Raw genomic sequence first — 142,509 nt, forward strand, 5'->3', positions numbered from 1 at the left:
GCTCTTGTGCTCAGACCTCGCTTGCTGGTTTCCCAAAGGCATCTGAGAGCAGGATGCTGGACTAAACAGGACGTTGGCCGGATCCTATAGGATTCCTCTATTGCTCTCGGCACAGTGGTGACTTATGAGTCGACTCTAAGCCAGGCCAGGCTTTGCGCTGCGCACACCAAGATTTCCATCTCCCTGGGAGCCGAGCGAGAGAAAGAAGCAGAGAGAGATAATGATGTAATAAACATACAGCAACTGCAGCTCTATTATTGCGGGTGTTCGATTCAGGGGTTGCAGCCAATAAGCTTTAACATTATCCTATAATACTTTTCTTCCCCCGCAGGAGGAACGATGCTTCCTGGAGGAGTTGTATTGTGGCAACAAACGTGGCAGGGAAACGGAGAGGCGAGAAACGGCAACAGCAGGGTGAATGCGCTAATGGAAACCCACAGGGAGATCCAAGCCGCATCCCTGTTCACATGGCAGAACTTGTACCGTAATCCTGTTCGAAAGCAAGCGTGCATTTTGCCATTTCCGAAAAGCTTGGGCTCGGGAAAACATTCAATATCCTGAGAAAATTAATAATATTAATAATAATAATAATAATAATAATTTTATTTACCGGGATATCCCACCCTCCGCAGCTGAAGCCGGGCTCAGAGCAGCTAACAACAGTAAAAGTAACACAGTTTACATAAAATCATCATCAATTAATTGAAATACGGTACAGTCTAAAATCAATTCAGAATCAAATCAATTCAAAATCAAATTAATGGCAACCACTGGGCTAGAGTTCTGTGAGGATTACCAAAGGAAGGGGTCAGACTGTGCCCTAGCCAAAGGCCTGGTGGAACAGCTCCGTCTTGCAGTCCCTGTGGAAAGATGTCAAGTCCCGCAGGGCCCTGGTCTCTTGTGACAGAGCGTTCCACCAGATCGGGTAGAAGGGACTCCAAGGGTCATCTAGACCAACCCCGCTGCAATGCAGGAATCTCAATTTAAGCAGCCCTGGCAGATGGCCATCCAACCTCTGCTTAGAAACCTCCAAGGAAGAAGAGTCCACAATCTCCTGAGGGAGACCGTTCCACTGTTGAACACCCTTACTGTCAGAAAGGTCTTCCCTATGTTTAGCTGGAATCTCCATTCCTGTGACTTGGAGTCACTGGTTGGGGTCCTACCTTCCAGAACAAACTTGCTCCATGTTTTTTTGGGATATGTGAAGATGGCTCTCATATCTCCTCTCAGTCTCCTCTTCTCCCAGTTAAACACACACAGCTCCTTCAACCGTTCCTCATCAGGCTTGGTTTCCAGACATTTTTGTTTGTTTGTTTGTTTGTTGTTTTTTATTTATTAACGTTCTTATGTTACATCAGTAAACATTATCACATCACAAGGCTTATTATAATATGATTTCCAGCATGTATACAAAGTTTATATACCTAAGGGAGGAAAAACAAGGACAAAAAACTATTCCAAGATCATATATGTACCAACACTTTGGACTTCCTGTCTATCCCGTTGTATATTCCTTTTTTACAAATGAATGTACTCTTATTATTGTATATTTCTTTACATTTTATCTAATACATTCCTATATCAATATGTACCCTTGGTCTTATTCCTCAACTCAGTCTCTCTCCAACGTCAGTGCTAGCATAGATAGTGAAACTTTACTGTATTTTTGAACTTATATCTTATATCTATCCCACTTTTCCATAATTTTTTGTTTTGAATTGCCTCTCAGGCTATTTGTCAACTGCAACATTTCAGCGAATTCTTGTAGCCTCCTCTTCTCCTGGCTAAACACACACAGCTCCTTCAACCACTCGTCATAAGAGTTGGTTTCCAGACATTTGATCGTCTTGGTTGTCCTCCTCTGCCCACCTTCCAGCTTGTCAACTTCCTTCTTAAATTGTGGCGCCCACAACTGGACACAGGACTCCAGGTGTTGTCTGACCAAGGCAGAACAGAGCGGAACTATGACTTCCCTTGACCCAGACACAAGACGTCTGTTGATGCAGCCTAGATTAGCATTAGCTTTTTCTTTTCTTTTTTCTTTTTGCTAATTAAATTTTCCAATTTAAAAATCTAAAATCAAATTTAATTTAAAATCAATTTAATAATAATAATAAAAACCCAGAAGTTCCTAAGTCTCAGGGTTCCAAATACAGATTTGGAAGGGGAAAGAATTCAGGTCTGCTGCACTGTCTAAATCTGACATTCTCTCTGCTTGTGGCTCTGCTGAGCTGCGTCTGTTTTTTGCGCTGGGCTAAATCAGCAGAGGATGCTGCAGTTGGAGCCCTCAGGTGATAACTCTCCTGCCTCCATTGACAGAAATAAGCCAAAACGGCACGGAAAACAGCCCCTCCAAAGCAATCATGTCAGAATATATCTATATACCTCTCCCAATATCTGAAGGGCTGTGACTTCGAAGATGGAGCAGACTTCTTTTCTGTTGCTCCAGAGGGCAGGAGCAGAACCCAAGACCTCTGGGATTTTTAACACAGAGCGAGTTAAAAATAAACGGAAGAGGAACAACAGCAGCAGTTAATGGGTGGAAAGCAAGCAGATTGGGGCTGAAGATTAGAGGAAACTCAAAAAAAAATAAATGGTAAGAGTTATTTGACAGTCTGCCTTGGGGCAGACCTGGGGCGGGGGCTCTCTTACTAGAAGAATTTCAGCACTATTTTTGCTATAGATGCAAAACAAAACCATTCCTGTACTGAATCTAGTTTGCCCTACTAGATCATGGGTAGGCAAACTAAGGCCCGGGGGCCAGATCCGGCCCAACTGCCTTCTAAATCCAGCCCATGGATGGTCCGGGAATCAGAGTATTTTTACATGAATGTGTGCTTTTATTTAAAATGCATCTCTGGGTTATTTGTGGGGCACAGGAATTCGTTCTTTTATTTTTTCTCCAAAATATATTCCGGCCCCCCACAAGGTCTGAGGGACGGTGGACTGGCCCCCTGCTGAAAACGTTTGCTGACCCCTGGCCTAGATGACTCCAAGGCTGCTTCCGAGCTCGGGAAATTCTGCGATTCTGCTTCTGCAGGAGTCACCAATCCAGCCCAAGGGGAGCGTCTCTGCAATGCCAGCGTCACCCAGGACGCCATAATGTTGTGGGTGTGGGAATCATGGAGTTGGAAGGGACCCCCAAAGGGTCTATCCCTCTGCAATGCAGGAATCTCAGCTGATGCATCCAAGACCGATGGCTGTCCAATAAGATTCAGCAGCCACTGCGGTCAACTCTTGAGCCTGGGGAGACGTAGGAAGCACCTTGCCCTTTGCCTCCAGATAATGTTGAACCACACTCCCTGCAAAACAACAACAAACCTCTGGTTACACTTCATCATGCTGGTAAAAGTTGCTGTTTACAGCAGCTACTACAGTGGTGCCCCGCAAGACGAAAGCCTCGCAAGACGGAAAACCCGCTAGACGAACGGGTTTTCCGTCGCGGAGGCACTTCGCAAGACGCAAAACGAATTTCCCTATGGGGTTGCTTCGCAAGACGAAAAAATCTTCTGCATCCCCGCGGGTTTTTTTCGCTTCCCCCCCCCTTTTCCTAAGCCGCTAAGCCGCCTATCAGCTGTTCCGCTGATAACCCGCTTAACAGCTGATCGCGAAAAGCCGCTAGACAGCTGTAGCGCTAATCCGCTAAGCTGTCAATGGGCTTGCTTTGCAAGACGAAAAAACCGCTAGACGAAGAGAATCGCGGAACGGATTCTTTTCGTCTTGCGAGGCACAACTGTACTATGCTATAAGATCCATTGTTCTGTGATATCATATATGACTTTGTACTATTGATGAAGCCTAGGACAGCGAAACAAGGCTAATATTCTGGAAATCCTCGTCTTAGACTCTGTGAAAGGATTCTGTGGAACTGCAACAACCTTTCGTGTGGATTGTTGGACTCTACAAACGGACAGGTGGAATAGACATATATTTCACATATATATTTCATATATATGGACCTTATGCATAAACTGATTAGAGAATGAACTGATCCACTGGGTCTTCTACTTTTTCCGTTGAACTTTATGAGCTACTTCGGTTGAAATCTACAATTCAATACAATGAATAGTATATATATATTTTTTTTCAAACGTACAGCCGGTTACGTCTTGTGTGTTTATTGAACTACAACTCCCAGCATCCTTGGCCACTGGCTACTGGGACCTGGAGTCCGGCGACCTCTCGAGGGCCCTCTCCCCACGTTCCCCCAACCTCGTGTTACACCTTAGGCGTCTCCCACCCTAATCCATCTTCCTCCCCCTGTTTCCTCCCGTCTCCTCTTTTCGTAATCAACGCACTGACAAATCTGATGCCAAGATCTTGCGAGCCTGGCGCAGGGGTGTGTAATTAATCCGAGTAATTGTCCAGTAATTGAATTTGTGCCAGTACATTAATAAAGCTCTTGTGCCGTTCCCCGCCACTCCTGGCAAAGTCACGCCGCTGTGTTTCTGGCAAGCCGCGGTCTCGTGGGATCGCTGGAGAGGGTGCTTAATTCCTCCCATAGCAATGGCGGATCGGCAGAATTTCTGTGCCTTTCACAGCAGCACGACAGGCAGGAATCCATCAGGTCAAGCTTCTCCCAGTACTGCAGCTCGAAAAGATGGGGATGAACAGGAGGGGGACTGCTGTTATCCTCCCCACCCAGTGGCGTAGCGTGGGGGGTGCAGGGGGGGCCGGCCGCACCAGGCGCAACATCTGGGGGGGCGCTCGCCGCCTCCGGAGTCGCCGAAGAGCCTCGGGCGCAGGCTGTAGCAGAGCCCCATGTCTCGCGGAACTGACGAGCTGGCAGCGGCTCTCAGCGCTCGCCGCGGTCCCCGCACGTCAGGGCCGCAGAGGGCGCGCCAGGCAGCCCCTCCTCACAGCCCCACCGCCGCCGCTACTGCTGCAGCTGCTGGGCCATGTTGCATTTTCCTCGCCTCTCTGCCCTCCTCCTCCTCTGGGCAAGCGGCGTCGTTTGGGCGGCAGCGCCAGCGGCAACTCGCCTCAGATCACCTGACACGGACCCGCCGCCGTGGCTACCTTACCGTAAATACCCCAGCCCAGGCAGCAGCAAGAAGAAGCTGGCAGCGGCGGCAGGTTAGGGGTTAGGGGGCGCAAATTACTTGCCTTGCCCCGGGTGCTGACAACCCACGCTACGCCGCTGTCCCCACCCCAGCCCCTGCAACAGAGCTGCCCCATTCTGCCCACTGGTAAGGCTGGCACTCCTTAGACGAGGAGCAGCCATAACAGGAAGGGTGCTGAAGTTTTGAATCCGGTTCTCTAAACGCTGCATGGGTATCTTCGATGCTCAGGAGCAGAGGTGCACTCTTTTGCATCTTATTTAAACTCTTCTGGCTTCCTGCTGTTCCTACAGATGTCTTCACTAAGCAGGGCCTTCCCTGCTCAGCTTGATTCTCTGTAAGTGGGGGGTTGGCTGTTTCGGGGAATCTGCGGGGAGACAAAGTATAGCAGAGGTATGCATTGCCCCCTGCTGGGCAGGCAGGAGTTGGCAGGCGCAAAAACTTCCAAAACAGCCACCTGCGCCGCCGATATAGGATGGTAGAGCCGGAAGAGACCCCCCCCCCCCCGAGGTGTTCAAGTTCTTACAAAAGCAGAGCGGGGATTATTTGGCACCTGTACTGGTCCCATCACCACCTGGCAGATAGAAAGGGAAGAAATGGAGGCAGTGAGAGATTTTACTTCCTTGGGCTCCATGATCACTGCAGATGGTGACAGCAGTCACGAAATTAAAAGACGCCTGCTTCTTGGGAGAAAAGCAATGACAAAACTAGACAGCATCTTAAAAAGCAGAGACATCACCTTGCCGACAAAGGTCCGTATAGTTAAAGCCATGGTTTTCCCAGTAGTGATGTATGGAAGTGAGAGCTGGACCATAAAGAAGGCTGATCGCCGAAGAATTGATGTTTTGAATTATGGTGCTGGAGGAGACTCTTAAGAGTCCCATGGACTGCAAGAAGATCAAACCTCTCCATTCTGAAGGAAATCAGCCCTGAGGGCTCACTGGAAGGACAGATCCTGAAGCTGAGGCTCCAAGACTTTGGCCACCTCGTGAGAAGAGAAGACTCCCTGGAAAAGACCCTGATGTTGGGAAAGATGGAGGGCACAAGGAGAAGGAGACGACAGAGGACGAGATGGTTGGATAATGTTCTCGAAGCTACCAGCATGAGTTTGACCAAACTGCGGGAGGCAGTGGAAGACAGGAGTGCCTGGCGTGCTCTGGTCCAGGGGGTCACAAAGAGTCGGACACGACTAAATGACTAAACAACAACAACAGTAGTTCCAATTCCTCTGACTGAAGCAGTCAAATGGGGCAAGGCATTTTTGCAGGAAAACTGGTCCCAAGTTAGGAAGGGATTTGCATACGAATAGCGACACCTTGAACCTGGCCTTGTAGCAGATTGGCAACCGGTGCTGGGCATAGCTGCCTCCTTGAGAGGTTCCTCCTTGGAGCATTCAACAGCGGCTATTTCCCCCTTCCATTCAGAAGCAAGGAACTTGAAAGCTAGGAGGGGTCTTGGGGGTCATGTAGACCAACCCCTTTCTCGGTGCAGCCATCTTGCACATCCCTGAGGCAGCAAGGGAGACCAGCCCACTGCCAAGCAGCTCTGACCATTAGGAAGTTTCCCCTCATCCTTAGGCAAAATCTGCTCACCTGCTGTGACGTTAACATACGAGAGTGCTGGAGATGAAATAGTTAAACAGGTTACCCAATTAGAACCCAGGGAGGTGGAGTCAGAGGGACTATAAACCCAGCTCTGGGAGGGGCGAAGGGAGGAGTTCATTGGGAGGTGGTTGGAGTGGGAGTGAATTGGGATAGAGTCTGTGGGTATGCTGAGTCAGGAACAGTTAGGAGCTAGGAAGACAAGTAAATATCTGAGAAGTGGTTTAGTGAGTGAGGGCAGGTAGAGGTGGTTATAGGTCTGGATAGGCGCCCCATGATTGTCATTGACCGATACCGTTTATGAAACCACACGCTTGTTAAACTGCAATAAATAAACAGAGGTTTATGTTCCAATTTAACCCTGACTGGACTCAGTATTGTACCAGGTAGGGCCTGGGTGGTGGCAGCGAGAAATAAAGTGGTGGCACAGGGATCAATAGACGGTGAAACGTCCAGGGACAGTGTGTGATCGCTACACCTGCCATTTCTGTTCATGGGTTCTCGCCTTGCCCCGTGGGGCTTCAGAAAACCACTCCATCTTTCCTGCGGGGCAGCCCTCTGAATATTTGAAGGAAGCTATCAGGTCTCCCCTGAATGTTCTCTTGTCCAGCCTAGACATACCCAACTCTGTCAATTGTTCCCTGCAGGCAGAATCTTAAAGCCCCACCCTTCGCTGCTCCACAAACCTTTCTGAAACCAGTTTCAGCTCAGAGCGGCTCCTGGAGATATTTCTGTCCATCTCCCATTCTCTGGCCAATAAGCACTCTGCAGTCCTCAGCCAATCACCATCTGGGAATATTGTTAGGACTGGGAGGTCCCACCCCTCTGGCTCCAGGCAGGGGGGAAAATATGTGATGGTAAATCTGTATCTTACTGGGGCTACGGGCTCTTAGCTCTGGTTGTGAAGTTGTCCCCACCACACACACACCCCAACCTCCTGTCATGATGGCAATCCAGCCACAGAATTTAAGGACTCAGCTATACAGCTGAAAACACAAAATTTAAATGCATTATACAAAAGTGGCACTGCATGACGATGGTGAGCTAATGGCAAATTTTAAAAAATGCTTTTTAAAACAGCATTTTCACAGCTTTTTTATAGATATAAATGTGTCTAGATTCAGCCTAAGGTCGGTAAGTCTTACCGTAACGGTGGACCCTGGAGCCAAGACGTCTGTTCTGAGCATGCTCGGGACTGTTTCCTCGAAGGCTACACCTCCTCACACCTCTCAGCACATTCTCCCTCCAGGAGGGAGGGCGTGGCAGCTTGTTTTTTTATTAGTATTTGTTAAGTGACTTTTTTACTTAATCATTTGCATTTGTTTTTCAGAATGGGTGGAAGGACTGGGAAGAGAAACGGCAGGTGGCTTGTTGTGTGTGCATTCCAACTTTCAACACGTGGGTGTTGTCGGAGATGCAGGTTGTGGCTGTCTTTCTTTAGGTGCCATGTATGTGTTCTTGCCTTTAGTCTGGAGAGAAGTATGGAGGTTTTGCATTCCCATTTTTCTTTAGGTTGTTTTATAAAAATGTGTTTTCTGTGTCCGGTTGACTACTGTGAGAACAGGACACATGATTAGAAGGGACTCAAGCCTGCCCTCGCAGACCCTTCTACTGTGGCTAAACCACATCTGCATGCGGAATGAGTCTTGCCCTGTTCGCGAAGGATTTCTGAAGGTTTCCTGAGGGTTGTTATGTGGAGTGGAAGCCGTTCTGCGGGCCTCTAGCATCCTTGCCTATGCATTGCTGCGGCCGCAGGATTTGCATTCCTTCTCTCCGCAGAACACCAAGGAAGAAAAACACACTCATCTTCCAGATCTGGGAGTCCTCTTGACAGCAGGACAAGAGTGATGGATGTGCTGGGCCATCAATTCATCAGAACATCAAGGCGCACGCCTGGCCCCTGCCATTCATTCTTGTCATTTGAATCCTCTTGATGTGTAAGATTGCCTTAGAATCCTGCGGCAGAGGAGCCTGGTGCGTCTCCTCGCCAGATACGGCACCGCCGGTTCATCCATCCGGCTCGGGAAACCAGGAGGTGGAGACGGCGCTGTTAATCGGGCTGTTTGTTCAAGGTGAAGAGTAAATGGGAAGCGTGTGAGGTGGGGGTGGGGTGCCTCTACCCCTGTTCCTAGTTACGCAAAGTGATGTGCACAGGAAAGACAGCATGGATGGAGCAGGGGCTGCTGCCCTACAAGGCTGCCCAGACATGAGAGGCAGCCTGCAGTATGCACTGTAGATGCATAGCATTGAAGTGTCTCGAACTCAGGGCAGTGAAGCCTCCAGCCCTGGCCAAGTGAGTGGGTGCGGAGTTACGGAACGTCCATAGGCATTCCAACTCCTCCGCTGTAAGCAAATGAAAGGTCTGCATTCCTGCGAAACTGAAAGCACGACTGAGATTACCGTATTGGCCCGATTTATAAACCTCACCCAAATATAAGCCTCACCTTTAAATTGGAGGGGGGGGAGAAAAAATACCCAAATATAACACTCCCTTCCTCGCTGCTCCTGGCTGTATACTAGGGGGGGAGGCTACGCTGCTTTGCTGGCGGCCTTTCCCCTTCCTTGCTCTCTCCCTTCCCAGCCTCGGGGGAGAAGATGGGGGACCACGCGTGGGGCGGGCGCCACTTTGCCATGCTCCTGGCGCTGTCTGTCCCACGGTCCTGGCTGCATACCGTAAGGTTGCAAATATAAGCCATACTTTAACTTTTCGCGCTTGGAATTCAGGCGGAAAGCGTGGCTTATATTTGGGCCAATACGGTAGAATCCCGCACTGGCTCTCAGGAGCCATGGTTTCAGTGAGGTTTATTCAAAGAAACCAAAACAGTGCAGGCCTAGTGATTACAGCAACTCTTCCTACTAGGTCTTGCCCCAATTAGGCAGTTAAAAGAACGAAGGACCCCACCTTCCACCATCCTCTAATGCCGGGGTCAGCAAACTTTTTCAGCAGGGGGCTGGTCCACTGTCCCTCAGACCTTGTAGGGGGTCGGACTATTTTTTTTTTGGGGGGGGGTTATGTACTAACTTGAATCCTAGAACAATAGGCAATTAGGATCCTAGAATGCAGCAACTGATTGGCTTGCAGGAGAAGACCAATCAGGCTCCAGGGGGAAGTTAATCAACCTATTAGGCTGGTAGGATCCTAGAGTGCAACAAATGATTGGCCTGCAGGAAAAAACCAATCAGGCTCCAGGAGGGAACCAGAATCTGCCAATCAGATGGGACTCATTGTGTAAATAATGTATATAAAAGCCTGAGGTTTGGGGGGCAATTCAACCACTGTTTTACAAGCTGCAATAAAGAGCAGGAAATCACTGCAGGACTCCGAGTATATTTCACTGGCGACAAAGGTGGGATCCTGCTGAGCTGTCTGCCGTGCACCGCACACAGCCGCCACAGGCAGCACAGCATCGCACCGCGCATCCAGGCTCCAGCTCCAGGACCCAAGGACCCAGAATGGCGACAGACAACAGACTATATTTTGAAAAATTAAAATTAAAAATGAAAGAATTCCTGTGCCCCACAAATAACCCAGAGATGCATTTTAAATAAAAGGACACATTCTACTCATGTAAAAACACTCTGATTCCTGGACACTCCGCGGGCCAGATTTAGAAGGCGATTGGGCCGGATCCGGGCCCCGGGCCTTAGGTTGCCTACCCATGCTCTAAGGCCCCTCCTCTTTAGAATCTTTCCCAAACAGTCACAAATGGCAATCTCTGCTCTGCTCTTTTCATTTCTCTGTGTGTTCCAGGAGAGCAGTGAGGAGAGGAGCTGGCCACAGCAAGAGGGGGAGATGTTCAAAATAACCTTTGTAAAAAAAAAACCCAGCAGCTTTTCTTTTGGCGATTATAGGAGCAGAACTACCTAAATTGTATAGAGATTTATTTATGTATGCGATGACAGCAGCAAGAATGTTACTCGCCCCAAAATGGAAAGAGGCTGGAATATGCAGAAATGGGGAAACTTCCCAGAAGAAGAAGAAATCAAGATAACAAACTGTATGTGGAAGGTTGGAAGTGGTTTGTTGAGTATTTGCAGATAAATTGCAAACAGATAAAAACATTGGCAGGATTATTGTAATAACCTGAAGTTTCATAAGAGTATACATTTAAAGTAGATAATTAAATGAGCAAATGAAATGAATTTGGATATGCAGAAAATATTTAAAAATAAGTTAAAGGAACTGTAGAAAGAGGGGGAAGGAAGTCAAACTTTGAAATGTTAAAATGATTGTAAACTGAAATGTATAAACTTGAAAAGTATAAATAAAAACTTAAAACAAACAAAAAACAAATGGCATCTGCGCACAAGAAATATCTGCTCTGCTCTTTTCATTTCTCTGTGTGTTCTAGAAGACCAGTGGGGCTGGCCACAGCAGGAATGGGAAATTCCCAGGCTTCAGGCTTCTCCTCCGTCTCCTGGACACCCTCTCTTCCAGCTTCCACTTCTGCCTCAGAGTCTGCAATGCTCTCTGACACAGCCTCTTCCTGCTCACTAAACCCCGTCACCTTTTCCACTTCTGACACCTTCTCCTCCCAGTCTCCTCCCTCTGTCATCCTACCACCAACCTCCTGGTCTCTGAGCCATCCTCCTCCCGGGGTTTCCTTGGGGGTTCCCCAGCTGGTGCCTCCCATGAACCCCTTGGCGTTCAACCAGTCCAACAAAATATTTAGGTAAAGGTAAAGGTACCCCTGCCCGTACGGGCCAGTCTTGACAGACTCTAGGGTTGTGCACTCATCTCACTCTAGAGGCCGGGGGCCAGCGCTGTCAGCAGACACTTCCGGGTCACGTGGCCAGCGTGATGAAGCTGCTCCGGCGAACCGGCACCAGAGCAGCACACGGAAACGCCGTTTACCTTCCCGCTATAAAGCGGTACCTATTTATCTACTTGCACTTAAGGGTACCTTCGAACTGCTAGGTGGGCAGGAGCTGGGACCGAACGACGGGAGCTCACCCCGTCACGGGGATTCGAACCACCAACCATGCGATCAGCAAGTCCTAGGCGCTGAGGTTTTACCCACAGCGCCACCCGCATCCCTTTAACAAAATATTTAAAACACAGCAAAAAGCCAACCACTAAAAACTTCCCTGAACGGGGCTGCCTTCAGAATTCAAAGAAGAATTTAAAAAAGAAAAGATGAGTTTTCAGCACACTTGCATGTGCCAAAGCCTCCAGGAGGTCTGCTGTCACCTCCCTCGAGTCTTCCTAAGGATCCAAACCTCTTCCTCCAACGCCGCTGGACCTTCTCCTGGGTCACGCCTTTTCCCAACCATCACACACACACACACACACCAAACCCACTGCCGCCCTCGCCAAGTCGCTCCTCCAGCAAGGATCTTAATAGCCAGGCAGGTTTGTGTAAAAAGGAGGCCGTTCTTAAGTCATCCTGACCCTAAGCCATTTATGGAGTGGAAAATTAAAACCAAACTCTTTGCGCTGAAGCTTCAAGCGGCCTGGCAGGATGGCTTCCGTGGGGACCTTGTACGGCCCCCTAAGGCATAGCAGGCAACTCAGGCAGGTTTGATTTCAAATCACAATTTCAGAGTGCTCCAGTACCTTTTTATACACCTGCGCGAGTAAATGTGATTCCTCTTAAGGATAGAAATTAAATGGCAGGGAAGCAGACCTGCAATCTGGAGCCTCTGCTGCCACCTGTGGGTCAATGCTGCGCATGGCTAGATGATGTGTGGTTGTGAGCAGAAAGGGACAGGGGATCAAGTGTGGGGATCGCCAAGGGAACCTTTGGCGTTTGGCCAGCCCAGCTCTGGGCTGGATCCAGAGCCACAATTTCATCAGGGCTAAGCAGATGGGAAGTGGAAAGATCCCTGTTCAAATCTCACAAGAGACACAAACATGCTATTTATTTAATGCACCGAGAAAAGAAGCACACCAAGAACTCAGGCCAATGTAAGTTTCAGTAGTGGGAGTGATCCCTACTCGCAAATCAATGGTCAATTGTAACAAAAACTAATCCATTCAAAAGTATGTATTCTGACAAGGATTACAAACTCAAACAGAGATTACAAACTCAAACAGAGGTTGCAAACTCAAACTCATAAGAATATGTAGGTAAAGATAAAGGGACCCCTGACCATTAGGTCCAGTCGTGGCCGACTCTGGGGTTGTGGCGCTCATCTCGCTTTACTGGCCGAGGGAGCTGGCGTACAGCTTCTGGGTCATGTGGCCAGCATGACTAAGCCGCTTCTGGTGAGCCAGAGCAGCGCACGGAAATGGCGTTTACCTTTCCGCCGGAGCGGTACCTATTTATCTACTTGCACTTTGATGTGCTTTCGAACTGCTAGGTTGGCAGGAGCAGGGACTGAGCAAAGGGAGCTCACCCTGTCGCAAGGATTCGAACCACCGACCTTCTGATTGGCAAGCCCTAGGCTCTGTGGTTTAACCCACAGCGCCACCCGCGTCCCTATAAGAATATGTATAACACAATACAGTGGTGCCTCGCAAGACGAAATTAATTCGTTCCACGATTTTTTTCGTCTTGCGAAGCACGGTGTCGGAAAAGTTTTGGAAAAGCTTCAAAAATCACCAAAGTCTTCAAAAACCTCAAAAAAGGCTACCACACCGTGTGCTATGAGTTGCTCCTCGAAGTCAAGTCGCAACTGTATTAACAGTGTTAAGAAAAAGGAAACAAACTTGCAAGACGTTTCCGTCTTGCGAAGCAAGCCCATAGGGAAAATCATCTTGCGAAGCAACTCAAAAAACCAAAAACCCAAGCAATGTGCGAATGAGGCAGAGCAGGTGAAGAAGGATCTGGGCTTCTCCAGTTTCTGAGCCTTTTCACTCTGCTAAACCAATTTCAAACCCAAGACTTTCGGCGCCTGCTAAAAACGTCCCTCTTTCAACAAGCCTTCTAATTTGGTACCTGCACTGAATTTGAATGTATTGTGGATATATGTTTGTGTGCTGCTGCTGCTGCTGCTGTTTTAAATTGCTTTTGTACATATAATTGCTATTGAATTGTTTTTATATTTTCAATTGTCCCTCTTTCATTGTATTGTAAATCGCTTCGGGATATCCCATGGAATGTGATTCATAAGTGGATTTGCTGTTGTTAAAACGACACAAAAGTGCTTTCAAGTGTTGTTAGATGTTCTAAGTGTTTTGAAATGTTTCCAGTTTCTTTTTAAATTGCTTTGGCGTGTTTTAAATATGTTATTCAATTTTATTTTTAAATTGTACTGTTTAAATTAACTTTTTAAAAAAAAAAATATCGGCCCTGTGCCTCTTTTGGGAGGAAGGGTGGGATAGAAATTTAATAAATAAAACAAATACTAAACATAACCATCTGAAAAATCGCTTAAAACCAAAAATATCCGCCCATACCCAACAAAGGTATGAACATTGCTAAAATCCAAATCACTATCATTGACTATTCTTGGGTTGCTGACCTTCAATTCTCATCACCCCTGACCATATACCATGCTGACTGGGGCTGATGGAAGTCCAACAATGCATGGAAGACTACAGGGTTGTGGGGTGTGTAGCCAAATCACAAATGCATATTTTACTAGACAAGCACAGGGATAGTACACAGAGAGTTCCTAAAACTTCCTAGAGAGGACCTATGTGTGTGGTCATTTTCCCTCCCTCCTCTGGGCAGGAATTCTGAAGCAAAAGAGACTCTGCCTCTGAGAAGACTCTCTTTCCACCATGCTTCCAAACTAAGATGATGTGCATCTGGGTGTTCCAGGTACATGCACCCTATTTTGAAGCCAACTTTTGTATTTTGTGCCTGAGAAGTTTTCTTACCTGCATTGTATTTGCTGCCTGCATTGAAATGTAAGTAAACCTTCCATTTACCTTACCAAAAAAGTGTGGTTCATTCTCTGCAACGGGGGTGAAGAGGGAGGAGGTCTGCAGACCACAAATAAAAGGAAAAAGTAAGGTGCAGCTGCCTTGTTCCTGAGCTTCAGGAAGCTGCAAAACACATTCACTTTTCACTCTGCTAAAAAGCTGCAAGTTTTTTTTTAATAAATATTTATTAAGGTTTAAAATACAAATAGATATAATAAACAATATAACATATGTCATAACATAATTTCACATCTTCTTTGGACTCCCTCACATCTCCCGCTCCCACTTTCATCGTTATAAATTTTTACCAGCAATTTATCATCTTGTTTGCATTCTTATGTCCCATCTATTTATTTATAGTCTAATAATTCTCCAAAAAGTTTATGTTTTCTCAATCTCACTTATCATCCTAAATCATCTAATTTAGTGGTGCTCAATTATTTATGATCTAGCGTCCTGCTTAACATTCAATCAAATTACAGTATTTTTGTAGATAAATCTTGAATTTCTTCCAATTCTCTTCCATCCTCTCCTCTCCCAGGTCACGGATTCTGCCGGTCATCTCAGCCAGTTCCATATAGTCTATCAATTGCATCTGCCATTCTTCCAGTGTGGGTAGATCTTGAGTTTTCCAGTGCTTCGCAAGAAGTATCCTTGCTGCTGTTGTTGCGTACATGAAAAGTGTCCGGTCCTTCTTTGCCACCCCTTGGCCGACAATACCCAAAAGGAAGGCCTCTGGTTTCTTAGTGAAGGTATACTTAAATACCTTTTTCAGTTCATTATAGATCATTTCCCAGAAAGCCTTCACTTTAGGGCAGGTCCACCAGAGGTGAAAGAATGTTCCTTCACTCTCTTTACATTTCCAGCACTTATTGTCAGACAGGTGGTATATTTTTGCAAGTTTGACTGGGGTCATATACCATCTATATATCATTTTCATTACATTTTCTTTCAAAGCTGCAAGTTAGAGCAGCACTTTAGGCAGAAAAGGGTTCCAAGTCCTGCAGTGGCTCTGCCCACTGAGCCTAGCCATTGTCTCACCTCACCAGGATGCATGGTTGTTTTTGAGTTATGTGGTGCTCTCCTAAATATGTTACATATTTTAATGCTATGTGTACTGCAAACTGCCCAGTGGTTTTAAGGAAGGGTGGTCTACAAATGCAAGCAATTATAAATATAATAAAAGATCCCAGCTGCCTTCCCTAGGACCTGGAAGCACAGACAGCTAAGTAGACAGCACCTTCATAGCCAAAAATCACCTTTTGAATATCTACGACAACTTTGTGGCAGTGTGGTCAAAGACATTCTGCATTCCCTGGCACCACCACAGGGAAGATGCATCTGGGTTGCTTAAAAAAAGGAAGGGTGAACTACTGAGATTCCAAGATCTAGAAAACAAAGCAGTAGTGGGAAAACAAGGCAGAAGTGCACAAAATGGGGAAAACCCATCTCTTTAGCACCCCTGGGATCCCAGCGCCTTCTTATCCAAACAGCTTGTGCATCAATCACAGCTCCAGCCTTGTTTATTGGCTAAAAACACGAAAAGGCGGGAAGAGTCAGGCTGCCTCCTCTCACAGAAATTGCTTTGAAGGTTGTCTGCACATTTTGCTTCATAACTTTCTTTCTAGGAGGGCTAGAGGCTTACTTTTTTAAAAAAAAAAAAGTTCAAAATCTGGGGACCCTCCCGAGTCTGGTCCCAGGACATCAGTACCCCTTAGCTGCCTCTCAGCAGCCCTGCCAATGGTAACCAAACATGCCACACTCCACTTGAAACACAGTTGTAAACATCTAATTTCCTTTGCAATCAGGGTTTGTCCCTGATGATTCCATAAAAGCGCGGCTTTCCTTTTTCCAGGCGAGGGTGTGTACATGCCAAATTAGACACTTCAGATCAAATTCATCCCCCCACTAAATTCTGAAGCCGATGAGCAAAGAATGAAAGGCAGTGGGGAGCCTTTTCTTTCCCCCTCTAAACCAGAAGTAATTTTCATGCTCTGATAAGGCAGAAAGAGCTGAATGGGTTTTCTTCAGCCTTCTTACACATTTTATTTTTTTTAAAAAAATCTGCTTTGGGTTGAGAGCAAGTATGAGAGATTGCAGCACAAAGCAGAAGAACTGTTGATGGACATAACACACATACAGAGAGGGGGGGTGGCTTTGAGGATGTACTGGACTGCGAACCCTAGAAACACGGAGCCATCTGCATAGGTCTGCTCTCTTGTCATTCCAGCTATGCTTAAAATTGGTTAAGTCAGGGATTAGAAAAAGTTAATAGAAGGCAAGTCTATCAACAGCTATCAGCTCCAGGTTCAGAGGCTGAATAAGACTGTGGTCTGTATAGTTAAAGCTATGGTTTTCCCAGTAGTGATGTATGGAAGTGAGAGCTGAACCATAAAGAAGGCTGATCGCCAAAGAATTGATGCTTTTGAATTCCGGTCTGGAGGAGACTCTTGAGAGTCCCATGGACTGCAAGAAGATCAAACCTCTCCATTCTGAAGGAAATCAGCCCTGAGTGCTCACTGGAAGGACAGATCCTGAAGCTGAGGCTCCAATACTTTGGCCACCTCATGAGAAGAGAAGACTCCCTGGAAAAGACCCTGATGCTGGGAAAGATGGAGGGCACAAGGAGAAGGGGACGACAGAGGACGAGATGGTGGGACAGTGTCATAGAAGCTACAAACATGAGTCTGACCAAACTGCGGGAGGCAGTGGAAGACAGGAGTGCCTGGCATGCTCTGGTCCAGGGGGTCACAAAGAGTCAGACACGACTAAACAACAACATCATTTTTAAAGAGTTTTGGAGATGGATAGATGTTATTGATAATAATTTATTTTTGATAAATATTATTAATAATAATTCACGTTATTAAAGTAGCCAATGTAACACCCATTTTAAAAAATGTTTTCAGGGCAGATCCTAGACCTTACAGGCCAATTAGCTTAATGTCTGCTGGAAAATATGGTTTAAAATAAAAGAAATAAGCATATGATATAGAAGAAAAAGCTTTGCTGAAGCAGAGACAGCATGGCTTCTGCAAGGGCAAGTCTTGTCCCACAAACCTTCTGCTGTTCTTTGAGAACATCAACAAACATATAGATAGAGACGATCTGGTTAGCATAGTGTACTTGAAGTTTCAAAAAGCTTTTGACAAAGTAGCAAAGACTCCTAAATAAAGCTTAGGTTACCTAGAGTAGTGTTTTTCAACCACTGTTCCGCGAAACACTAGTGTGCCGCGAGATGTTGCCTGGTGTGCCGTGGGAAAAATTGAAAAATTTGAAAGATTTTTTTTTTAAAAAAAATGTCAAATTTCCGCCCACAGGCGGTCTGCTCTCATCCTATTCCCCATAGAGAGCAGCGGGGCTCTGACATCTCCCTCTCTGCACACAGTGGTGGTGTGCCTCGTGATTTTTTTTCATGAAACAAGTGTGCCTTTGCCCAAAAAAGGTTGAAAAACACTGACCTAGAGGACGTTAGGCTAGATAGGCCATTGAGCTGATCCAACAGGCTCTGCTGATCATGTTAGTAACCTAACACAGGGCAGTTTCTAGGCTGCTTACAATCAAGTTTTTTAAACACACAAAATTCTTACAAACGAGGGCAACCAAAATGTAACAAAATAATAGATAAAATGACACCAGATTCCAAAGAAAACAAAAACATGGGCAATCTGAATCAACGCTAGCCTTCACAGCAGCATCACGTTCCATTAAACACTGGAGATAAGGACAGACGGCTGGCACCAAAGAGATGTTTGTGTCGTCACCAAACAGGATTCGCTAGGGAGAACATTTCACCGGCTAAAAAGGCCCCGTCCCTTGTTGGCATCCTCCAAACATCTCACAGAAGAAGCACCCAAATTGTTAGAATTCCTGCTCCGTGATTGCAGTCATAGGATTGTTGTCTTTCACATGACGGCATATGTTTTGACTCCACAAAGTGGGAAGTGACGGAGACAGGATGTTTGTGTTACTGTGTTCCGTGAAGTGGGACTATTGTCCTTTGTTCTGTTTCTCTTTGCTGTCTGATGCTAGAGAGAGGGGGAGCCGTATTGCAGTGCTCTCTGTGTGTTTATATGTAAATAAAGTAGATTAGCCAAAATGCTGAGTTGCTGAGGTCTGTCACGCATGATGCGCAAACTCTGCGGATCCCCAAGTGTGCCGATGTCTGTTGGGTGAGATGTTCGGGCTGAAGAAAGCTTATGAAGCTCCCAAACGATCGACCAGGAGGGAGAGAACATGCCAGTCGGGCATGTGTCCATGCCAGGGTCCTACTCAAGTGTAGGCTGAACTCCTGACACAAATAAGGACTTCAAAGGGTGGTCTTGGGGTCTAGGAAGATTCCTGCTGAATCGCTTCCCAGCCACAGAATATCAAGAAAGTATTTGCTGGGGAAATGTGCAGATGAGATGAATGGATCAGAGCACAGCACAAATCAATTGTTGGGATTTCTAACTGATCCTCTCTCCTTGGCCTTCTGTCCCGAGTTTCGATTTTGAAAGAGCCCCTTTGACCTCTCTCCATCGCTGACACATTGCTCCTCCGTTGCTTAGCAGTCTCTGCCATCTTTGGCAAGGTCCTGCTCCAATCGCAGGTCCCACCGGATGCTAATTCCGCTTGGAAACTCGTGAGCTGGGCAGGGGAAGAGAAAGCCTCAGATTCTCAACACCAGTTGCAGCGTTTGGGACTTTTCAGTTTATAGAAAAGGTAAGAGGAGGAATGAAAGAAGTTTGTAATATTCTGCATGGCCTGGAGAAAGGTTTTCTCCTAACATTAGAATTCATGGGATGGAGCTGAAGGTTGGAAGATTCAGGATAGGTTTCAAAAAGCCCTTCAAGGCAGCTCATCGGTTCTGCGGAACTCTCTGCTGCAGGACGCAGTTTTGACCACCCGCCTGGATGGCTTGAAAAGAGAATTAGACCAATTTGTGGAGGAGAGACCTATCGAAGGCTACTAGCCAGGATGGTCATGCTCTGCCTCTACAAACAGTGTCACGGTCCAGTTCATGGGCAATCGAAGTCCCGGCTGAGGACGTCAGGACCAGGGCAAGATGGAGGGGTGGGAGCAGGAACGGGGGTCCAGAAGCCAGGAGTCGTGAAGCCAAGAGTCCGAGGGTCAGAGAGCCGGGAGTCAAGAAGTCAGGGGTCCGAGGATCAAGAAGCAAGGAGTCACAAAGTCAGGGGTCCAAGGATCAAGAAGCAAGGAGTCACGAAGTCGGGGGTCCGAGGATCAAGAAGCAAGGAGTCACAAAGTCAGGGGTCCGAGGATCAAGAAGCAAGGAGTCAAGGAACCAAACGCAGCAAGGCAGTGAACATGTTGCTGTGGCAAAGAGCGGAAGGCAAATGCTGACCTTATATCCCTTCCCAGCTCTTGCCACCAAGAGCTGTGAGTTACCAATCGGCCTCACCTGTGTGGCCGCACCTTGCCTCTTCAGAACAAACTTAGGAAGGCCCCAGTCCTGCACAGTCCTATTGGTCACAGGGCCTGGCTCCTGCACGCACTCCTGACACAGAGGCCATAATGCTTCTGAAAACCAGTTGCCGGAAACCAAAGGAGGGAAGAGAGTTCTTGTGCTTGAATTCTGCCACTGTGAGAATGTGATGGTGGACTAGATAGGCCATTGGCCTCATCCAGAAAGCTCTCCTTTTATGTTCTTATGTGTGTGTTCACTGCAGAAGAAATTTTGAAGGAATTATGACAGGCAAAGAACAACACAGCCTCCAAATTGGATTTCCAGGGGCGGATGAAAAGGGGAGTTCTTCCCCAGGGAAAAAAGAGGGGAGGCACCCCAGCAAATATTTGCAAACGCTTTGAGGCTCAGAAAACAAATTCCAAGCAAAAGCAAGCAGATTTGATTGAAGCGACCTGACAGATGCAGCTGGCATTTGCCCTGCAAGTTTTGAATGAAATGGATTTAAAAATCCTTGCTATAAAGAGACCCTGAGAGTAATGACTTAGGAAGGAATTAATAATTCAAGGCGGAGGCTGGGGGGCAATCGCTGGTGGGGTGCAATAATGGATTTACCAATCAGCCTCATATTTACATGAAGCGCGGGTGGAAAACAAGGCTTGAAGGAAGAGCTTGTCTGTTCCAGTAAATTAGACGCAACCAGAGGCCTGCAGCGGCCAAGGTTTCGGCTGGTTGTTTCAAATCAATATGTGAGCTCCCATCTCCTTTGCCTCTGCAGCTCCTGGCCATGTCTGTCATCCTCATTCCCAGCTCTGCCCAGCGAGATCCTTTCAAAGCCGAGATCAGGGGCGCCACATTATCTGAGATGTTAAGGCCGGAGAACGCTTGCTGTGGCGCAGAAGCACGGGACCTGGTGCGAGTGTCGGGTCTCACAGACCAAAATAGGCTACAGGGCCCATAGAAATTAGCCAGGCGCCAGGCGCCAGGCGCCTTTTGCACCTATCGGCCAACCAAGTGAAGAAGCCTGGGTGACACGATGGCACCTGACATCTCCACCATCTGCAGGTGTGTGCCTTGGGGGTCCTTGGATCTGGACCGTTTTCACGCACTAACATAGTCAAACCTCGGTTTTCAAACATCTCGGCTGCCGAACGCCAAAAACCCGGAAGTGAATGCTTCCTTTTTCGAACGCGCCTTGGAAGTTGAACGGCGTTTTCATCCCCCCCCCCCATTGACTTTGCAGCTAGCCCATTGATCCTCGGTTTTCTTTTTTTAATTTATTTTTTTAATTAAAGATTTTCTTGATTTACAAAAGTGTGTGCAATGTCTCTCTCTCGTATTTTTTTTCCCATGTAACATTTTTACAAATCAGTTTCATTTGTTGAGACATTAGGAAGAAAAGGGGGAAAGAGGTGGAGGAAAGATGGGTGGGGGTCGGGTGGTGATGTTTCTATTTTACTTACTATATGTAGGGTTTGGTGTCAGTGCTGGTTGTGCAGGTTCTTTGCTGTTCGCTTGTGTTCCTTTGGTGGTGAGAGAGGTTGGGGTTGGCCTAGGGCAGGGGTCTGCAACCTGCGGCTCCGGAGCCGCATGTGGCTCTTTTACACCTTTGCCGCGGCTCCGGGGCGGATACTAGCGAGGGGAGGAGGCGCACTGTGCGCCCCGACACTCCCCACTGTGGCGGGCGCTGTACTGGCTGTGACGTCGCATTGGGGCAGTGCATGCGTTAGTCACACACCGTCCCGACGTCACCTTCCCGCCCGCCTGTCCGCCCTCTACATTGAAAGGGGGCATGTACGCTGGTCACTGTTTTGAAGGGGAGTGAAGAACACACACACACAAAAATGGTAACTTGTTAATTTAACGTATATTTCTATGAGGAGGACTAATTCTGAGGGGCAAACAAAGAAATAATAAAAAAAGTGACAAAAAAGTTATTTTTATAATGACGAGCTTTGCGGCTCCCAGTTTTTCCCCCCTTCGGAAACGGGTCCAAGTGGCTCTTTTTGTCTTAAAGGTTGCAGACCCCTGGCCTGGGGTGTGGTTATTCATTTGTGGTTGGCTGTGGTGGCCTTTGTTTTCATGTGTGAGTGGGGTGGGTGGGTGTTTTGGATCAGGTGATCCTCGGTTTTCGAACGTTTCAGAAGTCAAACGGACTTCCAGAATGGATTACGTTCCAAAACCGAGGTTCCACTGTCCCACATCCTCTTGGATCAAGTGGCTTTCCTTCTATAAGTTCTCAAAGCTCTTAACTTAGCTGGAGGTTGTCATCTGAACTAAGCCAGATGTTTAACTGATAGGAGACCACTGCCCCTCTTCCCCTCCCAGAGTTACCATTCCCAAGGTGGCCTTTTCCACAAAGAAATCATAATCACAATCCTCGATTGCATTTATATCCTCCCACCTTTCCTTTGAGGAGCTCAAGGTGGCATACATGGTTCTCCTCCTGCCCTGGTGCATCCTCACAACAACCCCGTAAGATAGGTTAGACGGAGAGGTCACCCAGTGAGTGTGGGGATTCAAACCTCAGTATCGTCTAACCCAGCTGTTGTTGGACTACAACTCCCATCATCCTTAGCTGGCAGGACCAGTAGTCAGGGATGATGGGAATTGTAGTCCCCAAAAAACAGCTTTGGGACCCAACTTTGGGGAACCCTGCTCTAACCACTACACCACCGGGGGCTAAATGTGTCTCATCCTCTTTCCAAACCACCCAAGTCGGTGGCCATCGCTGGCCCCTGTGGGAGCAGGTTCCACAGGAGGGATGGAGCCCCTTCAAAGCCTGCGCTCCACCACAGACATCAGCCTCTCTTCTTCTCCCTCTCCATTTGAACTCACAGCCCGAATTCCCATGGCGGCAGTGGCGGCCTAGTGGGCGGAGGCACCTTTGCTGCTCCGAGCAAGAAGCAAATAAGAGCCAGACGAAGAGTGGGCAGATTGGATTTAAAACCAACAACATGCTATTGCTTGCAGCCAGCAGAGCAGGCTTTTTAAAAAATTAATTTGGGTAAATAAATCTGTTGGCAGCATATGATTTTTGCAGCTGGCACCGTGCCGTTAATATGGCGTATTGTCATTATGGCGCTAATGCGGCTTCACAGCTGCTGTGAGAAACTGTGTGGGTTTTATTTTATTTTTGCAGGAAGGGTCCGCGAGGTCTTTTAATGCAGATGAGGCTCCCTTTAACTCCCTTGAATATGCTGTCCCTTTGCCCAATTACAGGGGATCAAGAGTGGCAGAGGGGCTTGCTCCGCCCCTCACCTGACCCCCAGTATTTCCATGCCTTTATGATACCCCCCCCCCCAACACACACTCTCGCATTAAAGAGCCAAGCAAGGAAATGTTACAAAATGTTGGCAAGAAAAGCAAGTCTCTGCGGCATTCAGGTTCTGATCGCAACTGGCTTTTGTCCAATTATTTTATTTTTAAAGAATAGGGCTTACTGTGATAATATATTCTTGATGCATTTTTTTTTTAAAGTTACAAGAATCCAAGCAGTCAAAGCTGCCACAAACTGTGAGAGGAATATTTTCAGACAGCAGAATTTACAATTAGAGCACAGGCGTAACAGGAGCTATTTAAAGGCACAAAATCTATAGAGTACTCTGTTGTGTGTGTGTTTTAAGGGTTTGTCTTAAAGCTGCCCTATACTCCTTCACAGTGCATTGCGGGTTCTTACATGTGCATATTTTACGTTAAGTCTTACTGCAATTCCGTAGCCTTAAAGCTCCAGAAACCTTCTTGCCATTTGCTCACGTGGAGTTTCCTCTTGATGGTACCTAGATGATTAAGAGAGGTCGCGGTTTGCTGAGATTGCAGGAGCCTGATAAAATATTGCAAAGACGTTGTTATGACTGCAACTCAAAACAAGTGTGTCAACAATGAAAACTTCTTCAGTCAAGGCAAACAGGCAGCGGGAGGCTGGTCCATGGGAACAGCGCAGATTTCGGAATGGCAGTCATCCAACAGGAACAATGGCATAATAAATAACAATAAAAATAAAAATAAATTTATTATTTATACCCCACCCATCAGGCTGGGTTTCCCCAGCCACTCTGGGTGGCTTCCAACTGAATATTAAAAACAATACAGCATCAGACATTAAAAACCTCCCTAAACAGGGCCGGCTTAAGTTGTCTTTTAAAAATAAAGTAGTTGTTTATTGCCTTGACATCTGTTGAGGGATCATTCCACAGGGCAGGCGCCACCACCGAGAAGGCCCTCTGCCTGGTTCCCTGTAACCTCACTTCTCACAGCGAGGGAACCGCCAGAAGGCCCTCAGTGTCCGGGCAGAATGATGGGGGTGGAGACATGTGGTTAGTGGACTAGGGTGACTACGCTGGTCCCCTAAATATTCCTGGTAAATTATTAAAGCCTGGCTCCTTCTTCTCAAATCCCAGGAAGCTTTTGCCCGTCTTAGGGAGGGGTCCCAAGAGCCTTTACACCACCTCCCCAAAGCCCACCTTGGTTTGGGAAGCAGGCAGGAGAACTCCAGTATCTTGTCAGAGGCCTGGCACCCCCAAAGCCCAGGACTTGTGCGACTTAGGGAGGCGTGATGCTCATGAACGTTATGTCAGGACATTGTGACATTGCCCCCCCCCCCCAATCACCCTCGCAAGTTGGCACCTCTGGCCCTAACCGTTCCCCTACGGAAAATTTCACCGCACACCACTGAAGAGGAATTTGGGGGTTTGTCTCCCCACGCTATTTCCAGCTGAATGCTAAGCTTGCACTTTGAAGATGCAACTCCTTGGCTAATCAGGAGAACGGCCTGTGATCTGACCCGTTAGGATAATCTTTCCTTGCCTAACGAGTTTGGAAATGCTTCTTGCCATTGAACGGAGGTCTCTTGCAGACAGCGGTGCGGAGGTCAGAGTTTGTGTTTGTGGGTGCTGTTCAAAAGGGATTTGAAAATAGGAAACACACATAATTGGCCCTGCTTGCCGGGATGATCTTTAGAAGAGATCCAGCCCATCTCGGGCCACTTATCTTGCACCAGAGTGTGTGTTTGCTTACTGAAACACAAGCCCAGCAGAGAGCAAAAGAGAAATCTATCTTGTTGTCCCTTGTTCCGCCAAAGACCTTCTATTTGCCCAACGCTGGGATACTGAGGCATGGGGATATTAAGTCAACACGGCCAGCAGGGATCTCTTTGTCCCTCACAATGGACACCTCTGCACCACGCTCCAAAGCCCAGCAACCAGAGATAGCTTTCTCCTCTTCAATTCCCATCCAAGCCAATGTGATAGCTCCAACCACGGTTCCTGGGAGCAGAGCCCTTTCCCGTAACACCATAAACCTGTGGACATGGCATGAAGCTGAGTGTTGGAAAATTCAGTCACACAACTGTTGGTTCATTAGGTAGAGTATAGTCCAACAATAGGCGATTGCAGTCCTCCCAAGGTGAGGAGAAGGGACCTAAGCCCTGCAGGACAGCTTACTCTATGCCATTAACCCCTTCATGTGCTATTTAGACTTAGGCATCTTGGTTGTATGAGGCTGCTTACCCCCCAGCAATGTCATGGGGGTGCTCTTTTTGAGCATCCTCCCCCAAATTCAGTGTTTTTGGCACTGAATCTGGATTACCCTCTTGGGTGCAACTCCAGGTATACATGCCCTGCTTATAAATGGCCATAAAAAACTAAATAAATGAATGGGAATTTGTAAGTGTGGTTATATATGAATGATCGGAAGCAGGAGCTGTTAGATGTCTGATTTCTGAAACGAGCCAAGACTGTTAAAATCCAGTTGTATCCCAGTGGGCTCAATAAGGCAAAATCTATGTTGTATATCCTGATTAGGTGATATTTCCTTTAATTTTGAGCTATTTAGCCACCTGGACAATTTACATATTAAGCCCTACTGCGAAAGCCTTTGAAGTCTCAGGCTGATAAGACTTCAATTTCTAAAAATGGTAAGTGCATGCCGTTGACTGCAACCACACTGTAATGAACCTAATTAATGATATTTGCATGCATAATGATTAGCATTCTCGTCTAATTGTGGTCATTAGGTTCCCAGCTCCGTTGCAAAGGGAGCTTTTGTTTATGTCATTAATGTTTTAAATCTATTTTTACTGAGAGGTTATCTCCTAGGTCGGACAAGCCCACAAAGGGGCCATTTCTATGGCAGGTCAGGAAGTCCACCGACAGGTGAGCCCTACACAGGTGATAATGTGTTCATCAAGGCAAACCTGTTGCGGTAACAATACAATTTCAGCATCAAAATGCACTGGCCTGACAGATGCACATAATCTGAGGGATTGGGGGGGGGGGTCTGCGGAAACACATTCACTGCGTTTTGTTCGTTTCTCTGGAACAAAGGAACTCCAAAGGCATGGTAACATGAAACTGCCAAATGACATGTCATCAAGAGGCTCAGGGCTGTCACTTGTGGAGTGAATCAGGACTGTGTATTTTCATTGCACTATGGACTCAGCTGCATTAGTCAAAAACAGTGTTTTGAATGTGTTATAAACATACCACACCAGATGGCGACAGAGAGTAAAAAAAAAAACTATGCTATTTTCCATAACATTTTTTTTCTTTTGTTATGATTTAATTTCTGACTTATAGTGGATTTTCCCCTGTGTGTAGATCCACCCTGTGTGTGTTAATTGGATTGTCAAAACACCAACAACTGGGTTTTTTAATGTGAATAGCCGCTGTTAATAAAATAATTATCCCAGCCCATAATTTTCTGCATGCTGTTTCCTTCTGACCTCTCCTCACCCACAAGCATGTCTACAACTCAGTGGTGTAACGTTGGAAAATGTCAATCACTTCTCCTACCTGGGCAGTTATCTTTCCACGAGGGCCAACACTGATGCTGAAATCCAGCATCTCCTGAGCTCTACAAGTGCGGTTTTCTCCCGATTGAAGTGCAGAGTGTTTGAGGACCAGGACATTCGCAGGGAAACCAAAATGCTTGTCTACAAAGCTATTGTATTACCAACCTTACTGTATGCTTGTGAAACATGGACCACTTATAAACGCCAGCTCCTCGAAAGATTCCATCAATGATGTCTCCAAAAAATTCTGCACATCACTTCGGAAGACAGGCGAACAAATACGAGTGTACTGGAAGAAGCAAAGATCACCAGTGTTGAAGCAATGATTCTTCAGTGTCAACTTCACTGGACTGGTCATGTTGTGTGGACGCCTGATGATTGTCTTCCAAAACAACTACTCTATTCCGAACTTTAAAAAATGGAAACTGTAATGCTGGTGGTCAACAAAAGAGGCTTAAAGGCTGCCTCAAGGCAAATCTTTTAAAATGTAGTATAAACACTGACAACTGGGAAACACTTGCCTGCGAGCACCCCAGTTGGAGAACAGCCTTGACCAAAGGCATCATGGACTTTGAAGACACTTGAACTCAGGACGCAAGGGAGAAACATGCTAAGAGGAAGGCACACTTGGCACATCCACACCGTGATTAACTCCCACCCAGAAACCTATGTCCCCACTGTGAAAGGACGTGTGGATCCAGAATTGGCCTCCACAGTCACTTACGGACTCGTTGTTAAAACCGTGTTCATGGAAGACAATCTTACTCAGCTACGAGGGATCGCCAAAGAGAGAAGAGACCTGCAGCTCAGGAGAGCACTTCTTGTATCTGATGAAGTAGAGGACTGTAGCTTATAGAATAAATTTGCTAGTCTTTTGCTGTGTTTGTTGCAACAAACTAGAAGAGCTTTGTTGCTGGCATCCATCCGTCTCAAGAGACAATGGAGTAAGCCTCTGGGGGTGAAGTCAAACCACTGTGTTAATAGCATCAGAGTGACCTTCCTGGGGCACAAACCTGGGCAGTGTGTCTGGAGGTCCAGGGCTGCCTACACAGCAAGTCCTCCCTCTCAGCCTGTCAGGTGTGTGTGCAGGAGCCAGGCCCTCTGACCAACAGGACTTTGCAGGACTGGGGCCTTCCTAAGTTTGTTCTGAAGAGGCAAGGCGCGGCCACACAGGTGAGGCCGATTGGTAACTCACAGCACCTGGTGGCAAGAGCCGGGAAGGGATATAAGGTCTGCATTTTCCCTTTGGCTCTTTGCCACAGCAACACGTTCCCTGCCTTGCTGCGTCTGACTCCTTGATCCTCGGACCCCTGACTTCATGACTCCTTGCTTCTTGATCCTCAGACCTTTGGCTTCTTGACGCTTGGCTTCCTGACTCCTGGACTCCCGTTCCTGCTCCCACCCCACCATCTTGCCCCCAGTCCCGACGTCCCCAGCCAGGACTTCGATCGCCCGCGAACCGGACTGTGACACAGCCTCACTGATGGGGTCCAAAGGAAAGCAAATCAATATGTTGGGCACCAGCCTGGCTGCAGGAGTTGCCAGAAGGAGGCGTACAAGGCGCCATCCGACCGTCTAAGGGAATTCACTCTGGATTTGTGTAGGTTTTCCTCCTTAGCTCTTTATTCTCTCAAAGATATCCTGCAAGCCAGCAGAGGTTTAGGATCAGAGCTTTCCTTCTCCTTTTTGGGCTATATTCCCGGGGGGGGGGGGCAGGGGTTTAAAAATGTATTGTTTATGTTCCAGGTGGACGAGCCCTCTGGAAATCATCTCTCCTTGACTGAGCTCAGAATGGTTCTGTTAACTTGCGGCAGAAATAGGCTATGCACAGTACGGACTGGCTGTTTTCTGAAAGCACCAAATCCCTCTCTCAGAACAGTGGAGCCTGTGGACATGAAACGAAGCTGAATACTGCAAAGTTCAGGACAGATTCCTGTTTAGGGAAGTTTTTTAATGTTGGATGTTTTATCAGACTTTTAATATTCTGTTGGGAACCGCCCAGAGTGGCTGGGGAAACCTAGCCAGATGAGCGGGGTATAAATTATGATAATTGATGATGATGAACTTCATCACACAACATGTAAACTTCAGAACTCACTCCCAAAGGAGGCAGCGATGGCTGACAACTTGGATGGAGGAGACGGCTATTGAAGGCTCCTGGCCACAACAGCTCTGCTCTGCCTCCCTGCTCAGAATCAGCAATGCCTCTGAGTACCCAAGAAGGAAGAGTGGTCTTGTGTTCAAATCCTGCTTGCAGGTTTCCCATTGGAGCACCTGGCAAGAACAGGGTGCTGGACTAGATGGGACACGGGTCAGATCCAGAGGCCTCTTCTTAGGTGCCGGTTGGGGCTGATAAGAGCTGTAGTCTGAAACCTCCAGAGCAAGCTTGGGGGAAGGCCGTTTTAGGAACAAAAGCAGCGGCCTGCTCATGTCTGCATCCACGCCTGCATGCTCTCACACGCTTCCATTTCCTCTCAACCCATTCTGCTTACAATTTCATGTCCTGACACTCACGGATGCGATTAGGTAAGCACAAACAAAGGCTTGCATGAGCAACATGAGAGCTGACGGGAAAAGGCAGGTAAGAATGACTGGAAAGAAAGAAATTGCATTCTACTGCACCACCGCTCCCATGTGCCCAGGTCGCCCATGACGAAATAGGCCTCGTTCTACGCGCAATTCAGGCTGTGCGTTTGGCAGAAGCTTCTACTTTCAACATAACTGAAAAGCATCCTATTCCCAACCTGGAGAGGACTAAGGAAGGCGCTTGGATAGATACGTTTTGAGCACTTCGGCATGTGCCGCTGCATCCAGGTACAAGCTTTGCACACTAAGATGATGGAACCTAAGAGACTGGGACAGCTTTTGCCTCCTCCTGCCAGGGCTCCTGTATTTTTATGGCACAGATCAAAGCACAGCTTTTTGCAGTGAAATGGTTGGCAAGTGAGCGTCTCCTGTTTACGTCTACCTTTTGGGCAACTATTAAAAGCAACGTTGAGTCCTGCCTGGGGAAAGATGCGAATGTTAGGCTGGGAGCGCTGCCACCTTTTAATCCCCCCCCCCCCCCCCCGGTGTGGCTCCCAGGCTGTCAGTTGATCAGCACAAATCCAGCATCCCAGAGGGCGAGCTGCGTCAAATGGGCTGCTGCAGAAAACAAACCAGGAAAAAGTCTCGTACCGCCAACAAATGTGTTAGGGAAGAGTTCTCCAAACTTTTTGTGTTGGTACCATGCAGTGCAGAGTTTGCAAAGCTCTGGGTTGTGGCATTGAGAAAGTGCCGTCTGCAAAAGTGCATCCCTTAACAAATACGGCCCTTTGACGCTTTTGTTCCAAATTCAGTTACAAGTTAAGCTTTGCCCAATAAAACAGGTGCGGTGATAACTTTATTTCATAAATTTACAGAACCATATAACAGATATTTAAATGGTTCTGTAGTCTTAATTATATTTTCTGGTCATGTGATTGTTCTCCTTTACCTTTTTTTTTAAAAAAAATGTATTTCTTTCTTTTTACTTTAACTCATTTCCTTGTAATATTCTTTAAAAAAATATTAAAATAAAATAATACAAAAAAACCAGTGTAAATTTCTACACTGTCTTGCAGGAATAACATTCTTCACAAAGTACTGTATAGCCTCTCTAAAGATCTAAAAACAAAACAAAACAAAAATCCTGTTTTATGCAAGCCCCGAGCCAAGGAGATAAGTAACTCTGCAACCTTTACAAGACATCTGAAGACAGCCCTGTATAGGGAAGTTTTTTTGTTTAATGTTTTATTATGTTTTTATATCTGTTGGAAGCTGCTCAGAGTGGCTGGCGGCAACCCAGTCAGATGGGTGGGGTATAAATAATAAAATTGTTGCTGTCCCTCCATCATAAAAAATACAGCGTAAGCCCAGCCGTGCAACCAGATCCCCAGCCTCCGTTAGTGAGTCAAGATAAAAAGGTAGGTTTTTAAGATGCATTTGAAAATAGCCAATATGAGACCTGTTTAATATCACCTGGGAGAGTATTCTGCAGTTGTGGGGGCCACCACCAAAAAAGCCTTAGCCCCTGCAATAGCCAGCCTCACCCGCTTGCTGGTGGGCATCGCAACAGATTAGATGTAGATTATATATTAGATTCAATCCCCACAACCACATTGTGAGGCAGGGTACGGCGAGAACTAGTGCCCCAAGCTTGTTTGTTTAGCAGAGTAGCAGAACTTTGCTTGAACTCCAACAAGACCCAGGCAGCCAAAAACGTCTTTCGTAAGATTCGCTAAGGCATAAATCACAGAGTTTGTTGCTGGCTCCCTAGCAAGGCAAAGCTCAGCTTGTTTAGAGCAAACCCAGTTTCCAGGAGTAAAAAGAATTGCACCACATGAATATAAATGCAAAAATGAAAGCGAGAACAGAATAGCAGGAGGAGAAAGAGAGAATAACGGGGCACCCCGGGCAGACAAGTCGATATAGTCTTGTCTCCGAAGCAAATGGCCTTGAAGTCTAGAGAAAGCATAGAAGGAAAACAAGAGCTATGCTCTCTCTGCCTTAGGGAGACCTGGTAACCTTTTGAACACTAGAATGTACCGGAATGTTTCTGGTGGCTTCTGTACTCCACAAAACTTATTCCCTGACAGGTACTGCAGCCTCGGGAGTATTTGAAGTGATGTGAACCGCCCTGAGATCTTCGGATGAAGGGAGGTTTACAAATTTAATAAATAATGGAACAGTAACAAGATAGCAACGAAAGTGAAATTTTTAGGTTACAAACCTCCTACCCCATTTTGCAGTTGGGGCAGGCCTGAATTTTATTAATTTCATCAAATATTCCTTAGCCACCCCTGACCAGAAGGTTCCAGGGTGGCTTGCGTTCAAAAGTGCAAATAAATTTTTTTCACGCATTTTTAAAAACAATTTAAAAACAACAAGGAAGCATAGCAAAATAGGACACACACACACACACGCCCAAAAAGTTTTAAAAATAATAGAACATAGTTAAAACCAACCAACCAACACTGACCAACCATCTAATTACTTAAAATGCCAGCTGAGCAATTAGGAAGATGGTACAATCTTGTGCCATAAAGCCCGTAAGACCTGAGGTGTTTGTCTTCCTTAGGGTGGGCATTCCAGAGATTTGGGGAGCCACCACAGAAGAGGCCCCCTCCTTTGCAGAAGCCGATCTTGCCACTAATAAAGAGAGCCGGCGTAATGCAGCGCTCAGAGTACCTGTGAAAGAGCAGGGTTCGAATTCTCTGCTCAGCCATGAATCTCACTGGGCGACCTTGGAAGCGTCGCTCAGCCTAACCTACCTCACAGGGTTGCTGTGAGGACAAAACGGGGGGCGAAGAGAACCATGTCCACCACCTTGAGCTCCCTGGAGGGCAAAGCTGGTGGACATAATAAATATAATACAGAACTAGCATTTGCAAGAGGCTTGAGAGAGAGGTCTCCACAAGGCCACTCCATGAATTTGTGGCAGACACAAGACCTGAGCTGCTTACAGTGCATGCTTCGCGACACGGCCTGGGCGGGGAGCTGAACCTGCTGACTGCCTACCTGCCAAACAACTCCCATCATTTCTATGGCACAGAACCTCTCCCCCCTCCCAAGACGAGGCATGTTTTCCCAGAAGTAAGCAAAGCCTTTGTTGACTTTATTCTTTATTCTCTCTACTCGTTATTTAAACCGAAAGCCCTTGGGGCAACAGCCTGCCTCTTTCCCCTTCTCATGTAGAAGTGCCGTGTTGCATATTGATGGCTGCCTTATTTTATATGCCAGCCCCATTTAAAATTCTTTTTTTGCATTGGGCGAGTGTGGCTAAAATGCCTTCCTTGCGCATACATTGGCATGGCTGTACTGATCCTAATTATTGACTGATGGATTAGTTATTGTTACCATATTTCTTAATTGTGTTGTTGTCTTGTGATTTTTTAAAAAAATAATATTTATTACTTTTCCAACCATTTAAATACTACAATAAAAAAGTACAATAAAAAGAACAATACAAAAAAAGTACAATAAAAAGAACAATTGTTGTCTTGTGATTATTTGCTGTGTTTTACATCACTATGGCTTGCCCTGAGATCGATTATGACAAGGGGGCTGGATATAAGTTATATAAAATATTATTTTAAAGGCATGTAAAGAAAAGAACAGCAAGGGGGGCACCCATCTGAAATCACACCTCAAGCTGCTAATCCTAAGCCCCTGATTTGGTTTCCCTGTCCCACTGAAAATATCTGGACTTACTTCTACGTAAACATGTTTAGAATCAGGCTGCCCTTATCTGAGGCTGCATTTAGGCAGACTAACCTTGCTTCTTAACATTGCTGTTTATTGTACTGCTATTGTATTTAGATTGCAATCTCCTTGGGGCAAAGCCCTTGTGTTTGTTGCTTATGTCATTCCAAGCCTGTGCATGTTGATATGCCGTATTGCTATACAAACAAGCAACACAGATCCACAAACTTACTCCTACACTAAGCATTGTCAGAATTTTAGTCCTGGAAGTTGCCTCTGGCCATTTCAAGAGCCACAACGGCAGTGTGTATTCCTTCCTGCTGCTTCCCAGTCACTACTGTGTCTTGTCACCACTGTCTTGCAAGGGGATACATTGATGTTCGCAACTCCAAGCATATCAACCCTTTTGCAATCGGTCCCCAACAAGAGAAAGGCAAGCAGGATGTCTGTGTGAGCTTCGTTTGCAAAATACCTGGGAGCAATAGTTTATGAAGCATAATGAGTTGCTGAGACCTCACAGAGCTACAGAACGTTGTTGTTGTTTAGTCGTGTCCGACTCTTCGTGACCCCATGGACTAGAGCACGCCAGGCACTCCTGTCTTCCACTGCCTCCCGCAGTTTGGTCAAACTCATGCTGGTAGCTTCAAGAACACTGTCCAACCATCTCATCCTCTGTCGTCCCCTTCTCCTTGTGCCCTCCATCTTTCCCAACATCAGGGTCTTTCCCAGGGAGTCTTCACTTCTCACGAGGTGGCCAAAGTATTGGAGCCTCAGCTTCAGGATCTGTCCTTCCAGTGAGCACTCAGGGCTGATTTCCTTCAGAATGGATACGTTTGATCTTCTTGCAGTCCATGGGACTCTCAAGAGTCTCCTCCAGCACCATAATTCAAAAGCATCAATTCTTCGGCGATCAGCCTTCTTGATGGTCCAGCTCTCACTTCCATACATCACTACTGGGAAAACCATAGCTTTAACTATATGGACCTTTGTCGGCAAAGTTAACACTCAATCCCTCTTCCCAGGTAAGAACTGGGAATGCTAGCTCCGTGAGGGGACTAGCAGACCCTCCAAGTGACCCTATTTTCCAAGGAAGTCCCTGATTTAGAGAAGCCGCCCCAGTTTCTGATTTGATCCTGGAATGTCCCACTTTTCCTTAGATGTCCCCATTTTCACTGGAGAAATGTTGGCGGGTATGAAAGAGGGGTTTGACCAAACTGCGGGAAGCAGTGGAAGACAGGAGTGCCTGGCGTGCTCTGGTCCATGGGGTCACGAAGAGTCGGACACTACTATACGACTAAACAACAACAACAACATGGAAGAGGGGCCTCCTAACAACTCACGGCACCCTCTGCAAACTACAGTTCTCGAAGAAGCCATGACAGTTAAAATGGCACCGTAGCTTTTTAAATGCATAGTGCGGGGGGGGGGGGCGTTATCGTGTCAGCCGGATGCACAACCAGGTACCATCTGAACTCTTCCTTATGACTGTCATCTCCGCGCCGCCTCTCTGCCCCCTGGGGCTGGATGGCTTCGCACCCGGGGCTCGGAGCTGCCAGCCCCGCCGTGCTCGTCTTCCGCGGACGCAACGCTCCCCTGCAAGAGGGTTGTGCAGTACCGCCCTCGCCTTGTTCCCCTACCCCATCGCCTTTTGAAATAAACGTGCTCTACCCACCCCCCCACAACCCTTGCTCAAGCGCCTTCTTCGCTCCCATGCAAACCCGTTTCTCACGCGCCGACACGCCCCGTCTCCTAACATTGCACGAGGACCCACGCACTTTTTATTTTTTGCACGGCTCCTCCCCGGCCAAGAGAGACGGAACTGCAAAGGGAGAAGGGGAGGGCGCGCACACATGTTTGCGCGCGCACTTTTGTTTTTGTTTGCTTTCCGTGCCACGCGGTTGGCGGCGCTGCCCCGTCCGGTTTCCGCCCTTTGCACGAGGGCGCTTATGCGCCTTTCCTACCCATGTCGCCGTCCCTTCGTAGAGGGGAAGGAGGAAGCGGAAGGGAGAGCGTGGCGCGGGGAAGGAGGCGCTCTGCGAAACGGGCACTGGCACCCCAACGTGGCACTCCTTTCCCCTTGCAAAAGCACCCACAACCCGGGGGCATTAAGCGAGCGCCCCGGTGTGTTTTCACCCGCGTCGCCACGCCTTTGGGAAAGGGAGAAATAAGAGCGGGGAGGCACCCTGCGAAAAGGGCACCTTCACCCAAACTCTGTAACCCCCTTTACCCACCCCAGGGGCATGACAGCGAGCACCTCCGGGTGCGTCGCCCTGCCTTTGGCTCGCGGCGCTGGGAGGAAGAAATCGACGACACATCCACGCCAACCCTTGCGCGCCTCAGCGAGCGCGTGTGCGTCCCGTCCCGTCCCCCCCAGCGTTGCCTTGGGGTCGGAAGAGGAAGACGACTTGTGGGGCAGAGCCAGACCAAGCACGAAGTGGCCCTTGCTCCCCGAAGCCTTGCGCCCCCGTTCCCACCGCGGACCACCGGAGCGTGCGCCTTTACGCGCGCTGCTCTGCCTTTGGGGAGCGCACGCACCCGAACCCGTGCGCCCCCTTTATTTTTGCCGCTCCCCCACCCCAGGGCGCTGCGTGTGGGTGTGTTTTCACCCCGTTGCCAGGTCTTTGGAGGAAGAGGAGGAGGCAGTAGGGGAGGGAGGGGATTGCGGAGGAGAGAGGCGCCCCGGACCCCGTCTCCCGATCGCGGCCTGCGAGCGCGCCGCCTGGGCAGCCCGGGCCTCTCTCCCCGCCCGTCCGCCCGCCTCCCCTCCCGCGGCCCCGCCCCGGAGGCCGGCGGTGCGTAGTCGGCGGCCGCCCCTGCCTGCCTGCCTGGGCCGCCGCCGCCGCGAAGATGGCTGCAGCCGCGGGCGAGGACGGGCCCGGCGCGAGGGCCTTGCTGGCGCTGCAGCGCGCCGCACCCTCGCCCTCGCCGCCGCTGCCTCCCGGGGCGCCCGCCTCCTCGCCTCCCCAGGGCCCGGGGCCGGCCCCGATCCCGCCCGCGCTGCCCCTGGCCGTGCCGTCGGCCCTGGCGCGCCTGCAGGGCCGCGACGTGGAGTTCGTGATGCGCCAGGCGACGGTGACCATCGGGCGCAACTCGTCGCAGGGCGCCGTGGACGTGAACATGGGCCGCTCCAGCTTCATCTCGCGCCGCCACCTCGAGCTCTCCTTCCGCGCCCCCCACTTCTACCTGCGCTGCCTGGGCAAGAACGGCGTCTTCGTCGACGGCGCCTTCCAGAGGAGGGGAGGCCCGGCCCTGCAGCTGCCCCCGCAGTGAGTCGTGGGAATGGGCGACACGCGCGCGGGCAGGCTGGCGTGTGGGGATATGGGGTTGGAGGACAGGCGTGCAAGCTGCGGGGTGGGTGGGGCTTACGGAGACACGCGGGCAAGTTGGGTCGTGAGGATGGGGCTTAAGGAGACGCGCGGGCAGACTGGGTCGTGGGGATCTGGGTTAGGGAAGCACATGCATACGCTGGTTCGTGGGGAAGGGGGTTAGGGAGAGGTGTATAAGCTGGGTTGTGGGGTGGGTGTGTGCAGGCACACACACGTGTATAGGCTGGTTGTGGGGATGGAGGCATGGAAGACCTGCATGTAGACTGGGACATGGGGGTGTGGGAGATCCATGTGTAAGCTGCGTTGTAGGGGTGAGCATTAATGCAACCCACAGATGAGGTGTGTTGAGAATTTGTGGTGGTGGGATGTTAACCCACGAGAGTTAACACCCCCAACATAAACACCATGTACACCTAGGCAGGGGAAACCGCGCATGCGCAGGAACTGGTCCTGGGAAGAGAAGTTGTGGGAGGGTGAAGGAAGGGGAGCCCCCTGAGGGTGTGTGGGGGAAGCTTATGCACAAAGGGGGTGCCAGTCCTGAGGGGGAGACCCACAGGTGTCCCTTGTGTCTATTGGCAGGGAAAACCCGCGTGTGGGCTAATGGGTCTTCAGAAAGAGTGTTGAGGGAAGATGGGATGCTTATGTGTGCACATTTATGTGTATTGTGTATTAATAAATGGGTTTTGCGGAATAGAATTAGAGGACCCCATTTTGAGGGAGCGGGGTTAGTCTTTTGAAAGCCCACCCCACCTGAAGTAAGGTTACCAGGCATCCCAGTTTCCCAGGGACAGTCCCTGGATTTACACCTCAGTCACCTGACAAAATCCATCCCCATCAACAAAAGTTGAAAAGTGTCCCTGAATTCATTGAAAAAAAATCTGGTAACCTTAATCTGGAGGGGAAACCCACAGGGGTGCGTTGGGCCCCCATCACGGTGTGGGGAAAGACTACTGACTACCTCTCATGTGGGGAGGGGGAGAGAAGGAAGCCAAGCCCCACGTTGAGAGTACATAATAATAAAATTATTATTATGGCAAGTTTGCATGTGTCAGTCTCACAGGTCTTCAGAAAGGGATCCCCAGCCTGAAAGCTACCCTGCGGGCGAGTGTGTATTTTTATTTTTGAAAATATTTACAGGCTGCCTTGCTGGACCAAGTCTGCCCAAGGTGGCCAACGAAGGAGAAGCATTAAAAAAAGAAAAGAAATCTACATTAAAATAGAATTCAGCCGCTGTGTGTGCGTTTGACAAGGAGCGCTTGCATGTGGTTTGAATCGGTCTTGCGAAGGGGGCGAGGAATAGGAGGAAGGAAACTTTCGCACGTGGGTTTGGGGTGTTAAGAAAAGGGTGTTTGTCTGGGGGGGGGAACCCCTCTGTGGGAGTGAAACCCCATGACTCTTGTCAGGTGGAGCCACACGTGGGTTTTATGGGTCTTGGGAATGGGGGCGGGGGAACGGAAGGGCATCCCCCTACTTGGGGGGGAAATCACATACATGTAGGTGGTCAGACAGGCCTTCTGTGCGGGTCCCCCCCCCTTAAAGTAATCTCAATGGCTAGCAGCCTTGGAATAATTTGTATCCTGAAAGGCAGGGTGTAAATAATCTCAAATCAAGAAAGTCTGAAAATATACGGACTTTTAAAAGTGGGGTTTGGGGGTCTTGGGAAAGGGGAACTTACTTGGGAGGGGGAAGCCCTTGTGGGGGTCGACGTAGGAGGGTGGGTTTGCGAGCTGTGGTCAAGGGGAGCCCCCTCTGGGGTGGGTTTGGCAGGTCTTGAGATGCCCCTTCTGAAGGGGAACCCCGAACTATTTCTGCGTTTGTGTGTGTTTTGGCACGGAAAACCCACACCTACTCTAAAGGAAAGTTGTTGGGGGGGCTTGGAAAACAGGGGGGACGGAAGAGAGTTAAGTGTGGGTTTCTGCCTTGGAAAGGGGGAACCCCATATGTGGTTTAAGGTGTGGAGGGAAGACTTAGGGGTTTGGGGAGAGAAAGGGGATCCTTTTCTGAGAAGGGGGAACCCAGGTACATAGGTGTGGGTGTCTCCTTTTGAGCAGGGTGGGGGGAAAGATGGCCGTGGGACAGAGAGGGAGAATGTTGGGGGCAGGATCCCCCATCCTAGGAATGAATTGGTGAGTAAAACTCGGAGCGTTCTGGTGTCAGGCAAATTTCCCCTTGTGGTCACCTGATAATTAATAGAATAAAATAGGTCCCGGAGCTGAATTGTGCCCACTGAGAAATGGGTTTCCTTGCGCCTCCTGCCCTTAGATGGGCAAGTAGGATCTGCGAGCGGCACTAAGTTGGTGATGGGATAGAGGCCTGCCTGTCTAAATGGAAACCCGGCTCTCTGCAGTTGCTCCGTGGTGGAGGAAATGGACTCTGCACATGCCTCAGAGCCCTCTTGTCTTGCTGCATGCTCTGGGATGGAGTTTGATTACGAGTGGATAAGTACAGAATACAGGAAAAGCGTTGGAAGATAGAGCTCTGGGGGACGGAATCATCCCTATTGATCCCTGAATCCGCCTTGTTTGTTCTCTTATTAATTTCTTTTCTTTTGAAATGGCTCTGGGGCTGCAGCAGGCTTGCAAGGCCCAGCTCCCTCATCTTAAAGGTGATTCCTCCTGGGATGGTGTGTGTGAGAGAGAGACAGAGCCTGCCTTCTTGGGGGGGGGGGGAGCAGGCAGGACGCCCCGGGGTCAAATTGGGGATTTTGAGGAGGCAGATGTCTGTGTGGGCCCTGAAGCAGATGTGTGGAAATGGGGTTCCCCTCAATGAGAAAGTTATTTTCATTGGAAACGCATCTGTTAGAGCTGAAATTTGGCGCAGATGTTCATTTTGGTGCCCTTAACTCATTGTCGGAGTTTTAAGGTCTACGCAGCTCATGATTGCTGTGAGGCTCCATCTTGAATTGCGACGCCTTTGCACCTCTGACCGTTTCTGCAGTTGAGAGATGGGTTGCAGTGATGGCCAAACTTGGCCCTCCGGCTGTTTTGGGACTACAGTTCCCATCATCCCTGACCACTGGTCCTGTTAACTAGGGATGATGGGAGTTGTAGTCCCAAAACCGCTGGAGGGCCAAGTTTGGCCATCGCTGATTAGAGGGACCCAAACTTAAATCGGCAAGAAATTTCAGCGCTAACAGAAGGATTTCAAACCAACCCACAAAAAGAGTTGTTTGTGCTGTGAGATGGTGAGACAAGCCAGAGCTTTGTGAACTAGCTGAGGGAAATGGCGGTTTTTATCTGATGAAGCCCAGAGACCATATGGACATGCGAAAGGGAAGGATTCTGCTATCGAAGCAGGAGATGACTTCTTTTCCAAGACCTGCTCCAGGCAATCTGTGGCGAACACAGTGGTTGCATTCGCACGTAACGATAAACCGTCGTTTAGCATTGCACGGACGAGCTACAGGAAGGGCAAGTGAAATATTGGGCTTGTGCATTTCCCGTCCTCCCAAATTGGCTGGCACGATGGGCTTTTGCCGAGATTAGTGCCATTTGTGGAGAATATGGTGTCCTACCAATGCTGCCTGCCAGTGAACTCCGGTGAGTTTAAAACGTGCCAACTTCAAACCAGGGAGTTATGAACCTGCCTTGTTTAATTGACTAGCATCCAAGATGGGATTCAGCGGGCATTCTTTGAAAGCGAAACTAATCTTCCCAGAAACCATCCCAGCTGCATGCTTAGGAGGAGAGGGGAAGGCGGCTGCCCAGTGTTTACTCAGCGCACTGTTTCCATGTTCTGTAAACCATGGCTTGCAAACACAGCTGAGACATTTGGGGCAAAGAAGCGAGAAGGACCTGGAGGAAAGTTGAAGTAGGAAAAGGATGCCTTGGGGAGCTGCGGGGCAAGATGGAGAAGCCAGTTGTTTCTTGGACTGAAGAGCACAGTTGGTTAGCTCCTTAAACTGTATATGACAATACTCCCGAGTTGGGCTGGGTTTCCCTGCGCCATGGGGGAGAGAGAGATTCCTGAGGGATATTGGCTTTCTGGGGGGTGAGGATAAGATTCCACTGATGGAAAAAGCAGAGCGACAGCTGTGGGCCTGCCCCAGGGGCAAACTTTCGCAAAAGGAGATGGGAAGCACCTTGGTCCACAAAGAACGGACGAGTTATGCGTGTGAACATGTTCCTCTTTCTCCGATCCTGCTGAGATTGGAGAAACTTCATCCGTACAAAATTGCAGTCTCTTGTTGGTTGGTTTGTTTTCCAGGGTACCCAAATCACGGCCTAGGAATCCCACCTGGTCCTGCAAGAGCAGAGAAGAGGCTTTGGGTGGAGGTTGGGGGTTAGAGGAGAAGCTGCCTCTTCATTCGCTGCAGCAAGATGATCTGGGAACCCAGTTATTGATAGGGAATCCTCCACTAGTGATTGGGGTACAAGCAAGTTCCTTCTCGTCTTCTTCCTGCGCAGCCATGATACGCTCTTGGACTGTGTTGCGCATCAGTGTCGCGTTCCACCCCAACGGGGCAGGCCCATTGCAGTGGTTTCCAAACTGTAGCCCAGGAAACCTCTGGAGTTCCTTGAAAGCAGCGTGCTCCTTCGTGGCGCTGGATTGTGGCCTTCATGCTGCTCCTCCCTGTACGTTTTTCTGTAGTGTTGACATGATGTGTTCCTCATCCAAATGCCACCCCGTTTCCTATCGCCCCATTCAACCTACATTTACAATTTTTGCATGTATGCTTTAAAAAACTTCCTGGGCTTTTTTTTGTTGTTTTTTTGCAGTAATGGTAAAATCCGGATTAAATGGGGAAATTATATTGCATTGCATTTGGAGGAAGGCGGCATGGTGTGGGCACTGTGGAATCTTAGACTTTTAGAAGTGACCCCAAGAATCATCAGTGCAGGAATCACAGCTAAGTTGTGGGCTCCAGTTCATTCAGGGCAGTGACAAGACCCAAAACGTTTGGCACGTGCTTCCTTTGAGCCCAGCATGTGCCCAGGGACTTGTCCCAGAATCTTTCCTCTTCTCTGTGTTTGCTCCTGTTGTGGACCGGAAGACAAGCGCTGATTCTGTTGTTTGATGCAGAAAGGGGTTCCTTGACAGCAGAGAGGGTTGTTGTCGGTTTTTTTAGGAAAACCCCTGGCACAGTGGCATGAAGTGTCCATCTGTCAAAATGCCACTTTCTAACATCTCCCCACATGCACAGCATTGCTTTGATGTGCCATTATTATAAGGTGCCTTAAAACTTGACGTTCTCCATTCTGGGGGTGGAGGATAATGCTATTTCTCTTCCACCCCGCAGACCCAAGGGCACGACTCTTGCTCACCAGCCTCGTATCTAGCAGATCCGTTGTTGTTGTTTTTAATAAGTTGCTTGTTCTGCCGGCTGTTTTCCTTGTGTTTAGTAATTTCGTTATAAATCCCAAGCCGCTTGCTTCCTCTGAGGCGTTTGGGCTTTGAAATGTTTTCCTTTTTCGAAGGCTATACCCTTGGACTATGTCAGTATAATTAATTTCTGCTTGTAAAACAAGCTGCTTTCTCTCTTCCTTTCCCCTCCAATTCCCTTTCTCAGGGAGCTGGGGGCATTCTTGTACTTTTCCCATAAGCTCTTGTGTACCTTGTTATTTCGCTTACCGAATTGCAGTTGTCGTTGCCAAATGAAAGGAGAGCGAAAAGAGACAGCCTCTCACTCGTGGTTGGAGAAATCCTTTCTCCTTCCGAGCGCTTAAAGGAGAAGGGGGTCTTAATGTACACTGGCTTGCATGCTGCAGGGAACCCTGAACAATAAAATGTCTTCTCGGCCACTGTTTATGATCACAGTAAATAAACGGCACGCCCCTCCCTTTCTGAGTTGTAAAACAGATGATGCAACTCTCCCCCCCTTTTTTCCCTGAATGGAATTTGCCCTCCAGTTCCTGCGAAGTAAACAGTTCCAGTTTTTCCTGTGTTCTTTAGGGCATGCGAGCATTTAGGCCTCGGCTGCAGAAATGTTTCTTTGCGGCCTTTATGTTCCCTCAGCCGCAGATGGTTTGCGAAATGAAGTTGGCTTGCGAGGAGCTCGGTTGATGCAGAGTAAATTTGTACGTACCTGTTGCATGCAACGCTGGAAGGAGCGGGGGGGGGGAAGTAGCGTGGGAATTCAGCTTTGTCACTTTTTAGGTTCGTCATGTGCCTTCGTGTGTGTGGCTTTTGTTTCCAGATGCCACTCACAACAACGCTTTCAAGGATTTTTGCCAGGAGGAGGAGGAGGGAGAGCTCTCTCGGCTGCAACGCCCTTCTTGTAAGCTTCCCAGAAGGATCTGGTTGGTCCCAGTAGGACACAGGATGCCTTGCTGGGTGAGTTCGGGACCTGATCCTGCAAGCCTCTTCCTGTGCTCCCGAATGCCGTTGCTCGCTCATCAAGCAGCAGCAGAACCAACTCTTAATGCGCTTTATGAGTAGTTGTATTAGTAGCAGTACAACTTTATGAGTAGTTGTACTCTTAAAAAGCAGAGACGTCACCTTGCCGACAAAGGTCCGTATAGTTAGAGCTATGGTTTTCCTAGCAGTGATGTATGGAAGTGAGAGCTGGACCATAAAGAAGGCTGATCGCCAAAGAATTGATGCTTTTGAATTATGGTGCTGGAGGAGACTCTTGAGAGTCCCATGGACTGCAAGAAGATCAAACCTATCCATTCTGAAGGAAATCAGCCCTGAGCGCTCACTGGAAGGACAGATCCTGAAGCTGAGGCTCCAGTACTTTGGCCACCTCATGAGAACAGAAGACTCCCTGGAAAAGACCCTGATGTTGGGAAAGATGGAGGGCACAAGGAGAAGGGGACGACAGAGGACGAGATGGTGGGACAGTGTCATAGAAGCTACAAACATGAGTCTGACCAAACTGCGGGAGGCAGTGGAAGACAAGAGTGCCTGGCGTGCTCTGGTCCAGGGGGTCACGAAGAGTCGGACACGACTAAGCGACTAAACAATAACAACATTTATTAAATTTGTCTGCCACCCTTCATCTGCAGATCTCAGGGGGGTTCACAACATAAAAATACAATAGGAAAACACAAAATACATAATAAAAGCAAGAACAACAACAAACCAATAGCTCACCCTCCCACAAACACATTTAAAAGGGGTATAAGATGTTAATCAGCCATAGGCTTGGTTGAAGATGAATATTGTTGCCAGGCGTCTAAAGGTGTTTAAGGAAGGTGCCAGGCAAGAGAGCATTCTGCAAGTGGGGAGCCACTGCAGAAAAGGCCCTGTTCTTGTGTTGCCACCCTCCCGACCTCTCATGGAAGAAGCACACAAGGAACGGCCTCTGAAGATTAATGCAGAGTTGGGACGGTTTATATCAGGCATAGGCAAACTCCGGCCCTCCAGATGTTTGGGACTACCGTTCCCAACATCCCTGACCACTGGTCCTGTTAGCTAGGGATGATGGAAATTGTAGTGCCAAACATCTGGAGGGCCGGAGTTTGTCGATGCCTGGTTTATACGGGGAGAGACGGTCCCAGAGGTATCGCGTTCCTGAGCCATTGAGGGCCTTATAGGTCCAAACCAACACTTTGAATTGGGCCCGAAAATGAATTGGCGGCCAGTGCAGTCAGATGTCACATGTTCAAACTGTCTTGTTCTGATGAGCAACCTGGCTGCCAAATTCTGCACCGGCTGAAGTTTCCGAACCGACTCCAGAGGCAGCCCCAGACAGAACGCGTTGCAGCAGTCTAACCTCGAGGTGAGCAGAGCAGAGAAGTTAGGCTATCCCTGTCCAGATTGGGGTGTAGCTCGGCCACCAGCCAAAGTGATGGAAGGCACTGCGCCACTGAGTCCACCTGAAAATACGAGCATTATGTACACTTCACTGCAGCTCTGTGACGTAAGCGATTGCTTCTTTTGCACAGCTTGGAAGTTGGAGCTGAGAGAGAGAGAGAGGCGAAGGCTACATCGTCGCATAACGGCCGGTGGCATCTTTGCATTTGCAAGGACTGCCGTTCAGGCTCTGTGTCACCCGAGCCGTTTTATGCCCCCGTGACGAAGGAGGGGTTTGAACCCGAGTCGGCCAATTTTATCTCCATGGATGATGCTTGCTTTGTGCTGGCCTCTGCTGGCTGTGTCTCCCTGAGAATATTTGGCCCGGTTTGCAAACTGGCAAGTTACACACTTCTGGCACAATCTTAATTCCTCCGGCTAAATATTGAATATGAAAATATTGAATATCGTTTAGGGGAAGAGCTTGTAGCTCCGTGGCAGAGCTTCTCCGTTGCAAGCAGAAGGCTGAGGGAGACTCCGGCCTGAAATCTCGGAGAGCAGCTGCCAGCCAGTGTAAACAGTACTGAGCTACATGGAACAATGGTATGCTTCAGGATAAGGCAGCTTCCCATGTTCCACTCCCCAAACCCTACGCTTTTATTGCTACTGGAAATACGTCCTGAATCGTATGCGCACTTGTGAGATGTTGCAAGCCGGCCATTTCTGTTTCAAATAGGATTCGGAGTCTGCAGAAGTACAGTGGTACCTTGGTTTACAACCATAATCCGTTCCGGAGGTCCGTTTGTAAACCAAAACAGGATCTAACTCAAGGTGCGCTTTTGCCAATGGGGCCTCAAAAAAAAAAAATATTTGTTTGTAATCCAAAAAAATGGATTGCAATCCAAAATAAGTTTGCAAACCAGGGCATGCACTTCCAGATTTGACGTGTTTGTAATCCAAAACGTATGCAAACCAGACTGTTTGTAAACCAAGGCACCGCTGTATTTGAGAATTGCTCCACAAGTCTGAATTATTTGCACACACAAAAAGTGGCAAATCTTTAGGAAATGTGCCTCGTATGTCCCTCTCCTCTGCCTTCTAATGTTTAAAGTTTACATTGGCTCCATTAGGAGAATGCCATTATTTGGGGGGCTTCCCTCCTGGAAAGAGTTGTGCCTCTGGATAGAGGAGAGTTTTTATAGCTTGCTGGAAACTTCGCCGGGTCTCCTGTGTTGCTTCCACGAGCGTTTATGCTTTATGCTCTGCTTCAGACAGAATGTCGCCGGCAAGGAGTAGGCTCGTCTTTCGCAGCTGTGTCGTTTGCAGGATTTGTGTCCACTTCGCAGATGAGACAGCGCAACTGTGAAAAATAATTAAAGCACCATTGCCCAGTGACGGATAGGGAGGCCCTTTCACAGGGGTCGTTGCAATCAGGGCTAAGCAATCTCAGCTTGAAGGCAGGTCGTGAAGTGAAAACACAGATGATTAACCAGAAATGCACTTTCTGGTAGGACAGCGCTGTCAGTTCTCGACAAGGAGTTTCTGAGAATCCCAACTTCCATTAACCCTCATTCCCACCAAACACACCAAGAAGATCCTGGTCACTTTTGCTGCAAGGATAAAGTATGTCACAGGCTCTGGAACCAAAAATAGAGGGAAAGCAACAACAAAAGTTCCCAGACATGGGGGGCTGCCTTCAGATGTTTATGAAAAAGTTTATAGTTTAACTCTATATCATTTGTATATTTGTGTGGAAGGAGCACGCACAGTGCTCCTGAACTTGGATCGTAGATTGCTGCAGTGTGGACTTTTTCTTTAAAATGGGGGGGGGGGGTTTGGCTATCCGCTTGCTTGACCCAAACTGGTGACCTCCAGGCAATTTGAACCGCCAATCGCATCCGCCCCCAGCCAGCATGGTGGGCACCAGGTTGCAGATGGCTGCTGTAAGGAAGCAGGTACCTATTTATCTGCTTGCGCTGGTGTGCTTTAGAACTGCTAGGTTGGCAGAAGCTTTCTATTCAGGGATTCAAAAAAATGCAGACGATATTGTTAACTGCTGCTTGGGTTTCTAACCTGCGCTTCACAATAGCGCCCCGGGACTGGTTGCAGCGATGTAAAAGTGCAGGCATTAAAATTAATTAGAACAATTTGCAAACAGAAGATTAGGGGAGGTCCTTTGTGTGTATGCATCAGGTGTCAAATGGTGAAGAGGCTTCAGCATATGACGGAAGCATATGACAGTGCAGGTACGAGGCACACCTGTGCCAGATTTATCTTAGGGCATTCCTTACTCCCAGGCCACCGTATTGATGACATTGACATCCTGGGGTCCTTAGGGAGGATGGGTGTGATGTTTGCAGAAATAGCAGCAGTGGTAGTAGCGGCGATAACAATGCAAAGGCCAGTTTTGCAAGTCAGAGCTAGCCTCGTATTCCCTTTCTTTACAGTTCTGACATTAAAAAGCAAGTATCTGAAAGCCCGAAGTCACTCATGCAATCTTCTAATTTGCAGGGCTGAGCTCTCGTCGTTGCCAAAGGCTCGTTGTGGCTTCTGCGCTCTTGTGTTTTGATGATCTCACAAACCACTTGGACGCTCCATTCTTGCGGTTAAAACAACATTATCAGGATGTGTGTGTGTGTGTGTGCATTTGTTTTTGTGCGTGCCCAGGGTAAGAGAGAACAGCAAGGCCCGTTCTCTGAGGAACTACTTTCACCACATAACCACCAGTGCAAAACCAGAGCTGTTTGTAACACACCTTTTTCCTAAACTCAAGTTCCTCTGCTGCTCTGTTTTCTACAACTACACAACAGAAGCTCAAGTAGCAAAATTTCAATCATCTTCCATTTCCCCTCCTTTTAAGATGCGCCTGTGTCTGCTGCGTGTCTCTTAAAACAAACCCACAACGTATTCCAGCCATTAGCTTTTGCACCGCTGACTTTGATGGAGAGCTAAGCATCGACTTTAATATTTCCTGCTGTATCGGTCGGGCGTAAAAGAGCCTAATTCTGCTTGGATCATCCCCCATGTTCTTAGAGGTGCACCCTGCGAGTGCATTTTGCACTTTGCCATGGCTGAGCTGTTCTAAAAAATCAAGGCAGATTTCTGCCCCGAGGTGCTTACAGTGTGAGCTTCGACCAGGGAGGTGTAGACCAGGGATGTCCAACAGGTCGATCGTGATCTACTGGTCGATCCCTGCGAGCTTTTGGTTGATTGCGGTCGATCACTGGCCCCCTTCTGGCCCTGCCCCCTCACCCTGCCCTCTATTGTTGGAGAACGGGAGACGTAGTTTACAAACCAAGGCTGTTTCCCCCCCCCAGAAATCCTTTGGTGAGTTGACCCCAAAATAATGTAAAAATATTGCGCACCCCCCAAAAGCTAGGCAACCTATGCCTACTGCACCCCAATAAAACGGGGCTATTCCCTTCCCTAAAACTCAACAACTTTGACCTGAACCCCTAAAAAACGGGGGTAGATCACTGCCAGTTTTTAATTCTATGAGTAGATCGCAGTCTCTTGGAAGTTTGGCACCCCTGGTGTAAACAACAGAGGGATCTGGCATAGATCTGGCTGCCTGAACATTTAAAAACTGCTTTGGAAGAGGATGGCCCACCTTTTCAGACAGAGCAAGTGAGGAGGAAGTCCTGTTCATGTTTTACGCTGTGTTTTTAGACAGAAGACGGTGTATTATGCTTATTATGTATTCTGCTTGGCAGCAGTTCTTATCCTTTTTTTGACTATTATTTATAAGGTTTGGGGAAGCTTTAGAGCAGCCTTTCCTAACCTGACACCTTCCAGATGTTTGGGACCACGACTCCCATCAGCTCCAGCCAACACTTGCAGGGCCTTATGGGAGTTGTAGTCCGAAAACTTTTGGAGCACAGGAAGATGCCCTAGAGCAGGGTGCAAAAATGTGACCGGCCACCTTGAAAGTGACGTACGTGCCCAGGAATGTGAAACACTTTCTCAAGTATTATGCAGATCGTGTCTTATAGGAATCTGAAGTACGCTTGTTTCCTAGCGCAGTCCTGGAGTGGGGGCTTGAGGATGACTATCCAGTGTAGCTCGATTAAGCTGTGCGCCTGTTAGCACGACCCTAGCCCTCATTTCATTTGGGTGCAAGAAAGAGGAGTTGGAACCAAAAACCCTGCAACCAAAAGCATTTGCGGGCAGGAAGGGGGGTTGCAAAACATATGCAATCGTTTATTTTGAATAGGTTTATTCCAACCGTAGTTTTTTAAAGACAGAAGCTGATTTTGTCTGTGCGGAATCTTAGGGTTGAGCCATGACACCTAGGAAATGATCGCCACATTTCAACGCAGTGTGTCTGTAAATATTTGGTGTTAGGGGCAGCTACAGTGGTACCTCGGGTGAAGTACTTAATTCGTTCCGGAGGTCCATTCTTAACCTGAAACTGTTCTTAACCTGAAGCACCAGTTTAGCTAATGGGGTCCCCTGCTGCCGCCACGCCGCCAGAGCACGATTTCTGTTCTTATCCTGAAGCAAAGTTCTTAACCTGAAGCACTATTTCTGGGTTAGAGGAGTCTGTAACCTGAAGCGTATGTAACCTGAAGCGTATGTAACCCAAGGTACCACTGTATTAGGGGCAAGGTGCCTCTGTGCCCTTCTGTTCAGGGAAGTTTTTAATGTGTGACATTTTGATGTATTTTTAATCTTTGTTGGAAGCCAACAAGCTTCCCAGTATCATCTGGGGTGGGGGGAGGGCCAGCCTGGAAGTGGAATTATAAGTTGGTTCAATTCAGTGGTGGAGCTGTTGCAATGTTCTTCTGCACACAGTTGTTGGAAACTGTGGGAATTGGAGGTTGCCAAGCTTGGAATATTCTTTAGAGGGAGAGGGAGAGCTTTTCGGTAGTGGTTAAATGATTTTTCGGAACTGGGCCGCTGTTTCTAGCCGTCTCTGTTTGTTCTGGGACGGACCTCTCCAAATGCCCATCACCACATCAAACCACCCGGTGTGTGTGTGTGTGTTAATCTTCTTTTGGAGCTGCCTCGGTCTCTTGGCCTCTGAGCCAGCAGCGTCTGTGTGTTCTTCTGTTTGTGGAGCCCAAAGGATGCTGTATCCCGAAATCCGCTCACAGAGCCAATCCCTGTCTGGCTTACAGCTGCACACATGTGGAGGAGCCAGCTTCCTGTCTCCAGTTCCAAGTGGAAATGTGGACTCTGCGGTCGAGAAACATGCCTTGTGTGCTTTTGAGCAGGCGCTGGAGAATTTCCCCTGCGCTCCCGTTGCCTTGTTATGTCAAAGGACGCGGCTCCAAGCCGCTCCTGGATGTGAAGAAGACCCATTGAAATCAACAGATTCACACTGTGTGAGTCAAGTAGCCCCTTTGATAATGTTCAACTTTTAAGAAACCTTTGGGTGGCGGGAGGGATATCAGATTGCTTCTTTTGCAAGTTGCCAGTGCAAATGGGCTGATAATAAATCAGCTTCTCCTTTGCAACAACAGTAATAAGAATAGCAGCAATAATTTATTATTTATACCCCGCCCATCTGGCTGGGTTTCCCCAGCCACTCTGGGTGGCGTCCAACAAAATATTAAAATACATGTCAATCTGTTCAGGGATATACATGCCAGTGTTAGAAATTCATATATATAAGCTAATTACCAAATGGCACCTTAAACCTAGGTTATGGTCGCCCCAATGGATTGTCTAGTCACCTTTTTTTTGGCAGTGAAATTTATTATTATTGATATTATTCATTTCTTTATTATTGTTACTGTTATTGTTTTGAAACATTTATTCGGAAGTTACAACACAGCTTTCTTCAACGCCAGATCTAAACAGGCAGATTTTGCAAGGAAGAGTTTTCTGGATTGGGTCTGTTTTGGAAAGGAGAGGGTGCAGCTGGATTGTGGGGCGGGGGCAGGTTTTTCAAGTCTTCTATCTGGGATGGAGCTTTTTTATTCGGCTGTTTGATTTTAAAAAGTGTGTTGAAGTAGGATTCCTTAGTGAAAAGTTCCTTTGAGCCACTCATGTCATGCGTGAATATTGTTAAAACAATCTGGCGGATGAATCCACAAGAACGGCGAGTTAAAATTACCGACAAAGAGGTCCCCCATATAGCCGGGTTAGATGACTGGTTTAAAAGGGCCCTGGGGGGAAGAGAGAGTGTCAAAAGTTCTGACCAGTTGCTTGGAGGATATTCTTGAGCCGAGATCGCTTGTAATTCTAAACCATGGTTTAGTGTTGCTTGTTACACTAAACCGTGGTTTAACGTTACACAAACAAGCCGCAGGGAGCCTCAGGATTTTGTCTGCATCCTCCTCTTCTGCTTGCATTTTCGATGGAGCAAAGTTTCACGTCGTGTCAACAGGAGACCATCTGCAGAAGCACAACAAAGCTTTACTTCTTGCTAATGTAAGGCGTTATGTACACGTCAATCTTCAGGCGAAATTGGTTTAAGTCTTTGAAAACACTCTTACAGCACAATATTGAGCCTGTTTGCCCAGAAGTGAGTCCCATGGAATTCATTTGGACTTATTCTACGGTAGTAACGCTTAGGAGTTCAGCCTTAGCTTACTAAATTGTGCCTTGGTTTGATTCCAGACTTGCTCTTTCCAAAGCACGCCTTCTGCATTTCTGCAAAGCGGTAGTGTTTGAGACTGACTTGGAGCTAGAGGGTGGGGGGAAATTTTCGGTATATATGCCCAGGTCTGTCTCCTTGGATTGAAGAAGCCATTGCAAGTTTACACAGCAGGCAGAAGCAATTCCCATTTGAATTGGGTATGTACATTTGTGTCGATGGCTTGCAAGGCAGTATTGGCTTGGAAAGCGAGTTAGGGCACAGCCTAAGCTTTTATGATGGTTCTTTTTTCTATTATCCGCGAAGCCTCCTGCACATCAATCTCCTGTTTAAAGACCGCCTCTGGAACGGTTCAGCGAAGTGTGCTTGTACATTCCTTATGGCGGTTAATTTCTTATGAGGCATACACTTTTATTAGGCATTAAAAGCAGGGTGGTTCTCCCCCCCTCCCGATCTTAGCAGGGTAATTAATATTTCGGATAGTTGCTCAGTTATTGTTTCAGTGTTACTTCAACTGCATCTTCCTGTTGAACCCCTCTCCTGTGCCCTGCTTGCTCTCACCCCAGGTCCTTGGTAGAGTAGCGCAAGATAAAAAAGCAACAGCTCTGTGTAGTGGTTAGAGTGGGAGACCAGGGTTCGAATCCTTGCTTGGCAGCGTTTGAAATTTGCCAAGCGCATTTTGCACCTGGCTATCAGCCACTTGGATGTGGGTGGCGCAGTGGGTTAAACCACAGAGCCTAGGACTTGCCGATCAGAAGGTCAACGGTTTGAATCCCCGTGACGGAGTGAGCTCCCATTGCTCAGTCCCTGCTCCTGCCAACCTAGCAGTTCGAAAGCACGTCAAAGTGCAAGTAGATAAGGTAAACGGCGGGAAGGTAAACGGCATTTCCATGCACTGCTCTGGTTCACCAGAAGCGACTTAGTCATGCTGGCCACATGGCCCAGAAAAACTGTCTGTAGACAAACGCCGGCTCCCTCGGCCAGTAAAGCGAGATGAGTGCTGCAACCCCAGAGTCGGTCACGACTAGACCTAATGGTCAGGGGTCCCTTTACCTTTACCTTATCAGCCACTTGCGACCAAGTGAAGATGTCTAGGTGCCAAGATGGCAGTGATCTTTTTTTAGGGAGCCAAAGTTATTGGACTTTTTTCGGAAGATTTAATGGGGGTCCAAAGATCGACTATCGACCAGGGACATCCCGCGATCAACCAGTAGATTGCGATCGACCTGTTGGACAGGCCCGTGTTATGCCAACCGCAATCTGGGTTTAAGGTGCCATTTGGCGATTCGCTTATGTACCTGAGTTTCTAACTTTCCTGCCTTTGCTACTGTTGATCTAACCCAGGGGTAGGCAACCTAAGGCTCGGGGGCCGGATGCAGCCCATTCGCCTTCTCAATCCGGCGGCCCACGGACGGTCCAGGAATCAGCGTGTTTTTACATGAGTAGAATGTGTCCTTTTATTTAAAATGCATCTCTGGGTTATTTGTGGGGCATAGGAATTTGTTCATTCCCCCCCTCAAAAAAAATATATTCCAGCCCCCCCCCACATGGTCTGAGGGACAGTGGACCAGCCCCTTGCTGAAAAAGTTTGCTGATCCCTGGTCTAGCCTGATGAAGAAGTGTTGGGAACTCAAAGACTCGCCCACTGTTTTTTAAATTTCAATAAATGCATTTTCCCAGTGTGGCTCTCTCCCAAAGGCCAGCGCAGCTACCTTTTGCTTTTCAGCAGCTTTGCCAAGGTAGTTTGGACTAACTGACTTGCGAATCAGGCTGTTAGCAACCTTTACTCTATTTAATGGTTAGTTAACTTCCCTCCATGCTTAGGGGGAGTGGAATGAGTTTGTGAGCCTGAGATTTCTCCTATTTCTTGTTGTTGTTTTTTACTCCAGGGCAAAATTGCTGCTTTTTTTGAAACCTAAGATGTTTTGGGGGACCTCTGAGGGAGAGCAGCTGCTTCCTTCAAAGAAAACTTTGCGGTGATGAATGGCCCATTAAGAGAAAGTTGATGGCCTAGCAAGTGTAATTTGCATAACAATTAAACCAGTCTGGTGTATCCAGCAAAGATGCTAACACAATGCCTCTCCCTTGGAGATTTTGCTATTAAGCTACTTTATGAACTGGACTCTTTAAATGACTGCGTTTTCCTCCTGAAAATGCCTGAGGACTTTAAGGGGGGGGGCGTACAGTAATAAAAAAGTGCCCCGCTGCACACACAAGTCCTTAGGAGTACCGTATCCAAGAATATTGTTGCAATCCAGCCCAATATCTGAGCGGCGTGAGCATTTAGGCAGGTGTTGGCTTCCTTGGAAGGAAGGACAGTGGAGATTGTGGGGTCTTCATGATATGCGGTTTAGTCACATGCATCTACAACCCGAGCCTAAGATGGAGGGGCTCACGGCACCAGCACCCTAAGAGGGCCTTGATTCTCCCATCGATCTGTCAGAAATCAGGCATGGCTCTGTCTCTCAGCTGCTTGGCTTACAGCCTGCCTGGCTCACACACAACTCAATTCTAACTCTCTTCTAACTCCCAGATGGTTGAGGGAGGGGATCTCTAGCATAGAGCCATTCCCTTTGTTCCCTTAATGACCCATACTTAGTGGGCCCTTACCAGGCTGGCCGGGCTATTCCAGCAATTGAATCTGTGCTGGATCCAGGTATTAAAGGGAGGCTCAGGCATACAGTCCCTCCCCCCCCCCCCCGAACTCAAAACAATATTACGTACCCTCCTTGTTCTTTTTGGGTAGAAGAGAGTGTCATCCGATCTTAGTAGGTTCTGGGGCAAGCAGATGGGTAATATCGTTGGGTTGTAGCCAACTAAGTTTTACTTAGAGGAGGCATGTCCAAAGTCCATTTTGGGGGCCTAACCTTAGGATAAAATTATACTTCAACCCAGTGGCGTAGCGTGGGGGGTGCAGGGGGGGCCGGCCGCACCAGGCACAACATCTGGGGTTAGGGGGCGCAAATTACTTGCCTTGCCCCGGGTGCTGACAACCCACGCTACGCCACTGCTTCAACCCTAAAAAAAAGCTCAATAACTCTGGTCAGCCCTCACACATGTTCACTTCATCAAATCTGGCCCTCTAAAAAAGTTTGGGCACCCCTGACTAGTACAATGGTACCTCTGGTTGCGAACGAGATCCGTTCCGGAGGCCTATTCGCAACATGAAAAGAGCGCAACCCGCAGCGACGCGTCTGCACATGCGCGGGTTGCGATTCGCCGCTTCTGCACATGCGCGTGACATCATTTTGCGCTTCTGTGCATACGAAAGCATTGAAACCCGGAAGTAACCCTTTCTGGTACTTCAGGGTCACCGCGAGACGCAACCTGAAAGAACGTAACATGAAGCAAACGTAACATGAGGTATGACTGTATACCTATTGAAGTCCCATTCATTTTGATGGCTATACATTTGCGTATGACTTAACATGGGATGCATTCCACCAAGAGGGCAGTGACCATGCAGCCACTGCCTGACCTTGGACTGCCCATGTTCTTATGGACAGCAGCCGTGGAACTCGTGGAACACGAGTCCGGAAAATCCTCTTGCACCCGTGCCCTGCGTGGGGTTTACCGGAGGCATCTGGTTGGGCCGCTTTGAGAACCGGATGCTGGACAAGGTGGGCCTTTGCCCTGTCCAGTGATGAGGCTCGTCTTGGCTTCCTAGGAACATAGCAAACTGCCTTAGTGCTGAGTCAGACCCACTGGTCCATCTCTCTCAGTGTTGCCTGGCAGCACTTCGACTAAACATCAGGCAGAACTTTCTGACCATGAGAGCTGATTGGCAGTGGGAGCGGTCTCCCTCGGGAGGCTGTGGGCTCCTCTTCCTTGGTGGTTTCTAAGCAGAGATTGGATGGCCAGCTTTAGCTGAGATTCCTGTATTGCAGGGGGTTGGTCTTAGGGGTTCCTTTCAATTCTGTGATTCTCCAGACCTTCTGCTGGGGACTGAACCTGCATCCTTCTGAATGGAAGGGATGCTGTGGCTCTGAGCTACGGCCCTTAGGATGGAGCCCAGCAGGGCTGGATCTGCTCAGTGCCAGGAGAGGACAAGAGACTTCAGAACCCATTCTTGATTCCATGATGGAAGAAAGGGGAGATACAGTGAGGGGGGAAATCTGTGGAGGGAGCTGAAGGTTCAAGTAGCTACACATCAGCCTCAAAATCTTGCTGACTTGGAGAGGATCTGCAAAGAGGAGTGGGACAAAATACCACCTGAGATGTGTGCAAACTTGGTGGCCACCTACAAGAAACGTCTGACCTCTGTAATTGCCAACAAGGGTTTTGCCACCAAGTACTAAGTCATCTTTTGCAAAGGGATCAAATACTTCTTTCACTCATTATGATGCACATCAACCTCTGACTTTTGTCTTCTGGGTTTCTGGAGGTTTTCCTGTTGTTATTCTGTCTCTCACAGCTACAATAAACCTACCATTAAAATTATGGACTGGTCATTTCTTCGTCAGAGGGCAAACGAGCAAATTTAGCAGGGGATCAAATACTCCCCCCCCCCCAATGTAAATGTACAGTGGAACCTCGGTTCTCGAACCACTCCGTTCCCGAACATCAAAAACCCAGAAGTAAATGTTCCAGTTTTCGAACGTTTTTTCGGACGCAGCTTCCGGTCTTCAAAAAGCCTAGCTGTCAGCCAATCAGAAGCCGCACCTTGGAATTCGAACGTTTCGGAAGTGGAACGGTCTTCCGGAACGGATTACGTTTGGCTTCCGAGGTTCCACTGTACCAAATTAAATATTTGCAGCTTGGAAGAGAGAGAGAGAAGTCCCTATCCGCCGGAGAGCTGGGTTTTACTGACACACACACCCCTTCTCATTTTGAGCCTCTTGCACTCGTCTTCCGCCTGAGCCCTGCCTCTGCTCTTATTCTTGGGCTTGTTGAAATCTGTTTATTATTAAACACTGTTCAAACAGCCGCTGTTGAGATGTATTGACACAGGAAGGTTGGGAGGCAGAGTACAGAAAGCGATATCACCCAAGCACTACGCCATTACTTGCTTACAGAGGATCAGATTATTTCCTGGCTCCCTTCAGGGCTGGTGCATGCTTCTTGTTTTTTTAAGACTCTTTGTTTTTGTTTTGAACCCAATGGATGTCCTTAAGCAAGATTTCCTTTCTCAGTCTCCCTGCCTCCTAAATGAGGCACTCTTGCACCGACAGATTTGTTGTGAGGGTAACTGAGATAATGTGGTACAGAAATTGTAGGTGGTCCATTGGGAGGTGTGTGTGTGTCCAGAAGGTAGATAGGCATCTGCTAGTGTTTTTCATTTGATCTCCAAGGATTTCTGACCCCCCCCCCCATTGTTTTAACCATAGCAAAAACATTTTTTCTTGGAAACTCAGTTGATAAAATGAAGCGAGCTTGTGGGGAAAACCAGGAGTGGATTTTTGCATGGAAGAGCTGTGAGCTCAGTTCTGAGAACAAACCCCTGCTCAGAGGTGGCCCTAGCAGGTGGGTCTCTGGGGTCTTTCTAGGACAGGGGGCGGGAATAGAGCCTGCGGACTTGACATCCGCCTACGTGAGCAGTAGAATACAGTGGTACCTTGGTTCTCAAACGCCTTGGTACGCAAACAACTCGGAACTCAAACACTGCAAAACCAGAAGTAAGTGTTCCGGTTTGCGAACTTTTTCCAGAAGCCAAACGTGCTCCCGTTTTGAGTGTTATGCTTCCAATTTGAGTGCCACACTTCTGTTTTGAGTGTTACACTGGGGTCTGTCTGGTTTTGCTATTTATTTTGGGTTTTTGCTTTTGTGGCTCTTGTTTTTGTAACTGTGGAACCCAGTTCAGCTACTGATTGTGCGAGTGCTGTACATTGTTTATTGCTTTCATTTTATGGCTCAATGGTCTCGTTAGTTGGGTAGGAAAATTCATGTTAAATTGCTGTTTTAGGGGTTGTTTTTCAAAGTCTGGGACAGATTAATCCACTTTGCATTACTTTCTATGGGAAAGCGTTCCTTGGTTTTAGAACGCTTTGGTTTTGGAACGGACATCCGGAATGGATTAAGTTTGAGAAGCAAGGTACCGCTGCAATAGCTTTGCAACGCTTTGGTTCAGTGACTACCATAGTTCCATAAACTCATCTCCATTTTGCCCTACCCTATAAAAAGCACCACTCAGAACAGCAGTTTGCGTTAAGGAAGATAATAACACAGTAAAATTCAAAACAGTCACAGTTCATTGCACATTTATTCAAAATCCAATGAAAACTATTTAGGTTAACTAATTCAATGACAGGGATGAACTTGATCCAGTGATAGCAGCTTTTCAAAGTCCAGCACCTCTGGGGCACTCCATTGCCTCTTAGCACCTGCCTAGCAAATCACACCATGCCCAGGGGGAGTACCAACTGCTTTGGGAACCATTGCTTTAGTTCTTGCCAACAAATTATCATCATCATCATCACTCTCTGCCCATCTAACTGGGTTGCCACAGCCACTCCGGGAAGCTTCTAACAGAGAAAAAACAGAATAAAACATCAAACATTAAAAATTTCCCTAAACAGAGCTGCCTTCAGATGTCTTCTAAAAGTCAGATAGTTGCTTATCTCCTTGACATCTGATGGGAGGGCATTCCACAGGGCGGGCACCACCACTGAGAAGGCCCTCTGCCTGGTTCCCTGTAACCTCATTTCTCGCAGAGAGGGAACCACCAGAAGGCCCTCGGAGCTGGACCTCAGTGTCCGGGCTGAAGGATGAGGTGGGTTCTTCAGGTATAGTGGGCTGAGGCCGTTTAGGGCTTTAAAGGTCAGCACCAACACTTCCCTCATAACTCAGAACAGTGAAAGAAGATGCTCGAATCTTCAGCAGCTTTGACGATTGTGCTAATTCCGAAAACAAATGAGCAAGCTGTTATTGGATGTCCACATCATTTGGGTGGTGGCCAACTAGAGAGTTGTGGTTGCTGGGTCCTAAGGTTTGCCAAGGCAAAGTCTTGACCTTGACCTCCTTTGGGGCTTTTGACGCTTAGTACTACATTGCCAAAGAATTGATGCTTTTGAATTATGGTGCTGGAGAAGACTCTTGAGAGTCCCATGGATTGCAAGAAGATCAAACCTATCCATTCTGAAGGAAATCAGCCCTGAGTGCTCACTGGAAGGACAGATCCTGAAGCTGTGGCTCCAATACTGTGGCCACCTCATGAGAAGAGAAGACTCCCTGGAAAAGACCCTGATGTTGGGAAAGATGGAGGGCACAAGGAGAAGGGGACGACAGAGGACGAGATGGTTGGACAGTATCATAGAAGCTACGAACATGAGTTTGACCAAACTGCGGGGAGGCAGTGGAAGACAGGAGTGCCGGGCGTGCTCTGGTCCATGGGGTCACGAAGAGTCGGATACGACTAAACAACAACTACATCACAGTGATTGGAGCTGAGAAGGTGGCCAGAAGACTCTTTGGTGCTTGGAGATGCTCTCCAACCACCTCTGAAGGGTCACAAAGCCATTGAAAAAATGCCCTACCCTCTACCCAAAGGATGCTCAAGTTTGGGGGGATTTTGCTTGTAACGTTGCATTTCTGAGATGCTTAGTGTGCTTTAGATGCCCAGGGGAACTGTGACTCTCGGTTTCCCCCACCTCCATCTCACAGTCAGGAAGAAGGATGAGAGTCTCATTACGTTTCCTGAGAAGAGTGGGGCATCTGCCATGGCAATTACTGCGAACCTTGAAATGGGAATCTTCGTTCTCCTGCCCTTTGTTCTCCCTCCTGGTTCTTTGCAAGGTGATGGGCCTGGAAACAGTGGGTGCTCTTCTGTTTCCTTGGCTAAGGGGGCTCCTCTGTCTTGACCAACCGGGTGCCCTCCAGACATTGCAGTCCATATCATCTGGCGGGTGGCACTGGGTTGGCATAGGTTTTACTGGGGGAATGTCTACGGCATAGGCAAACTCGGCCCTCCAGATGTGTTGGGACTACAACTCCCATCATCCCTAGCTAACAGGACCAGTGGTCAGGGATGACCGAGTTTGCCTATGCCTGTTCTACATTTTATGAATGATCGCAGGCCTGGTAACACACCTCTTTCCCAAGGATGTTTTGGGTCCTGTAATTCTGCAAGAGAGTCCTTGGAGCCACTGTGGCGGTTGAACCAATAGCACAGATACAGCGTATGGCTCTTTGTGGGCTCTCGGACGTCAGCAGACACCGTCGCTTGCATCTCTTCAAAGATAACTGAAATGAGGTTTCAGTAAATAGGTCAGCAGATATTTTTTTAAAGCTTATTTTTATACACTTTCTTAAAAGAGGCATTATCCTTTCCCTCTCAAGTAGGAGGCAAATTCTCTCCTAAGAAAGCCTGCAGCCTAGATGCGTCACCCTGGTTTGATTCTCGCTTCGCAACTATTGTGTTTTACTTCTGCCCAACTTTTAATTGATCATCTAAAACTCCTGTGCTCAGCCTGAGATTTATTTAACTGAGGCAGGCAGCCCCCATTATGTTTTGACATTGTATTCTGTTGCTCGCACAGTCTTGCAGCGACCCCAAAGTGCCAGTGAAAATTGGAGGCAGCTGCTGGGTTGGGCGCAGGATGATATATTTAGTCTAGGAACTCCTCCTTTTTTAAGGGCCTGGGACAAGGGTAGTTTATCATCCTTCAGAATATCCTTCAGAGCTCCTTTTCTGTCCGTAGCCTTGGGGAAGGGGGAGGAGCTAGGCAGGAAATGCAGAAGACATTGAGTCTTCACCAGTCCGGTCACCTTCCAGATGTTGTGAACTACAGTTCCCATGAGACTCCGCCAACACATTTGGGAGTTGTAGTCCAGAACTCCTGAAGGGCAGAAGCTAGCAAAGGGTGATCTAGCGTTTATGTCGCTGTTAGGTTATGATACATAAATGTGTGTGTAAATTGGTATATAATTATTATCAACTCTGCATCCTAAAAAATACAGAGTATGGTACAAATGTATGTGCAGGGATATATCTTTATACACTCAAACTTTGGTTTTCAGAAATCTTGGCTGCCGAATGTTTCAGAAGCCGAACGCCGAAAACCTGGAAGTGAATGCTTCTGTTTTCGAACGAACCTTGGAAGTCAAATGGCTTCCGAGGCGCATTTTTCATTTTCCCCCATTGACTTTGCAGCCAGCCCATTGATCCTCAGTTTTCAAATGTTGGAAGTTGAAGCAACTTCTGGAACGGATTACTTTCGAAAACTGAGGTTCCACTGTATCTGTATCTCACATATATAATACACACAGAGAAATAATAGACTGTGTGTGTGATATGTGTGTGTGTGTGTTTTATGTATATATATCATATAGAGAGAGAGCGCATATATATGTGTGTGTGTGTGTGTGTGTGTGTGTGTATATATATATATATATATATATATATATATGCGCTCTCGCTCGCTCTCATATACATGGACGCGGGTAGCACTGTGGTCTAAACCACAGAGCCTAGGGCTTGCCAATCAGAAGGTCGCAGTTTGAATCCCCGCAACGGGGTGAGCTCCCGTTGCTCGGCCCCTGCTCCTGCCAACCTAGCAGTTCGAAAGCATGTCAAGTGCAAGTAGATAAATAGGTACCGCCCTGGCGGGAAGGTAAATGGCGTTTCCGTGCGCTGCTCTGGTTCGCCAGAAGCGGCTTAGTCCTGCTGGCCACATGACCCGGAAGCTGTCTGTGGACAAATGCCAGCTCCCTCGGCCAGTAAAGAGAGATGAGCGCCGCAACCCCAGAGTCATCCATGACTGGACCTAACAGTCAGGGGAACCTTTACACACACACACACACACACACACACACACACATATATATATATATATATATATGAGAAACACACACGCATAGAGAGAGAGAGAGTACATATATCATAAAAACACACACACACACACACAACAGTCTATTTGCAAATAAGAACAAATGAAGTGAGCAGAAGCCATTGAAAACTGGATTAAGAATTTCAGTTGAGCAAAGGTGTGGCTAAATAACCACATTCTGAGCTGGTGTCTCACTAGCAGCAAATTCAGTGCCAGCTGGATTTCAGAGGGGACAGAGTTCCATTAGTGTGGCACTGCCCCAGAGGAGCCCCTCGCCCTGTTTCCTGCATTGTGCGTAACTCCTTGGGGCGGGGGCGGGGGGGCTGAGAAGAGCCTCCTTGGTGGACCTCAACATCTAGGCAGGACTGTAGAATATAAACGTAGAATATAAATTAACTCGTGTGTGCATGCCTTGAAAGGGGATGGAGCTATTTGTGGACGGACAGGGGTTGCAGTATTTTCCTACGGCACACGCATAGAGATAATTGTAATAAAAACAGGTCAAGCATTTTGAAAAGGTTGGAAGGTGGGACGCTTTGAGTACACACTGAGAGCATCACAAACCACCGCGCAGTTGCCCTGGCAGTTTGCTAGGTAAGGAAAGCTGCCCTGTGTGGCTCACGTTGGTTTTGCCATGTTATTTCCCCTCCTCTCCCATCACTCGCTGAGCTCCGCATTTCTCCCGCGAGATCCCGCAGTTCCTGGCTTTTGTCTGGCCGCGATGACTCTCATCTCCAGCAAGCGCAGTTCTGAATGAATGAAATGTTATGAAACCGATGCTGGTATTTTGAAATCGGACACGGCCGTGCGGTGCAATTACAGCTCTTCCTCTTCTGTTTCCTCCTGCTGCCGCTGAGCAGACGGGCCCCGTGGGGCTGCCAAGTGACCACGATGTGTGTCTTTCGGAGGGTGGTTCCTGTAACGCCCTTCGGTGAGTCATCGGGTCGCGGCGCAAGTGTTCCCAATTAAGAACCGCTGGGAGCTCATGGATTCCAATTTGGTTCTGGGAACGGCGATTACCTTGAAAAATTGGTTCCAGGCCGTATTTTAGAGAGGAAGCGGGATCCGTCTTGCAACCGTAGATACTTTCATACTTCAGTCGTATTCCTTGGGTGGTGCGCGCAAATTAAAATTTGGAATGCAAGAATTCAGCCTGCAGGGGGGATATTATTAAACAGAACTTTTCCTGTGCAGGTTTTCAGTGATCTGGGAGAATAGGCAGTTCTGCTTTCAGGGTGGGCCAACTAAAAGCGTAACAATGACCTCTGGCATGGCTCCTGGAAGCTAAAAGGTTACCCAGATCTGCCAATCTGCTTGCCTTTACTTTGGTAATACCTGCCTTCCATTAAGAGTTTGGGTGTAATCCTTGACGCCTCCCTTTCCATGGAGGCGCAGGTTACAGCAACAGCCAAGGCGACATTTTTCCACCTTCGCGCATCAAGCAGTTGGTCCCTTACCTTTCCCGCCCCGACCTGGCCACAGTGATCCATGCGACGGTCACCTCCAGGCTTGACTACTGTAACTCGCTCTATGTGGAGCTGCCCTTGAAGCTTTCCCAGAAACTCCAGCAGGTGCAGAATGCTGCAGCGAGGCTCCTCACAGGGTCTCTGCCATGGGAGCATATTCACCCAGTTCTTTACCAGTTGCACTGGCTCCCGGTGGAGTACCGGGTCAGGTTTAAGGTGCTGGTCTTGACCTTTAAAGCCCTTTGTGGCTTAGGGCCCTTGTATTTACGGGACCGCCTCTCCTGGTCTGCCCCCAGAGGACGTTAAGGTCCATGAATAATCATAGTTTAGAAGTCCTGGACCCTAAGGAAGTCAGACTATCCAGGGCCATCTCAGTGATGGCTCCGACCTGGTGGAATGCTATCTCATGAGACCAGGGCCCTACAGGATTTAACTTCCTTCCGCAGAGCCTGTAAGACAGAGCTATTCTGCCTGGCTTTCAATTTGAACTTAGGCTGATTTTTTATTCCCCTTCCTTCCCTCCCCCTCCCCTTTTTATGAAGATTACCCACTCTGGGATCCCACAGCCAATTCTCCCCTGATTTCCACACTGGCCCAAATAGGACTAATTTAGCCAGCTAGCCCTGGTGATCATCAAATGTTTACTGGATGGATTTCCCCCCTAAATTGATTTTTGAATTCTGAATTTATTGTTATTCACGTTTTATACTGTATTTTATGCTGTTTTTGGTTGCATCAATTAAGTGTTTAAAATTTGTTGTTAGCCGCCCTGAGCCCCGTTTTCTGAACTGGGAAGGGTGGGGTATAAATAAAAAATGATTATTATTTATTATTAAGAAGGCTCAGAGCCTGAGGAGTGATGGTGGGACAACGCCAAGGGAGAAGGGGGAGCAGACTGGTAGGAGGAGGTGCAAAAGAGGCAACAGGGTTTAGTGAGCAGGAAGAGGCTGTGGCAGAGAGCAGTCTAGCATCAGAGGCAGAAGCAGAGGAGGTCCAGAGTGGAGAAAGGCTGAAGAATCCAGGGAGTCTCCCCCTCCTGCTGCGACCAGCTCCCTTCTCCCCTGATCTCCCAGAACACGAAGAAAGAGATGAAGTGAGAAGAGCAACGAGAGACAAGACGGTGGCGCCTTGGGCTGTTTGGGAGGAGACCTAGGGAGCAGTGGGAAGGCAGGGGCCTTCAGGCCTTGCCACTGCCTCATTGGAGCAAGACCTACTAGGAAGAGTTGCTGTGACCACTAGGCCTGCGCTGCTTTGGTTTCCTTGAAAAAAGAGCTAACTTCACAGACACCAGTGTTGTTTATTGCGGACCTGCTCGTGATTCCGGGTCCTGACCTTGGCCCAGCGTTGCCTGCACGGAGTCGGCTTTTCAGGACTTCAGACAGAGTATATTCCCAGTTCTACCTGGAGTTGCTGGGCAGTGAACCTGGAACCATCTGCATGCAAAACAGAGTTGCTCCACTGCTGAACTCCATCCTTTCCCTTAAACTATCTTGGTATAAGGCCTGTGCAAGGATGGCAACTGATTAAAAGCCGTGCTTTGTTGATCTGCCTCTCGGCCGATTGATCAAATAAACGTCCTGTTATCGAAATCTCAATATAGGTGCCTTTTTCAGATGACTTGAGGCTTAATAAAGACCTGCCACTTGGCCGGTAGAAATAATGTTTGTTTTTGTCGTGGTTCTTGTTACCTGCTGTGTATTTACACACCAGAACAGAAATAGCCGCAAAACAAGAAGCAAGATGGCCCTTAAATCAACTAAAGCTTCTAATCCATTTATTGATCAACTCCTTTGATGTCTGCATCCCTCCTGTTCTGCTTTAGTGGCTCTTTTCTTCCGCAGCCAACCTCCGAAGATATTGGAGCTCCTTCCTATGGAACTGTGAAGCTGGGGGCACCTCTTTGCAAGGACGCCTTCGTGCGTCTGAGTAGATAATAGGCAGTGAGTTATGGGTAAACAAAAACACTTTAACCCAATTGTGCAAAAATATTCCTGCCCTTCCCTTGCCTAACCCTGAGCCTCAGAAGGCCCTTGAAAGTCAGCAGTAGAAGAAACAAGATTTACCAACTGTTGAAGAATGGCAGATGAAGATGATGGACTATATGGAACTTGCCAAACTGACTGGGAGACTCCGAGACCAGAGAGAAGAGACAGAAGAAGACTGGAAGAAGTTTAAAGAATATATGAAAAAATATGTTAATATTTAAACAGAGTAGCTTTGGAAGTGGATATAGGCTGTAGGGTTAGAAGTAGAAGATAGTGTATTTTAAAATATTATTTGTAAGTGATAAAATGTGAAGTTATTTTAAGTATGATTTTTAAAAAAGATGGTTAGAAATTATGATATATGTAAACTGCTAAAGATGAAGTAAAATGAAAATCAGATGGGTGGGACTTGGGGAAGCCAATTTAACAATGTTTAGAAAAATAAGGATATGAGAAGAATTTGTTTGTATTTGTCTTTTCTGTCTGTGTTCTTTATTTGTGTTATAAAATGAATAAAAACTTTTTTGGGGGGGAAAGAAAGTCTGCAGTAGCAGGTATTCTCACCGTCAAATGGAGAAGCTTTGCTTTTGCTGCCAGAAGCAAGCGCACAAATGGTGTCGTGCCTTGGCTGCGTTTCGTGAGACCCTAAAGGGCAGCTGGGAGCGGGAGATCTCTCAGCGCTGGACCCATGGAAGGAATCTGAATGGCCATCTATTCCCTTCCCTTGAACAGAGTGCGTAATCTGCAATGACAGGAGTCTTGCAGTTACAGCATCCCCAAGTTAGAGGCCCCTCCAGAAAAGTAGAACTGGCCACATCCCAGTATAACCTGTTCCATTTCCTTAATAACAATTTAAACAATTTATTTAACTAAAACAATAACATTATAGCATATGGATCCATGTTTGTTAACTGATGTGGTTAAACAGTTGTTGTTTTTAGACTGAGTTTTAGTACACATGGAAAACTTAAAATAAATCCTTATTTCCTGATGAATAGCATTTGGACTATAATGTAACCTAAATAGAAAATTATCTTTAGAAAGATTTTTCCTCCAAAATTTTAAAAATCCAATTTAAATTTTAAAAACTGTTCTTTTTAAAAAAAATCAAAAATTCATTGATTTTTATCCACCCTGGTTGGGGATGGAGCAAGATAAGGGGAGGGAAGACGATGTTTCATTGCATGCAACACAAGGCCTGTTCAGGTTGAGAATGATGCTCATTCATCTTGGATTGGCCTGTGGCAATCTCTTTATGTATTTGTAGGAGGAATATCCAGAACCTTGGGCGCATCAAGCCTTTGGTTTCTTGAGGCCAGAGGTTCCCAAACATCGCCCCAGGCTTCATTCCACTTTGCATAGCCATGTCAGGAAGAATCTACGCCAGATACCTTTGCAGCTTGCAAACCCAGCCGGATAGCAGCACCGCTGAAAATGCAAAACAGATGTAAGGTTCAGTGGATTCAGAAATTTGCAGGGATGCAGCTCAGAGGTAGACCAGCTGCCTTGCGTGTGGGGGGGGGGGCAGGTTCAACTCCCAGTGGCAATTTCCCTGCCCCCCTCCCCCTTCCTGTGAATTCCTATACAAAATACATTTTACGTATGGTCTATATGCACCATTTCTATATGTTACTATAAATAATTGCATACATGTACAGTCCTACCTCATGTTGCGTCCGCTTCATGTTGCGTCTTTCCGCGTCATGTCCCGCGGCAACCTGGAAGTACCGGAACGGGTTACTTCTGGGTTTCACCGCATGCGCAGAAGCGCTAAATAACGCATGCACAGAAGCGCCAAATTACACCTCGCGTATGCGCAAATGCAGCACTTCGAGTTGCGGGCATTTCACATTACGGACAGGCCTCTGGAACGGATCCCGTCTGTAACACGAAGTACCACTGTAATAGCTGTAATTTTGGTACAGTATATACAGTGGTACCTCGGGTTAAGTACTTAATTCGTTCCGGAGGTCCGTACTTAACCTGAAACTGTTCTTAACCTGAAGCACCACTTTAGCTAATGGGGCCTCCTGCTGCTGCCGCGCCGCCAGAACCCAATTTCTGTTCTTATCCTGAAGCAAAGTTCTTAACCTGAAGCACTATTTCTGGGTTAGCGGAGTGTGTAACCTGAAGCATATGTAACCCGAGGTACCACTGTAATGATGAAAATGAATAAAAACTATGTAGCAAAAAATTATAATAGATATAAAAGCTTTGTCTTAGTGCGAAGTGCAGACTAGGCTGGCATTATATTAGCTTGCTGTCATGCCCCTCTAGTTGTCGGGCCTCTTCTCCAGCCCAGGATTTTATTTGCTTGTTGCTTTTTCTCTTCGGCAACAAGTAAATGTTTGCTGTTCTCAAGAAAGGGAGGATATTTTTTAAAGGACTGTGAACCTTGCCGCTGCCATATCTTGTGGAGTGATGAGAAGAGAGTTCTTGAGCCTCACAGCCTTTGTGCATTTGGTGTGCACAATGTTTCATGGAAAGCTTTGCTTTATTCTACAATATATGGTGACATAATGGGGGGAGAATGTTTGTTTGGACTGCTCAGAACAACGATGATCGTTTGAAGCCCAATTTTTCTTTTGTGTGGCCCAGATAAATAGGTTACTTCCAGGACTGCTAAGTTTTGCAGCAGTAGTTCAACACAGGAGGAGAATGTTTGTGGAAATCAAAGTCTTTCTGCAAACGATCTTTCTGCTTTGTTTTTGGGACCTTATTTCCCTTCTGGAAAGCACTAGTAATGTTATTCTAGTAACTTTTACTCTCTCTTTTTTTAATACGAGCATAACTTGTGGCATTTGTAGAAGAGGAAGAAAAAGGCCACACATCATGGTTATGACTTGCTTGGTTAAACAGCAGAGTGGAAGCAAAAAGAGAGAGCATGCCGCCCCCAGTTCAGGAAGTTGATAGTCCCAAATGACGTTCTTCACAGAATCTGTAACCTTTCTAATAACTGGGGTGGAAGGGTGTGCAGTTTAACAACAGTACGTTAACATCGCAGCTTTTGTCTTTCCCAGCCCCTCATCCCCACCCGTCTAGACCATAGGTAGGCAAACTAAAGCCCAGGGGCTGGATCTGGTCCAATTGCTTTCTCAATCCGGCCCGCAGACAGTCCAGGAATCAGCATGTTTTTACATGAGTAGAATGTGTCCTTTTCTTTAAAATGCATCTCTGGGTTATTTGTGGGGCATAGGAATTTGTTCATCTTTTTTTTCAAAATGTAGTCCGGCCCCCACACAAGGTCTGAGGGACAGTGGACCGGCCCTCTGCTGAAAAAGTTTGCTGACCCCTGGTCTAGATGCTTTCATTCCTCCTCCTTTTCTCTCTTTAATGGCACAAGACCATAGATTGCAATCGGGGTCTGCAAAAACAGCTTCTGGCCTATTTTAATGAGAGACTCTTGAGATGGGCAGGGTATAAGTCATCATCATCATCAACATTTGATTTGTATGCCGCCTTCCCATAGTTGAAACTACAGTGAACCCTCCGGATACGAACTTAATTCGTCCCGGGGGTCCGTACTTACACCAAAAAGTCCATATCCGGAGTTGCCGCTTCTGCGCATGCGCCGCACGATAAGAGCACTTCTGCGCATTCACGTGCGGTGAAACCTGGAAGTATAAACTTCCGGGTTTGCCTCGTTTGCAACTCGAAATTACGTTACCCGAAGGTAACATAATCCGAGGTACCACTGTGTGCTCAAGGCGGCTTACAACGTGACAAGATTTACAGGATTACAAACATAACAGAAGTCATAATCAATCAGACACATCAAAAATTACACAACCAAATGGAAACAATTTCCACATCAATCATAAGATCTAAAACTATGGATACAACAATAATATCAATAACAGCAACAAGCTCTCTCAACCCCCCGGAAATAATACTCCAGCCTGAGAATCTGTTCAAGAAGAAGAAGAAGAGTTTGGATTTGATATCCCACCTTTCACTCCCCTTCAGGAGTCTCAAAGCGGCTAACATTCTCCTTTCCCTTCCTCCCCCACAACAAACACTCTGTGAGGTGAGTGGGGCTGAGAGACTTCAGAGAAGTGTGACTGGCCCAAGGTCACCCAGCAGCTGCATGTGGAGGAGCGGAGACGCGAACCCGGTTCCCCAGATTACGAGTCCACCGCTCTTAACCACTACACCACACAGGTTCCGCTTTTGTAGCTGGAGTCAGTCCGCACTGCACTCTCCCAGGCCAGATGGGAAAGGGCCGGCAAGGCAGGGCGCAGGTCTTCCAGGGCTCGCAGCCAAGATGGTCTCATTTAAAACAACACAGATAAAAATTAAAAACAATTTATAAGCAGCTGCAGTCCTTGTGAAGCCTGTCAGGCCCCGTCCCAAGCCAGGTGGAAAGAGGCAAGAGCAGGTCCTTCAGGCCCTCAACTGGCAGTCAGGCCCTCAGCAGGCAATAAATTACTATTACTATTATTATTATTATTATTATTATTATTATTATTATTATTATTAGACTGCCAGTTCCCATAAACTGCAGCCAGCACAACGCCACAAGCTAGGATCGATGGGAGTTGTGGTCTGAGACATCTGGACGGCAGAACAGGTTGTTGAAGTCCGGACTGAATACCCCACGGTTTGATTCTGCAAAGGCCGCTTGTAAATGTGCAAGCCTTGACTATTTATTTTCATCTGTTTGTTGCATTGCTATCCCACCTTTTTCCTCCACGGATCTCAAGGTGGTGTACGTGCCCCCCCCTTATTTGATCCTACAACAACCCTGTGAGGTAGGTCAGGCTGAGACGACAACTGGCCCCCCCAGATTGCCCGGTGAGCTTTGTGACCGAGTATGGGAATTTGAACCCGTCTCCCAGGTCATAGTCGGACACGCTTAACTGCTACGCCTTCCAGATCCCTGGGTGTCTTCTGGCCATGGTCACACAAAAAGACCCCTCTCAGCGAAACAGTACATTGTCAGATTAATGGTTTTGCAGAATTCTGCATCCCAGTGGCTTTTCTGTATTTGCAGCTGCTCCCATCAAGCGTTTAAGCCTAAATGATCTGCTAGCAGACTTTGATCTTTCCAGGCTGTTTTTCTCCCGATTCCCCTGGACGCGTAATGTTGACATGCTTTGAGCAGCTTTTTGTACGTTTTTGCGGTGCGGGAAACGATTCTCTCGCGTTTGTTTCCTGACTCCCCGTGCTGCCTGAAACCAGCTGGCGAAATGTTGACTTTCTCCAGCTTCCAACAATGACACCAACAGAACGTGAAGGCAAGGTTTATTGTACCCAGTGTTTGCAAAGCCGTGTGTCCACATGCAGATATCTACTGTGCTCTACCTTTGCAGGCAAAAAACAGGCATGCCCACTCCCAAATGATGATATATTATACCCCACCCATCTGGCTGGGTTTCCCCAGCCACTCTTTGCAGCTTCCAACAGAGATTAAAAATACATTAAAACATCAGTCATTAAAAAACTTCTAAAGGTCAGTTAGTTTATTTCCTTGATGGGAGGGCGTTCCACAAGGCTGGTGCCACCACCGAGAAGGCCCTCTGCCTGGTTCCCTGTAACCTCTCTTCTCATAGTGAGGGAACCGCCAGAAGGCCCTCAGCACTGGACCTCAGTGTCCAGGCTGAACGACGGGGGTGGAGACGGTCTAGCAGGGGCTGGGCATTGCACATGTGCCCTGACTGCCTCCTGCCAGGGATATTGCTAAACTGAGATGCAGCACCAGGCCCCCAGGGTCACCCACGGAGCTTCATGGCCAAGTTGAGATTTAAACCCTGGTCTCTTCCAGGTCCTACAGTGCCTCTTGCAAGTGTGAGGTGGTGTTCAGGGCACATAACATTTGCCGTGTCTCCTCTCTACCCGAAGAATCCTGTGCTTACAATTTTTGGCCACACATAAGAGTGGGCAGACTGTCTTGCCAGAGTGGTGCATGCTCTGGTTATCTCCCGCTTGGACCACTGCCATGTGCTGTCCGTGGGGTTACCTTTGAAGGTGACTCGGAAACTACAACTAATCCAGAATGCGGCAGCTAGACTGGTGACTGGGAGCGGCTGCCAAGACCATAGAACACCGGTCCTGAAAGACCTACATTGGCTCCCAGTACGTTTCCAAGCACAATTCTAAGGTTGGGGCTGACCTTTCAAGCCCTAAACGGCCTCGGTCCAGTATATCTGGAGCATCTCCACCCCCACCATTCAGTCTGGACACTGAGGTCTGAGGGCCTTCTGGCGGTTCCCTCATTGCGAGAAGCAAAGTTACAGGGAACCAGGCAGAGGGCCTTTTCGGTGGTGGCACCCGCCCTGTGGAATGCCCTTCCATGCTCATCCACAAAGAATTGCGCAACACGGTGTTTCCTAGAAGAGCCCCGGCGTCAGGATACGTCCTGCCCCTGGAGCTCTCGCAGTCTGAATTTGGAGCAATTTGACTAGCAAATACGAAGCAGAAACAAATGCATATATTCAGGCTTTGTTTGGATGGAGGAAGGAGTTGCCTCAGGGCTTTGCGCTCACACAAAAAAGGCCGATTTATTCAGGAGGGATTCAGAGGGAGAGTGTGCCAAGGAGCTATTTTAATACGTCAAATCCTAGCTAACAAGAAGGAGTCCTGCTTAGCTGAATCCTTCGCACGCGTTGCCTGATGGCTGGCACCATTGTCGTGTTTGGCCACAAGAGCTTCCTTTGAGCTTTGCTATTTTTGGTCCTTTAGGGGGCTTGGCAGAGAGGATCCAGCCAGGCCTGAGCGCTTTCTAGGCTTAGCATCGCTCCAAGAGCCCAAATGTATTTTTGCCAGATGGAGCAAAAATGTTTTAACTGGAATGCAAAAGAGGGGAGGGGGGAGCAAGCAAACGGCTTTGCACTTTGCTGTGGGGAGGGGTGTTTTGGGGTCTCCCTCCTTCCCCCTCAGGCTCAGACGAGACTTGGGTGTCATGTGCTGTTATCAAGGCCACAGGCATTTTGCATCTTTCTAAGGCTGGTCCAGCATCTTAAAAAGCACAGACATCACCTTGCCGACTAAGGCCCGTACAGTTAAAGCTATGCTTTTCCCAGTAGCGATGTATGGAAGTGAGAGCTGGACCATAAAGAAGGCTGATCGCCGAAGAATGGATGCTTTTGAATTCTGGTGCTGGAGGAGACTCTTGAGAGTCCCATGGACTGCAAGAAGATCAAACCTCTCCATTCTGAAGGAAATCAGCCCTGAGTGCTCACTGGAAGGACAGATCCTGAAGCTGAGACTCCAATACTTTGGCCACCTCATGAGAAGAGAAGACTCCCTGGAAAAGACCCTGATGTTGGGAAAGATGGAGGGCCCAAGGAGAAGGGGACGACGGAGGACGAGATGGTGGGACAGTGTTCTCGAAGCTACCAGCATGAGTTTGACCAAACTGCGGGAGGCAGTGGAAGACAGGAGTGCCTGGTGTGCTCTGGTCCAGGGGGTCACAAAGAGTTGGACACGACTAAACGACGAAACAACAACAAGGCCGGTCCTGATCTGTCTGCTGGAGGCATGGAACATGCACAGCTCGCTTCCTGTAGTATTAAAACTCAGCGTGGTTAACAACAGAAGCAGATCAGTGAGGTGGTCTGTTGTGGAATTTGGGGGACCTCCCTCTGCTGCATATCAATCTTCTGGAAGCTGGGGGTAATGATGGGGTCTTCAGGTCCCCCCCCCCTTGAAATCAGCACCAAGCTCCTAGCGGTTGCCTAACTGCTAACACCAAATAGGCCAGTACAGTCGTACCTCTCGGTTCTCGAACGTAATTCGTTCTGGAAGTTCGTCCAACTTCCGAAAACGTTCGAAAACCAAGGCACGGCTCCCAATTGGCTGCAGGAGCTTCCTGCTCTCAATCGGAAGCCACTTCGGACGTTCAGCTTCTGAAAAACATTCCCAAACCAGAAAACTCACTTCCGGGTTTGCAACGTTTGGGAGCCAAAACGTATGAGTACCAAGGCATTCGGGAACCCAGGTACGACTGTAAAAGGAATTTGTACCTTTTGCTTCTTTGGTGTATTGATTGATTGATTGATTTAAAAGCATTTATATACCATTTAATATTTCAAGGATCTTTCAGCAGGACCAAACCCAATATTTATTTTCTTAGATTAATTTTCCGCCTGGGTTTTTTTTTGGGGGGGGTGAGGTAAAATGATAGTCCCACTCACAAGTAGACTAACGGAAATGGGTGGATTTATGTCAGTTGCAGTATCCATCAGTTCTGTATCCATGTGGACCTGCTGTCCAGGCTGTGTTTTAAAAAATGGTTTTTAATGGGGGGGGCAGCAGTAGAGTCTATTTCAAAAGTCATGGGGCGCATTTGCACATGTGTTTGTGGGTTTGCGTTGTCGCAGGGTGCGATTGAAAGTGCAAGCAACCTTTCCAGGATAATTATTATTATTATTATTATTATTTATTTATTTATACCTTGCCCATCTGGCTGAGATGCCTGGTTTGCCCTGGTCCTCACTCTGCAAAATAAGGTGGATCTTGAGAAGGACGCATTTCCTGCAGTCTGCTCCCTAATTTCACCGTGGGGTTTAATTAAACTGCCCCACAGCAACCTTGCGCCAAATGTGGGAGTCATTAACCTGCTAAACCAGGAAGCATTTTCCGCGGAGAGATTCCGGAGGGGTCATTCTTGGGCCTGCCAGTGCTCAACAGCAGCTTCATGGATGGTTTGGCTGCGAAGGAACAGACTGATTCTTATCATGGGAATTATATTACCTAAGGTCCCAGGGCGAGGTGCAACAATGGAAGACGTCAGTGATATTAAAAATATTTACGAGGAATGGTTGAGGGAGTTGGGCATGTTTAGTCTGGAGAAGAGAAGATAGAGGTGATCTTCAAATATCTGAAGGGCTGCTGTGTGGAAGATGGGGCAAGTTTGCTTCCTTCTTCTCCAGAGGCTGGGACTCAACCCAAGAGATTCCAGTTGCAAGAAAAGAGATTCCAACATTAAGAGATTTTTGGGACACTAATACAGTGGTACCTTGGGTTACATACACTTCAGGTTACAGACCCCACTAACCCAGAAATATTACCTCAGGTTAAGAACTTTGCCTCAGGATGAGAACAGAAATCGTGCTCCAGCGGCACGGCAGCAGCAGGAGGCCCCATTAGCTAAAGTAGTGCTTCAGGTTAAGAACAGTTTCAGGTTAAGAAGGGACCTCCTGAATGAATTAAGTACTTAATCCGAGGTACCACTGTAATAATAATAATTTATTATTTATACCCCGCCCATCTGGCTGGGTTTCCCCAGCCACTCTGGGCGGCTTCCAACAGAATATTAAAATAGAATACATTGGTACCTCGGGGTAAGTACTTAATTCGTTCCAGAGGTCTGTTCTTAACCTGAAGCGCCACTTTACCTAATGGGCCTCCTGCTGCTGCTGCTGCTGCGCCGCTGCTGCGCGATTTCTGTTCTCATCCTGAAGCAAAGTTCTTAACCTGAAGCACTATTTCTAGGTTAGCGGAGTCTGTAACCTGAAGTGTATGTAACCAGAAGCGTCTGTAACCCGAGGTACCACTGTAGTCTATTAAACATTAAAAGCTTCCCTAAAGAGGGCTGCCTTCAGATGTCTTCTAAAAGTCTGGTAGTTGTTCTTCTCTTTGACATCTGATGGGAGGGCGTTCCACAGGGCGGGTGCCACCACCAAGAAGGCCCTCTGCCTGGTTCCCTGTATCTTTGCTTCTCACAGGGAGGGAACTGCCAGAAGGCTCTTGGCACTGGACTTTAGTAAAGCAACTTGCACAGCAGATTGCGTGGGATAAACCCGAGCAGAAGGGGGTGGGTGCCCTGCAACGTGAACGCCCAGCGACGGTTAGCAAAGGGGCACAGCCATTTGTAGAAAGAAAGAAAACACCCAGCGTGAGCCCAGCCAGGATTATTGTGTCAAGAGAACAACCGCTGCTGCTCGGGCCCACCTTCCAAACTGGCCTCTGGATCTTTCGAGCGTGTAAACAAGCTCCGATAGTGCAAATATTTTCAGGGATTGAGCAATGCAAGATGTCTCCAGAATTTACAGTTCCGCGGTGATTTATGGAAGCCTTCCTATTTATACGGCCTTGTTTACAGCGCCTATCGCCCGGCGAACTGTGAAAAGGTGTTCTTTTAAAAAAGAAAGCCTGAGGCGCAGGAGAGGCCCCAAGTCTTATTTCTCCCTCTGTTGATTTGTTTGCAGTTTGCTTATATTTTTCCCACAGCCGTACACTTCTCTTAATTTTTTTTTTAAATGCCGCTATTTCTCCCGTCTTCTCTGATCTCTGGCTTTCAAACGCTGCTATTCTTTCTCTTTACAGCCTCGTGCATTCATGCATTCTTGGCAGCGGCTGTTGAATTCCGGATGTTTTACAGAAGGGATTCACAAAGGAATCCTTTTTTCTCTTTCTGCTATTCTCCTTTACTATTGTTATTGGGAACAGGGTTTGTTTGTTTGTTTGTTTGTTTGTTTGTTTGTTCGTTCGTTTTCCCCCTCCAGTTCAGCAGTTGAAAACGAATGACGTTTTTTGGGTGAACATGCATTCTTTTGAAATTAAGGGGGAAGGACAGCAAAGTAATTGCATTTTTTTTAAAAAAAAGAAAAATTGCATTAGCCTCAAATATTTATTATGATGCTCTTCAAGTTTTAGGTGTGTATTAATCTCCTGTGAGCTTTTAAATTTTGGATGTTGAGGGTAGAGTGGTATTTTCGATCGGCCCGGACCCTGCAATCTTCATCTGGGGCTCTTCTTTGGGTGCCTGCCCCACGAGAGGTGTGGAGGGTGGCAACATGAGAACGGGGCCTTTTCTGCAGTGGCTCCCCATTTGTGGAACGACCCCATTAAGGAAATGGGGGGGGGGGTTGCTCAGAGTTGTTGAGCTTTTGGGGGGGTGGATTGCTGACAAGGACCCGCCTGTCTGCCGCTGCCATTCGCACGCCTTCCCGAAGCCACCAATCGTCTGCCCGCCAGCAGCTGCCAATTGCCACAGCCAATCGCCAGCAGGCCTTGCCGCAGCCACCAATCTCTCCCCCCCCCCCCATTGCTGCTGACAATCTCCTGCTCGCCGCTGCCACCAATCGCCCATCTGCACTATCTGTGTATAAGATGACACCCCCCCCAATTTTTAATATTTTTTTAAAATAAAAAAAAATCGTCTTATGCACGGAAAAATACAGTAACTTATTTATTGAATTTATATCCTGCACTTTTTCCTGAAGGAGCCCACAGTGGCAGAGTTGAGTGGGCGTGCATGTTCAAGAGTTTTAATTTGTTTTTTCCCCGTTTGGAAACATTATTCTTAACTGCCAGAATGAGAGGGCTTCACGGAAAACAATGGTGAGCCCGAGAAACGGGAGTTGTGCTCTTGGCGCTTCCACTCAGGACGGCGACTTCTGCTCCTGCCACCCCGGAGCGTCTGTCTGAGCTGGAATTGCGATCTCGCATCCTTTTAAGAGGCTGCTGCTAAGAGAGACGTAGAGAGGTAGCAGTAACCTTGGCAATGCACTGCCAGCCGTCTTGGCGATAAAAATGCGCCCGCTGAAAATTGACTTGTATGCTACAACGTCCATCATAACGGCCCGTCCTTATAGCACGTTTGAGGTCCGTGTGGCCGGTTGCCATAACTGCTGGCTGGGAGAATGTCCGCCGAAATGGTGTAGCCTTGCCTGGAGCAAATAGCAGGTGGAGTGTTTTGGTTTGTTGGGGAATGCAGGTTATGCGAGGGGATTTCACAGAGCGGTGATGTATTGATCCCAAGGTGCCTGGCGGAGGCTGCGAAAACTCGCCGAGCTCGTTCCTGCTTTGCTGCTGGAAAAAGCCGAGAAAAAGGTTCAAGCGAGTGCAGGGTTCTTTAGCTTCTTCCCAACTGCAGAGGCAAACCTGGGCTGTTTGCTGATGGCGTGGAACAAACAGCTCCATTGTCGCTTGTCATATTGTGAGGCAGTCCAGCACAACAAAAGTGTGTGGGGGGGACTTATTTTATCACACAAAGCAATGGCTGAGTTTTTACAGGCTCAGAACCTTAGCCTGCGACGACACTCAGCACGGACGATAAAGCTTTCGCGTTCTTGGAAGGAGGCTGCGGAGCGAATAAAAAGCTTAGAAACGGCGAGCGGCAATTCAGCAAAAGCTTGCAGGTCAAACTCGGCTGCGGTGTGTTGAGCTTTCCGCCGCCTGCTCCCATTTTTGCAGGGGTTGCCCCCGGGAGCCCGGCCTTCTCATTCCCCCAGCCATATGAGTGGTGCTAACAGCATCCTGCCCGTGAGTCCGAAAGCCCCTGGCAAATTTGCTGCGGAGGGCAAGGGAGCTCACCGCAGAAGGATAGATGGACAGCAGCCAGGCAATGACTGAGGAAGTTTATTTTCCGTTTGATGGGCCCTTTCCTTGATGTGATTTCAGGGCACGATAAAACTCTTGCCACACTCAGCTCCCAAGCTGCCGAGTAAGCTTCTTTGAGACAAATTGGGGAGCCGGGGTTCATTTTGCAGAATGATGGCTATGCACTGGGGTCAGAGGAGAATGGTCCCTCTGCTAATTGCTGTGCCATGCTGGGTGAAGTGAGTGCCTACTGGCAATTCCTTGCTCGTGAGAGTGGGTGGAGCTCCTCTGGCTATTCCACCGCTGTATGGAGTACAGTGGTCCCTTGGTGCTCAAACTTAATCCATCCTGGAAGTCGGTTCCAAAACCAAAGCGTTCCAAAACCCAGGCCCGCTTTCCCATAGAAAGTAATGCAAAACGGATTAATCTGTTCCAGACTATTAAAAACAACCCCTAAAACAGCAATTTCACATGGATTTTACTATCTAACAAGACCATGGATCCATAAAATGAAATCAATAGACAATACACCGCAGTCACACAGTCAAAATATCAGTAGCTGAACTGGGTTCCACACAGTCAGAAAAACAAAATAAATAGCAAAAGCAGGCAGACCTCAGCGTAACACTCAAAACAGAAGTGTGGCACTCAAATTGGAAGCGTAACACTCAAAACGGAGCACGTTCAGCTTCCAAAAAACGTTTGCAAACCGGAACACTTACTTCTGGGTTTGCAGTGTTTGGGTTCCAAGATGTTTGAGTACCAAGGCGTTTGAGAACCAAGGTACCCCTGTACAGAGGAGTAGATGCAGCTGTGCCTTCTGAGTTCTTGCGGCCAAGGCAGCTGCCTTCGGGACAGGTTGCTTTGGCCTGGGGGGATTTAGCACCAGTGACGCTCCGGCAGCGGTTTGCAAAGGGCACACCTTTGCAGATGCGTTTCGGGGTCCTGATGTGCGAATGGAGCACGTCTCATCGCTGCCGGGCGGCTGCCCAGCCAAGCCCAGGTGATGACGCAGAAGGCTTCCCTTGCAGTCGGGACCTTGCAGTCACCATGAGCAAAGCAACCTGCACAAGGCATGAGGAGGAAAACCCTTTTGTTTTGGTGTGTTTCATTAGGGCATGGGCCCTGGCTTGGAGGGGGAGGGGTTATTGCATTGTTGTTTTTATTTTGACTATATATTTTGTGGTTTTATATTTAGATTTTATGCTGTGAACCGCCTTGAGACCTCTGGGTATAGGGCAGTATATAAATTTAATAAATTTATTACAGTGAACGTTTGGGTTGCGAACGTGATCCGTGCTGGAAGCACGTTTGCAACCCGCAGCATTTGCAAACAGCAGCACTGCGTCTGCACACGTGCGGGTTGCGATTCGGTGCTTCTGTGCATGCGCAAACCGCAATTTAGTGCTTCTGTGCATGCGCAAGCGCTGAAACCTGGAAATAACCCATTCTGGTACTTCCGGGTTTGGCGCGGTGCACAACCCAAAATCGCGCAACCTGAAACGTCTGTAACCCGAGGTATGACTGCAGTGATGATGATGATAATAGTGCCACCTTCTGCTTTGCTCGTAGAAGGTCCCAAATTTGGTCATTGGCACCTGCAGATAGGGCTGTGAAAGACCCCCGCATAATCCCCTGGAGAGATGCTGTTAGTTGGCCTGGTTATAGATTATAGGGTGGCACCAGTGTTTGGAATTTCCCAGGCACGCTTTCCTACCAGCACAGGTCCAGTTGCAACTGTGTGGAGATTTCTGGGTGCCAGGTTTGCGCCTGCAGTTTAGAACCCCCTGACTTAGTCCATAGTTAATAACATTTCCGTTTTTCCACAGTGCGTGTTTCTCCTTGCGTACAAGTGAATTGTTGTAAGAGCGAGCTTTGGTCAAGCAATGTAGTTTAAATCGTAGAATCGGAGAAATATAGTGTTGGAAGGGATCCTGGGGGACATCTAGTCCAACCACCCTGAGATCTACGGGTATAGGGTGGTATACAAATTACAAAAATAAATACCCACTCACCCACCCCCTGGGTAAACAGGCATTCTGTTGTGGCGACCTTGATTTAAGTTGCCATTTGGCGCCCAGCTGATACATCTTGAGTTTCTAACACTGCCCTGGAAATGGTCCTAAACTACAACTCCCAAATTCCCTGACAGTTAGCCGTGCTGGCTGGCGCTAATGGGAGTTGTAGCCTCTGACAGCCCTCCTGCAACAGGGAGTTCCATAGTTTATGTGTTGCATGCAGAAGGACTTTCTTTTCTGCGGGACTTAGAAAACCAGCCATTTTGACTCTCTCCTCGCTGCGTGTCTCGAACCATTGGCCCTTAATGTTTTGCAGGCCGTTTGACTCTTTTTTTTCTCCCTCTCCTTCCTCTTCCCCAGGTGTACTATTCGATTCCCCAGCACAGCCATCAAGATCCAGTTCACGTCGCTCTACCACAGAGAGGAGGCGAAGGAAGCAGCCTCGTCGCCTCCACTTCGGCCGCTCTACCCCCAGATATCGCCGCTTAAGATCCACATTCCGGAGCCGGACCTCCGAAGCCTGGTCAGCCCCCTGCCCTCTCCTACCGGCACGATCAGGTAAGGAGGAGCTTTGCTATTCCGCACCAAATCGCCATTGCAGGACCAGTTTGAGGGCGCTTCCCCCCCCCCAAAGGAACCCATCGCTCACGTGTTTGATGCGCAAAGTGAGAGAAAGGCCTGTCATTTTGGTGGGTCAGGGCAATGAAGAGGCGGCTAGCGCTGCAGAGACTCTAGGCAAGCAGTGGTCCCTTGGTTCTCAAACTTTAATCCGTTCTGGAAGTCGGTTCCAAAACCAAAGCGTTCCAAAACCAAGGCACACTTTCCCATAGAAGGTAATGCAAAACGGATTAATCCATTCCAGACTTTAAAAAAACAACCTCTAAAACAGCAATTTAACATGAATTTAACATGAATTTTTATAATTAAAGAATCTGTAAACTATAGAATGGAATAGGAAAACTGGTGGAAGGGAAGGACGAAAATGAAAGCAATATTCAATGTTCTGTACTAGAAAATAAATAAGACAGTATTGCAGATGATAAAAATGAAATTTATTATTTTTTCTTACCTGCACTGATGATAGTCATTGTTTGGATGGGGGGCTTTTATCCATTTCTGCAGTCACACAATCAATCAATCAATCAGTAGCTGAACTGGCTTCCACACAGTCACAAAAACAAATTAACTGAAAAAGCCTCGAAAACAAAAACGCAAATTAAAAAGCGAAAGCACCAAACTTAATCTGTTCCAGAAGTCCGTTTGACTACCGAAATGTTCGAAAACCAAGGCGCAGCTTCTGATTGGTGCAGGCACCCCGGAAACAATAACCGACAGCCACATCAGACGTTCAGCTTCCGAAAAACATTTGAAAACCGGAACACTTACTTCCAGGTTTTCGGCGTTTGAGAACCAAGGCATTTGAGAACCAGGGTACCTCTGTATGTATTAATTCTACATGTCACCCTTCGTCAAAAGATCATGGGGCAGTTCACAGAATACAACGCAAAAGTAAAATTTGCCTTGGCACACCATTTAGAGGATGTCACGCTGGGCCTCCTGTCCCCAAGTCCCCCCCCCTCGCCCAAATGGGGATACCATTGCAATGATGGCTAAAATTGCCCCTGCTAACTCCAGCGATGGAGGGAAGCATGTTTTGCCACCCCAAACTAAACGGGCTCTATCACGAAACCCGGCCAAGTTACACTTCTCCCGGGTCGTGCTAGAGCAGGGCTTCTCCACCCTGGTGTGGCAGGAGAGGATGGGAAATGTGGCAGGAATATTCGAGGACAATCAGTATTATATTTTGGGAATGGCTCCTTTTCTTATGTAGCTGCGTTGTTGCATACTTTCTGGATTCCCCATGATCATGTTGGAAAGTCTTTCCTGTTCTAAACCAAGCACTGCTAGGCGCTGCTGCTTTTTGTGATTTCTTGTCTATTAAAAAATCAATGTGGCACGAGCAAATTTTTGTTCTGCAAGTATGGCCCAGAGAAAAAAAAGAACCGCTATGTAACATTCGGAGCAAGACTGGCTCTCGTATAGAAGATGCCCCGGTTAAGTTAGGTTTGTTTCTTTGTGTCATAAAACGTGTGCACTGCTTGCTTGTTTTAACAAGAAACCTCAAAGCAGTTTGCAAAAAGAGAAACGGAGAAAAAATGGCAACAATATCAAAGCGTGCAAAAAGTTACAGTACCCAAACAAATTAAAATTTACACCGACTTTCTTCACAACGACTCTGTGGTTGCATGGAAACCAAGGCACCCGGTGGAGGCGGAAGAAGGGATTTGTTAGGATGCATATTTTGTGAAACTGTGCCCATTGAGCAGCAAGCAAAGTATACATAACATTGCCCTGTCTGCTTTGCTGGCATCTTGAGGGGACCAAGTTGTTACTGGATTACTTTTGTGTTTTGTTTCTAAACCGCTCCTTCTTTGCACAGGAGCGTGTTTTTGCTCTGAGCCCGCCCACGAAGAGGGCTATACATCAAATTCTGCTTTCTATCAAACTTTGCTTTCTAGCCATATGCCCTGCTGTGGGGCTGGGTTTTCAAGGATTGCTAGGAAACGGGGGCTCCTCTGCTACCCAGTAGCCATGCCCAGTGGTGATTTTCAGACCAGGTAGTACAGTGGTACCTTGTTTTACGAACTTAATCCATTCTGGAAGTCTGTTCTTAAACCAAAGCGTTCTTAAACCATTCCCATAGCAGCGGGGGACTCAATTTACACGTGGAACACACTCAACATTAAGCAGAACATGTTCTGCTTCCAAGGCAAAGTTCACAAACCAAAACACCTACTTCTGGGTTTGCAGCGTTCTTAATCCAAATTGTCCGTAAATTAAGCTGTTCTAAAACCAAGGTCCCACTGTATTTTGTGTTGCGGCACTGTGAGAACGCAGTGATACTGTTGGACCTGAGTTCCAATCCTTGCAGAACCGTGACTCTTGCTGAATTGCCAACGGAATTCTTGTGAAGCTAAACTAGAACAACTCCTTGTTCTCTGCTCTCACTCCCTTGAAGGAGGTGTGTGTGTTGCAAAGTCGAGAAGGCGACTTGCTTGTTCACATTGAACCGTGGTTTGTTCTAAGCAGCGGTTTAATGTGACTCTGTTCAGGGAGCACTTGCCATGGGCTCCCGCGAAGAGAACCATCCGTCAGCCTGAGAGGAGTCTTGGCGTTTAATACTTTGAACCATTTATTTGTTTTATTGCATTTTGAGTTGTAACCTGCCTTGAGCGCCTCGGCCGAACGGGAGAATATAAATGCATCAAATGAGATAAAGGGTGGCAGCGAGACTTGGCACCCACCTGTGTCTCTCTCCTGTGCAACGGTTGGAGTCACAGGGGCCCTTGAGTCTGCCAGGGAGCAGTGTTAAAAATTCCCCAGGCGCGTTTTGCAAGTGGTGCGGGTCCAATTGCAACCATAATAATAATAGTAATTAATAGTAATTAAAAAGAGCCAGTGTGGTGTAGTGGTTAAGAGCGGTAGTCTTGTAATCTGGGGAACCGGGTTCGCGTCTCCGCTCCTCCACATGCAGCTGCTGGGTGACCTTGGGCCAGTCACACTTCTCTGAAGTCTCTCAGCCCCACTCACCTCACAGAGTGTTTGTTGTGGGGGAGGAAGGGAAAGGAGAATGTTAGCCGCTTTGAGACTCCTGAAGGGGAGTGAAAGGCGGGATATCAAATCCAAACTCTTCTTCTAATAATAATAATAATAATAATTTATTATTTGTACCCCGCCCATCTGGCTGGGTTTCCCCAGCCACTCTGGGCGGTTTCCACAGAGACCAAAAATACACTAAAATGTCACGCATTAAAAACTTCCCAGAACAGGGCTGCCTTCAGATGTCTTCTAAATGTCAGGTAGTTGTTCTTTCTGACATCTGGTGGGAGGGCATTCCACAGGGCGGGTGCCACTACCGAGAAGGCCCTCTGCCTGGTTCCCTGTAACTTGGCTTCTTGCAGTGAGGGAACCGCCAGAAGGCCCTCGGTGCTGGACCTCAGCGTCCGGGCAGAACGATGGGGGTGGAGACGTTCCTTCAGGTATACTGAAGGTATACTCCAGACCACATGGAGATTTCTGGACTCCAAGTTGGCACCTGACATCTCCATCTGGCTGGCCCCTCCAACTTTCTTAAGCAGGTCAGCAGACTAGCTTATTTTTCACCTTTATATCCCACTTTTTCCTCCAAGGAGGACATGGCTCAACCCCCCCCCCCATTAATCCCTACAACAATCCTGTGAGGTAGGCTAAGAGGCTGTGACTGACTCCAAGGTCACCCAGTGAGTGGGGATTCGAACCCTGATCTCCCAGGTCCTCATCTGGCACTCACCACGACACCCCACTGCCTTCCTAGAGTCCTTCTGATATGGGGCAGCTTTAGAAATCAAGTAGGTAAATAAATATGGGGAAAGCAAAATGTCCCTTAGAGCAGGACCTGAACTGTTTTCCTTGAAGCTTGAGTTTATTTCATTTTGCATTGTCTTATTTGAAGTTTTAATGTGTTGTAAACTGCTTTGAGATCCCCCCCCCCTTTAAAATATAAAGCGGTATAGAAATGATATTAACAACAACGACTCCCATTTTTTAAAAAAGGCACCCAGGACATTCCATTGTGGCAACCACAACCCAAAGGTTCCGTTTGGCGATTAGCTCATATATCTGAGTTTCTCGCACTGCCTAAGCGATAACAGCCTGTCCACAGCAGAGCAGAATCTCAGCCTGGAGAAGGTCTCCGTGAAAAGCCTCTACTCGGAAGACTTCAGAAAGCCAGGGATGGTTAACAGAGCCATCCTGAGCAGATCAACTGGCGAAATCCCAGGGTGGCTTCTGTCGCGGGTCGCTCAGAAGCCACGCAGGCCTGAGCTTGCTGTGGGCGCAGGGGGGCCCAAACTTCTTTCAAAGAGGGCCAGATTTGATGAAATGAACATGCGTGAGCTTTTTTTAAGCTTGAGGTTGTTGAGCTTTTTTCTAAGATTTGACCCCAAGAAAATAAACTGGCGCTGGGGCTGGATGAAACCGGCCGGGGGGCTGGATTAGGCCCCCAAAACGGACTTTGGACATGCCTGCTGTAGGGAGCGACGTGGGGCAGGGCTCCTGCAAGAGGGAGCGGCCGTAGCTCCCTGGCAGTGCACAGGCCCAGGCTGCTAGCCCACTTGGTGACCCATAATAATAAATAATAAAAAAAAATTATTTAAACCCCACCCTTCCCGGTTGAGGAAACCGGGCTCAGGGAGGCTAACAACAAATTTAAAACACGTAATTGATGCTACAAAAAAATCCCCACAGCATAAAATAGAAGAAGAGGAGTTTGGATTTGATATCCCGCTTTATCACTACCCGAAGGAGTCTCAAAGCGGCTAACATTCTCCTTTCCCTTCCTCCCCCACAACAAACACTCTGTGGGATGAGTGGGGCTGAGAGACTTCAGAGAAGTGTGACTGGCCCAAGGTCACCCAGCAGCTGCATGTGGAAGAGCGGGGAAGCGAACCCGGTTCACCAGATTACAAGACTACCGCTCTTAACCACTACACCACACTGGCTACACGGTATAAAGTGTGAATAACAATAAAATACAGTAGAAAACGTGAATAACAATAAAATACAGTATAAAACATGAATAACAATAAATTCAGAATTCAAAAATCAATTTAGGGGCTAAATCCATCCAATAAACATTCGATGATCACCAGGGCTAGCTGGCTAAATTAGTCCCACTTGGGCCAGCGAGGAGACCAGGGGAGAACCAGCTGTGGGATCCCAGAGCGGGTGATCTTCATAAAAAGGGATGGGGAGGGGAGGAAGGGGAATAAAAGATCAGGCTAAGTTCAAATTGAAAGCCGGGCGGAATAGCTCTGTCTTACAGGCCCTGCGGAAGGAAGTTAAATCCTGCAGGGCCCTGGTCTCACGGGGCAGAGCATTCCACCAGGTCGGAGCCATCACTGAGAAGGCCCTGGCCCTGGTGGAGGATAATCTGACTTCCTTAGGGCCCGGGACCTCTGAACTATGGTTATTCATGGACCTTAAGGTCCTCCGTGGGACATACCAGGAGAGGCGACCCCGTAGATACGAGGGCCCTAAGCCACAAAGGGCTTTAAAGGTCAAGACCAGCACCTTAAACCTGACCCGATACTCCACCAGGAGCCAGTGCAACTGGTAAAGGACTGGGTGAATATGCTCCCTAGACCAAGTGGTTTGGGCCACTGCCCTCTTCTTGCCATAAACTCATCCCCTTTGCCTCCTGCCCTTTGCGTTATTCAGAATAGCGGTTTGCACTGCCCCCGAAGGATGATAACAACACAATAACATTCAAGAGAGGTAACAAATAGGGCGATTGTTATTTACCCGTGCAGCCAAAGCCATTACAGAGCAAATACATAAAAGACATTATTAAAACCAGGTAATTCTGCCAGGTAAGAGTTTGTTCCCCTGAAGAACCTAACGTATCCCCAGAAACCTTTCTCCTTAAAATTGCCGCTCTATAGGCAAAACTGCCCACTTTTTCAGAGGTGTGTAGGGGGGAGCTGTCCCCTAATAAAAAGTTAATCACATACCCAATCGATCTCTCAGCTGGGAGATTAACATCTTTGAAGAAGGATGCTCTTAAGTCATCGATCGGCCAAAACAGTCAATTGCACATTTATTCAAAGTGCAATTAAAACTATCCAGTTTAATTAATCCAACCCCTTGGTCCGGCGGTGGCAACTTTTCAAATTCTGTTTGTCGTTTGCACCCCCTGCCGGCCCCTTGCCTCTTTGCACCCCTTTAAGCATCCCCACCGCTCTCCAGGGGGGTGAGATGTTCTGGACTACAACTCCCATCAGCCCCAAGTGGCAGGCCTGTTCTGGCTGATGGCTGCTGTAGTCCAAAGCATCTGGAAGGCACCAGGTTGGGGAAAGGCTGGGAGAGGCAGTGGTGGGCTTGTTGCTTGCCCTGGCAGAAGGCATCTCCCTACGTTTTCCTTCCCCTTCCTTTCGTGGTTAGAAGAGAAGCAGCCCCAAAGTGCCCTCCGTCACTCCGTTCCAAAGCTTGCATATGTGAATATTTTATTTTTATTTCGGTCACAGACCAGTTCCAGCCCACATACAATATCAAGGAAGTCATAAAACACAATAGGGATACATTTGAAGTTGCAGTTAGGTATAACAGGAACAATACAGATACAGCAACAGTTAAAAATATATATACCGTATTTTTTGCTCTATAAGACTCACTTTTTCCCTCCTAAAAAGTAAGGGGAAATGTGTGAGCGTCTTATGGAGCGAATGCAGGCTGCGCAGCTATCCCAGAAACCAGAACAGCAAGAGGGATTGCTGCTTTCACTGCGCAGCGATCCCTCTTGCTGTTCTGGCTTCTGAGATTCAGAATTTTTTTTTTCTTGTTTTCCTCCTCCAAAAACTAGGTGCGTCTTGTGGTCTGGTGCGTCTTATAGAGCAGTGTTTCCCAACCGGTGTTCCGCGGCACACTAGTGTGCCGCAAGACGTTGCCTGGTGTGCCGCGGGAAAAATAAAAAAATTCGAAAGATATCCGGAGAGGCGGCCTTCAGGCGAGTTTTAATTTTAATTTTCCTTCTCCCACTTAATGCCCCACGCTCGCCCGAGCAGCTTGCAGTCCTCGGTAACCACGGCGACCCGAGGGAGGGGAGGGAACAGGGAAGTCGAGGGCGGCGGCGAGCCGCGATGACGTCAGTGGGCCGCGCCGCCTCGCCCTGGCACGGTGTGAGAGCCCCGGCTAGTGGCACGAGCTTCAGAATAAGTGGGATCCGCGTGCGCGAGACCGAGATCGCGGGTAAGGAGCTCAGCCCTGGGCAGGAGGAAGCGGGGCCGCGCGTGCGGGCCACATCCCCACAGAGAGCGAGCCTCCCCCGGCCCACCACTCCGGGCAGGTCCACTCGCATGAGGGGGCGGCGATGGCGACGGCCGGCAGCTTGCCTGCAATGCCATCCCTCGAGCAGGCGAGGAGCCCGGAGGCTACCAGATGTGAGTCCTCTTTCCCACCCTGCTCGGGAGTCCAGAGCACTTGGTCGCATTCAGGATCTAGAGTGGGGAAGCGGGGCTTGTGTCTGGGCTGGACACATTGGGCTGCCTGTGCCGCTCGACCTGCGGGGAGAAATCAGGGTGGGAGTCACGACCGTGAGGCAGGGCTGCCAAGTGTGGCAGAAGAGGACACGGCCGTCGCACCTGTCCTTAGGTAGGAGCTTCTTCCGTGTCGACCTGCTGCCCTAAAGTCTTGGCTTTTTTCTTGGCTTTTTGGCGGTTGGCACAGAAGGAAGGCAAGGGGGAGGGGAAAAAATTGAAACTTACACTTTCGTGCGTCCCTCCTGGCGTGACGCTGCGCGCTGACGTCACGGGGCTGTAATGGTGGTGTGCCTCGAGATTTTTTTCATGAAACAAGTGTGCCTTTGCCCAAAAAAGGTTGGGAAACACTGTTATAGAGCGAAAAATACGGTAAATTAAAACTTAGTCACTAACATATAACCTAAAATTATCATTTAAGCAGGCCTTAATCGTTAGGATAGCACAGCTTGTTCCCTAGGTTTTATGGCAATAGCACAGAATTTGGCTACCCTTAACCCTTGTCCTCTACAAGGACTCCGTTCCAAAGCTTGCATGTGTGAAAACAGGAGAAACGATGGGCAGCAAGTTCTGTTTTCACAAGCAGCCTTTGCGGTTTCGTCACCTGACGCCCTCCCTCTCTCCGACAAAGAACCACACCTTGGGGATTGGTTTCCAGGTTGCCGCTTTGAGGGAGGGGGGCAAAGCTACCCAGCGCATAACCTGCATATTTTTTAATGCTGCCCCACACATAGAATTGAAAGGGACCCCGAGATCATAATATCTCCTCTGCTTCCCTGCCCCCCCTTGAAGTCAATAGCCCTGGCTTCTCCTGTCGAGCCCTGCAAGAAAAGGGCTGTGAGATGCTCGACGCTTTTAACATCTGCTGGGGCTTCAGCATAAAGCAAATCTGTCTGAGCTTCTTGGAAAAGAAGCCCGCAGAAGCCTTTCTTGAGGTTTCCTTCTTTTGCTCAACCTTTTCGTTCTTGTTTACAAACATCCCCTTTCTGTGCACACCTCTCGAGGTTTCCTCTAAACTGCTTTTCTTCCTCCGGACATGAATGAGATCGGCCGCCTTCAGTATACAGTGGTACCTCGGGTTACATACGCTTCAGGTTACATACGCTTCAGGTTACAGACTCCGCTAACCCAGAAATAGTGGTTCAGGTTAAGAACTTTGCTTCAGGATGAGAACAGAAATCATTCTCCGGTGACGCGGCGGCAGCAGCAGGAGGCCCCATTAGCTAAAGTGGTGCTTCAGGTTAAGTACGGACCTCCGGAACACATTAAGTACTTAACCCGAGGTACCACTGTATTTGAATAATAATAATGTGCTTTTCGTGCATTAAAGGCAAGCAGGCAGCTGTCTTGCATGCAGAACGCCACAGGCTCCAGCCCTGCAGGTGGTGCAAGGCTGAGACACATTCTTCCTCGTTGGAAGTGCTCAAGAGCCGCTGCCGGCCAGTGCAGCCTGCACTGAGGTGCCTGGGTCACTCGTCTTGATTCTGTAGAAGGCAGCTTCCTGGTCAACCATCGGTCAGCCTGAGCCACCTTGCCGGGTTGTTTTGAGAGGACAAAACAAGGGGGAAGAAGCCCTTTGGAAGTAGTACAGTACGAGTTCCCTGCCTATGGGGGCCCAAAGTGGCACTTCTTTCTCCTTGCATTGCACAATTTTTAACTTGCATGATTTGCTCCCGCGAGCTCGGGTGATTGACGGCTGTGGGTTAGGCAGATTTGCGGGGTCGATAGCAGAACCATTCAGCTGCCGTGAGCTCAGTGGAGCCTCCACGACCAGAGGCAGCCTACCCCTCTGTTGCAGGTAAAGGTAAAGGGACCCCTGACCGTTAGTTCCAGTCGTGGCTGACTCTGGGGCTGCGGCGCTCATCTCGCTTTGCTGGCTGAGGGAGCCGGCGTACAGCTTCCGGGTCATGTGGCCAGCATGACTAAGCCGCTTCTGGCAAACCAGAGCAGCGCATGGAAACACAATTTACCTTCCCGCCAGAGCGGTACCTATTTATCTACTTGCACTTTGAGGTGCTTTCGAACTGCTAGGTTGGCAGGAGCAGGGACCGAGCAACGGGAGCTCACCCCATCGGGGGATTTGAACCGCCAACCTTCTGATCGGCAAGTCCTAGGCTCTGTGGTTTAACCCACAGCGCCTCCCGTGTCGCAGGAACCTGGAGCTAAAAAAAACAAAAACAGGAACAGTGCCTGCTTAGCAGTTTTTCAGGTTGCTTCCAGCTGGCCGGCTGTCGGAATCGCAGCCCCTGTCCAGTGGCAACACTCCCCCCCCCTTGCCCACTGACCCTCTGCAAGGAAATTGGCCTTTTTTGAAATGTGGTTCTTTGGGGTTGGCTAATTTTGTAGGAGCAACTTCTCCTCCTCGTCTTCTAGGAATGTCAGCAATCCTTCTGTGAAAGCGAGGTGGGTGGGGACTCCTAGCCCTTCCTCCCCACCCCTCCCTTGGGAGTCTGATCTCATCAGCTCAGCTTCCCCCCCCCCCTCTTGCTTTGGTAGCTGTTTCACTTGCCTAATTTGGTGCGCCTCTGCCTCGCCGTGCCCTGATTGGCCATCCGGGGCAGGGAAGGAAGGGGGGGCACTTTTTGCAGATCCTAAGTTTACTTTCCTTTCTGGAAACCGGAGCCTTGGCTCGCCTCTCCCCTTCCTATTCCTCCCCACACTTAAGGGGCAGGGCTTTCTAACTGCAAGGGAACAGAAACCAGAGGCAGCCTGGCAGCGCCCAGCAAACGATCCCTTGACCCCTTCTGCCTCTTGCCCGCCTCTCTGTTTACTTCCCAGAAATCTCCCCTCCTCTTTGCAAAAAGAACCTCTTCCGTTTCTTTTTTCTCTCCCCCTTCTTGAAAGTTTACATTTCTTTTTTCCCGGCACCTGGAGAAAAGTTGAGTCAACTAAACCCAGCCCAGCGTGCTCCCGTCAGCCGTTCCACTGTGGAAACTGCTGCTGCTTTGAGGAATTATTATTAGACTCCGACTCCTCCTCTTCCCCTCCTTTCCCCCTTCTTCTGAATTTCCTTTTTTCGATTAAGCAATTAATTTGCTTTGCCTCCACGTTTTATTCCTGTACCGCTTTGTACCTTAAAGGAAAATAACTCAACGTGGTTTGCGGCACGTTAAAACGTCAAATGAAACAAACCCAGAGGAAAACAACAGCTGGGTTGGTTAGAGCGTGGCTCTGAGAACGCCAAGGTTGCAGGTTCGAGCCCCGTCCTGGGCAGCAGCTGAATATTCCTGCGTTGCAGGGGATTTGGACTAGATCAGGGGTCAGCAACCTTTTCCAGCCGTGGGCCTCTCCACCGTCCCTCAGACCTTGTGGGGGGCTGGACTATATTTTGAAAAAATAATGAACGAATTCCTGTGCCCCACAAATAACCCAGAGAGGCATTTTAAATAAAAGCACACCTTCTTTTTTTCCTTTTTTTTATTTTGCTAGATAATCTTTATTAGTTTTTTAGTTACATACTATACATACACATATTACATTACTTTTTACATTTATACCTGCTCCTAAGAGCTGACTTCCCTCCTTCCTTCTTCTGGCTTTTTGTGTTGTCTCTTAATTTTTCACATTGTCTTTATCCAATTTGTATATAATTGTCCTTCTTCCACATTTGTCCATAAAATGTCTGTAAACAAATAAATCTTTCTATATATACAATTCTTGTTGTCTGTCTATATTCATTTACAAATACTGTTAGTTACATTGGTCACTTGATACATTTTTACTTCTTATTGTTATTATTGTCCAGTAAATTTCTTTGTATTTTCCCATTATGAGGTTTATTTTGATTCTACAGGTTTCACCATTTCACCTTATCTTTCCTATATATGGCATAAAATTTTCCCAATTCTTTTTGAAATGTTTTGTCACCTTGTTGTCGAATTTTCCCTGTTAATTTAGCTATTTCTGCATATTCCATAACCTTGTACTGCCACTCTTCTAATGTTGGCACTTGTTGCTGTTTCCAAACCTGGGCCAACAACAACCTTGCCGCTGAAGTTGCATATAAAAACAGTTTCTGGTCATTCTTAAGAAAGAATTCGAAAAGCACACATTCTACTCATTTAAAAACACCAGGCAGGCCCCACAAAGAACCCAGAGATGCATTTTAAATAAAAGGACACATTCGACTCATGGAAAAACACGCTGATTCCTGGACTGTCCGTGGGCCGGATTTAGAAGGCGATTGGGCCGGATCCGGCCCCCCGGCCTTTGTTTGCCTACCCTTGGACTAGAATCTGCGGTTCTCAACTGGTGGGTCCCCAGGTGTTGTTGGACTACAACTCCCATCATCCCTGAGCTCTGGCCTTGCTAGCTAGGGGTGATGGGAGTTGTATTCCAACAACATCTGGGGACCCACAGGTTGAGAACCGCTGGACTAGATGATCCAATGCAGTTGTCTACCGGTATGAAAAGCGTATGAGTATACAGGAACCTTATCTGGGCCAGATTGAGAAGGCGAATGGGCCGCATCCGGCCCCCGGGCCTCAGGTTGCCTACCCTGGACTAGGTGATGCTCAGAGTCCTTTCCAATTCACTATGATTCTATGAAACTCGGGCTTCAAGGGAAATAGTTCAGGTCCTTCTCTAAGGGACATCCTCCCAAGACCTGGGAGACCAGAGTTCGAGAACGTAGGAAGTCAGTGGCCCTCGCGGCCCAGCATTCTCTTCTTGCAGATGCCCCGGGGGGGGGGGGAAACCCACGCTCCCCCCGGGGTCTCCAGCAGCTGAAATATTTGCCTCTGACGGTCATCGAGAACCCTCCACACACACACAAAAAAACTTACTCCTTTTTTCAGGGTTTCAGTGAGGGAGGAAATGACTGAGCCCCGCTTGCTTTGTGCTTTGTTTCAGATACGGGGCGTGCATTTTTGTGGTAAAAAATAAAGCATTAAAAAGGGGATGGGGAGCTTGTATTGCCATGTTGCACAACTGAGAGAAATGTGGAATTCGGCCTTGCAAGAGAAAGCCAATAGAAACATCCTGTCTGTGAGATCATGCTCGCTGAGGACGGCCAAAACAGCAGCCGGTTTCAAGCAAAGATTTTGCAGACATTAGGAGGCACTTTTGGTTTTTTTAGGTTGCTGGCGGGGGGGGGGGGGGGGAGAGAGAGACAGTGCAAATCAGGCCCTTTCGGGGGCTCTGGTGTGGCCTCTCCACAATTCTGCCTCCTTCCAGAACCAAATCAGCTTCAGGACTCGATAGTCAAAACAAGCTAAAACTCTGCAATGGCTGCCAAACGCAAAGCTTTTGAGCCAGCCGGTTTTAAAAAACCCCGTTGAAGTTCTTATTGCCTGAGAGGGAGGAAGAAGCCCTTTGCAGAGAGAGGGTGTCATCCAAAACAGGCCTAGTGCTCAGCAAATTCATTGCAATATTTTGAAGTACAGTGGTACCTCGGGTTACATACGCTTTAGGTTACAGACTCTGCTAACCCAGAAATAGTACCTCGGGTTAAGAACTTTGCTTCAGGATGAGAACAGAAATCGTGCTCCGGCGGCATGGCTGCAGCAGGAGGCCCCATCAGCTAAAGTGTTACCTCAGGTTAAGAACAGCTTCAGGTTAAGAACGGACCTCCAGAATGAATTAAGTACTTAACCCGAGGTACCACTGTATTAGCACTTTACTGAATTGTGTTGAGTGTTCTGACAAATTTGTTGTTGACACTTGCTCAGTTTATATGTTACCGTGTTTGACTCTGTAGTTTGCGTTTGGGTCCCCGCTAATGTTAGCAATTTTTAAAAAATAAATTTTATTAGTTTTTTAACATATCATTTTCAACAATAATTAAACATACTTTTATATCTTACACAGTTTTTTTTTACTTTGTCTGAAAATTTTCCAATCTATTCCCTTAATTTACATTTCTTACTTTCACTATTACATTTAGATCTTATAACTAATATCTCTATTCGTTCTCTATTTTGCAATGTTTCATATATTCCTCCTTATAAAACTTCTTGTAGTCCTACTAATGTAATTTGTTGATTACAGTTGCTCACAGGTTTCGAATCCTTTCTGTCTTTTTATCTAATTCTGCGTAGTCCATTAATTTTGTCTGCCTTTCTTCTTTCGTCGGACCGCTGATGTTAGCATTTGTTGCTGGAAAAGCAGAATGCAAATATCAAATCTGAATCAGCTCAGCTGGTAGCGTGTGAGACTCTTAGCCTCAGAGTCATGGGTTTGATTCCCCACATTGGGCAAAAGATTCCTGCCTTGCAGGGGGTTGGACTAGATGACCCTCGTAGTCCCTCCCAACTCTGCAATTCTAGGATTCTCTCGTTTCCTCTTTGAACTGGCCTTAACATGCAGCAGGCAGAACTGGGATGAAGGTGATAGCACAGGCTGTCCCACTTCAGATGGGGGGGGGGGGGGAGAGATCTCACTTTCTCTTAGGGCTCCCCTGCAAGAAAAAAAGTCAACTCAGGAGGGCCCTATCTCTGTGTGCCTCCTCCAAGGGAGCAGAAAGGGGAGAAAAGGCCTTTTCTTTTTTCTTTTTTAGATCATCTTTATTGGTTTTTCAGTTACATACTCCACATACACATATTGTATTACATTTTACATTTATATTTGCTCCTAAAAGCTGGCTTCCCTCCTTCCTTTTTCTGGCTTTTTTATATCGCATCTAAATTTTTCGCATTGTCTTCATCCATTTTGTATACAGTGGTACCTCGGGTTAGCTGACAGTAGCTGTAAATGAATATAGACAGACAACAAGAATTGTATGTATAGAAGGATTTGTTTGTTTAGAGATATTCTATGGACAAATATGGAAGAAGAACAACAATACAGTGGTACCTCGGGTTACATACACTTCAGGTTAATTCGTTCCGGAGATCCGTACTTAACCTGAAACTGTTCTTAATCTGAAGCACCACTTTAGCTAATGGGGCCTCATGCTGCCACTGCACAGTTTCTGTTCTCATCCTGAAGCAAAGTTCTTAACCTGAAGCACTTTTTCTGGGTTAGCGGAGTCTGTAACCTGAAGCATATGTAACCCGAGGTACCAGTGTATTGTTGTTCTTCTTCCATGTTTGTCCATAGAATATCTCTAAACAAACAAATCCTTCTATATATACACAATTCTTGTTGTCTGTCTATATTCATTTACAGCTACTGTTAGTTACATTAGTCACATTGTACATTTTACTACTTACTATTTTCATTATCCTGTAAATTTCTTTGTATTTCACATTATGAGGTTTGTTTCAGTTCTACTGGTTTCACTATTTCACCTTATCTTTCCTATGTACGACATAAATTTTCCCCATTCTTTTTCAAATGTTTCTTCGCCCTCTTCTCGAATTTTCCCCATTAAATTTAGCTATTGCAGCGTATTCCATTACCTTCTGTCGCCATTCTTCTACTGTTGGCAATTGCTGTTGTTTCCAAACCTGGGCTAATAATAACCTCGCCACTGTGAGAAAAGGCCTTTTCAGTGGTGGCCCCTCGGCTAGCAGATTCGCTTTGCCAGCTTCTTAGGCACGAGGCAAAGACATTCCTGTCTTCCCAGCCGTTTTAAACTTGATTTGCAGTTTGATTTTTGGCTTGTTTTCAGCACTCAACTTTTAGCTAGATGTTCTCGATTGTTTCTGGTCCATGGTTTTGTTGCTTTAGGTTTAGGCTGTTTCATGGTGGTTCTTAATGTTGCAAGTTGCTTTTCCCCGTTAAAAAGATGAATACGTTTTTTAAATGTATATCTTAGAAAACAAACCCGGCAACCAGATTGAGCAGATTGACCCTAGACCCTCTAAACCTAAGTTTTACGTTCAAGGAATCTATGTGGTTTTGTTTTGTTTTTCCCCACGTGGGGACCTGGGACATCTGTGCCAACTTGAACGCTTCTCCTGCAAACTCTGTGAAATGCAGGTAACTGCGACGATCGTGGGCCGGAAGCCACACAGGTAGCTTTGCCAGTATTGCAACAGCAGCTGCCCTGAACATATTGGAGTTCCCTGCGTGGACCACAGAGGACGGCTGCATTGGTGGCTCGTGAGAAAGAGGGGAAACGAAACTCTGCAGGAGCTCGCTGTCAAGGGAAATGAGTGACGCGGAGCCACAGAGCGTGAAAGGGGGAGGCCGGCTTAGATTTGTGTTCATCTTCGAGTCTCAGATCAGTGCAGATTTGATTCTCGAGATAGCTTACATTCCAAAAAAAAATATGCTTTCAATATAATTGCCTTGCCTTCTCCCCGGAGATGCGCGTCCTTTGCAAATGTCCGCGGTCTTCAGATGTGTGCATTCTGTTTCTCGTAACGCATGTCTAAATTGAATTGTGCCCTAATTGGAAACAGCAGGGTTTTATGGGGAAAGCAGAGGCTGGAATTGCTCAGATTATCTTCATTGCTCGCTTGCTCTTTCTTTCTCGTTTGGGTCGTGTTTGGCAAAGCCCGCCGGGAGACTCTGTGGCTGGCGTGTCACATTTCGATCTGGCGTATCGAAATGCTCGTCAGGATCGCTGGCTGTCTCGGGCTAGCCGGTGGCCGCAACACGATGAAGGGCCATGTGCCAGTTTCTGTCGCCTTAGGCAGGCTTTAAGTCTGTGCTAGGTTTGATTTCTGCCTTAGTTTTGCACCTCTAAAATGGGAGCAAAGGTAGCCTCCCCAGAGTTCATTGTGAGAATGAATAATGCGCTTGATAGAATACAAGGGTCCTCTAACGTGTATCTCAAGTGTGTGCCGTGCAAATAAAAGATGTCATCTAAATCCAGGACGGGTTGGGATCTGTGTTCGAAATTAGCCAGGCACACACTGATACCCCTTCCTGTAGAATTCTATCAGTTATGTTTTATCTGCACAATCGGAACGAATTTCTGGAACCAAATTGCTTTTTCTGTGCAGCCTGAGCACGAGCAGTCACCATCAAGAAAAAGAGGTCGGAATAGGCCAATATATATGTGGACTGTCGCTGGATAAAGCGACTTTTCTTCTTTAAGTACTCAAAGCTCTTAACCTAGCTGAAAGTTGTCATCTGAACTAGCCAGATATTCAACTGAGAATCAATCACGGTCAGTCCATCACTTGAGAAATAAGACTTTTAAGCCGTCTTGTCCCAAAATGGCAGCTAGACATTCCATTTTTGGCAACTTCAATCTTGGTTTCAGGAGCTATTTGACTCCTAGCTTTATATATCTGAGTTGAGATCTGTGGCTCGCCAGAGGTTGTAAGACTACAAATCCCACCAGCCCCTTCTGGCACAACCGCAAGCACTAAACCAAGAACAAACCTTAGTGACAGCTCATGGTTTGTTGGGAGCAAGTCAACTACAAAGCTTTGCATTGAGCAAAACCACAGCTTAGCTTTTGGGGAGCAATGACAGCAGAAGGGCTGAACGAATCAGGCTGTGTTTTCCTTCTAGCTGGCTCTGTCCAAGCAATAGTTTGGCTTGGCATCGCATACGGATCAGAGCAGTTGAGGACCCCGGCATAGCTCGAGGGCACAGAGCGCATCCTTTTCATAGCAAAGGCTTCTGGTTGCGTTGCCGTTTCACCGAATCCTAAGCAGCCAGGCTAGAATAGCCCTCTGCTTGAGAGACGCCCGGGATCTGTTCAGAACACAGAGAAGAACTAGGCTCAAAGAATGGCTCCTTAAATTCACTCTATTTAGCCATTCACTACATTTGCATCCCATCCTAACATGCAAGGAGTTTGGGGAGCTTTTGGAGGAGGGCTGCAGCTCGTCGGTAGAAAACATAAGAGAAGAATGGCAGATGAAGTAGACGGACTATACTGAAATGGCTAAAATGACCGGAAGGGTCAGAAATCAGGAAGGCCAAAATTTTAATAAGGAATGGGAAAAATTTATAACTTATCTTAAAGACCATTACAAGCAGTTAAAAACATTACAGTAGAACCTCTTCTTACGACCGCCTCTACTTGGGCCCGATCCAAGTTGCGACCGCAGCAAACCTGGAAGTAAATACCAGTTTTGCCGCGATTCGCACATGCGCAGAAGCGGCTGCTGCCTGCACATGCACAGAAGCGCGCCGCCGCCAAATGCACATGCGCACAATGGCACTTCTATCAGAGACTCGGATCGACTTACAGATGGACCTCAGAAACTGATTACATCCATTAAGTAGAGGTTCCACTGTATTAGGATTAGAATATCACTTGTAGTTTAAGGTTGAATTCTGGACACAGTGGAGATGCAAAGGATTTGGACTGTCATAAAAGATGCGGGAGGAAATAATAGGACCCACAGAGGGGAGGATGGAAGTCCAGGATAGATAGAGAGATAGGTGTGTATATATATAGATATATAGTGAGAGACGAGACTCTTAATCACAGGGCTGTGAGTTGGAGCCCCATGTTTTGCAAAAAGTTTCCCTTATTTCAGGGGGTTGGACTAGAGAACGCTTGGGATCCCAGTTCTGTGATGATTCTGTGATCAGGCCCATGGCCCACCTAATCCAGCATCCTGTTCTCACCGTGGCCAAGCAGATACCTGTGGGAAACCCACAAGCAGGATTCGAACCCAGAACCCTCTCCCGTTCCATGGTTTCCAGCCACTGATATTCAGAAACATCTCCCATCTGCGCACAGCCACTGCGGAGAGTAGCCATCTATAGTCCTTTCCTCCATAAATTTGTCCACTCTGCTTTTAAAGTGGCCATCGCTGTTTCCGGTGGAAGGGAGTTCCATAGTTTAACTATGCGCTCTGCGTAAAGAACTCCATCCTTTTTATCTGTCCTGAATCTTCCAACATTTGGCTCCATCGGACGGCCGTGAGTTCTGGTATCATGGGAGAAGGAGGAACGCTCTCCTCTCTCCACTTTCTCCATGCCACACATATGTTCACAAACTCCTATCGTGGTGCTTCTTACTTTCCTTTTCTCTAAGCCAAAATGTCTCCAAGGCTGCCACCTTTCCTCACAGGGGAGTCACTGTATCCCCTCCCACCATTTGGGTTTCCCTTTTCTGAGCCTGTTCCAGATCCACAATATCTCCCTCATCTTGGTTGTTGGGTGTTACCCCTTTTTGCTGCATAAGAATAAGTTGTTGTCGTTGTTTAGTCATGTCCGACTCTTCGTGACCCCCTGGACCAGAGCATGCCAGGCACTCCTGTCTTCCACTGCCTCCCACAGTTTGGCCAAACTCATGCTGGTACCTTCGAGAACACTATCCAACCATCTCATCCTCTGTCGTCCCCTTCTCCTTGTGCCCTCCATCTTTCCCAGCATCAGGGTCTTTTCCAGGGAGTCTTCTCTTCTCATGAGGTGGCCAAAGTATTGGAGCCTCAGCTTCACGATCTGTCCTTCCAGTGAGCACTCAGCGCTGATTTCCTTAAGAATGGATAGGTTTGATCTTCTTGCAGTCCATGGGACTCTCAAGAGTCTCCTCCAGCACCAGAATTCAAAAGCATCCATTCTTCGGCGATCAGCCTTCTTTATGGTCCAGCTCTCACTTCCATACATCACTACTGGGAAAACCATAGCTTTAACTATACGGACCTTTGTCAGCAAGGTGATATCTCTGCTTTTTAAGATGCTGTCTAGGTTTGTCATTGCTTTTCTCCCAAGAAGCAGGCGTCTTTTAATTTTGTGACTGCTGTCACCATCTGCAGTGATCATGGAGCCCAAGGAAGTAAAATCTCTCACTGCCTCCATTTCTTAAGAATAAGTACTTGGGTGCTAGTTTGGTTTTATTATTATATAGCCTTATTTTTCTATTAGAGATGTACCTTTCTACCTCTTTCTCTCCCCCCCCCCCCCACTGGCAGTTTTCTCTGATGTCTTTTTAATTGGCACGGCAAGCTTGTTAACCTGTAGACTGTATTCAGTGCATAATGGAAAGTTTCTAAGACGATCTGCTCCCATTTCCACGTTATCCTAGACCACAGAGCTCTGATTTCGCTGGCTTGGGATGCAGTTCCATTTTTTGTTCCGCGAAGCAAATGCAGAGGCACATGTGTCTGTGTCTCGTAGACCAAGAATTGCGGATGTACATGAATAATTCTCGGTCTGTAGGACAAATTGACACACAGAGAGAAGCGAATCACAGCTGGCTGAGTGTGTGATCAACATCTCCGGGTGGAATAATTTTTCCTGCCAGTACAGATTCCAAGAAATCACAAGTCTTGCTGTGAGCAATAGGGCTTACCCCTGAGTAGCCTTCCACTCAGACTGGGCAGTCGGACCAGCAGCCCCCCCACCCCCCACCCCCAATGTCTTGCAACCTTCTTCCCGTCAGAGATGCATCTGGCACCGACATTGTGGCGTTTTAGTCATGTGCTGAAGATGCAGAACTTTATCCTAGCCTTTGACAGCTGACAGACAGACAGTTGATAGCTTGATAGATTGATGATAGATAATAAATAATGGTAGATAGACATGTGCACAACATATGACCTACCCTTCATTCATTCATTTATACCCCACCCATCTGGACTCTTAATTTGTTTTAAGTGATTTTAATACTGTACAGTGGTACCTTGGTTCTCAAACTTAATCCGTTCCTGAAGTCCGTTCCAAAACCAAAACGTTCCAAAACCAAGGTGTGCTTTCCCATAGAAAGTAATGCAAAATGGATTAATCTGTTCCAGATTTTTAAAAACAAACCCTAAAACAGCAATTTAACAGGAATTTTACTATCTAACGAGACCATTGATCCATAAAATGAAAGCAATAAACAATGTACTGCAGTCACACAATCAATCCGTCGCTGAACTGGGTTCCACACAGTCACAAAAAAAACAAAAACGAAAGACCCGCAAAAACAGACAGACCTCAGCGTAACACTCAAAATGGAAGTGTGGCACTCAGATCGGAAGCATCACACTCAAAACGGAGCACGTTTGGCTTCCAAAGAAAGTGCTCTTCAAATAGTTCGTATATTTCTTCCAACCTTCTGTAAATCTCTGGTCCCACAGGTTTCAAATCCTTCCTGTCATTTTGTCCAATTCTGCGTAGTCCATTAATTTTGTCTGCCATTCTTCTTTCGTCGGAATTTCTTCTTGCTTCCATTTCTGGGCTGCAGGGATATCTTTCAAGAACGCCCAGGCTGCGCTGCAAATTCAGAGGTGGGCACACAGACACTGATGCAAAAGGCTTGGCCTTCCTCTCTGCACTGTGTCTTAGCAGGCCTTGTTTCGGTAGAATTAGGAGCTGCGACAGCAATTGCCTCTACCCCAAACTTGCATTTTGCTTAGCTTTTCGGTGCCTGTGTTGAAAAGCTGAGCTTTGTGGAGGAAGAATAGAAGATAGACAGATAGGCATAAATATATCACAGAATAAACATTGATGGTGCCAGTTAAACAGTGTCCATCGATTTTATTATTTACTTCCCTATTACATTTCTATCCCACTTTTTTCCTACAAGGAACTCAAGGTGCTTCTCATGGTCCTCCTCCTACTTTTTTTTAACCCCCCACAACAACCCTGTGAGGGAGGCCAGGCCGAGGGGCAGCGACTGGCCCACCCAGTGAGCTTCATGGCTGAGTGGCGATTCGAACCCTTGTCTCCTCGCCCAACACTCTAACCACTGCACCACGCTGCCTGTTGTGGATTTTCCTGACCCTTTGCCAAGGGCATGGAGCGAATGTGTGCTGTGCACGACTGTTAAGGGTGCTCTGAGCCCGGCTTCAGCTGGGGAGGGCGGGATATAAATAAATTATTATTATTATTATTATTATTATTATTATTATTATTATTATTATGTTCATAGTACTTATCCTGCCGCCTTCAGCTGTGGATGCTGAGGGCTCCTCCTTGCGGATGACTGGCTAGCCGAAAGCCCACCCTCCGCCCCGGTGCTGAATTGCCCCATTGCAATTCACCCCCCTAAAAGCATTCCTTCTCTCCCCATTCCGCACCCAGTCCAATCTGTTTGATCATCTGTCTTGACCTGCTTATGAATCCTCCCAGTTGCTCCTGTTTTGTCTGGGAGAGGCAGCGGTTTCAGCAAGCAGTCATTATTTTTCTGCTTTGTTGCTTGGCACACGTTCTCACTCTCTCTCTCTTCCCCCCAGCCCCTTCCTCCAGATTTATAGCTCGTGCCACGAGTGCCATCTTGTGGCATTTTTCCTCACTGTGATTCTCCGCTGCTTTCATCGCATGTTGCTGCCGAAATCTCTTGCAGCAAAAGGGAGTCGCTGCTGATGTGGATTAAGGAGTCTGGTATCAAGGCCAGCAGCTTCCAGATTCTTTCTACCTGTCCCCTGTGCAGGTTCTTGTGTTGGAATACAGGGACGCGCATGGCGCTGTGGTCTAAAGCACTGCGCCTCTTGGGCTTGCCGATCGGAAGGTCAGCAGTTCAAATCCCCATGACGCGGTGAGCTCCCGTCGCTCAGCCCCAGCTCCTGCCAACCTAGCAGTTTGAAAGCACACAAGTGTAAGTAGATAAATAGGTACCGCTCTGGCGGGAAGGTAAACGGTGTTTCCGTGCGCTCCGGTTTCTGTCACGGTGTCCCAGAAGCAGTTTAGTCCTGCTGGCCACACGACCTGGAAAGCTGTCTGCGGACAAACACCGGCTCCCTTGTCCTGAAAGCGAGATGAGTGCCGCAACCCCATTGTCACCTTTGACTGGGCTTAACCATCCAGAGGTCCTTTACCTTTACCTTACCTTGCTTGTGTTGGAACCACAGGTGAACCGTTCCGGAAGTTCTGCCACACGCCCTCTTGGTAGTCAAGGTAACTCCACAATTAATAGGTAGTTGTTGTAGCAAGGAGCTCATATAGGTTTATAGTCACTCGCTTTGATATAAGCTAATTGGCTGGCTTTGATGCTGTCCTTATCTCTGTGGGGTTTGGTGTGCTGGGCTCCCAGAAAGGGGAGTTTGGGTATTTGCCACCTACGCCCTCATCTGGTCAGTAGTGCTGGAGACAATCTGGTTTTTCAGCTTCATGGCATATCACCAGCTAAACATCGTGACCTGCTGATATATCACGTCTGAAATAAAGATGAAGCTGTTATTCAACTTCGTGATATATCACCAGCTAAACGTTGTGATACACTAATATATCACAAGGTCTGAAATAAGCTTGGAGCTTAATAGGGGCCTTGACTGACTTCAAAGTTTTTCCCACATAGTCATTTTGTGTGGCGCGCACACATCAAAAATCATGAAACCATATCATGATATGTGCTTGAAACCAGTTTTTGACAATATATTGCCCAGCCCTGATTCACAATATATCCACCAGGTCAAAAACCATGAAACCGATAATCACGATATGGACTTCAAACTGGTTTGGGATGATACATGGATATATCGCCCAGTCCTACCAGTCAGAAGTCCTGGGAAGTCCTGGCCAAAGTGATATATTATGCTTGATGTTATAAGGAATATATCAGTGTTCCCTTGGGTCTGGACAAACCATCTCCTTGCTGCAGTGTCTATCTGTAAACACTCAGAGACCTAGCAGGCTGGTTTGCTGTAAGTGTCCCCCTTTCTCTTAATAAAGCCCTGGACCGATTCACAATATACACAATGCTACTCCCAAGACCCCCTTACCGCAATCAAAGGCCAGTGGGGCCACAACGTGGGATACGAAATAAACCCTACCCAGTGGATTAACTGTGGGGTCTAAGCCTCCCTTCGAATCCATCTCAGCCCAGAGAAGGGGACTCACCTTAATTCTTACCTGTAAGGTAAAGGTAAAGGGACCACTAACCATTAGGTCCAGTCGTGGCCGACTCTGGGGTTGTGGCGCTCATCTCGTTTTATTGGCCGAGGGAGCCGGCTTACAGCTTCCAGGTCATGTGGCCAGCATGACTAAGCCGCTTCTGGCAAACCAGAGCAGCACAAGGAAACGCCGTTTACCTTCCCACCAGAGCGGTACCTATTTATCTACTTGCACTTTGACGTGCTTTCGAACTGCTAGGTGGGCAGGAGCAGGGACACCCCGTTGCGGCAATTCGAACCGCCAACCTTCTGATTGGCAAGTCCTAGGCTCTGTGGTTTAACCCACAGCGCCACCCGCATCCCTATTCTTACCTGTAGGTGGTACCTAATGCCATGGAAGCTGGTGCTGATACACTCAGGAACCTGGCCTGAACCCTGGAGAGGTTGCACCTCTACAGGCATATATGTATCTGCTCTGATCTTTGCAGAAAAACACGGAATATTGTGGCAGACTCGAGGTCTGGGTTTCCGAGGTTTTCCTCCGTGTCGCTGAATCTTCACCTGGTCACTTTTAGGATTTCTTCGTTCCAGGACTGGGTCAGTCGTCCAGCTCAGAGGGCCACATTGAAACCAGGTCAGGGTGGAGCGGGAGTCTTCAGGGCACAAGATTTGTATGTCGTCCTCGTGAATAGGATAAAAGGCAAGCAGTAATTGGCAGACCCCCGCGGTAATTACTTTTCCAGTATTTGAGGGCAGCAAGGTATTAAAACATTTCTTGAAAGCCCCCGAGAAAACTCTGAAGATACGGACTGGAGAAATGATGAATATTGAACAAGCGGTGGCTTCGTTCATTTCCGTCACTTTTCATATATATTAATTTCTGCAATCGGGAGGGCAGAGCTGAGATTCCCAGGAGAAACACTAAGAGGGACATGGGCTGCCCAGATACATTTTGAGGGTGGTTCTGCATTATTTAGCCGGTCAGGAAATCCAGCCTCCTTGTCTGTTGATTTTAACGTTGGTCTGCGAGCAGTGGGACCCGGTTTCAAAGATTTCCTGGGCGATCTTGGCTCAGTGACTTGCCCAGCCAGCGTACCTGGTGGGGTTCTCTTGAGAATAAGATTGTGGTGGATGCTGCTCCTGAGCTTTTCTGGAGAAATTGCAGGGATTAGCCATGGGATACATCACTGTTCCATTTCTATGATGGTTTATAAAGCCGTAAACTACTTGGGACCTGAATGCTTAAAAGTCCCAAGGATGGCAACACAAGAACGGGGCCTTTTCTGCAGTGGCTCCCTGTTTGTGCGATGCTATACTGGGGGGGGGGGGTTGCCTGGTGCCCTCATTATATATCACCAGGAGAAAACGTTTGTCTTCAACAAGGCCTTTGACCTGATTGACATCTTTTACCCCTTTTTAAATGGGAGAGGGGGAGTTCATTGGTTTGGGGGGTGTTTTTCTGTTCTTGTTTTTATTACGTATTCTGTGTTTTTTATCTTGTGTTTTTATTCTGTGATATACAGATGAAGGGCAATATACAAATTTAATAAATCACCGTACAGTGGTACCGTAGTTCCTTGGTACTCAAACAACTTGGAACCCAAACTCTGCAAACACAGAAGTGTTCGGTTTGTGAACTTTTTTCAGAAGCCAAACGTGCTCCGGTTTGAGTGTTATGCTTCTGGTTTGAGTGTTACGCTGTGATCTGTCTGTTTTTGTGGCTCTTTTGTTTTTTGTGACTGTGTGGAACCCAGTTCAGCCAATGATTGATTGATTGTGTGACTGCAGTACATTGTTGATTGCTTTCATTTTATGGATCAGTGGTCTCGTTAGATAGTAAAATTCATGTTATATTGCTGTTTTAGGGGTTGTTGTTTTTTAAAGTCTGGAACGGATTAATCCGCTTTGCATTACTTTCTATGGGAAAGTGTGCCTTGGTTTTGGAACGCTGATGTGTTAACCTGTGTACATTGCTTCTGTATATATGCAATAAAGCCCTTCCAATCTTCCTTAGAATCATAGAATCATAGAGTTGGAAGAGACCACAAGGGCCATCGAGTCCAACCCCCTGCCAAGCAGGAAACACCATCAGAGCACTCCTGACATATGGTTGTCAAGCCTCTGCTTAAAGACCTCCAAAGAAGGAGACTCCACCACACTCCTTGGCAGCAAATTCCACTGTCGAACAGCTCTTACTGTCAGGAAGTTCTTCCTAATGTTTAGGTGGAATCTTCTTTCTTGTAGTTTGGATCCATTGCTCCGTGTCCGCTTCTCTGGAGCAGCAGAAAACAGCCTTTCTCCCTCCTCTATGTGACATCCTTTTATATATTTGAACATGGCTATCATATCACCCCTTAACCTCCTCTTCTCCAGGCTAAATATGCCCAGCTCCCTTAGCCGTTCCTCATAAGGCATCGTTAAATTCATTATCCTCTCTTCCTCTTCGTTTCATTGTCAATTTTGCCAATAATAAATTATTATTATTATTATTATTATTATTGCTTTTTCTCCACAGTGTTCCCAACTCGTGCCCAGCCAGTCCGCGTGGCGCTGGCTCCTCAGGATACCGCTTTGCACAGAATATTACCTCGGACCTGCAGCTGGTGGCGGAATATGCGGCCAAGGCAACGTCTGAGCAGCAGGCGGATGCATCTGGCGGAGACAGCCCAAAGGTACCACGAAACCTTCCCCTCTTCTTCTGCATCCTTGCAAAGGCCGGGGAGCCCGGCGTTCCATTAATCACTGCTAACGGCGGCAGCTCAGCTGTCACTTCCTCCCCTCTAGGGTCGCGATGGGGTGGGCTCCCTGGTTCCGGTACCAGACAGTTGAGTAAATTGTAGATGCATTCCTGCCAAAGGATTCCCCTCGAGGGTCGAGCGAGAGCTGCTTCTCCTGTCCAGCCAGGCAGGTTGGCGTAACATTGCATACAAGGTCTCTCTCTCGAGGGGGTCTTGCAAAAGCTGCAAGGGTGTTCGACTCGATGGCAATCTCAGCTTTTCTCCTTTGCTGGTTGAAACCATCGCTCTTAAATAAGATAAAAGTTGGAATTGCAATACAGTCATACCTCATGCTACATTTGCTTCAGGTTGAGCGTTTTCAGGTTACGTCCCGCGGCAACCCAGAAGTACCGGAAAGGGTTACTTCCGGGTTTTGCCACATGCGCAGATGCGCAAAATGACATGCAGAATTGTGACACGCGCAGACGTGGGTTGTGTTCTGCTCATGTTGCGAATGGGCCTCCGGAACGGATCCCGTTCGCAACCAGTGTACAGTGGTACCTTGGTTCTCGAATGGCTTGGCTCCTGGACAAATTGGCTCCCGGACACTGCAAACCCGGAAGTAAGTGTTCCAGTTTGCAAGCATTTTTCGGAAGCCGAACGTCTGACGCGGCTTGTGATTGAGTGCAGGAAGATCCTGCAGCAAATCAGAAGCCATGCCTTGGTTTTCGAACGGTTTCAGGAGTCAAACGGACTCCCAGAACAGATAAAGTTCAAGAACTAAAGTACCACTGTATCTTGAACGCACTGCATCAGGAAAAAAGACAAGAAGAAAGCAGTTTTTATAAGCAGAAGTGCAATGTCATAGAACTGCAGAATTCGAGGGGCCCCCAAGGGCAGGAATCGCACCTCAAGCATCCACGACAGGTGGTCATTCAACATCTGCTTAAAGGCTTGTTTAAAGGATTTTAAAAAACAGGTTCAAATCTCTGCTGGTTAAAATATCAGAGGTTGCCTCTGTGAGAGGCGTTATAAGAGGCATCGGCACAAGAATTTCTCTCCAGCATCAGATCAAAGCTCCACCTGGTCCGGCATCAGTGCCTTTGGGAAGCCTGCAAACAGGGCACGACCCACGCCTGTTGCTTTAATCGTGAGAAGACTTTATGCAATTAAAAAAGCAAAACAGAGCTTCTCCATCAGTGGCTGTTGGGTCACGTGGAGGAATCACGGTTTGGCCTTAGAAGCAGAGATATAGGGGATTTTCCACTGCGAAACTTTCATTGGGTGGGGGGTGGGGACACAGAAGGGTTGTTTGCTCTTGCCTTGGGACGCATCTGCCTTGCCAGCTGCCGTTGTGCTCAGCAAAATCTCCCCCAAACAGTTAATGAGCTGCTGTGCCACCAAAAACTCCTTTGCGTAATTGCAAAAATTTGAAGACACCAGCAGGATTGAAGTAAATCCTACAATGAGGATATATAGTAAAGAGTTAAATTGTGCGATTGGATTTGATATGGGATACCTGTGGAAGGGAAGGAAGGAAGTCGTAAGCTCGGAGGAACAAATAGGGTTTTTTATGTTTCTTTTTGTAATGTTGGAAATGTTGTTTAAAGGAAACCAATAAAAATTTATATATAGATATATAGATATATAAACTCCCTTGCGCGCCTGTCTTTTGTGCCGCCCTCCTGCAGGATGAGTCCAAGCCTCCGTACTCCTACGCCCAGCTGATTGTCCAAGCTATCTCGTCGGCCCAGGACCGGCAGTTAACACTAAGTGGCATCTATGCCCACATCACCAAGCATTACCCGTATTACAGGACGGCGGATAAAGGCTGGCAGGTGAGCAAGCGCCTTGCCCGGGGGGGTGGAGGGGGGGTTTCTGCGGAGGTGGAGCTCTCGGTCTCGCTCGAAACAAAATTCAATCCACCGCTTGGCTTTGGGGTCGTCATCCTCCTGCCTCTTTCTCCCCGCAGAATTCCATTCGGCACAACCTTTCCTTGAACCGCTATTTTATTAAAGTCCCGCGTTCCCAGGAGGAGCCTGGGAAGGGCTCGTTCTGGAGGATAGATCCCCCCTCCGAAGGCAAACTGGTGGAGCAGGCCTTCCGGAAACGGAGGCAGAGGGGGGTGTCCTGCTTCCGAACCCCCTTCGGGCCTCTCTCATCCCGGTAAGTTGTTCTTCTTGTTGTTGTTGTTTATATCCCGTCTTTTCCTCTGACATGGGCACTCAGGGTGGCTTACAGATAAAATAGCTAAAAAACATTGGGGTGGGGGGAGGCAGTCAATAAAAAGCAATTAAACATCAATAGAATTAAAGCTCTTGTGTGATCTGTTAAAACCTACAGGTGGAAAACATCATAGTGCCAGCTCGCTCCTTAGAAACACTCAGTTCCCAAAAGCTTCTTAGAATCAGAAAGGTTTTCACCTGCTTGCAGAAGGACAGCAAGGAGGGAGCCGGTCTGGCTTCCCCAGGGAGGGAGTTCCAGAATCTGGGAGCAGCCAACACCAAGAAGGCCCCCATGTCCTGTTTGTTTGTTTGTTTGCTTGCTTGCTTGCTTGCTTGCTTGCTTGCTTGTTTGTTTGTTTGTTTGTTTGTTTGTTTGTTTGTTTTTAACACGTTAACAGCTCAAACTTTGGTGTCTGGCCAGCATACCCCAAACTGGTGCCTGCCACGTGTTAGTGTGCTAAAATTCCCATCATCCCCAGCCACTGTGCTTAAGGCCAAAGAAGGTGGGCCTAAGCTTTGAATATTCCTTTAGGCTGCTTAGCAAATGAAACAGAGGGCATTAAGTTACAAAACTCAGCAACTGTGGTCACGGTGAGGACTGGAACCTTGGCTTTCTTTCTTCATTCATTCATTCATTCATTCATACATTTGCTTTTATTTGTATCCTGCCCTCCCCGGCTGAAACCGGGCTCAGGGCAGCTAACAATAATTAAATTACCTCCTAAAAACAAGTCAGGACCAAATTAAAATCCAATTAGATGACTTTCCGTAGGATTAGGGTTGGGAACAGTAAATGCTCATCAGGCCCAACTGTTTGTAAAGTAAATGGGTGAGGTTCTCCAGAGTTGCAGGGATGCGGCTGCTCTGCGCTGTGATTCTGGTTGCGTGATTCACACAGTCACCAGACCCACACAAATGAAGGAAAATCCAGCAAGTCCCATCTAGTCCAGCAGCCGGCTCTCCTAGTGCCTGTTGGGATGCGTCCGGGGAGACGGGGGCATTTGGCAGGCCCCCAGCTGGCTCCAACCGGCAGCCGGGCGAACTCCAGTTCCTGGAACAGCATCTATCAGCGACACAAGCCTCAGAGACCTTTAGAGACTTGGCACGCTCTTATCAGCAGAGTGAATAACTTCTCACAACGGAAGTGGCAAACAGAGACATGTGTAAGCATTATTTACAGGCGTTTATTCAGCATAGTTCAGGAACAAAGGGAAAAACATGTCTGCTTCCCTTCGTGTCCAAGCAAAAGCAATATACAAACGGAAGTTCCCAGCAAGCCTGTGCTGGAAGTAAACAGGCATATGACACACAAGTGTCATGCCTGTTGCCTTTTAGGGTGGAACGGAACTATATCCTAACATCCTCCCCCTTTTCCGTGTAACGCAGTGTTTCCCAACCTTGGGCCTCCAGCTGTTTTTGGACTACAACTCCCATCATCCCTAGCTAGCAAGACCAGTGGTCAGGGATGATGGGAATTGTAGTTCAAAAACAGCTGGAGGCCCAAGGTTGGGAAACACTGGTGTAACCTGTAGTACCTGTGGTTCAACCCAATTGCCACCTCTGTACATAAACCTTAAGTTGTTCTCTGTTAACAACCTTAGACAACAGATCTGCAGGGATTTCATTTCCTGGCATGTAGGACACCTGAATGAGCACACAACTAGGCGCCTTAGCTGAACCTCCCGCTGCCCTCGCCTTTGTCTCACTGCCTCCTTGCCTTCCAGGAGTGCCCCTGCATCTCCGACTCACCCTGGCCTGCTGTCGCCCCACACCAGTGGCCTACAGACCCCAGAGTGCCTGTCCAGGGAGGGGTCGCCCATTCCGCACGACCACGACTTCGGCTCAAAACTAGCCTCTGTCCCAGAGTATCGGTATTCGCAGAGCGCCCCCGGTGAGTAAATTGCGGCGTTTCTTTGCAGGAGAGAAGGAATTAATTACATTATTTGGTGTGGCAGCAGCTGCCCTTGGGAACTCCCCGCCCATTGACCTCACGCAGGCCCCTTCTTTGTATAGGCAACCCAAGACTTGCACGGGGGGGGAGGGTGTTCCTGGTACTTGCATGCATAAACCCACCCTCTTCTGAGTCCAAAACGATCCGCACGTCAATTGGAAGCGCGCAAAATGGTCACAGCTCGTACTCTTTTTGGCGCCTGCTAGAATCATTTTGGTGCAGAGATACACAGAATGCTGGTCTGTATTTTAATCTCCTTTCAGCCCACTGCAGATTTTTAAAAAAAGTTTTAAATATTTGGGGTTTGGGGGGTTATAATATTTTTTATTGGTTTTTAAAAGAACAAATTCAAAATAATAAAGGGGGAAAAACTTTTACCATATCCATATATGAGATTCTCTGAATCTCATGATTTCATTCCATGAAGAATTCATTCTGTGGAGGCTGCAATCCAACGGCAGCCAAAGGAACTTTGTTTTGGAGTAACACCAGTGCTATTTTTCTGTGGAGACACAAGGGGACGCATCCCCCTACACATTTTGTGAATCTAACAGGAAAAGAAATCCGTTGTATTTATTTTCCCTCATTTGAACTGTATTTATTTTCTCCCCAGTGGTGATTTTCTTGAGTCAAAATGAGAGTATCCCTAAACATTTTTTTAAGGAAAAAAAAGCACTGAGTTTATTATAAAATTATATATCAACCGAAAGATAATTTAATGAAGAATGTAATGCAATAACTTTTATGAAGGATTATTTATTACAACAGCGATAAATAAGTGGGTTTTTTGTTGCAGTTTGGGCACTCGGTCTGTAATGAAGGTTCGCCATTGCTGTCTCAGAGTCATTGAGCTGCAGCGGACAGGAGTTGGAGCCCAGCAGCTGCCCTGCTTTACCTGAGCGCTGGTGTTCTTGGGGTCGAATTTCCAATTTCCCTTTTCCTTTTCTTCCCAGGCTCGCCCGTGAGTGCCCAGCCGGTGATCATGGCCCTCCCTCCCCGGCCCTCGGCCCTCGTGGCCAAGCCAGTGGCCTACATGCCAGCCTCCATCGTGACCTCTCAGCAGCCTTCGGGGCATGCCATCCACGTCGTCCAGCAGGCCCCCACGGTCACCATGGTCAGGGTGGTCACCACCTCCGCCAACTCGGCCAATGGGTACATACTGACCAACCAGGTGCCGGCCGCAGGCACCCACGAAGCAGCTGGAGCCGTCTTGGACCTGGCTGGTGAGACCAGAGGTAGAGTAGCACTCTGACGGGATGTGGGTTCCCCACGGGGAACACTTCTACCTATCCTTTTGCAAACTGCTTTGGTAAACTCACAAAAAAACCCAGGGAGATTCAGCTGGCACCTTCATTCTACGCCTTTAGGTGCCAGGTGAAAACGTTCCTGTTTAGCCAGGCCTTTGGCTGGTTGGCATCCAATGCCCTTTTAAAATTAATCAAGTGCCCAATCCATCTGTCGGCCAAGAGATTTAAATCTTGGAACAAGGCTACCCTCGAGTCCTTGCGGATTAGGCAAACCAGTTAGGAGTGGGGTACATCTTCAAGCATGTGGGCAAACTCTCTTCATAAGGGATTTAACGATAGCGTCCTTCATTTGTAGCATATGGACTGGAAACACAGAGCTGTAGAGGCTTTGCTCCATTTGACATTTGCTCTACAAGTCAATAATAATAATAATAATAATAATAATAATAATAATTTCATTTATCTACCACTTATATGCCAAAGTGTTTTCTAGGTGGTTTACAACTGTAAATAGGACACGGGTGGCTCTGTGGTCTAAACCACTGAGCCTCTTGGGCTTGCCGATCAGAAGGCCAGCAGTTCGAATCCCCTCGACGGGGTGAGCTCCCGTTACTCGGTCCCTGCTCCTGCCAACCTAGCAGTTCGAAAGCATGCCAGTGCAAGTAGATAAATAGGTACCACTGCGGCTGGAAAGTAAACGGTGTTTCCGTGCGCACTGGTTTCTGTCATGGTGTCCCGTTGCACCAGAAGCGGTTTAGTCATGCTGGCCACCTGACCAGAAAAGCTGTCTGTGGACAAACGCCGGCTCTCTCGGCCTGAAAGCGAGATGAGCGCCACACCCCAAATTCCCCGTTGACTGGACTTAACTGGCCAGGGGTCCTTTACCTTTTTACCTTTTTTTACAACTGTAAAATCAGTCCGTTATTAAAATGCACAATAGCATTGAGACCTCCTTAATTAAAAGAAAGAAGCATAACAGCTAAAACAATCGGATCGGAAGTTCATTTCAAGGAAACCCTGGCCTGGACTGGTGTGTCTTCTGACATCTGCCTCTCGTATTTCAGCAGGGAGACCCTGGTATTTAATACAGAATAGATCGGATGAATAATTAACCAAAGGCGAAACTGCAGAGCTGTAAATCCAGTCCTCTCAAAGCAATATTACATCACATAAATTTAGTTGTCCAAATAACTCTCTGTTGTCCTGAGCATCTATGTGATTTTGCTGCTGCTCTGACAGATAGCCCAAAGTCAGGCCTTTCTGTCTCCGCGGAGGCAAAGAAAGCAAGTAAATAAATAAGATGTCCTCTGGAATCAATCAGCGTTCATTTCACTTGAACTCGGAAAGGAGAACTTTTACTGCGGCTCACTTTGAGAGATGGGGGTGTGAGGCATGCCCTCTGTCTCTCCCTTCCCTGCAGAGGCACTGGTGGAAATTGCAGGGGTTACTAAAAATAATATTTCCGCACCGCTCATCCAGAGGAAGGGAGTAAGAAACGAAACAGGGTGGAGGAAACAGGCCCACGAGGCTGCATGTTGAATAACAGGGACAATTCAGCACAGTTCTCTGGCTCTTCCCGGAATGAACGGCCAGGTCAACAATTGATTCTTTCTCTCTTCTGCAGGAATGGATGAGAAGCCAACCATTGCGTTTGCTGCAATCCCCACTGCCAGCCGAGTTATTCAAACCGTGGCCAGTCAGATGGCCCAGGGGGTCCCGGGGCAAACAGTCACCATCCTCCAGCAAGCAGCGCCCATGACCATTGGGCAACACCAGCTCCCCGTCCGGGCAGTGACGCAGAACGGGAAGCATGCCGTGCCCAGCAACAGCCTGTCTGGCAGCGCTTACGGTAGGCCATCCCTCCCTCTTCTCTCCATTGCCCTGGTGCACCTGGGGTTCCCGGGACGAACCCCGTTGTCCGTGGCATCTGTCTTCAGGCCTCGAGGTCTGGGCCGCACTCTTCAGCCACAGAAGCGATACTGGGAGGAGTGCCTCTTCCTGTCTCATCCTGTCTGCTCCTGAGATCAGCAGGAGAAGCTCCGCCGGAGGCCCTACACGAGCCTCTTGGGACAGGGCCTTTTCTGCTGTGGCACCCCGGCTCTGGAAACACCACAGCATATCGCCTCCGACAGTTGAGGCAGAGCATAGCCTTTGTGGCTAGCAGCCATTGATAGCCTTCCCCTCTTCAATGAATTTGCCCAGTTCTGTTTAAGTCAGACAGGTTGGCAGCTGTCCCTGCAGAAGTGAGTTCCATAGATTTAACTGTGTGTTGCCTGAAGAAGTGCTTTCTTTTCTATGCCCTGAATCTCCCAACCTTCAGCTCCATTGAATTTCCACAAGTTCCAGTTTTAGGAGAGAGGGAGGAAAGCATTTCTCTGCCACTTTCTGCACGCCCTTAATAATTTTACAAACTTCCATCACGTCTCTCCTCTGTCTTGCCTTTTTTAATAAACTGCAGCCTTTCCCAACCCTTCAATCTCCTTTTTGAGGCAAGGCAACCCAAACTGGACACAGTATTGCAAATGCGGTCGACCCATAGATTTTTGGAACCATATAATGATCCTAGCAGTTTTCTTCCAGTAACCAACACTGCGTCAACATCGCCCTTGAGCTCTCCATTATGTCCCCTTGGCCTCATTTCTGGTTGCTCACCTGCAGTCCAGACCCCACGGGAATATATGCGACATTAAAATCCTTTTCCTTGACGTGCACCCATCGATTTGCACACGCTTACTCGGAATTGCATTTCCCATTTTACCCCCCCATTTGCTCAGTTTGGAGAGGACCCTTTGGAGATCTCTGTAATGACCCTTAACAATTTGTGTCACAGTGATTGGTTTTAGGGCCCCCCCCCCCAAGTGCCACTTTAGCTGAGCGCAAGGGTTAATAATAATAATAATAATAATAATAATAATAATAATAATCTATTATTTATATCACATCCATCTCGCCGGGTTTCCCCAGCCACTCGGGGCAGCTTCCAGCAAAATATTGAAATACAATAATTCATCAAATGTTAAAAGCTTCCCTAAACAGGGCTGCCTTCAGATGTATTCTGAAAGTCAGATACAGTAGAACCTTGACTTACCACCACCCCTACTCGCGAACAATTCGACTTGTGACCGCGGCAAATCCAGAAGTAAATACCGGGTTTGCCGCGATTTGCGCACACACAGAAGCGGCTGCCGCCGTCTGCATATGCGCAGAATGGCGCTGCCGCTGAATGCCCACACGCAGAATGGCGCTTCTACCAGCAACCTGGATCGACTCACGAACGGACCTCCAGAACGGATTCCATAAATGAGTAGAGGTTCCACTGTAGTTGTTTATTTCCTTGGCATCTGATGGGAGGGCGTTCCACAGGGCGGGCGCCACTACCGAGAAGGCCCTCTGCCTGGTTCCCTGTAACTTGGCTTCTTGCAGGGAGGGAACCGCCAGAAGGCCCTCGGAGCTGGACCTCAGTGTCCGGGCTGGACGATGGGGGTGGAGACGCTCCTTCAGATATACTGGACTTTAAAGGTCAGCACCAACACTTTGAATTGTGCTCGGAAACATACTGGGAGCCAATGTAGGTCTTTCAGGACCGGTGTTATGTGGTCTCAGCGGCCGCTCCTAGTCCCCAATGCTGCCGCATTCTGGATTAATTGTAGTTTCTGGGCCACCTGCAAAGGGAGTCCCATGTAGAGCGCATAGCAGTAGTCCAAGCGGGAGATAACCAGAGCATGCACCACTCCGGCAAGAAAATCCACAGGCAAGTAGGGTCTCAGCCTGGTGGGCTTGTGGTTCCGGCGTGTGTTTCTGTCCTTGTGACGTTGCAGCCTCTTTGTTTTCCAAGCAAGAGGAAAGCTGGCTAATTCATATTTTCGCCTCCGCCGCACAACGTGTGTTGGTAACAAGATTTTAAAAAGCAAAACCTTCCAACAGCCCCTCTGCTGTCCAACGAGGCCTGATGGAAGCATAGGGCACCAGGTAATTGCTCATTGTGCTTGAAGCCCTTGAACAATCACCTGGAATTGCCTGGAATTACTTCAGCGAGCCGAAAGTGGTGATTAGCAAATCTCCATCGAGAAGCACCCATTCCGCTGCGAGGGGGAAGGTGAAGATTAAAGAGACTGTTTCTTTTCCCTTTTGCACCACTGAGAACTTAATTCCCCTCTTGACGATGAAATCCTAACAACCTTCGCCCAGAAGTGGGCCCTGCTGATTTTAACACCACTTGCTGGCAGATAAGTATTGATAATTACATTAATGCTCGCTTATCTGTGTTGTGGGATTGCGTTCTCTCAGGGCTTTAATTCTGCTCATCAGGACAAGTCCCTGTTCTCCTTGGGCGCCTTCTTTTCGAGAAATTGGTTTGGTAGAGCCTTTTTTTGTGGTAGCTCCACATTTTGCTGCCCAAGGGAAGAACCTTAGGGCGAAGAGCGGGTAATAATACTAATAATAACAATAAATTATGTTCTTGGGGGACGGGGTGGGCTGGTGTGGAGGACTCCCTGGTCCTCAGTGGGGTAACTCTGTCCCTGAAGGACCAGGTGCGCAGCCTGGGAGTCATTTTGGACTCACAGCTGTCCATGGAGGCACAGGTCAATTCTGTGTCCAGGGCAGCTGTTTACCAGCTCCATCTGGTGTGCAGGATGAGACCCTACCTGCCCATGGACTGTCTTGCCAGAGTGGTGCATGCTCTAGTTATCTCTCGCTTGGACTACTGCAATGCGCTCTACGTGGGGCTACCTTTGAAGGCGACCTGGAAACTGCAATTAATCCAGAATGCGGCAGCTAGACTGGTGACTGGGAGTGGCTGTCGAGACCATATAACACCGGTCTTGAAAGACCTACATTGGCGCCCAGTACGTTTCCAAGCACAATTCAAAGTGTTGGTGCTGACTTTGAAAGCCCTAAATGGCCTCGGCCCAGTATACTTGAAGGAGCGTCTCCACCCCCATCGTTCTGCCCGGACACTGAGGTCCAGCGCCGAGGGCCTTCTGGCGGTTCCCTCATTGCGAGAAGCCAAGTTACAGGGAACCAGGCAGAGGGCCTTCTCGGTAGTGGCGCCCTCCCTGTGGAACGCCCTCCCATCAGATGTCAAAGAGATAAACAACTACCTGACATTTAGAAGACATCTGAAGGCAGCCCTGTTCAGGGAAGTTTTTAATGTGTGACATTTTAATGTATTTTTAGTCTTTGTTGGAAGCTGCCCAGAGTGGCTGGGGAAACCCAGCCAGATGGGTGGGGTACAAATAACAAATTATTATTATTATTATTATTATTATTATTATTATTATTATTAAATAATTAACTTTTGACTTAATGTAAGGCAAGGGTTGGATGAACGATCCACATGGATAACTATGGATTAGCGTTGGTTAACACAGTGCTGTTTTTCTAGGAAAAGAGGTGCCGGAACTCAACATGAACGCCTCTCTTGTTCTCTTATGGTGCCCACTTAAGAGGTGCCAGAACTGAGTTCCAGCTGGAAAAAAAAGCCCTGGGTTAACACTTCTTTTGCTTTCTGTTTGTGTACTTAAGCTTGAATTGTTTGGAGGGGACGTGTTCGTTTGTTTATAATACTAAATTAATTCTGCATGTGCCAAATTGTTGATTTTTTTTTTGTTGAATGTACTGGAGCGCTCTGTGTGTTTGGCTTGCAATTGTATTTCCAACACTCTGTGTTTTCCGATGGTTCAAGTATCGGTTGCCAGCCCCTTTGGGGGACAGCTGGCTCCCTGTGGAAAAGTGGCGTCCAAGATGAGAAAGCAATAGAAGAAACAAGTGCAATATGTAGAGAGAGTTCTTTTTAAAAAATATATATATATTGAGTTTTACATTTTCATCTTCATCACAATAATATGTCCAATACAAAGAAAAATACTGAATTTCCCCCTCCCCACCCCGGCGACTTCCCTCAACTGCATCTGGTTTTTAACATATTGCTTTCTCCTGCTTGTTTTGTTATACCTTGATATTGCATTCTCTAAATTAAATTTTATTTATTTATTTATACATACATACATACATACATACATACATACATGCATACATACCTTGCTCATCTGACTGGGTCTCCCCAGCCATTTATTTCCTGGGGTAGAATCTTTAAAAAAGCCACACCAACTACCATCCTATAAAAAGGTCAACAACTTTGGTCGGCCCTCACGGCCCTTCACTTCATCAAATCTGGCCCTCTTTGAAAAAGGTTTGGACACCACTGTTAAACATTCATTTCATTATAAAATCATTTCACAATAATTTTTAGTTATTTTACAGTTCCCTGAAGAGGTAGTTTTAAACGCGTCTTGTGCGTTTACAAAATCAGTGTCGGCGAGGCTAACGCTCTTCTTCCTCTCTCTCTCCGTCCTCCTTTTTTTTTTTAATTTGCATTTTATTTATTTGTTAAAATGTTTATATTACATTGGTAAACGTCGTATTACATTACAGGACTTTCTACAATATAATTTCCAACGTGTATACAAAAATTATATACACATTTTGTATACCTAGAAAGAAAATGAAACAAACAAACAAAAAAGAACAAAAAGAAAAAACAAAAACAACTCCCCCCACAAAAAAATTCATATGCATACCAACAGACTAGACTTCCTGTCTATCCCGTTGTATATTCCTTTTTTACAATAATAATAATAAATTTATAATAAATTTTATTTATATCCCGCCCTCCCCAGCTGAAGCCGGGCTCAGGGCGGCTAACAACAATAAAACAGTACAAAGGTACCCCCTGCCCGTACGGGCCAGTCTTGACAGACTCTAGGGTTGTGCGCTCATCTCACTCTAGAGGCCGGGAGCCGGCGCCATCCGAAGACACTTCCGGGTCACGTGGCCAGTGTGATATCGCTGCTCTGGCGAGCCAGCACCAGCGCAGCACACAGAAACGCCGTTTACCTTCCCGCTATAAAGCGGTACCTATTTATCTACTTGCACTTTAAGGGTGCTTTCGAACTGCTAGGTGGGCAGGAGCTGGGACCGAAAGACGGGAGCTCACCCCGTCGCGGCGATTCGAACCGCCGACCATACGATCGGCAAGTCCTAGGCAGTGTGGTTTTACCCACAGCGCCACCCGCGTCCCTTAAAACAGTACAAAAGTACAGCACAAATCAATGTACTGTATTTTTCGCTCTATAAGACGCACTTTTCCCCTCCTAAAAAGTAAGGGGAAATGTGTGTGCGTCTTATGGAGCGAATGCAGGCGGGAGGCTCTGCTCAGCGCTCCCTTTAAAGAGCCATGTGGGGGCTTTTCCCTGAGGAGGGAAAAGGGACTGACAGGCTGCCCTCTGTCCCTTCCCACACCTCCCGGAAAAGTCAGCAAGAGCCGCTGCCAGGCTGTGCTCAGCGCTCCCTTGTAAGGGCTCCCTTTCGTCCCTCATCCTGCTTTGCTGGGAAGCCAGGAGAACAAGAGGCGCTGCGCAGCTATCGCTCTTGCTCTGCTGGCTTCTCAGCGAAGCGGGAGGAGGGACGGAAAGGTTTAAAGCAAGAAAAGCGAGAGCCGCTTACATGCTCTGCGCAGAATATTTTTTTTCTTGCTTTCCTCCTCTAAAAACTAGGTGCGTCTTATGGTCAGGTGCGTCTTAGGGAGCGAAAAATACGGCACTCTTATTATTGTATATTTCTTTGCATTTTATCTAATACATTCCTCTCTTTCCTCCTCCAGCCCTCACAAATCCACTGCAGCTGCTGGCTGCCCAGGCCAGTTCCTCCACTCCGGCCGTGGTCAGCCAGGCGGCGGAGGCCGCGGCGAAAGAGGACCCTCCTGGCGAGCCGGACGTCAAGAGGCCTCGGGTGGAGGAGCTGAGAGGGGCAACAGCGGCCCCCTTGCAGACGGGCAGCGTCATCACTTCCACGGCTCCACAAGGACAGGCGGCCAGCGAATAAGGAAACCGGGATGCTCTGAAAGAGGCGCAGTGCACGACCTTTGCGGGATTGTCTTTCTTCTTCTTCTACAGAAAGAAGAAGAAAAAACTACATCTGTAACACCTTTTTTGGGTTGTTGTTGTTTTTTTAAAGTTCCTTTCCAAAAGTTAAGATTTTAACAGGACAGGATGGTCTCGAGGTGCCAAATGAACGGCCGAAACCTCCAGCTACGCAGAAGTCTGCTTTGCCTTTTACTCTGGAGATCTTTTCTCTCTCTCCCCCCACCCAAAACCCCCCGACCTCCTTTTTAGATTAAAGAAACAAATACAGACAATTTGATTGTACGACTGCTGGGGTTTTCCCCCCCTTTCCCCACGTTAATTTCCTTCCCTTTCCCTCAAATATTGGGCTTTGTATGTGAGCATATTAAACGCAGGACAGAGGCACGTGTGGTTTTGGAGGAGGCTGGGGCAGGTTGTGATCGCCAAAGATAACTTCTGCCTCTTTTTATATATGTATGCGCACACATACACACAGGAATGTGCCTCCCTGCCCCCGAGCTTTGAAACCCGAAATCCAGAGGAAGCCCAGCTGGGAAGGGCTTTGCGAAAAGTTAGACGTTGCAGGCTATATTGGCCGGTATCCCCAGAAACAGCCTTGTGGGCCTGTTCATTCTTCCCACCAACTGACCCATGCTCTAACATTGTATTGCTGCGCACGGTGTTCTTCCCCATCTCCCCCCCCCCCAAAAAAGAACGTGCCCCCCAGCCAAGGGACTGAGAAACTGTCAGCACAGAGATGCCTGGATACCGGTTTAAGTGGGGGGGGGGTAGTTCAGTTGGTTAGAGCAGGGGTCAGCAAACTCACCGTGTCTCGGGCCGGTGTCTCCAGCGCCGATCGTGCGGAGGGTGGGAGAGCATGTGCCCATACGTGTGCACTATTTCCGGCGCATTTCTGGGTCGGAGGAGCACTGGAAATATGTGTGCATGTGCACAGGCCTCCTCTGACCCGGGTGTGCACCGGAAATAACACTTGTGCATGCGCACAAGCTATTTCCGGTGCTTCACCGACCCAGAAGTGGGCAGCCACGCAGCGCCAGTAAGAGCGGGTGGTGGGGGTCACTGCGGGCCGGATAAACGAGTCCCTCGGGCCTTATCCAGCCCGCAGGCCTTAGTTTGGGGACCCCTGGGTTAGAGCATGGTGCTGATAACAACAACAAGATTGCAGGTCCGATCCCCGTAACAGACACGTCTGCATTTTCCTGCATCGGACTGGAGGATCCTCCAGAATCTATGATAATTCTATGCTCAACATTTGCTGGGTTGGGATAAGTGAGGCTGCATTTTCTGGCATCTACAGCGGGCATAGGCAAACTCCGGCCCTCCAGATGTTTGGGACTACCAGTGCCCATCATCCCTGACCACTGGTCCTGTGAGCTAGGGGTGATGGGAATTGTATCGTAAAACCTTTATTGGCATCACATACAACATCCAAAACAAATCAGTGCAGAATTGCCACTTCCCCAGTGGCACAAAACATTTGCTAAAAGAAAGGAGGCAGAGGAGTCTATCGTCACATCTCTTGGTTTCCAGGGAGATCAGACGTCTGCAGTGTATTTTGACAACAAAAAACCAAATAGAGATATTTAGCCACTGACTTGGTGAGCTCCTGATCATTCCCCAGTAATAGAAAATGTATGACCTCTGATTCTGACCTCTGAAAATGTATGACCTCCATTTGGGGATACAGAGTTGATCTAGAAATTGCTGGCGGAGATCAGTGTATAGTTTACAATTGAAAACCATATTTGTAAGGGTTTCATATTGGGCCGTGGGTGGCGCTGTGGGTTAAACCACAGAGCCTAGGACTTGCCGATCAGAAGGTCGGCAGTTTGAATCCCCGTGATGGGGTGAGCTCCCGTTGCTCGGTCCCTGCTCCTGCAGAAGCGGCTTAGTCATGCTGGCCACATGACCCGGAAGCTGCACGCCGGTTCCCTCGACCAATAAAGTGAGATGAGCACCGCAACCCCAGAGTCGGGCACAACTGGACCTAATGGTCAGGGGTCCCTTTACCTTTAAGGGTTTCCACCAGGTGGTCTACACATGGGCAAGTTCTTTCTCCTTCCACCCTGCCTGAGAACCTTCCCCAAAGGAGGTTTGATGGATTTAAATTAAACCTGGCCAGCGAGAATGCCCTTCTTGCTGGCCAGAAATTAAAGGTAATTGTGGTTAGTTTCATGTGCTCAATAAAGTTGGAAATAAAGAGGGGAACCCATGTTTTCTCTGCTGCTACTGTTAGTCCTTGGCGTTCAATATCCCACAGACATCTGGAGGGCCAGAGTTTGCCTATGCCTGATCTATGTCTGGTTCCAGGCTTGATTTAACACGGTGCAAATTCAGGGAAGAGAAGAGCCGTCCATGGCTACAGCCTCAGGGGAGAGTTGCTCTTGCGCTCGTATCCTGCCTGTGGTTTTCCCACAGGCAGTGCTGGAACTGGATGGGCCACGGGCCTGATCCAGCAGCCTCCTCTTACATAACAACCTAGGCAGGGCTTTGCTGTGTCGGGATTTGTTAAGAGGGAGTAACCAGCCGGGACCTTTTGGTGCCGTTTCTGTCTATCGAGCCTGAGAGAGGGAGAAATACCGGAATCGAATAACCGTTCACCTTTAGAGATGGTGCTGCCTCACTGCTCACCACACCTTGACATAGCTGTCAACTTTCCCCTTTTCTTGTGAGGAATCCTATTCAGAATAAGGGAATTTCCCTTTAAAAAAGGGAAACGTTGACAGCTATGCCCCTTGAGAGCCCAGATTATGCATTAAGAGGAGTGGACGCCACCTCAGGTAGCCCTTTGTTTCGGACGGCAGCTTCTGCTGGAGAAGACTCGTCCGGAGAGAGCTGGGTTCAAATTCCTTCTCAGCCATGCTGCTCTCTGGGTGGCCAGATCAGTCACTCCTAACAACCCTGTGTGGTAGGTTGGGTGGCAAGGAAAGAGGGGAGACTGGAGAGAACTACGAGTGCATCCTCAAGCAGGAAGGGCAGGATAAAAATGTTCATGACTCGTCATTGGATCTCATGAGAGACAGCGGTGGTGTAGTGGTTAGAGCGTCAGGACTAGTGCCCGGCAGAGACCAGGGTCCAAATCCTCACACGGCGAAAGTCGCTGGGAGTGACCTTGAGGGCCATTCGCCGCCTCGCCTACCTCACAGGGTTGTTGTGGGGATTAAATGACGAGGGGGGAGGAGAACCACGTGCGCCACTTTTGAGCTCCTTGGAGAAAACGGTGAAATTATAAATGCAATAAATAAATGAATAAATATGATTCCGGTCCCCGCGTCCCGTGGGTGAAGGTTAAGACATCGACCGCTCGGCGCTTGTTAGGGTTTCTTTGTATCCGTGGGACTTCAAATGGGTTTTCAGAGCCCAAATTTGAGCAAATCTTGCTCAGTGCTGAGCTTGGTAGAGGGTGTAAGGACGAGCGCATGACCCCATGCGTTCCTCCAAGCCGTTTATTTCCCTGTTTGCAGGCCCTTATTAAGAAAGGCAGGCCTAAGATTTAAGCGTGTTTGTAAATCCAGCCGTGCTTCTGAATTCCTCTGAATTTTTAAGCATTGCAACACCTCTTTGAACGTTTCCCTGCATGTTTTGGGTGGGTGTCGTGCACATTCCCCCCCCCCTTTGTAAGGCTTGTTCACACGTCGCAGTAAACCATAGTTAGTGGTTTGCCGTGAACGGGGGCTGATCTTTGTCATTTTGCTCCTCCGCATTAACCCCAGGAGAGAACAACCCCTGGCTTAGCATGACATGGGACAGGGGCGTTCAACAGGTCGATTGCGATCTACTGGTAGATCCCCATGAGGTTTTGGTAGATCGCTGTCGATCGCTGGGCCCCTTTCCTTAGTGTTGCTAAAAATCAATTCCCGCCGTGCCCTCGATTGTTGCACGACTTCCAGAAAGGAAGACAAGAGTTTACTCAGTGAGGTTGTTTCTTTCCCCAGCAATCTGTTGGCGAGCGGCTGTTCCCCTTTTTCCTTAAAAATGGGCAGCATTTTAGCCTGGAGCTCCGAAAAACGGGGCTTTCCTCCTCAAAAATAGCTCAACAACTTTGCCCTGAGTAGATCACAATCCTTTGGGAGTTGGCCACCCCTGATATAGGATATCGGAGATAGAGCCCCTCCTTCCCTCTCAGATTGGCAGATAATAATAATAATAATAATATTTTTTATTTATACCCCGGCCAGAGCTGGGCTCAGGGCGGCTAAGAACAGTAACATTACAATAAAAACATAATTGGGGGGGGGGAAGGACAGTACAGGTGAAAATGCAATTTAAAATGCAGCCTCATTTTAAAAGTAGCTCATGGATCAAAACCACAAGGGGAGGGAAACGTAAGGGTCAGACTGAGTCCAAACCAAAGGCCAGGCGGAACAGCTCTGTCTTGCAGGCCCTGCGGAAAGATGTCAAGTCCTGCAGGGCCCTGGTCTCTTGTGACACAGCGTTCCACCAAGCCGGGGCCAGTACTGAAAAGGCCCTGGCCCTAGTTGAGACCAACCTAACCACCTTGTGACTTGGGACCTCCAAAATATTGTCATTTGTGGACCTTAAGGGCCTCCGCGGGGCATACCAGGAGAGGCGGTCCCGTAGGTACGTGGGTCCTAGGCACTCTCTTGGTTGTCCCGCCCCCCCACAGAAATTTGGGGGTAGCAGTGACAAGAGGGCCTTCTCTCTAGGAACCCCTAAGCTTTGCATGTCCCTCTGCAGAGCTTTTTGCAACTGACAAATCCACACCTCTTTCTCCTAAACTTTGACACCTGAGGTCTGTGTTTTCAGGACCCATCCTATTCCTGGGACTGCAATTGGTATTTGTTGCAACCTGCCCTGGGACGTGCTAGTAAAAGTCTAATAATAATAATAATAATAATAATAATAATAATAATAATAATGTCTAAACCAGGGCCTGCAGTTTATTTCCTCCTAATGCTAGTCGAAAAGGGACAAGCAACCAAATCAGGCACATTATTTACCTGTGGTTTACTGTGATGTGCAAAGGGTGCTGATAAATTTTTATCCACGAAAACAGTCCCAGTAAATCTCTCCTCTGTCGTGGTAGAAGGGCAGTCTCTTAGCTCTGTATAACAACAGATAGTTTGAACTTATTCTGAAGGAGAAATCGAGTTAGGAGCCCCGGGGTTGACTCTTGTAGGCAACAGAGAGAACAGAAATAACGTTGCGAGACAGGCAGAGAAAGACCTGTTCTCTGCGTGAAAAAGTTTGCTTGCCATCTAAAAAAGAATTGATCACTTGCTCCCCCCTGGAAGTTCTAAGCGTCTGGTGCAAAATATCTGCATGCACCCCCCCCCCCCGAAATCAATTCAGTTGGGAGAAAAAGATCTTGCTCCATATGATCTATTAGTTCTGGAGGTCCTTTCGCCCGGTCCCTTCTCCTATGCAAGCAGTAATTCTGCCCTTGTCTAAAATAAAGGAAGGTGTCTCTAGTGGGTTCCTGAAGGAATGAGAGCATTGTGCTGCTTGCATTCAGATGCAGTTGCCCAAACTTGTAGGAAACCGTGAACATGCGAGGAGGAGGATGATCACAAGACACCTGACGGGGTTTGCATTGTTGGGAAGCAAAGCCCAGCTTGGGTAAGGAAACAGGACAGACCTTTGCTGTTCTCCAGAGCCAACCAGTTGCACGCCTGCCTGCCTACCTTTGTGTGCAAACACAGAGGCCTTTTGTTAAAAATCTCACTCCAGCTGCCCACTTTGATCACAGCGAAACAGAGCCGGCTGCGAGGGACTGAGCTGTCTGCAGCGGACGATCTGAGCTTCCTTGGGCAGGGGGCTGTGTGGCACAGTGTAAATTATTATTGTTGTTGTTATTACTAAATTTATTTATACCCTGCCCTCCCCAGCCAAGACCGGGCTCAGGGCAGCTAAGACAATCAATAAAAACAATTAAGATACAACTTAAAAACAAGATTAAAATACAACATTAAAATGCACCCTCATTTCAGTAGAAACTCAAATCAAAACTTTTTGGGGATGAAAACGTCAAGTCTTCAAGACCAACTATCCAGACTGGTCCTACGTGGGCCAGAAAAAAGCCAGGGAAGTCCCCAAATAGGAGTTCCATCACAGAAGGAGGAAGGATAGAGGGGAAGGGGATCAAGTTGATTCCAAGCCAAAGGCCAGGTGGAACAACTCTGTCTTACAGGCCCTGCGGGAAGAAATCAGATCCCGCAGGGCCCTGGTAAAGTGGATTAAATCCCAGGCACTTGGATCCAGTGCAGCCCAAAGGGGATGGGACTGCTCAATTTGGGGTTGGGGGTGAACTTGAGACTCCCCTAAGAACCTGGGGGGGTATATCTCCCTCCATCCTCTTCTGGGTTTGCATTATTTTCTTACTTCACACTGTAATGAACTTGAGAGCCCAGGCAAACATCCCCCCCAACCCCCCCCCCAACTTCTGTACTTCTGACCTATTTGATATTTTAAAGTCACTTTTTTCTGTTTGGAAAACAACATTTCAGTAGCCTTGAATGGAGGTGAGGCTCTAATCATTTGGATCCCTTGCAGGAAGAGACTGCAGAAGCAGAAACATTGCTATGGTTGTAGGGCCACACTTAACCTTCATCCACACTTAACCTTGCTTCATATTTCTAGGCACAGGTCTGAGCTATCCAGTCCTGTGTCCGAGTGCTTTTTAGTTTTGTTTTATTTTATTGCCCCAGCGCTTTCTCCACGAAGACTCGCTCTTTACCACTGAAAACAATTAAGTGGAAAATCCGAATTGCTGTTTGTTCCGGTTCAGCAGTAAAGATCAGCTTTACCTGGGAAAAGCAGTGGGATTTTTTTTATAATAAAAGCTCGGGCACAGACCAGGCAAGCGTGGACCTGTGTCTAGAAATTGTGGGGCAGGTAGTAAGAGTGGAGGAGCCCTGACTTCAGACTCTGGTCTGTGTGCCTTCTGAATCCAGGGGTAACTTACCTTAGGGCAAAATATGTCCCCGACGTCTCCTATTGTAGGGTTGCTGAATCTGTTTTCCTGCAGATTCCCAGAGGTATCCTTTCCATCTTGCTTTGCCAGTGGTGAGGCTTGCTGTTGCAGAGGCTTCTTCTAAGACGCATCATCACCAACCCTCGCCAAATCCTGATGGATTTCACCACTGGGCGCAGGGAGAGGCATCAGCCTTGAAGGTGGATGTTCAGGTTGTTGGAGAGGGGAGATGAATCCAGCCCCATGGGACACGACCCACTAGTAAATTCTCCGTTGCAACCCCCTGTCGAGAGCTCTTGCACAACTCCCGTTGAAAACTTCCTGGTGACTTGCACCCCATTTTAAATGAGTGGGATACAGAGCGCTGCTGCCTGAATTTCTCACCTCAAACACCCAAGTGTCTTTGGTCCAGCCCTGGAACTGGGAGTGCCACCCCTAACCTGGCTGCCCTTGCCTGCTGTCAGACCACAGCTCCCATAACTCCTTGGCCATCCTGGCTGGAGTCATGGCGGGTTGGAATTGCCAGATTATACAGAGAGCAATGTGGGACGTGGGTAGCGCTGTGAGTTAAACTACAGAGTCTAGGACTTGCCAATCAGAAGGTCAGCGGTTTGAATCCCGCGATGGGGTGAGCTCCCGTTGCTCGGTCCCTGCTCCTGCCAACCTAGCAGTTTGAAAGCACGTCAAAGTGCAAGTAGATAAATAGGTACCACTCTGGCGGGAAGGTAAATGGTGTTTCCGTGCGCTGCTCTGGTTCGCCAGAAGCGGCTTAGTCATGCTGGCCACATGACCCGGAAGCTGTACGCCAGCTCCCTTGGCCAGTAAAGCGAGATGAGCCCCGCAACCCCAGAGTCGACCACGACTGGACCTAATGTTCAGGCGTCCCTTTACCTTTACAGAGAGCAATGCTTTGGGGGAGGCTGCCTTAGGATATGCCAAGACACTATTGTGGCTGCATGCGATACCTGCATTGCAGGGAACTGGGAATAGATGACCTAAACTGATTTTATGTTGCAGGGAAAGATGCATAACAATGCACGATAAAACTGTGGTCCAAGGAAGCTTGCTTGCAGCTCCCGATCTTCTCAAAGGGCTACCCTCGAATTCAGGTCTTGCTTTCCTGTTATACAGTATGTGCTGTGCATCCACGAAGCAGCAAAGCCTTAAGCATGTGGGATTTGAACTATGCTGCCCCTTCTTTGTGCCCTGCTCTGAGCTGACATTTCCGGCATCCTTTGCATAGGCGTCAAGCTTCCAGAGGTGCATTCGGTTACCCAGACTTGCAGATAAACATACACCTGCTCACCCGTGGCAAGTAGCAATCTCACCAGGCAAAGGAACTGGTGGGTAGCTCAGTTGGTTAGAGTGTGGTGTTGCTAATGTCAAGGTTGCAGGTTCAATTCCCGTAAAGGGAAGCTGCATTGCAGGGGTTTGAAATAGATGGCTCTTGGGGGCCTTTCCAACTGTATGATTCTATGGAGCTGTCTATGGAGCTCAGGGGGGTTTTATGTTCCTTTAGGTCATAAACAAGGGATGCGGGTGGCGCTGTGGGTGAAACCACAGAGCCTAGGACTTGCCGATCAGAAGGTCGGCGGTTTGAATCCCCTTGACGGGGTGAGCTCCCGTTGCTCGGTCCCTGCTCCTGCCAACCTAGCAGTTTGAAAACACGTCAAAGTGCAAGTAAATAAATAGGTACCGCTGCGACGGGAAGATAAACGGCATTTCCGTGCGCTGCTCTGGTTCACCAGAAGCGGCTTAGTCATCCTGGCCACATGACCCAGAAGCTGTATGCCAGCTCCCTCAGCCAATAAAGCGAGATGAGCGCCGCAACCCCAGAGTCGGCCACAACTGGACCTAATGGTCAGGGGTCCCTTTACCTTTACCTAGGACTGGCACCCAGGCATGCACGGAGAAAAGGGGTAATGAAAATGGTTGTGGCCTACTGCTTTTCGACAGCTTTCATAGAATCCTAGAATGTTGGGAGTTGGAAGGGACCTCAAAGGCTCATCTAATCGAACCCGCTTTGCAAGTTTAAACTGCCCTGCTGGTTTGAGCGTAGCTTGGCTGGGCAGCCTTCAGACGAATGTTAAGGACACAAAAGCACAGCGGATTTCTAGGGTTCCGAATCTCCAGCCATGCTGCCCATTGGGAGAGGCAAAGAATGGAGACCTTGAGCAATGCAATGCAAGCAGTCCTCTCTTGACATTCGAGTGCCAAGCAAGTTTTCTCAACAGCCAAGTTCCATGGATTTCAGGGCATCCCGGACTGATTGAGACGTGGTTCTGGGTGGAGCAAGAATAACCTAACCAGTGCAGCATTGCACGTGCCAGAAACCTGATTCCACAGAACTGTAGAGTTGCAAGGGGCCGCCTCAACTAGTCCAACCCCCTTCTGCAATGCAGGAATAAAAACCGGGTGCAGAGTTATAGCAAAGCAAAGCACATTGGCATACTAACATGGCACTTCATCGCCCACCCAGCATTACATAAGAAGACAGGCCTTGCTTCAAAGTACCATCCTGGGACTATCAACAAAAGGAGTGGGTTTTAGTGGTAGTTTTTGGACAAGCCTAGGACAGCAGTAAAGGCCATGTGCTGTGATGATATCTGACGATTAGAATTTAGGTTGCTTTTGATACAGGGTGGGGCCTTTCATTTTAGTGGTGAAATCGCCCACTCAAGCCCTTGGCACAACAGAATTCTTTTTCGCCTTCAGATAAAACCTAATACACATTTTTATTGAGAAAGGAGCAGTCTAGTGGGACAGGCCACTCTCTTCAACCCGTGCTCTTGGATGGTCCAAGGAAGCGTGTTTTCTCTCCCAAGGCGAATAATAGATTTGTGTTAAACTCCATGAAGGCAGAAAGGGCCCTGCGGGGTTAAGTATTTCGAGAGTGTTGTTCTGTCTCAGCAGAGAGCCTTGCACACTTGCAGACTCGTGACCCAGCCATCCCCATCTTGGTGCCCTCAGATGTTTTGCACTGCTTGGCTGCAGTTGCTGAGACTGGTGGGATGGGGTGGTCCAAAACATCTTCAGAACAACTGGATGACAAAGGCTGGCCCTAACTTCCACAGAGCACCCCCTGAGGAGGTGGCCTCTAGTTCATGAAAACTTATGCCACAATAAACATCTTGGCCATTAATGTGCCACATGACCCTCCATTGTTTTTGCCAGGCATAGGCAAACTCGGCCCTCCAGATGTTTTGAGACTACAATTCCCATCATCCCTGACGACTGGTCCTGTTAGCTAGGGATGATGGGAATTGTAGTCCCAAACATCTGGAGGGCCGGAGTTTGCCTACGCCTGTGACGATCGCACATCTCTACACAAGCCCTTCCCCAACCTGTTTTGAGGTTTCGCAATGCAACTCCCGTCAGCTGCAACATCATTTGTAGGAACTCAGTCATTTAGCATGGCAGCACTTACACTCTGGAACTCCCTGCCTCATGATATCAAGCAAGACACTTTCACTGTATCCATTTTGGCTGCAAACATTCTGGTTTGCCTCCACAGACGCTTGGAAAGTTGGTGTGAGAATTGTAACCTGTTTTAGTATTTTCACTTTTTGTATGTTTTAAACTATTGCTGCAATTTTCTCCTGACAATTTTATTGTTTTGCCGTTTTGTAAGCCACTTTGAGGTGGTTGTTTCTTTTTACAATCAAGCGGTGCATAGATTTTACGAAATAAAAGAAATAAAAAGACACGGCTGTCCTGGCTCGGGGCTGAAGGGACTTGTAGTTCATAACATCTGGAAGACGCCACACAGAGAAGTTGGAGTTGGGCGCATCCCAGGTTCTCTGAGAGCTTGCAATTTTTCTGTTACCTGCAGTCTCATAAATCAGCCAGTGCTATACCAAAAATCAACATTTGTCCTCATTTTATGCTGGATTTGCAAGTTATTGAGCTGATTATTGCTTTACTCCCTCTGTGTGTGTGTTGGATCTCAAGGTCTTTCCTTTGACCTGGTTTCAGGTGAGACCCTGGCTGGGCATCCCAGAAGATGCTCCAAAACCAAAATGACAATTTCTGCACAAACACCTTTTCGTCCGTATCCCTTCATATTCTTGTTGCATCAAATCCATCTTTCACACTTGGGCGGCCGTTTGTCAAAACCTGTACGGTTTTGATACAGGACTTGAAATCCCCTGACCGCAACAAATTGCAAAACATGTCTGCCTCTGAGTTACAAGAGAATAAGAGGGAGGAAGTGTTTAAATTTTAAACTTCCAACCCAATATTAATTCAGTTTTCTTCCAAAACCTCTGGCCTCTGTTCATCTTTCAGCAGCTTCCTCCCTTTTGCAGTGGCATGAGGGGAAAAGGGTAGGGCAGTGCTCAGTGGTAGGACACATGTTTTGCATGCAGAACGTCCGTCCCCAGTAGTATTGGGGCCTTCCTAAGTTTGTTCTGGAGAGGCAAGGCGCGGCCACACAGGTGAGGCCGATTGGTAACTCACTGCACCTGGTGGCAAGAGCCTGGAAGGGATATAAGGTCAGCATTTCCCTTCGGCTCTTTGCCACAGCAACTCGTTTCCTGCCTTGCTGCATTTGGCTTCTTGCTTCCTGATCCTCGGACCTTGGCTTCTTGACTCCTTGCTTCTCAACCCTCAGACCCTTGACTTCGTGACTCCTTGCTTCACAACCCTCAGACCCTTGACTTCGTGACTCTTGCTTCTCGACCCTTGGACCCTCAACTTCATGACTCCTTCCTTCTCGACCCTGGGACCCCTGGCTTCTGGGCTCATGTTCCTGCTCCAACCCCGCCATCTTGCCCCCAGTCCCGACGTCCTCAGCCGGGACTTCAACTGCCCATAAACTGGACCGTGACAGCAAGAAACAGATGGAAACCAAGCCTTAGGAGGAACGGCAGAGAGATTCCAGTATGTTTAGCCTGGAGAAGAGGAGACTTGAGCGAAGATAGGATAAAGGTAAAGGTAAAGGGACCCCTGACCATTAGGTCCAGTCTTGGACGACTCTGGGGTTGCGGCACTCATCTCGCTTTATTGGCCGAGGGAGCCTGCGTACAGCTTCCGTGTCATGTGGCCAGCATGACTAAGCCACTTCTGGTGAACCAGAGCAGCGCATGGAAATGCCGTTTACCTTCCTGCCAGAGCGGTGCTTATTTATCTACTTGCACTTTGACGTGCTTTCAAACTGCTAGGTTGGCAGGAGCAGGGACCGAGCAATGGGAGCTCACCCTGTTGCGGGGATTTGAACCACCGACCTTCTGATCGGCAAATCCTAGGCCATCTTCAAATATCTCAAGGGAGCAAGCTTGTTTTCTTCTGCTCTGGAGGGTAGGACTTGCACCAATGGCTTCAAGCTACAAGAAAGGAGATTCCGACTAAACATCAAGAAGAGCTTTCTGACAAGGGAACAGTCTTCCTCAGGAGGTTGTGGACTCTCCTTCGTTGGAGGTTTTTAAGCAGAGCTTGGATGGCCACCTGTCAGGGATGCTTTAGCTGAGATTCCCGCATTGCCCAGGGTTGGACTAGATGACCCTCAGGGTCCCTTCCAACTCTAGGATTCTGTGATTCCATTATATTTGACAGTTTTATTGACACCACATTAACCATTTTTTAAAAAGATGGAGAGCAGAATGGAACGTTTTTTTAACACCCATCCCTAGATTTAATTATACGTCCCTTGATCAATACCAAATGTGTTCAGGGGTTCCTGTGACACAGATTACAAACCGCTTCTGTTTTTAATTGCAAAATGCCTGGAGGCCATTGTTCATGAGTTAACGACACAGTCAATTTGAAGAGCGATGTAAACGCTGCAGCTCTTAAGTTATGATGGACAGATGCACTCAAGAAAGCACCATGTCCGTATAATGGAACATTTACCCCAGTTAAATTTCTACATCTAAGTGGAGCAGTATGTTGACCTGGAGGCGCAGCTTTATCTTTAAAACCTGCTTGTACAAGCGTTTTCCTCCCCTTACAATTTCCATATCAAAAACATAAGGTTTTAATAACATCAGGACACAAATCTAACAGGAGAGGAACTCGGCGACCTCAATTTGCATGAAGTTTGTGGAACAAACTCTGGAGTGGAACACAGGTCAGCAGGCCGAGCCGCGTTTGATTTTGCTTGTCCCTGAAGCCTCGACTCGTTTTTTAAATTAAAAAAATAATGATAGGGATTTCTGTAGGCATGGGCGGAGAGGAAATTGCATGGATAATTTACAATCTGGCGGATGCAAACTTAGAGAAGGGCTGACTAAATGCTGGTACAGTGGTGCCTCGCAAGACGAAAAGAATCCGTTCCGCGATTCTCTTCGTCTAGCGGTTTTTTCGTCTTGCGAAGCAACCCTATTAGCGGCTTAGCGGATTAGCGCTATTAGCGGTTTAGCGGCTTAGCGGCTATTAAAGGATTAGCGGCTAAGCTGCTAAAAGGCTATTAGCGGCTTAGCGGCTTAGAAAAAGGGGGGAAACAGCGGGGGGGGGGGAATCGCAAGACTAGCAAGACGTTTCGTCTTGCAAAGCAAGACCATAGGGAAAATCGTCTTGCGAAGCAACTCAGAAACGGAAAACCCTTTCGTCTAGCGGGTTTTCCGTCTTGCTAGGCATTCATCTTGCGGGGCACCACTGTAGCAGATTTGGTGGGCTGCAGCGAGTCCTGCATTTTGCTAGGAAGACTGTTGAGGTGGAAAATGTCATAAGAACATAAGATAAGAAAGGACAGCTGGATCAGGCCCACGGCCCATCTAGTCCAGCATCCTGTTCTCACAGTGACTGAAGCATTTCCTTGCGGAAACCAGTAAGCAGGATAAGAGCAACTCTCCCCTCCTGTGGTTTCCAGTAAAGTCACTTCCTCCCTGCAGAGGAGATGGAGTTGCAGGTGTCACGGCCCCGTGCGGTGGCTGGGGGAATCCCCAGCTGCATCACCCCCTGGTTGGCCAATCGGTTGGCTCTGGGGGCGTGGCCTGCCCTATTTAATGCAGGCACGGCTGGGGATCTCCCTCTTTCCCCGCCTACCAGCTGTTCCTGTTTCCCACCCTCCTGCCCTTTAAGGTTTTCGTTCCTTGACCTTGCTATGGACCTTGGTTGGTTGCCGTTGAGGGGCCTGGTAGGAATTTTCCCACTTGGCAAATTGGCACCAGCCACTTGGTTTTTCGCCTGTCTCGTAGCAAATCGTCATAACTTTCTTGGTATTGGCGGTTAGGCATTGGTATTGCTCTGTAGATGGAAGAGGGGAGGAAGCGCCATCACCTGCCCCACATATTGAAGGGTGGTCCGATAAAGGATTCTGGGGGGCGTGGCCCTGTCCGAAGCCTGGGGAGGTGAGGGCCCAAGGTACGCCCCCTAGTGGTGACCCCGGGGAAGTTCCTAGTTGATGTGCATCAGCAGGACTCCCCCGACTGGTGGTTAACCCTTCCCGGACTTCAAGCAGATGGGCTGAAGTTGGAAATAGTTGGTTAGGACCAATGCCTAAGCCAATACTGCTCATCACCTGTAGCCAATAAAGTTGTGGCCTTATTTAGCCCATTAACCTTAATAACTGTGTCATGTGTCTTTATTTCCACTGGGGGGGGGGGGGACTCACCACACAACTTGGATTCAGAAGCATGGCTGCCTCTGAGGCTAGTAGCCATCAACAGTTTTCTCGCTCCATGAATTTCCCTCATCTTCTTTTACAGCCAGGTTTGTGGCCAGTTTTGTCTCTCGCGGCAGCGACTTTGACCATGTGCTGCACGAAGAAGGGTTTTATTTTTTCTTCCGGAGTCTCCCAACATTCAGCTTCCTTGAATGTTGAGTTCCAGTGTTGAGGTGAATCATTTCACCTAACAAAAAAGATATAATAATCTGTCACGAACTGAATCCACATCTGCTGTATTTACAGTGGTACCTCGGGTTACATACGCTTCAGGTTACATACGCTTCAGGTTACATACGCTTCAGGTTACATTCACTTCAGGTTACAGTCTCCGCTAACCCAGAAATAGTACCTTGGGTTAAGAACTTTGCTTCAGGATGAGAACTGAAATAGTTCTCTGGTGGCACAGCGGCAGCAGGAGGCCCCATTAGCTAAAGTGGTGCTTCAGGTTAAGAACAGTTTCAGGTTAAGAACGGGCCTCCAGAACCAATTAAATACTTAACCTGAGGTATCACTGTACTGCCAGTGCCGGATTTACGTATAAGCTAAACAAGCTATAGATCTTAGGGCCCCACTCTCTTGGGCCCCCCCAAAAAAATTAAAGGGGAAAAAACTGGATGTACGTTTCCAAAATATAAGGTAAAACAAAACAAAAAACCCTACATATAGCAACAGTGTTTTGCGTTGTGTAGGCTCCTATGATGTAAGTCATGGGCCCCGCCTGCTCCCTCAAATATCACTGGTTTTCTCATTTCTATATCAATTACTTTGATAAAATACATATTTTGTTATGTGCAAATGGCTTGAGATACCTATTAGGTCCATGAATTACCATGTAGCATATATTCAACACAAAAAACAACAGCAATTTGTTGCTGACAGAGGACAGCTGGACATATAAAGGGCCCCATTACCTTCAGGAGCTTAGGGCCTCATCAAACCTAAATCTGGCCCTGTTTACTGCACTTAAATATCCCCTCAGGCGCATTTTCAGGTAGCATATTTCATGAACTCCTTTTCTGGGGGGAGGGACCCCGATTTTGGGAACTGCCTCAGGGCTCCCAACTACCGGAACCCAGCTTTGGAACAAGCAGACCGAAGCTTGCAAGTCCTGGTGGCATTGCTTGCCCTGCAAACATGCCAAGCAGGGTTTGATCCTGGTTCGCAGGGGAAGTGCAGATCATCGCCTGTCCCCAAACAAGTATCAAAGAAAGAGAGTTGCCTTGTGCAAAGGGAAGCAGAGTGGGATGAGTTTATTGAGTTGCCTTCTGCCCATCCATTACCATCAAACCAAGGTTTGGTGTTATGTCTATCTCAAGGAAGTAATGAAGATACATTCATGCAATTCTATCTCACAATTGAAAGGAGATTAATTGCAAAGCGGTCTTAAAGTTGTCAGTCATGTTCTAATATTCTTTAAAACAAAAAAGAATCCTGCACAGAGTGAGGAGTTTTTAGACATCTTTTTCCCCCTAGTCTCTCTAGTTGATGAGCTATGGCAATGTGTGAAGGTTTTCTGCTTGGCTGTGAGAGAAATCTAGCTGTAAATTTCATACAGTGTCAAGGCACTAACATAAAACCCATCTCTAGCAAACATGCTTTGCATTTATATGATCTTTAAATTCCTGGGGGAGAGGATGGTGGAAGATGCAGCCAGACTCCACAAAACCAGCCAGCAGCCGACTATAGGATATTTGCTTCTTTCCCCATTACCATAGTTTGCTGACAAGAGGCGAGGGAATAGCAGCTGGAACAAAATATCAAGCATTTCCCCTCTAGTCCAGGACTGTTCTTTTCATTAGCAAACCAATGATTTTTCTGCAAGACTATAGTATCAGTGCAGTCTAAGTATTACTCTCCAGAATCAAGTTGCTTCTGTGCCCAATTAGTATTTAAAGCCCTAAATGACTTAGACCCCAATTATCCAAAAGACCCATCTGCCTCCATACAGACTATCCCAGGTGTTAACATCAGCAGAGGGGTACCCTATTTGTAGTCCTGCTGGCCTCAGAAAATCAGGGATTAAGAAGACTTGGTAATGCTGTTTGATTTCGGAGGAGGCTAAGGGGAAAGTCAGAGGCAAAAACTCAAAAGGAGTTTAGGCCCCCAAACTAGAATGCCCCAACTGAATGCTTTCGTCCAGTCTTCACCATCCTGGTGTTTTGAACTACAACTTACATCAGCTAAATCGTGGTGGCATTTTATAGCACACTCTTTTTAAGTTTGCAAAGTACTTCACATGTATTATCTTAGTAATCCTAACAACAGCCCTATAGAGTAGGTCGGTATACTCATTCCACACTAGAGATTTCATGGTAGGAAAAGAGAGCTTGAGGATGGGATACCGTGTCTTGCCAGAAAGACATTTGATGAGTTCCTGCTAACAGATAGAGATGTGGCCCAATTCTGTGGATGTTTACTTGGAAGTCGGTACTGCTGAATGCAATGGGACTTTCCCCGGTTAGATGGAAGGAGAAGAAGAAGAAGAAGAAGAAGAAGAAGAAGAAGAAGAAGAAGAAGAAGAAGAAGAAGAAGAAGAAAGAAGAGGAGGAGGAGGAGGAGGAGGAGGAGGAGGAGGAGGAGGAGGAGGAGGAGTTTGGACTTGATATTTTGCCTTTCACTCCCCTTTTTGTTGTTGTTTAGTCAATGAGTCGTGTCCGACTCTTCGTGACCCCATGGACCAGAGCACGCCAGGCACTCCTGTCTTCCACTGCCTCCTGCAGCTTGGTCAAACTCATGTTGGTGGCTTAAGCTTTACTGCCTAGGTTTTTATAACTGCTGTATGGAAAGGCACAGGAACCTGACCTTTGAAGAGTTTGTAAGTACTGTAAATAATTTTTAACTTACTAAACGTGTGGTTTCTTTCTGTGCTACAGGAAGTGGGGAAATTTGGAAGCAACTTAGAAGGGGATATTTTAAACATCTAACTGCCTATATTTCCACACTTTCCTTTGCTGCATATTTTGTGATTTTCGACGTCTGCTGCAGTTCTCTCACTAAAGAGTACTTGCCCCAAACCTGAATCTATGCATCCAGGAGTTCTTCTTTTTATATACCATCTTTTTTCTTTCCCAACCAACATAAATGTTACACAGGAAATCAATTAGCGAGGGGTGGGAACAAGACAGACTGGGTCGCAAGACACTCTAGAAATGTTTGACTCACATGTATTTCTGAAACCCATGCACAAGTGTCTCCCTGCTCAGATGCCTGACACTCTATCTCTCTTTCTGGGAGGCAGGGATGAATTTCCGACAGGATAACTGTGCATAACTGTTTCCTTGTAAAGACTTTCCCCCCACTTGGTCCATCCTGACAGACACATACACACCTCGGGGAAATGGCAGCAGCACACTCCCTTTGACAGAGCGCCTGCCTCCTGATTAAATCTCTCTGATGCCTCTCATTGCGAGAAGCGGCTTCTGGCTAATTAGCAGTCAGAGCAAAATCTGTCTCTGATGCAGAGACATTAATGCCTTTTAACCTTTTCTTCTTGTTACGGCAAAATCTGGGTGCGAGGCTGCTCTGCCACCCAGCTCATCGGACTAAGTCCGTGGGTCCCTGCGGAAGAAAATGAGCTCAGCCGGACGCAGGAGCAAACTGTAGAAGATCCAAGTTTATTGCGCAACAGGTTCAAGGCGAGATTGAACCCCGAGAATGGGGCGACATAGACTTTTAAAAGTTCCCTCCAAGTCCCAGAATACAGTGCACGAAACGTCATGAATACATTTTGGGAAGGTTGGGTTTCATGGATTACATCATGAATATATTACACACGTCATGAATATGTTTACAGAGAGGTGGGGTTACACTGATTAACATTTAAGACAAGGGAGGGGGGAATGTGCAGAGTGAGGGATATACATAAATAAACATTTCTTGAGTACCGGTGGTGGCAGGACAATGGGACAGTGATATGCATCGTCTGCCACCTGGTATTGCCCGGAGGAAGGGTTAGGCAGGACGATCTGACAGGATTAAGAAGTTCCTGTGTACGTGACTTGTCGTCTTGAAGATTATGGAGGTAGGGGTAGCAACATGGAGTCCAGAGGCAACTGAGTTGAATGTCACCAGGATGGAGAAAATCGGAGTTGTGGTCGATTTTATATCAATTTCTAAAGGTTTCAATGCTTTCCAGACTCACGTTAGGAATAGGGCGAGAGAAAGGCATAGGAAAGATGGGGCTTATTCCGCCCGCGTGAAGACAGGAAAGAGAGCCTTTTATTTACAAGGCAGGGGTACAGTGTGGTGCCTATGCAATGGTGCGGGGGCTGAGGGTTCGAGGCCGGCTGGGCACTGCAGGGGCCATCGCCTCGGACCCCTTCAGGGAGCGGTAGGGAAGGATGGGTACCCCCCCCCCCTGTTCCTTCCGTATCAGTCCCCCATTCGGAGATAGATTTGCATTAAAGTTCTGCAAGAACTTGCAAATCTTTTCTCCGCACCCTAAATCTCGGTGAATGTAGGGGTGCCCTGTGAGTGGGAATAGTGGGCAGCAAAAGAGGGAACAACACGGACGAATAAAATTACTTGTGGCACCCTAGCTCTTTCAAACACTTTCAATAGTGGTGTATGCTTTACATTTAGCAGGAAGGTCCACTACTGACTGAAAAAAAAATGCAGTTTGCTTTTTAGCCCCACCGTTTTTGTGTTTTCAGGTGCCAAGCTAGCTCTTCTGTGGTCTCACACCGGCATAGTGGTACAGTAACACATCCTGCTGAATCCCCTCAGGGCTTTCATTTAACCATGTCGCCTGGCAACCACCATAGCTGACCAGGCTTGGACACATCATGAGAGATATGTCTTCGCCTTGGTCTTTCTATAGGGTTTTCATTATTGCAGGCTCTGGTCCCACACTCATGGAAAGTTGTCCACTTGCTCTTAAAGGACCAAAAGCTAGTTGCAGCCTGGATACACGTGCCCAATTCCGGTAGAGTCCAATTTGAATTTATCTTGCCCCATGGTTCTCAACTTTTCAAAACCAATATGTTAAAACCAAAGCCATTCTTAAGGGGCATTTGTCCAAATGAGTCAATTTAACTCTATAAGGGACCATTCTTGCTACATCAAGGCATATACTATTTTCTTGTTACCAATAATAATATTACGTATGGTAGTCGTGTCCTCAAATAAATAAATAAAAATTTGACATGATCTACACCCAATTTCATCTGGCATCCTAATCAAAACATCTCAAATAATAATAAGGAGTGTTGCTTCAAATCTATCTGATAAAATATGGTTCCGATAATAATACTTGGTTGTGGTAGATTAATTTCGCAGCTATAGATGAAAACCAAGATTAATAAGTAAATAAATGCAGAACAATTGCTACTTGAAGACAGTACTGAATCTGCAAGAGATGCAGGGAAATCATAGAAAAGATTTGAAATAGTTTTCTGGAACAGAAAGAAAGAAATAGTAAAATCTGGGAACTTCATATATAGAAAAACATTGAATGCATAAATAAATGGGTAGGGAAGGTTGGCACTCTTCAGAGTGCCAGGTGGGACAAGGAAATATGATCATCAGTTGACTTGATCTAAGTATAGTCTGCTCTATTGGAAAGCATTGTAATATATGGGAAAGCATTGTAATATATGGGAGTCCTCCATGAAGACTTGGGGTGTAAGCCATATCCTTCTGCTGTTCATAGTTATGTATGTTACATTACACAGAAATTTTTCTTTTGTGGAGATAACACATAATCAGACACACTTCAACATTCCTACATAATAACACATAATACACAAAACCAACTAATTAAATATCATTTGCATATTGACATAATTGTGATCTTTTACGCATGTATCTTTTGAATCCCTGGAGCACCGAGGCTTGAGGTTCAAGTGAAAAAATGTCCTCGCTATTCAACTCTTCCCCGTCAGTCTACATCCTTTGAAAGAGATAGCTGTGGGCACTCTGGCGTCTGTTGTGCAGGTCTTGTGATCGCGAAGAACCGAGTTGAGGGAGGGGTTGTTGCCGCTTTTCATCATTGCACATCTGTATAAGTGATATCCTGTAAGGGGGCAGGGTTTTGGGGACTTAAAACACGGTTAGTCTAGAAAGAGAACTGTAAAAATACAAAGGTAAAAAAAAAGGGAAGAAAAAAAAATTAGATTACCAGTCAGATGAAACCAGACTTGACACAAAGACATCAGACTTAGAAAAGAATTATTATTAAATAATACAAAGATATTATCAAAACCACACGGATTACTACTGGACTGAAAAAATTGGGAAAACAATGGGGGGAAACTTAATTTAAAATTGCGCAAGTACCTTGCACTAGCCAAAATGATAGAATTAATAAGAAATGCTCAGGCAAAAGGTAAACAAATACCATTCCACAAACAATGTTTGGTTGTGCTTCGATTAACTTCATAGACATCATGGAAAAACGGATTAAATAAATGGAAAACAGATTATTTGTAATTTTAAAAGTGTCAAAGCCACAAAGAGATTCAGGCTTGTTTCACGGAATAGAAAGAAAGTCGCTGTGGGAGGAAAAAAGGGGACAAACACTTTGTTATCGGGGTTCACATATCCTGTTAAAAGGAAAAATTATTTCATGTGAGAAGCCTGTCAGGAAATGCTGTTCCTAAAATGCAGACAAACAAAGTCTGTGATTTTAATCCCATTGAGGGGTGGAATTCTTTGATATTTACCTGTGAAAAGAATTTGGCATGTTAAGATTTCAAACTTGGGACACATTAAGGGTGATTTCTCTCAATGGTTCCAAGTTTTACATAAAAAAAAACCTCCTCCCCCCCCACAGTTCCCCCTCCTTCCTCTCTCTCTCTCTCTCTCATTTCTTTTCCTATCCCTTTTTTTTTTTTTTTTTTTTTTTTGCTGATCTAGTCTCTGTGCATGTGTGGAGTTCATGTCTCAGCAAACCTTTTATACTATTGAAATGTTGCATCTTTTGGCAAAATTACCATTTGAATAAAGGAAATGAAGGGTAAGGAGTAGATTTAAAAAATAGGGTTAGATTTTAAAGCAAAAAAGAGAAACTCAGCAATTCAAGTATTCACCAAAGCTAGCAATTTCAGCCCAAGCAAAGCTAGCAATTTCAGCCCAAGCAAAGGGACTGCTTCCTTTATGTACAGGAAAGGGCTATCATTATTGGTCATTTTATCTGGTCATTCGCGGAACAATCAACCGCTCTCTTATTTATGAGTAAAAATGGCCAGTCAGAATTCATAGGATTTTAAACATTCTCAGTCAGTTCAGCCTTACCATTCGCAGACAAATTTTTCTCCTGCCCTTTATTTACAGGATTGGTCAAGGCTAATTCTACTTGATTATTCATTTGTATGTGCTTAAACTTTGAGTGGACTTTTAGGTCTGATTTTTGTAAATAATAGACAAAACGATAAACACTGTAATCACTTAAATGCCTGATATCACCAGTTCTGCTTCAAACATCATGGCTTCACCTCACACCTTTTAAAAAACAAAGAGCAAATCTGGGCTGAATTTCAACTCATCAGCCACAAATTGGGAAAGTTGAAAGGGACCTGGGGTCATCTAGTCCAACCCTAAAATACAGGGTTCATAGCAAGATTTGTACTACCAGAAACACACACATACTTATGTACACAGACACAACTGGGGAAGAGATCACAAGCCATGCGCCTATCACAAACCATGCGCCTATCATGTACTAAGGAAGAGGAAAATAAAAGTACCCAACTAGTTTGAGTGAGAGTTTACTTCCTTAGACTAAAGAGTGAAAGTTCCTAGATAAATTATCTTTAAAGACTGAAGTGAACATTTTTCCTAAGATAGGGAGAGGATCTCTTATAAAGCATAGTTTAAACAGCCATAGATTTGATTTAAAGGAATACAAGAGTGAACAATTTTTCCTGAACTTGCAGAGGAATAGTAAGCCTAATCTATGCCCCCCCACCTTTGCAGTTTCCTTTAAAGGAAGCTTACTCGGAAGTAAATTTACCTGGCACAGAAGAAGAGGGAAAAAAAAACCTGAAAGAGACAGAATGAGACAGGGGGGCATTTTCTAAGAAAAGAGGCCAGGACGTCTTATAGAGACTGATATCAGGAGCTTTACAATAACTCTTCTGTCCAACCAAATCAAAGTTAAAACTGGACTCACATAATTTTCTTAGAAGGAACACCATACCTTCATAGGCATATGCTTAATGAAGTACATACACTGCATTTTAGCTTGAGAGAGCAGTTGGCTCAACTAGGCTTTTGCAGCAGAAACATTTGGTTATCAGCACCTTCCAAAATAAGACTGTAGACTCACAATCTCAAAAGTTGGGGCAAAGCAAGAGGTGGGGTAAACATTTGCACACTTCATTCTCATCTTGTCTTATTTAGGACTGCTAAGATCCAGCATGGCTTCCTTAGATTTAACTTTTGAAGCAAGCTTGCAGTTTAAACTATGCACACTTAAGAAAGGCAGTCTGCCAGAGACAGAAGGAACAGACAACACACATAACAGACAACATGTAAACATATATATTCTCATCCTTTAGTTGGTTATTGCAAGGAGTTGGGCCACTACCTTTGGCTTCATTAAGTGAAATTAGTAGGAAGGTCCCACATGGTTTTATGAGCCTCCTTGCCTCTTCAAACACACCACCAGTTAATCAAACTGGTAGGGCTCACAACGCTTGGTTGACGGGGTACCCCTTTATGTTTCACGCGTGTCTAGACAGGAAGAGGGAAAGAGAAGGGGTCGGTGAGGATTGGTAGGTCTAGGAGATTGGTATACTTAACATGAGGATTTATAGGAAAAGAGGGGTCATCAGTCGCTTGGCAACTTTCTGAGAGAGTTTTTAAAGAGCTCTAGCTATCCGGTATTTCATATTTCCTTCCGATTTCCTTAATCAATAACCTGGGGTCCCTTTCCACTCTGCCGATCCCGCCCAATTCCTCATGGGCTATCCCTCCTGGCAACCTCCTTATCTATCGTCACAATCTCAGGAAAAGGGGCCCTACTGGACGCCCGCGCCGTGCGGTGCCAGATCGGGTGATCCCTGGATAGAACTTCGAACTGAAAATCCCCCTTGCTTTTGGAAGCGGGCTCACGCACGATACACGTGTTACGTGGCTCCGACCAGTGCGGCTGGGATTGGGATAGAAAGCAAGACCACTTCCTGCCCCCTAGGAAGGACGCTCGGGAAGATCGGAAAAAGAGCTCCAACCCCTTGCTTTCAACTGGGATGCCCGTTGCGGAGAGTGGGCTATCTTTCAAGTCGGGTCTCTCCGTCTTACTTTCGGGCTCCCAATTGGTGCGGCTGGCTGGAGATTTTAAGGAAAAGAGATAGAGCTCAGAACCCCCCTTTCGGGTTGAGCAGCGGTCCACGGTCTCTCTCACCACTTGGACCAAGAGACAGGCGAGAAGGAGCGATAGAGAGGAGGGCAGAGAATTCAGTTGCCAGGAGACTTCCACCCCCTTCCCACCAGTGCACTGGATTTTTCCTTTTCCTTATACTCACGCGTCTTCTATGATGATCCCGGGATCGATGAATAAGCCGGCTGGATCCCTCTTTTGCTCCCCGGCTGAACTCCTAGGGCTTTCGATTACCGCCCGGGAGATGGCTGGGGGTCCAAAAGGGTCTTCCCAGGCAAAATGGCCCGGAGCCGGCTGAAGATTTCGGGGCCCCCAGTCAGCAGCTCGGGAGAACCGCAAGCCCCACGTTGGGCGCCATCTGTTACGGCAAAATCTGGGTGCGAGGCTGCTCTGCCACCCAGCTCATCGGACTAAGTCCGTGGGTCCCTGCGGAAGAAAATGAGCTCAGCCGGACGCAGGAGCAAACTGTAGAAGATCCAAGTTTATTGCGCAACAGGTTCAAGGCGAGATTGAACCCCGAGAATGGGGCGACATAGACTTTTAAAAGTTCCCTCCAAGTCCCAGAATACAGTGCACGAAACGTCATGAATACATTTTGGGAAGGTTGGGTTTCATGGATTACATCATGAATATATTACACACGTCATGAATATGTTTACAGAGAGGTGGGGTTACACTGATTAACATTTAAGACAAGGGAGGGGGGAATGTGCAGAGTGAGGGATATACATAAATAAACATTTCTTGAGTACCGGTGGTGGCAGGACAATGGGACAGTGATATGCATCGTCTGCCACCTGGTATTGCCCGGAGGAAGGGTTAGGCAGGACGATCTGACAGGATTAAGAAGTTCCTGTGTACGTGACTTGTCGTCTTGAAGATTATGGAGGTAGGGGTAGCAACATGGAGTCCAGAGGCAACTGAGTTGAATGTCACCAGGATGGAGAAAATCGGAGTTGTGGTCGATTTTATATCAATTTCTAAAGGTTTCAATGCTTTCCAGACTCACGTTAGGA

The 142,509-nt window shown here is 47.6% G+C and overlaps 1 protein-coding gene across 1 annotated transcript; it reads left to right on the forward strand.

The window, feature by feature from the left end:
- Positions 1-35,694: 35,694 nt before the first annotated feature.
- FOXK1 (forkhead box K1) lies at positions 35,695-120,893 on the forward strand. Its single transcript, XM_028705627.2, has 9 exons — positions 35,695-36,159; positions 78,301-78,498; positions 104,085-104,241; positions 105,978-106,124; positions 106,259-106,452; positions 108,236-108,402; positions 109,416-109,697; positions 111,334-111,558; positions 117,373-120,893. Exons 1-9 carry the CDS (start codon positions 35,741-35,743, stop codon positions 117,591-117,593), a joined length of 2,010 nt encoding a protein of 669 aa, XP_028561460.2. The 5' UTR covers positions 35,695-35,740; the 3' UTR covers positions 117,594-120,893.
- The last annotated feature ends 21,616 nt before the right edge of the window (positions 120,894-142,509 follow it).

This window comes from Podarcis muralis, chromosome 14, assembly GCF_964188315.1.
Source record: "Podarcis muralis chromosome 14, rPodMur119.hap1.1, whole genome shotgun sequence".
NCBI classification, from domain to species: Eukaryota; Metazoa; Chordata; class Lepidosauria; order Squamata; family Lacertidae; genus Podarcis; species Podarcis muralis.

Coding starts and splice junctions, on each gene's coding strand:
- FOXK1 (XM_028705627.2), top strand. CDS start 35,741: ATGGCTGCAGCCGCGGGCGAGGACGGGCCCGGCGCGAGGGCCTTGCTG. Junction 36,160..78,300: donor GCCCTGCAGCTGCCCCCGCA/GTGAGTCGTGGG, acceptor CCTCTTCCCCAG/GTGTACTATTCGATTCCCCA. Junction 111,559..117,372: donor CCTGTCTGGCAGCGCTTACG/GTAGGCCATCCC, acceptor TTCCTCCTCCAG/CCCTCACAAATCCACTGCAG.